General features: G+C 35.4%; 3 protein-coding genes and 1 long non-coding RNA gene across 9 annotated transcripts in view; 3 read left to right on the top strand and 1 right to left on the bottom strand.

The window, feature by feature from the left end:
* LOC128635281 (uncharacterized) overlaps positions 1–10388 on the top strand; it is a 49214-nt gene extending 38826 nt beyond the window's left edge. Inside the window, exons 2-3 of the long non-coding RNA XR_008398225.1 lie at positions 7588–7820; positions 8886–10388. This is a non-coding gene — a long non-coding RNA (uncharacterized LOC128635281). The remainder of the gene's footprint in view (positions 1–7587; positions 7821–8885) is intronic.
* Positions 1–12914, bottom strand: part of enpp1 (ectonucleotide pyrophosphatase/phosphodiesterase 1) — a 78620-nt gene extending 65706 nt beyond the window's left edge. For 2 of the 3 annotated variants that reach the window (XM_053687340.1, XM_053687348.1), the window contains exons 1-3: positions 12567–12914; positions 3400–3472; positions 1783–1908 (exon numbers count right to left, since the gene is read on the bottom strand). In XM_053687340.1, the coding sequence (XP_053543315.1) occupies positions 1783–1908; positions 3400–3472; positions 12567–12707 (340 nt within the window). In that variant the 5' untranslated portion in view covers positions 12708–12914. The remainder of the gene's footprint in view (positions 1–1782; positions 1909–3399; positions 3473–12566) is intronic. The other variant, XM_017453396.3, reaches the window with a different exon arrangement.
* Positions 12915–22187: 9273 nt separating this feature from the next.
* tshr (thyroid stimulating hormone receptor) lies at positions 22188–49775 on the top strand. Of its 2 annotated transcripts, NM_001200192.1 has the most exon segments (10): positions 22188–22587; positions 28021–28092; positions 31852–31926; positions 33678–33752; positions 37841–37915; positions 38040–38117; positions 39894–39962; positions 40777–40854; positions 46707–46895; positions 48087–49775. In NM_001200192.1, coding segments are annotated over 10 exon segments (2337 nt in total). In that variant the 5' UTR covers positions 22188–22420; the 3' UTR covers positions 49546–49775.
* A 5371-nt stretch (positions 49776–55146) lies between these two features.
* On the top strand, positions 55147–59593 carry LOC108275562 (uncharacterized). Of its 3 annotated transcripts, none has more exons than XM_053687332.1 (3): positions 55147–56002; positions 56200–57105; positions 57780–59593. In XM_053687332.1, the coding sequence occupies exons 2-3, from the start codon at positions 56439–56441 to the stop codon at positions 57854–57856; spliced, it is 744 nt and encodes a 247-aa protein (XP_053543307.1). In that variant the 5' UTR covers positions 55147–56002; positions 56200–56438; the 3' UTR covers positions 57857–59593. The 3 variants fall into 3 exon arrangements, with proteins under 3 accessions (XP_053543307.1, XP_047015662.1, XP_053543304.1); XM_047159706.2 differs by having other exon boundaries at positions 55147–56760; positions 56893–57105; XM_053687329.1 differs by having other exon boundaries at positions 55147–57105.
* Positions 59594–142675: the final 83082 nt, after the last annotated feature.

The following is a 142675-nucleotide window of genomic DNA, read 5'->3' as shown; positions in this document are numbered from 1 at the left end:
GTTAATTGAAGCATGAAATTATACTTGCGTGGACTCTGATCTTTCTTTCGTGGGTATTCACAGTAATACAGTGATGAACTTATACTAATTTATTCAACTGAGCATCATCAACATCACTTTGCCTACTTGGAGATACATCTGAGATCAACATTACAAAGGAAAATACAATAGTCATCCTTACAGTGCTAACCATCGCCAAGAAAACCATACTAAAATATTGGAATTCAAAGAACAATATTAATAACACACACTGGAAAAACCTAGTAAAAACAAAACTTTCAAAATTAACATTATTTGGACACCACTGATCACCTACATACATCAGGGAATCACCTTGCAATAGCCAACAATACAGCTTCTACAGACCAACCACATGATCAAAGCCATACCACACATCTCAAACATTATGCTTACAAACACACGTGACAAAACTACACATACATGCATACAACATTTACAGAATCCAAAGTCTATGTTATACATATTAATTACCTCAACTGACGTTTCAAATATTACACACTTCCCCCACCATACCCCCCCCCAAACCCATCACTTTGATAAATACCATATCTCAATCACATCCACTGTCTTTTTGTGTCTACTACTTTTGTCTACTACTTTTATGTCTACAACATAATTACTTATATTTTACTGTCACTATGATTATGTGATGTCATCATCTGATTGGAGTTCAGCTAAAAGAAATAAGGTGGAAAAAGGAACGTTTATTACTTTACCTGGAACATTTACAGACAAAGAAATTACAAAGACAAAGTAAAAATTGATTTTAAAAAGTTTGATCTGCTTCTACAGTCCACATAGGTCTTCTGCCATATAGATTTTTTCCCCTGTGGTTGTGATTTACCATTATAAAATATCACCATAAACGATAGACTAAAAAAGACATGAAAATTAGCATCTCCACCATTTCAGGTTTAAGGAAAGTACAGGAGGGTGTAGTAGTAGTAATAATAATAATAATAATAATAATAATAATAATAATAATAAATCAGGTTCCTGCCAGCATTGTCCATCACAAAAACTAGCTGGATGGTGGAAATTTAGGTGAATTACATTTTCCATGTTTGAACAGGTCTGAGTGCTGACAGGAGAGTCAAAGCAGAGTTTAAGGCATATTCAATCTTTTTTGGTCAAAATAATTGTCCTTTTTTCTCTTTCAGACAAAAAACCCCCCCAAATTGCACTTATTTCACTACATTCTATACTACTGTACTGTTCACTAAGCTGAGCAAACATAGATGTAATGGATGATAGATTTATCTCCAAATTAAGAAAGTCAAAACTTTTTCTCATGACAAAAAGCATGTCGAGAGTATGTAAGATGGGATAAAGGAGGCAGGGATTTCAGGCAGTGTTAGTTAATATCAGGGAGTTCAAAACACTTGCATAAATCATTACAGATTAATGTGTCCTTCAGCTCATCTCCTGGGATAAATACACCACTCTTTTAGTATATTTGTGAGTAATAACTCATCCAAGCATACGCCAATGTTAAACTTCTGCACAAAATGCAAAATCAGAGCAAACGTCACTGGATATTGTTGCAGTATAACATCATTTAGCGATGATTAAATCATTATATCACACAAGTCTAGTCTACATTTTAATCACTTCAAAATGTCGTCCAGAAAGTCAATATAAGCCCCTGCTCACGTCGAGTCTGAATACGAAGAACCTCCCCTGCACAGACATCGATATAACGTAGGAACTTAAATCACTGACTCAAGGTGTCAACTCTGAATGAACAGCTGAGCTACTTACTGGGTTCAATACACACTTCTTCATAGTCCAGACAGCAGTTGCCTTCCTGCACACATGGTGCATCACAGTGACATGATGACTTGCTGTTTCTATTTCCAGAAAGACACCTATTTCTACAGGAATTATCTGTCATAGAGAGAGAGAGAAAAAAGAGAGATCTCTGTAATTTAGTCATTTCTGAAACATGAATCATCCTGCTATCTGCTGCTATAGTTTACAAAAAAAAAGTTATGTATTCCTATGTCTTCAGAAGGTAACAATGAATAAATATTTTCACATCACTACATTAACATATAGAAGGTGTTCACCTACTTTATACACTGCTAATAAATACCCAGTGCAATAGGACTCAGGTGACACATCTCCCTGTTCCATTCTCATTGTTTACATGATTTTTTAAACGACTTTTGCACACCTGACATTAATGGAGCATCTTGCACAATGGGATTTTACACTAAGCCACCATGTACAGTATGTACTCTCTGATATTACAGTTGAGGCCAAAAATACACCTGCATACACATCTCCTAAAGACTTTCAAACTGTAGAGTACTTTATATAATTAACATAAGTGTTAATAACATAACATACTGTATGTCTGCTCTGCAGTCCAGTCCATGACCATATTATATTGCACATAATGGACTGTCTACAATTGCAATGAAAGATATTTACAGCCGACTCATTTGTAGATATTTCTAAATCTGAACAGCAGTACAGTATAAAAAAAAATCCCACTTTTATTATGGACATAAAGGGTAATATCAAACTACTTTCCTGCCCAAATGGATACATAATATATTTTTAAAAAATCATTTATGATATCCCTAACACCAAACCATAGTATTAAAGATTCTACTCTGCACCTGTATTACTGAATGACACTGTCTGTTTTATAAAAACAAACAAACAAAAAAATATCACATTCTATCTTTTTGCACTTCACTTATATATTTTGGAGAGAATGCAGGGTTTTCCTCTCAAATGTGCATCAATCATCAGTATACACAAAGCTCATCAGTTTACATATACTCCAGCAGTTCATAGCCCTGTGCACTGTGGTCAAGTTTGTTAAAGCTGTGTGTGTGTGTGTTTGTGTGTGTGATTATTGACAGCACTCTCCCAGTGCGTACTGATTAAAATAAAATGCAACTCACATTTTACTGGGGTTTTTACTTCACTTTCTTTTCATCTGTGTGACTGTGTGATTACTGAGTGCATGTGAAGCGTGATGAGCTGCGCAAAATACTATATGACACTATGAGTATAGCTTGTACTGACCAATCTGAGTACCTGACAGTTTACCTGTGATATACTGTCTGATTAAGTGGTAAATATACACTTAATGCATATTTATAGTTTTTGCTATTAGCTAGCACTTTTGAGTCTTGTTTTGAAGTATGATCATCCTCCTTCAGGCAGATCTGGAAACCCAGCTGCTGATGACATTCAAAAGTATAGCACAAAGGAGACCCATAGGATAACTAATAGTGACTGACTATCCATCTCTATTTGTGATCAGATCAACCAGCATTATAGTCTAAATCTGTGACTGCAAAATAAATTGAAAGATTAAATTTCCATATTAAAGTGTGAAGCAGTAAATAAAGATCCCACCTTTTAAATCACAGTGTAGCTTCAAGACAAATATAACTGCTAGGATTACAGCCAGTAATGTGGTCAGAATAACCTGTGGAGAAAATATAAAAACAATTAATAAAAACAATTAATAACGATGTTACTACTACTAGTACTAAGTTTTCCAAATATTTTGTCGTCTTTCAAGTTAGTTGTGAGCAAGTGAGTCTAACAAACATACACATTATACAGTTGTATTTAAACTATTGTTTGAGTATTTTTAACAAGGTTAGAGACAGTTAAAGGGATTTTGGTCCACTTGTGCTTTTCTTAGGTTTGTGCATATAGAATTACCTCTTCAATTCAGACCACAGTTTGCTTTACAACTCGTCTGTACTTCAGGCTTCTTCAAAACATTCATCAAAAGTTTAACAATAGAATGAATATAAATGAGTGCAGCTGCAGCAGTAAGTTTAGCCAATCAGGAGATGTCTTTACTTTGGCTCCAGCAGCGAGCTGAGAGATGTTTGAGACAGTATGAGCAAACTGGCTAAATGCGTGTTTGGTTAAACCAAGCAATTATAAAGCAAAGGAGAGTAAATCTGGAGAGATTTTATAGATTGATGACTACTGTCAGGAAATAACTGTAGTAATTTCGACTGTCCAGAGTCAAAAAGTGGATGAAAAAATCATCACAGAGCCCACACACCCGAGCCATTAGCTCTTTCAACTCCTCCCCTGTGGCAGGCACTATAGTGCACTCTGCACCAAAACATCTGGGCCCATGAACAGTTTTTTTCCAACATGACATCTGCCTTATGAACAGTTAGTTAGATTAAAGTTATTTTGCAGTTATATTTTTCTACAATATACAATTGTTAAATATATTACTATATAAATATATACTTGTGTGTATAATATTTTATATATATAAAAATATCTCCCCATTCTCAACCGCTTATCTATTATCGGGTCACGGGGGCAGCAGCTCCAGCAGGGGACCCTAAACTTCCCTTTCCCGAGCCACATTAACCAGTTCTGACTGGGGGATCCCGAGGCGTCCCCAGGTCAGTGTGGCGATATAATCTCTCCACCTGGTCCTGGGTCTTCCCCGAGGTCTCCTCCCAGCCGGACATGCCTGGAACATGGAGGGATCCTTACCAGGTGCCCGAACCACCTCAACTGGCTCCTTTCAACGCAAAGGAGCAGCGGCTCTACTCCGAGTTCCTCTCGGATAACCAAGCTTCTCACCCTATCTCTAAGGGAGAGGCCAGCCACCCTCCTGAGAAAACCCATTTCGGCCGCTTGTACCCGCAATCTAGTTCTTTCGGTCACTACCCAAACTTCATGACCATAGGTGAGGGTAGGAACGAAGATTGCTCAGTAGATCGAGAGCTTTGCCTTCCGTCTCAGCTCTCTTTTCTTCACAACAGTGCGGTAAAGCGATTGCAATACTGCTCCAGCTGCTCCGATTCTCTGGCCAATCTCCCGCTCGTATGTCCCCTCTCTCGTGAACAAGACCCCAAGGTACCTGAACTCCTTCACTTGGGTTAAGTACTCATTCCTCACCCGGAGTAGGCACTCCATCGGTTTCCTACTGAGAACCATGGCCTCAGATTTAGAGGTGCTAATCCTCATCCCAGCCGCTTCACACTCAGCTGCAAACCAATCCAGTGAGTGCTGGAGGTCACGGACCGATGACGCCATTAGTACTACATCATCTGCAAAAAGCAGTGATGAGATCATCAGGTCACCAAACTGCAACCCCTCCCCACCATGACTACGCCTCAATATCCTGTCCATGAATATCACAAACAGGATTGGTGACAAAGCGCAGCCCTGGCGGAGACCAACCCCCACCTGGAACGAGCCCGACTTTTAGCCGAGCATCCAGACACAGCTTTCACTTTGGGAGTACAGCGATTGGATAGCCCTAAGAAGGGAACCCCTCACCCCATACTCCCTCAGCACCTCCCACATTAAACCCCTGGGTACCCAATCATATGCCTTCTCCAAATCCACAAAACACATGTAGACCGGCTGGGCATACTCCCAGGCCCCCTCCAAGATCTTTGCGAGAGTAAAGAGCTGGTCCATTGATCCACAACCAGGACGGAATCCACATTGTTCCTCTTCAATCTGAGATTCGACTATTGGCCGAACCCTCCATTCCAGCACCCTGGAGTAGACTTTACCAGGGAGGCTGAGAAGTGTGATACCCCTATAGTTGGCACACACTCTCTAGTCCCCCTTTCTGAACAGGGGAACCACCACCACGGTCTACCACTCCTTTTGGCACTGTCCCCGACTAAAGAGGTGTGTCATCCAAGACATCCCCTCCACACCCAGAGCTTTCAGCTTTTCTGGACAGATCTCATCAATCCCCGGGGCTTTGCCAATGTGTAGTTGTTTGACTACCTCAGTGACCTCCACCAGGGAAATTGACGATGATCCCCCATCATCCTCCACCTCTGCCTCTACCATAGAGGGTGTGTTAGTCGGATTCAGGAGTTCCTCAAAGTGTTCCTTCCACCGTGCAGTTACTTCCTCAGTTGAGGTCAACAGCGTCCCATCCTTACTGTACACAGCTTGGATGGTTCTCCATTTCCCCCTCCTGAGGTGGTGGATGGTTTTCCAGAAACACTTTAGTGCCGACCGAAAGTCCTTCTCCATGTCCTCTCCGAATTTCTCCCACACCCACTGCTTTTCCTCTTTCACAGCAGAGGCTGCAGCCCTTTGGGCCTGTCGGTACCTTGCAACTGTCTCCGGAGTCCTCCGGGATAACACATCCTGGAAGGCCTCCTTCTTCAGTCGGACGGCTTCCCTGACCACCAGTGTCCACCATGATGTTCGAGGGTTACCGCCCCTTGAGGCACCTAAGACCTTGAGACCACAGATCTCTGCTGCAGCTTCAGCAATGGAGGCTTTGAACATTGCCCACTCAGGTTCAATGCCCCCAACCTCCACAGGGGTGCCAGAAAAACTCAGCCGAAGGTGTGAGTTGAAGATCTTGCAGACAGGGGCCTCCTCCAGACGTTCCCAGTTCACCCGCACTACCCGTTTGGGCTTACCAGGCCTGCCCGGAATATATATATATATATATATATATATATATATATATATATATATATATATATATATTTAATATATATATATATATATATATATTTTATATATATATATATATATATATATATATATATATATATATATAAAATATATATATATATATATATATATTAAATATATATATATATATATATATATATATATATATATATATATATATATTAAATATATATATATATATATATATATATATTTAATATATATATATATATATATATATATATATAAAAATATATATATATATATATATATATATAAAATATATATATATATATATATATATATATTTAATATATATATATATATATATATATATATATATATATAAAATATATATATATATATATTTAATATATATATATATATATATATTTAATATATATATATATATATATATATATATATATATATATATATATATATATATATCCAAAGGCTGTGAATACTTATGTACATGTGCTTTTTTTGTTTTTTATTTTTAATAAATTTGCAAAGATTTCAAACAAACTTCTTTCACGTTGGAATAAGGCTGTAACATAACAAAACGTGGAAAAAGTGAAGCGCTGTGAATACTTTCCGGATGCACTGTGTGTACATATATAGATATATATATAAAGGTCACATACATGTACCTGTTGTACACTATGTGTGTGTGTACGCATTTCGCCAAAAGTTTTTTGTAAACTTAAATATTTCTCACACCATGCATACTACTGAGCTAACTCCTTTTATTCTCTAAAGAGGACATTTAGGACTTTTAAATGATAGCAAATGTCTGGTAGTGGGGTTTTGGGAACTTCCTCTTCAAAGAAAATGGTGTCCATTACCACAAGGACATTTTATGGAAAGAGGAAAAGTAAGTGATTAATTATTTTCATTGAGCAAAATTTGCCTTGAAATGTTATATTTTATGAATCTTTGTTATATTTTATGAATTTTATTTTATGAATCTCCGAAGAACACTATAAGTCATTTTCTAAAGTAATGTAACACTGTTTTACCATGATAGGAGAGTGTTAAAAAAAAAATGTCCTCCACAGTGGACATTTGTAGTTACTAACTCCATTTTGTTCTCCATTTTTCTCCTGATGGAGAAAGGGCTGGAAGGTACTGGAACTCTCATGAAGAACAGAATTCCAAAGGACTGCAACATTATATGAGATCAGGGCTTCAAAAAGAAAGGAAGAGGGGGCATCTTAGATGGTGGTCAGATGAAGTCCTGAACTCGCTGTCATTAAGTGGTTTGACAACAACCCAGTGGTCATGCCATCATCTTCCTATGGCACTGAGCCCCAGGACACATGAAGTAGATGGTCTAAGAAAGAGAAAAGGTATGTCCAGGTACTAAGACCAGTGTCAATTGCTGAGTCCAACAGCACTCATACTCGTAATGGACAAGTGCGTGCAATTTTCCACTTTTTTGATTTGGCAATCAACAATGCATGGCTTCAGTATAAGACTAACTGCCAGCTTTTAGGAAAGAAACCAAATTCAAAGTTCCTTGAATTCAAATTGCACCTTGCTGAGCAGATGATTACTCAGGGCCAAGTACGAATCTTATTTACTTATTGTCATCATGATTCAGTTTCATGTGTACCGAGTTCTTAAGTATATTTTTAAAATAAAAACCCTTTAAAAAAAAAAAAAAAAAAAAGTTTTCAGTATGCTTATTGCCTTCCAAACAATTGGGGTAGTTAAAAAAAGTAATTGGGAGACATTTTTTCCCCCTGGTAGTCAGTAGGATATGGATTCCAACCATCTAAACAGCATGAGTTCGTTACGATAATACAGGGCCTGGAGAATCACCTTGGTGGTACAGAAATCAATGCAGATGCGATACGTGCCCATTCAACCTCAAGCTAAGCTAGTGACCTTTGTCATTCCAACTCTAATATTCATCATCATCTCGCACTGAAAAAAAGCAATTTCAATAAAGTAAAAAGCCGTGTTTCTGGGGAATTTTTTTTTGTGTGTAAAAAGAAAAATCTTGTCAATCATGTTTTGCATTATAAAAGTAATTTCATTTTAAGAAAATATTTAACTTTGTCTTAGTAAGGTCTTCCAGTAAATATTAGGCTATATTTAACCAGTAACAAGCTACAATATGCAATAGTTTGCATAATACACCAGCAGAGGAACAAGATTGCTTTCCTTATATTTCCTTAGACTAAGAGCACTTGCACAACTTAAATTTTTCAATGAAGCAGCTATGCGTCATGGTTTTGCTGAAATCCACACTGAACTACATTACCCATCATGCCCAGCATGTCACATGACCCACTGATCACTCACACCTGTTCTGTGTTACCCCTAATAAGCACCCCTACAGAAGTTCTAGGGTGCTTCTCAATACTCAAACCGATGTTTTATTGTTTCCTCGCTCTTTCATCCCCCAGCCCGTGACCTGGAAAATGATCGATGTGAAACATCTTGAAGGACATATTAATCCTCTAATTGCACCGTGAGGAGGCAAGGAGTGAGGAACCATCCAGAGGAGCTAGGAGCAAGGATACACAGGTGTATGCCTTTGCGGAAATGATTCTTGTCAAAAAACCTGATGCACATACAGTATCTCACAAAAGTGATTACACCCCTCACATTTTTGTAAATATCTCACTTTTGTGAGATACTGTATAAATTCCCCTCTGGCAGATCTTGTGGGATCTGCCATAATCTCAAACAAAAAGTCCTTTGATGTAATAGAATTTTCTGTGAAATATTATTAAATAATATGCTTACATTCAGTATTGTCATTAATTGATCCTTGCATGTTTGGATATGCAAAGCTGCACAAAAGATGTGATACTTTCTATATTGCTTATTAATTCATTGTTGAATAAACCAGACATTTCACATACTATCAGTGCATGTTGCTTTAATAAAAATGTTGTTATTAACCAAGCTCCAACAACATAATGGCAGATCCCTGAAGCACAATGAAGTAATCCAGCTGAACACACTCATCATTAATTGACGTGGCTTTGAAGTGACACTTGAGAGAACGAGGATATTCTATTTGACTTGCTTCGACTCCTCTCTCCTCGCATCTCATTCTTGCATCCTTCCCTTACATCCTAAGGGGGTGGAACTAAGAAGCGAGCAAAGGAAATAAGGATGCACAAATAAGAAATGAGAAGCATCCCTTGTTTTTCAGCACCTAATTGTCAAGCTTTTGATGTTGTCGTGTTCATGTGTTATCGTGTGTGCTACAGCTGCTCTCATAGTCTGCATGTTTTTGCCTTGTGTCAGTTTTACAATTATGGTTCTTGTTTTCACAGTTTTGATTTTGTTTTGCACTTTATTCAATAGAAATCGGTGCTTACATCCGCCGCCTTCAACAATCCGTGACACTATGTTGCAGAGTTTTTCGCTGCTTCAATAAAAATGCTAAAAAATAACAATGCTTCTGGTGCCTTAATTTAAGACAAAGTCACTTATTTTTATTATTCTGTTTGAAGAAATTGTGTTTTATTGTAAGCCCCCCCCCCATTAAGGAATAAGTTCTTAAAGTCAGCTCAATCAAGAGACCAAAATACTCATTAAGTCTATCTTGAATAACTGAGTTTTCATTGCTTGTAATATGCACAACTTGCTTAAAGTTTGGCAGTTTTGTCTAGTTTTAAGATCCAATAGCATTTTTAGTGACTAGATATTTATGCTATTTTGAGAATTATTACCAAGTCAGTTTTGCTTGCTCCATTGGCAGATTTTTTTCTCTCTTGGTTCTAGTACACTTTAACTAGATTTAAGTGTGTCTTGCTTGTTTCAAGAAACCCATTTTTTGCAGTGCAGCTGAAGTGACTTTTGGGTGTTAAATCTCACACTTATACACTTATATACATAAATCACTTACATACTTAAATACACTTATATTTATGTTCCATAGAAATGAAAACATTGCCTGTCACAGTCAGTGATTATTATATTATTATTATTATTATTATTATTATTATTATTATTATTAACACAACTTTAAGGCATCTTTCTAGTTACACTTGAGCTCATGCAACAAATGTGGCAAGTTAGAAATATTATTTGTTAAACTCAAACCCATTCAGCTAATCTTGTTCTATATAGCAAGAAGTGGTGTGTGTTCACAAGCTGAGATTAATCATGTGAAATGAGAAGCAATCAATGCAAGTTTTTTAATGCTGTAATTTAAAAAAAATATATTGTCACTTTTAAATGTATTGGAACAGTATGGCCAGTTCTATTGTTTTCACTGAATGAATTTGGTTTTGAGATCTAAAGATGAATATGAGATGACAGATCAGAATTTTAGCTCTCATATTTATATCTAGATTATATCTGTTAAACAACTTAGAACATGACATCTTTGGTGGCAGTCCACCCTCAAGTCTCCTTTTCATTGTCTCATATTCATGTTTTAATCTCAAACCAAAATCTTCAGTGTACAGCAAAAATAAAAGAATTGACTTTGCCATTCCAATACATACAAAGGGGACTGTACAGAATTTTAAGAGTCATTATTTGAGCAAGGCTTCCTGTCATCTTGAACCAGTCTCCATCTGTTTTCAGCACCTCTGTGTAACATTCAATTTAATATGTCAATTCAATGTTTAATATACTAATATATCCCAATTAGAACTGTATACACATCGTTCTTCAGAGACATTCTGCTGTTTGGACAGTAGTTTTCTTTTCTCTGTGTGTGCGTGTCACAAGCTGGAGGTTTTGTAGCAGACACAAATAAACTATATTACACGACACAGTAAATTGTCTGTTCTGTTATTTTAGGTTACTCAGCTCAGTTACACACTAGGATTTACTCGATAATAACTGCACTTAGAAAAGTGGTTTCCTTGTAGCATGTTGCAGTAGGATTGTGTTTATATCCTACTGTTATAGTACTCGCGTATCTGTTTCACAGCCTCATTCAAACAAGCTTCACCCATACTATATTCTTCAACACTAGACAACAAGCTGTTTTTGAGAACATGTTATCCCTGGTTTTGTCAATTAAAGAACTAAAATAGGTGTGAAATCTGTAGAATAAAAAAGGCCTAATAAAACAAACACATGCATGACATACTGGCACATTTAATTAGTCTGGAATATTCTAAGGGGAAAACGGTTTCTCAGAGGTTCTTATGTTACTGCTCTCATGTTCTCAGTGTAACAGACTATTTTTGTTACATGTAATGATGACACTACATACATCACTGGAGTGCTTTACAATACTCAAACTTTAATATGCATGTGGTTGGAACCATTTTTCTCAGGGCTGGGTGTAAATCTACTCCCCACACTGTGTTCTCAGTGGAAAAACACTGCTTTGTGGGTCCTGCATATTTGAGTTGAAAAACAAACACATTACTGTAGCACTTTAAATATACACCCGTTGGGCCTCACTGAGGAAGCCACTTTCCAGGGATGTGTAAAATGTGTGTTTCTCCATATTCTTTTAATAAAAGCATTAACAATTTGGCATCCCTAATTAACGTGTAAATATAATTAACCCAATGTAAACGGAAAACTCCACCCACAAAATTAAGTGGCAGCAGTTCATGTTTCTTCTTCTTTTTTTTTTGGTGCGGTACTCGGTGGACATAGCAACACGCCATCATCAGATTAATCCGCACTAGGTAGAAAAGACGGATTACAGCCCACAAGACCCCATGTCCTTTCGCTCTCACCTTGCGAAAACATGACTACCAGAGAGGTCTCCAAATCGTTTCGTTTGAAATATGCAGATGTTTTAAATATACTATGAACAGACTATACTATACTATGACACATCGCGCCAGAGATATCCGTTTGCACTAAAAACAAACAAACAAACAAACAAAAAGACATGAATATAATTCTTACGGCTAAGAGCAACATAAGCAAACACCTGGTAATCAGAGTTTTTTTTTAACCAGTTTCTAATTTTGATGATTTGTTTTTCAAACTCATGCATTGTCCAAAAATGTATTTGTAAACTAACATGAGTAGCATAAATATTTTTTATATCTCAAACAAACATGAAATCAAGTTTTCTAACCGTTGAAGATTTAATTTACTAGAGAATGTGTTTGTATTCATTAGTATTTATTTTATGTGAACAAACTTACCAGTGTGATTATTCTCCTTTTAGTGGCTGTACACTTAGTGGAGTTTTGTGGATGCTCCGGTGGACGTGTTGTGACTCTCCCCAGCAGTCTGGCTCCCTGCCTGGCTGTACTCTCTTCTCTCTCCGCTATTTCCATTCTCATTCACCTTCAGACTGAGACTATTCCACTTTCCCCTCTCAAGAACAGAAAAGTTACCAGCTCTGTTAACTTTGTTACTGCTGACTAAAAGCCGTGCTGTTCCTGAGCGAATCGGAGTCCCCCTTCATGTGTAACACTGTCGCGCTGTTTATGTTTGTGAGACGTAATGTCTATCCCCGTTACATGTAGAGACTAGAGACACAATGACGCTTGAGTTCAACTGGTAAATCGGAATTCTCCAGCTCGGAACCTCCCAATTTCCCACATTACAGAGTTCACACCAACTGCTCTGTCTGAAGTCGGAAATAAAATGAATGCTCACTGTAAACTGTCTGTAAAACTGGAATTAGAGTTGTTTGGTTAGTGCTTAATGTATTAATAAATTGGATGTGATAATTCACTGTGAACAACTCATAAATTAACATGAAAGAGCATTTTAATGAAAAACCTTACAGAAAGCGAAGTATCACCCAGTATTCAAATCTAAACAGAAACTCAACAGAAAAAGAAAATGAAAAATTAAATCATGTAGGCTATATATTTCTAGTTCTTACTTTTCCCCTCTACGTCACAGAAGCGCAACTGAGAGAAGTTTCCCAGCAGGAGTTACGAGTTGGGCAGCCTTTAAAACTTCTCTTTCTCCCCAGGAAACTTTCTAGTTCCCACTTGGTCATGATCACAGCACAAGACAAAACGTGCACAGATTTAATGAATGAATTGTCGGTGAAAAAGGCAGAACTTTCAAAATAAAAGTCATACACTCTGATGGTTCAACACCTCAAAGAACTTAACTGTTTTTGATGTTTACACAAGCCGTTAGAGTAAATAAAGCTCATAGTTCTCCACTGCCCTCTGGCACAAATCAAATTCCAAACGCAAGTCTGAGCAGAGCATATGGCGTGCAGACACAAACACTGGCTGTAAGCACTTCACCCTCACTGACCTTCACTCATCCAGGGTGAAATGAGCAGGAGAAAATCATGGCTGAGCCCAAAAATCCCAGCCACTTTCTGTTCAGTGTTTCCCCTTCATGCTGGAAACCCAGAATAAGAACCCTGAAATCGTGCAACAGTCAAAACCTACACCATTTCTTCGTTCAGGCCTGAAAAATGGCAAAACCTTTGTATGGACTTTTAATGAACTGAGGTGTAAGGTATAACATGACTTTTACCATCTTTTATCACTCTCTCTAACGTCTGTATGCAGCTCTCCATTTCTCTCTCTTTGTTTCTTGTCTGTCTTAGGTAGGTCACTTTTTTTAACTAAGGGGGAGCATCTCCATGAAACATATTTTGGGGGGTTGTCCTACATGAGGCTGGCTGTCATGAGCCAGTGGACATCCAGAACCTATGCTGGCTCCAGCTAGATGATTAACTAATGTCTCCTGACTCAACCACACCGCTGTTCCTACAGGTTGGAACTTACATGCACATGCGACTTGAGTGTAATATGTGTGGCTATAGCTGTGGTTCGAAACCACTGAAGCCAACTCAGCTCAGCTTGTGTCCTCAAAAGCAAGAGCCAGATGAAGGACCACGAACCCGTGGTGTGTCAGCTCAAGCTGAATTAAAGCAGCGTTCATGTTGATGATGTGGACTTCTGACTGAAAAAAACACAATGAAAGTCCAGAAAGATGAATCTGACATGCCACACTCAAACTCCAGCCATCCTCCTGCTGTTAGTCTCTTTCTTCCACCCTGAAGCATGCTTGATATCAGCCCTATGATGTAGCTATTGTTTTGTGTATTTTGCTTCTCAATTCTAGTTGTCTGCCCTCACAACTCTGTTTGCTGATCGCCTGACTTTTGCCTGTTTACTGACCACATTTATGTCTGTTGTTTTTGGATTGTTTGCCTGTCCTGTTTGCAATAAAGCACATCATGCAATTGTAGCTGTCTCTGCCGCCTGACAAGGACCTGCAAAGCCAAGGCATCAAAGCTCGTTTCACTGCAGTGAATCCCATTGTTTCCACACAGTGTGTTGCAGCTTGTGTAAGATTTCTATTACCACATGACTGATGATATCCAAAGCTTTGAATATGACTGAAACACTGGAAGTATCCCAAAAACTATAAGTGTGTAAAACCACTGGTATGTTTTTGATACAGAGCATTTGGTAGACTGATTAGATAGAGAATTAATTAGGATATAATAGGGAATATTTGGATTTAAGTCTGGGTTTTGACTCCGCAAAGCTTCTTCTTTTTTTTAAGCCATTCCTTTGAAATTTTTGCCCTGTGCTTTGGCTCATTGTCCTGTTAGACCATATATTTTCACAGAGAAAAAAATATACACAAAATGACTAACTTACAAAATTAATAACTATTAATTACACCTCAAAATTACTTTATATTCAACAAAGAAAACATGAAAGCAACACTTGATTGCAACACTTTTTTAACTACAAAAAAAAACAAACAAGCTAACAAACATTACCACTTCCACAAACATGTGAAGATCAGACTTTGATTTATCACTGTTCTTAAAAAAACAAACAAACAAAAAAAAACAGGGCACTCACTCACACCTTATTGTCATCCCAATGATTGGAAACACCTGACACCTTCAAATTAAACTGCTAATCCTAAAGGTTCACATACTTTTGGCACTTACAGATATGTAATATTGTATAATTTTCCTCAAAAAATAAATGACCAAGTATAATATTTGCCTTATTTGTTTAATTGGGTTTTCATTATATACTTTTAGGACTTGTGAGAAAATCTGATGATGTTTTAGGTTATATTTATGCAGATATATAGAAAATTCTAATTCTAATTCACAAACTTTTGAGCAACACTGTAGATCCCTGTAGATCCCAACACTGTTTATTTCCCTGTCTTCTTCTGTGTATTTCCTCTTGGCTCTGGTGCCTCTTTGGTTGTTTCATCCTCTTCATACAGCTGTAGGATGCAGGAAGTCTTCACCATGTTATGGTCTTGGTACCTCATTTCCACATGGTGTCTTCGCTTCAGTGGATGTCACTGTACTTTTGGATTGTTCTTTATTAGAGGTACACCTTTCATTGTTTGGTCCAAACACTTTCAATGAAATTACTCTTCCTCCACAGCACACAAGTTGTGCTTGGTCATACTACAACAACTGTATTCAATGTCGCATATGGTGCTGCAATAGATCTGTGCTACTGAGCACAAACATGCATCTTGCCTTGTGCAACTGCTGGAATTCTTCACAAAGGCATGACATTCTTTGCACCTGGTCATCAGTTGGATTTACAGTTCCCACCACTGATGTGTGGTGCAAAAGTATACTATATATACTTTTGTGAACTAGTCCTAGGATTTTTGTGTGACCCTCACAAAATAGGTGATACAATACTCAGAAAAGTAACTATCAAAAACATGTTGACATTAGTGAATATTATAGCTGTCACGAGTCAATCAATCATCCCAAAGTGAGCTTTGTTCAGTTTAACAGCCATATAAAAGACATCTTTTTGTGGAGATCTTCTTGACTTTGGGGTTGTTGCCAGTGGTGAGGAAATTTTGATCATCAGTAACAATGTCAAAGTGCCACTGTGTCATAGACAATGCATCAGTCAATAGGGCCTAGCTTATGTGTATCTCTCTAGTCTATTTATAGATCTGTGTATGTGTGAAGTTATGTAACACCTATTTGCAGCCTGTAGTTACCCACAATCAGTACCAACAGTTAATGATTTACTGTTTCATTCTGGGAGAGAATTAAACAAATGGTAGACTACAAATAGTTACTTAGAGCAATAAATATTGATGCACAGAAACAGGCAAATCAACCAGTCTACACAAATAAAACGCATTTATCAAAAATATTGTTAGGGTTGAATTCTTTTCATGACTAAGTAGTCTATATGCAGTTTTAAGCTGTGTAATTTGATTTGTAGTATGTGTGAGTGATGATTTATGCATTGATCTGTAATTCTCTACTTAACCACAGTGTGTCGTGAATTCCCACTGTCTCTAAAACAGGGGATCCTGTCCAGGGTTCTTGAAGTTCATAAGATGCAGTAAGTGTGTGAATAATAATAATAATAATAATAATAATAATAATAATAATAATAATAATAATAATAATAATAATAATATTTTAGTAATATTACCAGGTATATGTGGCACACCACATTTGGTTCCCAGTTCCTGTCGCATCATCTCCTGTTGTCTGAAGCTGCACTCATGCCATCATCACAGCTGTTTATTTGGTAGTGCGTTAGCGTCTCTTTGTATAGTTTGTTGGGAGTTTGTTTAATATTTTGGCCTTTGCCAGCCTGCGAAATACCTGTGACTCTGTACATATCCATTTTTACAGTTCAGTTTTTGCCATTCCACATTTTTCCATCACACCTTCTCTTTCATTTGTCCCCAGCCATGGACTGGAGCATAGTACTATACAGTGTGAATGTTGATGTCATAAGTATGTTTGTAATTTATAAAGAGCATAACTTCTATAATTCAATCAGTCCATGCTAGGTGAAGCTACATGTCCTTTCGTAAAAAAATAAATAAATTGGTTAGTGATAATAGACAATAAAACCATCATGTAGCAATTAATCATATTGATGGGGAGATGTCTGAAATCAGGATTTAACAGACATATGACAAGAGTGAACTTTACTGTAACTTCATTGTTAATGTATGTGTTTTTAAAATGAAAACAAATATGCTTTGAATTGACAGTTTATTGCAAGACAGACATCCAGATAATCCAGATCAACAGCTCTGTGGCTTAGAGGAAGACCCTTAAGGAGTTAAGGTTGTTTTTTCTACAAAAGGCTATAAGGTGCCATGGCCATGAGAGTTAGGCAGGAGAAACAGTGTGTCTTTGTCACTGAAAACACTTAGGTGTTACTACCATGGAAATGTATTTTCCTTAGACTGTTTGAAAACATGGAAACCCCTATAAAATGTAAGTTCTGTCTAAGTCACTGTGATGAAGGTTTAACTGTTTAGACCAAAATATAGAAAGAGACAATAAGAAAACAATTCCCTTTCTTTCAGGATTCTTCCAGTATAGCCTGATGGGCTCTTCATCATCTTGAGGATGGCAGGGATGGATGGATCCTCAAGTAGACTTGAAGTTTCACTGGAATGAAGTCACCAATTCTCAGCTGGAGCAATGGAGCCTTTCCTTCTTTCCTTAAAATTAGATGGGGAAAGATAAAACATGCACTCTGTGCAATCATTTTGTGCATTTCTGCCTTTTCCTAGAACAGTTAGTGTACAAAAATAAACTTAAGAGAGTAAGAAATTCCAGAGGTATTAAAACAATACAAACATGATGAAAATCACAAGTGAACACCGTCATGATGGATGCAACCATCATTAAAAATTAAGGGTTTGTGAAGGGAACCATGACTAAGGCAAGGTGAACGACAAAGAAATGACAGTGGGGAGGCTAATGGACTGTAAGCTTTCATGATAACACAATGGGCGCACTGGATCTCATAACCAGAACTGTAGCCTGTACAGCATGCAGGCATTGATGCTTATTAAGTAATGAACAGGGCAGAGCTGGCCATCATGATCCTGCAATAAACACATGGTCATGAAACCATCATGTCCATACGTACAGTGCTGTGAAAAAGTATTGATTTCTTCTGTTGTTGTTTATATCTCATACTAAATTGTTTCCAAAAATTTAAACTAAATCTAATATAAAACCAAGGCAATCTGAATAAACACAAAATACAGTTTTTAAATTATAATGTTATTTACTGAAGCAAAAAAGTTATCCAATACCAACTGGGCCTATGTGAAAATGTATTTGCCCCCTTAGTTACTAATTCCCCAAATCTATGAAACTGCATTCACAATAGGGTTCAGCTGGACTAGACGCAACCAGGCCTGATTACTGCAAACCCTGTTCAATCAAATCAACACTTAAATAGAACTTTTTCAACAGCATGAATTTGTTTAAAAGGTCACTATGCCAAAGTTGAAAGAAATTCCAGAATTGATGAGGAAGAAGGTGATTGAAATACATCAGTCTGAGAAGGGTTACAAAGCAATTTCAAAGGCTCTGGGACTCCAAAGAACCATGGTGAGAGCCATTGTCTCCAAATGGAAGTGCACTGTAGTGAACCTTCCCAGAAGTGGCTGACCTTCCAAAATTCCTGTGAGAGCACACAACTACTCATCCAGCAAGTCACAAATGAGCCAAGGACAACATCAAAGGACCTACAGGCCTCTCTTGTATCAATAAAGGTCACATTGATGACCATTATCAGAAAGACACTGGGCAAAAATGGCATCCATGGAAGAGTGGTGAGGCAAAAACCACTGCTAACCCAGAAGAACATTAAGTCTCATCTGAATTTTGCCAAATCACACCCTGATGATCCTCAAACCTTTTGGGTCATGTTACACCTGCATAAACCAAACAAAGAATTCCACAAAAAGAACATCATACCTACAGTCAAGCATGGCGGTGGAAGTGTGATGGTGCGGGGACGCTTTGCTGCTTCAGGGCCTGGGCAGCTTGCAATAATTGAGGAAAACAAGAAAATCCTAAAGGAGAATGTCTGGTCTTCTGTTTGTAAGTTGAAACTCAAGCGCAACTGGATTATACAGCAAGACAATGATCCAAAGCATAGGAGTAAGTTCTAGTCCTAGAAGTAAGTGAAAGACTGATCTCCAGTTATCAGAAGCGTTTGGTTGCAGTTATTGCTGTTAAAGGTGGCACAACCAGATTTTAATTTTAAGGGGGCAAGTAGTTTTTTCACATGGGTGATAGGTGTTGGATAACTTTTTTTTGCTTCAATAAAATAAAATAAAAAAAAAAACCTGAAAGTTTGAAGATCTAAAACTGTTTAGTATATTTAGAGATATACACAAAAACAGAAGAAATCATAATGGGGCAAATACTTTTTCACAGCACAACATAAAGAGATAAACTTGTCAGGAGGTACAAAACTCACAGCAAACTCACACTAAATCATTAAACACAACAGCAACTTTAAGTAAATTATACATAAGCTGTGAAATTCAGACAAAATCCTCAGTCAATGTTCTTGCAGTAAATATACAGTACAAGCCCAATAAGCAACACATTTGAAAGGGAGAGAGAATCTAATTGAAACTTTCAGGCAGGTTTAACTCCTTTACAAAGTTTCTCCCTGTTCTTAAATTAGTGAATTTCATGGGTCATAGAACACCGTCTTCAGCAGCAGGGCAACTTCAACAGGCTGCTTAGAAGGAGCCTCACTGAATGGGATGAACCTACAGGACTTGTGATTCAGAAAGGAGTGGTGTTCCTGGGGCCAGGTTTATCGTTAGTCATCACGAAAATTCATACAGTACAAAATTCTAATATTTTCAATGTCATCACACAGGAATACTTTTTCATACCAACATACAACAACAGAAGAAATAAAAAACCTTTAAAAAGGCAATAATGATGACAATAATAATAACTACAGAGGGGAAAAGGATGAGGATAATACGTTATACGCGTATTTTTTACATTTCGGAAGAAAAATTGTGGAAAGAAAGATTAGCTCTCTATATAATTAAATCATTTCTTGTCAGATGATTTGTCTTTATTTTATAATGTTGCTGTGAGTCTTTGCAGGGTTTAGTGCTGTAGAAGTGGGTTAAGATAATGCTTTATAGAAATTCAATTTCTGTCTTTCTAGTTATTTTTAGCAGTGGTGAATGATTTTATCATGAAAGCTTGCTGGATATTGATCATGAAGAAATACTAAATAGTGCTACGGTGGGGCAGAAGGAACTGAGGCCGAGTATCACAGATTGCCTGTCCATGACTTCTGACCAAAAATTACAGATATGGGGAAAAGCTTTATAGTAATGGTCTGTTGAGGCTGGGCAGTGTGAGCATTTATTACTGTCCGATGCAGTTTATGAGTTATAATGTGGGTTCGATGAAGGATTTTATATTGTATTAACATGTTCTGAATTGCTGGTAATAGAGAAAGTGTTACTGCATATATCCTGCCAATTAAGATTTTGTGGTTGTTTTATATCTGCAGATAATTTCTCAACTGGAAGTGATATCTTTAGATGCTTTGAGTTTATATATTTCTGCTAACATTTTCTTGGTTTTAATATAGGCTAGTTAATATGTTTCTGTAAAGCTGCTTTGAGACGATGCCCATTGTAATAAGCGCTATACAAATAAAATTGTATTCAATTGAATTGAATTAATATAGTTTAATATAGTTTTGGTTTTAATTTTGAATCGAGGAAATGAGAGGAATTGTGAAAGTTTTTAACAGGTTATGATCTGAAGCAGAGAAACTATAATCAAGGATTTCAGTTGATTTATACCAGTCAAGGTACACAACACTTATTGTGTTGTACAACTATGCATTTTCTTTCTATGAATGAAATGTTGTAAATATCTAGTCCTTAATTAAACTGTCCTTGATGACTAACCATATTGGCTTTGACTTAGCAATTTGTCATTAGACCAATAATAAGCAGTAATAATATAGGAATTTGGGGCTCCAAGTCCTCCAAGATTTTAGAGCTTATGGGTAGTTAATTTGATTGGAGATTTGTTGTGTTTCCATTAAAAAACGTTGTAACTGTGCAGTCGAGAGGGGAGAAGCAGCCAACGGGTTGTGTGACAGGGATAATAGAATACAGATAAGTGATTTTAGGGAGAATATTAATTTTCAGCCAATTAAAGATAAGGCTAGTTTCTTCCATTTTTCTAGATTATGGTTTATTTCTTGTAGTAGAGGGACATGAGTTTGTATAAACCATTTTGGTTTGGGAGATGCAAATACCACAATATTAAATAGACTATGCTGCACATGTGAGTTCTCTATCTCAGATCTCAACATCCCAGTTAAATTTATTTAGAGGCAGAAGTTCAGTTTTTGAGGGTTCATATAAAATACGCAGCCTCACGATTTCCGATAATGTCACTTTATATGTGCACTGTTGAAAGGGTAAAGGGTAGTGGTGGTGTGGTCAATGAATGGATGAAAATGAATCGATTGTTGAATCGATTGAATGGATGGGATTAATAAAAAATCAATTCATCAAACAGGTAAACCTGGTTAACGCATTTAACTGTATTTATCACAGAGACTCCAACCGGACATTCGATTCAGTTCAAAAGAATCGGCTCAGTAAATTGAATCAAACTTCACTGCATTGTGTATAACTAATTGGAGCTTTCGCATTTTTGTAAACTTATTCATGGTTAAGCTCAGGTAACTATTCCCTTCCGACCTGGTATTCCTACAATATTTCTCCCAACATTTTTATGATAGAAAGTTAGAATTTTAGAAGGATTTTAGAAATGTAGAAGGATATCGACAATTGTCTTCCTATTTTTCCAGTTACAGTGTAATGATTACCCCATGCCTTGGAGTTAAATTACTATCAGCTCTTCATCTGACCTTTCCCTTAATTTCACAGCTCGGTTAATTCCCCTGCTGTCCTCACTATTATTAATTTCTTGTGACATTGTTTTCCTTACCTCATCCTCGGACCTCCAGCCCCCTCTTCACTGCCGAGGGACAGCAAAGTTGGGTGAAGAAGAGAGTGCTGGAGGTGTATCAGAGTTAAACAGCTAATTTTCTTAATTTATCGCAAGATTACACGGTTCCAGCTCGTCGTGTTGCTCGGAGAAAGTTTGCACCGTGATCATATACTTTCTGACTGCCAGGAATAACCACAGAGGATTACATTATCACGTTTTATATTTAAACTGCTCTTATAAACTCCTTTTTAAGGTCAGCAAATTAAAATGCGACTGTTTGCACTTGTGCTAATATTCTTCTTCTCCACTCGAACCTGCACCGAGGACGTTAAAAGCTGCCCTAATGGCTGTGAATGCACGGACTGGAAAGGTTATTATGTTTCGTGTACAGATATAGCCACCTTGCCTATATTTCCTGGAAACACGGAGACACTGTGAGTATGCTGCTTAACCTACCGTTATAAACATTATTTCACGACGTGCTGGATATCACAGAATTGTGAACAATATAGGTTATATATCATAGGCATTAATAATTAATTCCTCACAAAAGTCTGATTTTATTTAGGTTAGATTTGAAAAGTCATATATTTTATGTCTTTTTGATTTGGAACATAATATAAACAGCTGTCTCTGAAATTGAAATCAGTTATATTATGAATATTTATTTTGATAATTTTCCAGATTTTATACAGTATTTTGTACATAATGCTCTTATAAATTCTCATTACCGCATTAAAAAAAATATATTTCTGTCCTCTGTAGTGGACATTTTGTTTTTCTGCTCAGTTGGTTTAACTAATTTGAGTTACAAAATGGCCAAAATGTTTTCTATTAGAACAAGCATATTTTATAGAAACAGGAAAAGTAAATTAAATATTGTTTAGATATTGTAATTTGTGCTATAATATTATTATGTAGTTCTTGTTTATTAGCACATTTGCCTCACACTGGGGGTTTGAATCCCGCCTCTGCCCCGTGTGTGCTGAGCTTGCATGTTCACCCTGTGTTTCAGGGGTTTCCTCTGGGTATTCTGGTTTCCTCCCCATCCAAAGATATGCTCTATTGGCTGATTGGCATTTCCAAATTGTCCGTAGTATGTGTGAGTCTGTGTGATTGTGCCTCGCCCAGTTGTCCACCGCCTAGTTCCCTGAGTTCCCTGGGATAGGCTCCGGGCTTCCCGTGACCCTGTATAGGATAAGCGGTACAGAAAATGGATGGATGGATTTCTTGTTTATTAACATATCATGAGTTATGTAGTGATGTCTTAGACATATGTAATTGTTTGTGAGTTAAAATATTTGTGAGTAGCCCATTAGTGGACACTGAGGTGATGTCCCTGCTGAAAAGCAGCTCAGGAAAATTAGCTGGTCTTAGATGATCACCAGCCTCCCCTGGTCAGGCTGGTCAGGTTTGATCATTGTAAAGTGGTTATGGTCATTTTCAGCTTCGTTCTAGGTGGTCAGACTATTTACACTTAGGCAGAATAAATAATTAGAAAGCCAAATATTTGGCACTGGCCTGAATGATAAACACTGATCAGTCATCAAATTCTTTTCCCGTGTCATGCTTTACAAAACTTTATGAACTTCATATTAATGAAACATGAACAATACTGTACATACACTTAATCAATAGGACCCCCAAATTATTCAACTTAATCTTTCATGCCTCTGTAATTTACATACAGTGTATATAAAAAGACTACACACCCCTGTTAAAGTTGCAAGTTGTTGTGATGTAAAAAAAATTAAACCAAGATAAATCATGTCATTCCAACTAAACCAAAGATGTTTTTCCACTTTTAATGTGACATAGCAAACAACAAAAGTGATAAACAAATAAGAAAATAAAGAAAATGTGTGCATAGCTTTTATAATGGGGAACTTGACTGTGCTTATAATTAACCAGTCACATTCAAACTCATTGCCCCCTATTGATGACCATGCTCCTGAATGGATTTTTCCAGTTTCGTTCGAGTACATGCAAATAATTATGACTTACAGCTGTTTGAGGGAATTAGGCTCTGCTCAGTAGAAGTGATGGGTAGGTGGCGGCCATATTATTAAGAATTCTCAACATCGTTTTGACAAATATTGAGTTTCAAACTCTCCTGAGCCATTTGACACCAATTTTGTGATGATAGAACAAAAATCCTAGGACTAGTCCCCACAAATCCAATAGGATTAGCATATTATGCAATTTAGCTAAAAATCTGAGTTGGCAGAGCTAAATAGTCCAAATTGCAGATTGAGAAGTAGGGCTAAAATGTAAAGTGTTATATGTTGTACTATAACACCACTATTAGGCCAATTAGGCTCATTTCTATTCTCTTAGTAGATGGACTGAGTATTGCATAATTACCAAGTTTGGTGTCTGTATCACCTATGGTGTGGTCTACACAACCTTACAACCACCTTCCAAAATTTTGTTTAATTAATTTCAATGTTTAAAAAAAAATGCATTTTGGAGCATTGCTACACAGCAAACTTTAATTTTAATATCTCTCAAAAGCACAAGCACAGTATTCCCATACTATATCCCATGATTAGATGATTAGATGATTCTTTTTTTCTTATTTGATTGGTTGGTGGTCACTGAAGCAGCTGTAACTTGTGATTTTTTTGCATAGATTCAAACAAATCTGAAAAGGACCCTTCAGGACAAAGTTCTGAGGACGTGGGTCAAGTTGGGGGGTGTGGCATTGTCTTGTGCCATTGACTGGGAAATGGCTTATTCTTCCAGTTAGTAAAAAACACAGCTCGTGTTGCATTTGAGATGATACTACCCTTCTAAAGTTCATACACTAGATGGTACGGTACATAATGCATAGTGTATGTGTATAGTACGTCATTTGGGACACAATTTTGTTCTGTACTCTCCGATGCGTTTTCAGAACAGAAGTAATGCAGTGAGTAAATGGCCGCCTAATCGATAATGATATTCTTTGACAACTGTAACGAAACACAGGGATGGACAGGAAGTAAGCGCAGGAGCGCTGTCTTTATTAATAAACAAGGAAACAAACAAACACAGTCTAGGTTGAACAGGACTATGGTGTAGGCAATACTCGGGAAGGGAACAGGGACATGAGACTGCTAGCATGCTACCCTCATTCACTACTTCACTAACACACGTGCTAAACACTACAAAGGTTACTAACGATGCAACCGTTAATACTGCGCGAAGTGCGCAGCCACACGAGGAGTTTAAATAGCCAACCTAATTACACTAAACATAAACATCTGGCTCTACTTAAGCTACACCCTAGCACATCCAGCCAATGTCCAAGCAGGAAGAGAACGAAAGCAAAACAATAGTGTCACATGTCTTGTTGGAAGCTGTGCCACAGTGTCCTCTGCTGGCCGGGGCATAACAGAACCCCCCCTCCAAAGGCACCTCTTCCGGAGCGCCAAACCCCCCCCTCCAACGGGGGTCCTGGGCCCCTGGGAAAGCTGTCCTTCACTGCCACAGAAAACAAGGTAGCCTCCGCCTGGCAGCAGCCTGCCACCTGGCACTGGAACTCTGGGCGCCGATTCACTACTATCTGATGCAATCTCACTTAAATTGTCTACTGGGGACACTATTCATGTTTTTGGTTGCAGAAACAAGTTTATCTCTTGAAAAAGAAACAGTTACGTTTCATATTTATCCTGATTCTTTTGCAGAAAAAAAGGCCTTTTTGTTCATGTACCATTCCCACTCATATTTATGAAAAAGTTCTTTATAAACATTTTGACCTATTTATTGGTGTGAAACTACACAGCAGAGTATGAACCTCAAAAAAAAAAAAATCAAAAACATGTTAACATTTATAAACAATTTGGCCACCACTAGTCAGGAAGGCAAAGCCTAATTTACTCAAACAGCTAATACTCAGGAACCATAAGTTCAATTGAATAGAAAGTTGGTATACTGCATCTTTGTGACCTGTAAAAGGAATTTTGATGATGACCTGATTATTCATGGCCATCATCGGCCGGTCAGGTTTCAGCAGGTATTTAAAGGTTACCACTGAGCTATCGTCATGAAAGTTGAATAGTGGGTTCCGGTAGGGATCCACTTGAACGAATTTTCTCTTGGAAAATAAGGTGTACAGTGAAATATATTTTTTCCCTCTGATTCTATAGCTGCAAACATAAAAACTACTTTTGGACTGTTTCGGATTGTCCACTCAAATTTATGATAATTAGCATAATATTCAAAACCTATTTTTTTGCAAACTAGTCCTGGGACTTGTTCCTTATCTTTACAAAAGTCTGAAGCTCAGAAAAATATTTTGAGATATGTTTAGGACGGTTCTGAGGAGGTTTGAACAGTTTGGGCTATGATCATCATGGGGTGGGGGGGTACGAAGTTAAATTCAAATAACTATTTTTCAGGAAACAAAAGTCCAATTAAACTGAAATTTGACATCCTGCATCACAATGCTAATTTGCATCTGATTTTTAGTTATCACTGGATTAATTTACTTTTGAAAAAAAACTTTCAAATTTATTTATTGAAATTTATCAACATTTTGAAATTGTAAAATTTTGAAACAAAAAGGCCACCATGTCATTTAATTCTAGTGGGGCAGTTGAGGTAGTCACTTAAAAAACATTTCATAGGTGAAACACTGAACCTAGCTTCACTCAACTTGAGTGGTACCTTCTTCTAGGGAGTCTCTTTGTCATATAGCAAGGAGTTAACTTTGGACTTCAGTTCCCATCAGCCACTGCACTGTACTCCAACATGTCACATGACCACCTGCACCTGAATGGTTCTGTTAACCAGCACACTTATATATAGCCGTTGCTTGCACTGCTTCTCTGTCTTATCTTTGTCTTAGACTACTGTTGTCCATGTTACTGTGTCTTGGTCCTGTTAGTTTTTGTTTAGTCTTTGCCACAGTGTTTTGCATTTGTCGTAGTATCTTTTGTGTTTTGTTGGCTTATTTTAATAGAACTTTTAAACTCTGCGATTGCTTCTGCATATACCTTTGGTACGTGACACTCTAGTATGCACTCAAATTGGCCAAGTTTTTGAAGCATATGTCTTGTAAAATAAGGTATCATATGCAAAACCCTATTAGGTATGTATTCAAGTATGAAAAACAAAGACAAAACATATATTTTTTAAAATAATAATAATAACGAAGTGCTAATTTAAGGAGTCCTTTTACTCAGATTATGATAATTTGCATAATATGATAAATCTACTGTTGCAAATTAGTTCTAGAATTTTTACCTTATCGTCAAAAAATTGGTGTTAATTTCCTCAGCATAGACTGCACTTCAATAATGATCAAAACCAAGCTTTATAGATTTAGAATATTATATAATATGGCCACCACCATGGCTTATGCTACTTAAACTGCTTCTAAAGTTCAGGTGTGGTCATCCATGGAGGGCTGGGTTAATTTCAAATTCCTGTTCTCAGGAACCATAAATCCAACTTTGTTGTGATTACCTGTAAGTGGATTTCTAATGGTGACTGGTTTACCTTTAAAACATTGCCACCATCAGTTGTCAGCATGCACTTCAGTGTTAGCATTGAGGTGCCATCACAAAATTTATCACGAAACTAGAACAATATGTTAATCTCTGGTTGTTTTAGTGTTCTGTGTAACTTGGGAAGAACTAGCCAGTGGGAATGATATTTGGAAATTGTGCCTGTCTCCCACAGATTGGACTATAATTTTAATTGTTATCCTATAATTTTTTACCTATTTTGTCAGCTACCTAGCAATACTACTGCAAAGTGTGGATGAAAAGACAAGACGAAAAATTACCAATATATCTTGACCAAGATTAAATTACACGCAGATTTTCAGATGTTATACACCTCATTTCTTATTCATTATTTCTGATTATTTTTCCTTACAGACGTCTCTATGAAACAAGACTGAGCTCTGTTCCTCAAGATGCATTTGTCAACATGGTGAACATTTCATTAATGTGGGTGAAGTAGTGATATAGTATTGCTTTATGAATGTCAATCTGCCATAAATAATTAAGGCTACATTATATTACATTAGGGTTGTCATCAGATTTGAGTTATCTAAGACAGGGGTGTCAAACTCATTTTAGTTCAGGGGCCACATACAGCCTAATTAGATGTCAAGTGGGCCGGGCCAGAAAAATCATAGCATACTTACCTATAAATAACAATATGTCCATGTTTTCCCATTGTTTTCGTGCAAAGAAATACAATCACATTAGTAAAATCTTAATATTTAATGATATCCTTTTACAAAAAATATCATGAACAACCTCAGATTTCTTAAGACAAACATATGCAATATGCTTCTGATTATCATTTACATGTGTGCATTACAACTGGTCACAGTGTTTGTACAAATGCAAATAAACTTTAAGTCACAGGTATTTGGAACTGAAAAATATGGTATTGCACTTTAAAATTTATGACATTGCATGAACAATAGGATTCCACCAAACTGTTGTATTGAAGCTGTTGACTAGCATTAAATTGCATATTTTTTTTAACTATTACCCATTCGTCTCTGTGAATAAATAGGAAGCGGTCCAGTTTTCTTGGAAAAGACATTTTGGCTAATGAGGCTGTGGGGGCATGTAAAAAATAGGTTAGACCAGTGGTTTTCAAAGTGGGGGCCTCAACAATTTTGTGTGAAAAGTAAATACATGATTTTCTCTTTCTCACTCTCAGACAACCACACACACACACAATCAATTCCTAATGTAAAGATGTAAGATGAAATTATTAATAAAAAAAGGGGGAAATATATTCAGAAGTCTGTATTTTAAATGTGTTTTAAAGACATCTTGCAAAAGGGGGGCCTCGGTCAAATGTTAATGCCATTTGGGAGGTCCTGCCCTGGAAAAGTTTGGGACCCCCTGGGTTAGACTACACTGTAATTACAAACAGCAGAAGGCGCATTGCTGCCATCTGCGGTTCGGTCTGAGTCCCAGTGTTGAGCCGCGTCTTTCTACTCTGACTAAAACAGTGCGACCCTAGCGGATAATTTAGGAATCGCATTTTATTAAACATTTCTATTTCGTGTCTTTTATGCATTTTTTCACTTTCAAAATTCATCCTGCGTGCCGGATTGAATCCCCTAGCGGGCCAGTTTTGGCCCGCGGGCCGTACGTCTGACACCCCTGATCTAAGACATACAGTTAGGTCCGCAAATATTTGGACAGTGACACTGTTTTTATCATTTTGGCTCTGTATGCCACCACAATGGATTTGAAATTAAACAACTGAGATGCAATTGAACTGCAGACTTTCAGCTTTAATAAAATATCATATGAAACATTTAGGAACTGCAACCATATTTTATACACAGTTCCCTTATTTCAGGGGCTCAAGTGTAATTGGACAGATTAACATAATCATAAAATAAATGTTTATTTTTAATACTTTGTCGAGAATCCTTTGCAGGCAATGACTGCTTGAAGTCTGGAACCCATGGGCATCACCAAATGATGGGTTTCCTCCTTTGTGATGCTTTGCCAGGCCTTTACTGCAGCTGTCTTCAGTTGTTGTATGTTCGTGGGTCTTTCTGCCTTAAGTTTTGTGTTCAGCAAGTGAAATGCAAGCTCAATCGGGTTCAGATAAGGTGACTGACTTGGCCATTGCAGAATATTCCACTTCTTTGCTTTAAAAGACTCCTGAGATGCTTTCGCAGTATGTTTTGGGTCATTGTCCATCTGTAAAGTGTGTAACAGATGGCTGCACAGTGACGCAGAAGCGGAGTCTGTTCCATTCCGTGGTGTTGTAATTAACACCAATTATTATATAATTTCTATAAATAAACTACCTAAGAAAACTCAGACTAAGAATTATGCTGAGCTTTCTATCATAACAGAACAGAAGAAGGAGCAAAAAGGTAGGAAGGGTGTGGTCTTCGGAAGCAATAAAAGGAATAGGTGACTAGGAGAAAGGGCAGGAGGCGGAAAGAGCTGAAGGTGGAAATGAGAGGCCGGTGGGAATGGCGGAACTGATGGTGTGCGTTTGCCAAGGACCATTCTAATGCTGTAACTGTGGATTATAACCTTGTGGATATTGATTCAGGAGGCTGGAGAACACTTAAAAAATATTCTGCCAAGGTGAATCAACGAGCGAGCGGATCTTTGAGGGTTTGTAGGCACATCACGGGGTTGAGATCCTTTCTTTTCATACTTTTGTGGAGAACCAGTATGCTTAAATCGTTGGAGTGTTGAGTGGAATCTGACTGCCGGTTTCCCATGCTTTCAAGTTCACGAACTCCCGTATGCCTAAATCACGTCATTAAAGTACTGCTCCTAAAGTGAACAACTTTTTCGTTTTTGTTAAGAATTATTTTTGGGGTTAACTTTTTTGTTGTTGTTGTTTTTTTACTGCCTTTTGTGTGCAATTTTTCTTTTATGAGTAGAGACTTGTTTCCTTATTGTTTCATCTATTAATCGCACGTATGGGAACTTGTTTATTTTTATTATTTCGGTTTCTATGAATGAAACGATCTGTGTTTTCTTAGGTTTGGTGCATGAATTGAAATAATAATCTTATTTTGTGAGAATTTTGATTAGCCTACTGTGTGTTTTTCACTGAGTGATGTCCAAATTATAAATTATACTTGACAGTTATTCAGACTGTCTGGTGCCCAAACCCCATAAGTGAAGCAAGTGTCAATTAACTTCAATGAATTTGGCTGAATCTGAGCAGACAATATATTCCTATAAACTTCAGAATTCATCCGGCTGCTTCTATCTTCTGTCACATAATCAATAAACACTAGTGACCCAGTGCCATTGGAAGCCATGCATGCCCATGTCATCACACTGCCTCCACTGTGTTTTACAGATGATGTGGTATGATTGGATCGTGAGCCATTCCAAGCCTTTCCATACTTTGTTCTTCCCATCATTCTGGTACAGGTTGATCTTAGTTTCATGTGTCCAAAGAATGCTTTTCCAGAACTGTGCTGGCTTTTTTTAGATGTTTAAGGCCAAGTCTAATCTGGCTTTTCTATTCTTGAAGCTTATGAATGGTTTGCACCTTGTGGTGAACCCTCTGTGTTTGCTCCCGTGAAGTCTTCTTTTTATGGTAGACTTGGATAATGATATTCTCCTGGAGAGTGTTCTTCACTTGGTTGGATGTTGTGAAGGGGTTTTTCTTTACCATTGAAAGGATCCTATGATCATCCTCCACTGTTGTCTTCCGTGACGTCTAGAATGTACCAAACTGTTTATTTGGCCACTCCTAATATTCCTGCTATCTCTCTGATGGATTTATTATTTTTTTTTAAAATTGCAGCCTAAGGATGGCCTATTTCACTTGCATTGAGCGATCCTTTAACCGCATGCAGTGGGGTCACAGCAACAGCTTCCATATGCGAATGCCACACCTGGAGTCAACTCCAGACCTTTTACCTGCTTAATTGATAAAGAAATAACGAAGGGATAACCCAAACCTGTCCATGAAACAGCTTTTGAGTCAAATGTCCAATTACTTTTGGTCCCTTGAAAAAGAGGTGTAAAAAGATATATTAAAGAGCTGTAATTCATAAACCCTTCTACCAAGGTGGATGTGTATACATTTAAATTAAAGATGAGTGTGATCGGGCATTAACAGTAGGTCTGTGACCAAGTCTAACCAAACAACATAAACTATTAGAAGTAGAATTAAATAACCTAATACTTCATAAGCATTGTTTGAATTAGTAGTTTGACCTTTCATTCTTTCTCTTGTTTCAGTTATCTCTCAGTTGATGTCACATTAAGAAGTTTAGAGAAGCATTCATTTTTCAACCTGAAGAAGATTACACATGTGTAAGTTTAAAATTACTTTTTTTGAAGAAATTTTGTTGTAATCATGTATGAAAGACAAAATGGAATTTATTTATTGGATACAGTATATTCCACCTTTAATTATTTGGAGGTATATATTACCTGTGTCATAAAATAAAACATTCTTGATGATTATATTAATAGAATGATTATATTATTTAAGTGTACTAATCAAATGTATTACATATTCCATTATATAACCCTTGTCTATTTGACATCACTATCTCCCAACATTTATGTCTTTCCAGCTTTTGATTACATAATAAATATGGTGTATATTAACTCGCCTGGTAAAGTAATGTGATTATGACAGTCATAAATAAATAAATAAATAAAATAAAATAAATAAAGAATAAAAAAATGACAGTTTTTTATTTAGTACTGCCCTGAATAAACTATTTTATATACCAGATGTTTACATATAGTTCACAAGACAAAATAATAACTGAATTTACACAAATGAACCAGTTAAAAGTTTACATACCCTTGTTTCTTAATACTGTGTGTCGTTATCTGGATGATCAATGACTGCTTTTATGTTTTGTGAGAGTTGTTCATGAGTTCCTTGTTTGTCCTGAGCAGTTAAACTACCCAATGTTCTTCAGAAAAATCCTCCATGTCCTGCACATTGTTTGCTTTTCCAGCATTTTCTGCATATTTGGCACCTTTCCAACAGTGGCTATATGATGTTGAGATTCATCTTTTCACACTGAGGACAACTGAGGGACTCGTACACAACTATCACAAAAGGTGCAAACATTCACTGATGCTCATGAAGACAACATGATACATTAAGAGCCAGGGGGTTTAAATTTTCAAACATTTTTCATATTTATTTGGAAAAATATGCACCTACCCTTTAAAAACTAGAAATGATCAAGTGGTGTACACAAGGTGCCACATGGGTCACACCAGACTGACCCATGGGTATTTACTGAAGTGTGAAGAACCACCAATATGCCAATATTGTAACATCCCTTGACCATAAAACATATTTATTTGATCAGCCTTATTTTTAATGTCATGAGACAATGCCTTTTATCAGGTCTATTTTGAAAGACTTGTTTTGTAAGATGGACCCAGGAAAACGTTTACAACTTTTATCACAACCAAATTTTTTTAGATTTTTTCATTTAGTACCAAAATGTCTGACTTTTTAAGCTGCATTTTATTGAATTTCTGCTAAGTACCTGTATGCGCCATAAAATAGCCATTGAAGCTGGTATGGCAATAAACCCAAATACAAACAATTAATTCATATACCCCAGATTACCTTTGTTGGTTAAGTCATCAGCAAAGTAGGGGTGTTTATGGATGAGTCAAGAGTCAGCACTGTTACTGAATGGTCAATTCGTATGACCAAAGAGCTCCAAAATTTCTTGCCATTGCGAACTTGTACCTACAGTTCACTGGAGATTCATATACACACTCATATATAATTAATTGCGTTGCGTGCATTTTGAGTTAAATGCATGTATGCTTTTTTCAGGTCTGCATGCTGCTCTGATGGTTGAGTTTAATGCAAAAACTAGTGTCTAAAATTTTAAGTGGTTGGACTAATGATCCTACTGAAAAAAGATAAATAAGGCAGGGCAACAAATATGAACAAGATTACTTGTAATACATTATGTATATACTTGTAAAATAGTATGGTGTTGTTTCTTGCTTTTGCTTGGGTGAAAATCAGCATGACAGTAAAAATCCTAAGTTGTTCTCTCTTTGTTCCCACACAGAGAAATAAGAAACACCAGAAGTCTGATGTCTATCGATCCTGAAGCTTTCAAGGATCTACCAGAGTTAAAATACTTGTGAGAAATGTTGCCATTTTATAGTTATTACCAAACGTACAATCAACCCATGGGTAGATTGTTCCATTTCAATTCAATTGTATTTGTATAGCACTTTGAACATCAGAGATTGTCACAAAGCATCGTTACAGAAATCTAGATGTAGATTTAGATCCCAACTGAGCAAAAAATTATGCGAATTTTTAAAAAGTGGGGGGAAAAAATGATATCTGCACCCAGCAGGGAAAGGCAAACCAAGACACATCTACCCTCCTAGCACAAATTGAGGCACCTGGTCTCACAGTAAACTGGAAAAAAATCTTCATAGCGTGGTGCTAGATTCCTTAAGAATGCGTGCTACTTTGCGATCTCATGTGTGATATGGAGAAACATGTTTGTGCAGGTGCTTTGTAAGGTACCATCTCCTGCTAAGGATGCTTGGTTGGTTAACTTACTTACAGATGTTAGTAATTCAGTAATCAACTGTTCATGTGTTATGGGGTAGAGACACCGGGTACTTCCCTGTCTAAGCAAAGGCTGGCCCATTGGGTGGTGATCAGCATCACCTCGGTAGGCTGAAAGTCAGGCAGCGCCATGCACCTTTTTAAGTTCTATAAGATCAACCCCTTATGGAGAGGTTATTCAGGTGTTAAAACCCTGTCCCCTGGGTGGGTAAGAGGGGTGTAATAGAACAGTAGCTTACTTGTGTGACTATTGTTGTATGAACACCGAATAACCGCTAGGCTTACCAATCACTGCGAACCAACACCAATCCTAAAGTGGCTCATGAGACGGTTCTTGAGAATGTTCCAGAGAAGGCCAATGGACATGGCATTTTACATGGCAATAGAATTATAAGTTACTTTGCATAAGGGCATCTGCCAAATGTCATAAATGTAAATGTAAGCAGTCACCATGTGATTTCATGGTGAATAATAATAATTATTATTATTTTATAGAGCGCCTTTAAAAGCAGCTTCTCAAAGCGCTGTACACAAAATAATCAGTACACAGAAAAACTACAGAAAAACTACAAAATTATTAAAGTTAATAATAATAACAACAATAATAATAATTAAAGCTGCAAGCAGCGATGAAAGGGCCCTCACACCCGGGTGCACGTTGGGGCTGCTCTGCTAGGGGAATGGCATAAAAATGATTTTTTTTAATCACTTTTTAGCACTTACATGTTAGGAGTGTATCACGATGTAAAATGTATAATTTCCTGTTTCCAGCAGGTGGCGCTATGAATAATACTGAATTTTGGCATGTAGATGGCTTCAGGCCGGTACTTTGATCAAACGTGAAGTTTGGAGCAGATTGGACATTCTATGTTTGAGTTATAACAACTTCCTTTTTCATAGCGAAACGTCGAAATTTGTGAGACCCCCACACCGTGCAGCGAAAACTCAAAAGCTTCGCAATTTAGCATCGTGTGTGCCTTTAGATGAGACTGACCAAATATTATGCCGATCTGATGAAATCTCTAGGAGGAGTTAATTAAAGTACGAGGCCTAGAAATGGCAAAAAATGGAGGAAAAATTTAAGAGAAAAAGCAAAATGGCTGACTTCCTTTTAGGGCATGGATTCAAGAGACGTATTTGTACGTATTGGCATCTCACACATGGTTACCGAATTTTGTACATGTAGGTAAAACATGGCGCGAGGCACACATTGGTGAAATTTTGTAGGTGGTGCTATCGAGCCATTTTACCACACTCAGTTGTAGAACCCCTATCAGATGTAAATTTTCACCGGTTCTGACGCATTTGTAAAGTTTTGTAGAGTTTTCGGGTATGTTTAGGCCATCTAAAATGCGATTCATTTTGATAAATAATAACAATAATAATAATAATAATAATAATAATAATAATAATAATAGTAGTAGTAAACGGAGCAGATCCAATAGGGCTTCGCACCTTCGGTGCTCAGGCCCTAATAATAATAAACATCGGAAAAACAATAGGGCCCTGCACCTCAGAGGCACGCCACCTATTATTATTATTATTATTATTATTATTATTATTATTAATAATAATAATAATAATAATAAACACCAGCAAAACAATAGGGCCCTGCACCTCCGGTGCATGCGCCTTCTGGTGGATATCGGAGGCACTGCACCTTCGGTGCTTGAGCCCTAATAATAATAATAATAATAATAATAATGATAATAATAATAATAATCGGAGCAGATCCAATAGGACTTCGCACCAGTGGTGCTCGGGCCCTTATAATAAATGGAGCAGATCCAATAGGGCTTTGCACCAGCGGTGCTCGGGGCCTAATAATAATAATAAAAATTTAGACATCAGCAGTCAAATGCAAGTTAAAAAAGTAAGTCTTAAGTTGAGCTTTAAAAATGCCAAAGGTCTGAGCTTCCCTAAATTCAAGAGGAAGAGAGTTCCTCAGTGAAGGAGCATAGACAGAAAAAGCCCTGTCACCCATAGATTTTAAGTGTGTTTGTGGAACAGTTAACAGATTACACTGAGAGGAGCACAGTCTGCGATTTGGGGTGTAAGGAAGTAATAACGCATACATGTAATGCTTTGTATGTCAGCATCAAAATTTTTAAATTGACACGGAACCAGACCTGGAGCCAGTGCAAGGACTCCAAAACAGGAGTAATATGATTGTATTTCCTGGTTCCAGTCAGGATCCTGGCAGCAGAGTTTTGTACATATTGGAGTTTATTGATTGTGGATTTAGAAATTCCTGCTAAAAGGGCGTTACAGTAATCTAGAGTGACAACGAATTTAATCAGTTTTTCAGCTACAGAGAAGTTTAGTGAAGGTCTCAACATGTGTACACATGCGCACAAGAAGGTATTCAGATGTGTGATTTATAAATTGTACATTAGTATTTTTTAAGGAACGTTTTTACCATATAGCTTTCTTTATGCAACGGAGTGTGGCCATGCAGAAGCAGAGCAATTTAGAATGTGTGGGATTTTTCAGTGTCTAGAGTGTACAGCTGTACATGCATACATGTAATAAATGCCAGTTATGTATATCGTTATGCATATTGGTGCTTCTTTTGTACATATTTAGAACTAGAGATGTTAAAACCCCACTGACCTGGCAGCTTTGCAGTGTTCATAGTAACACAGTTATATATGTAACATACTGTTAAAATATAGAATTATAATTACAGTTATAATATAGACTTTTAAATGTTTCTGAGAAGGATGAATACCATATTGTAACTTGTGCTGGCCCAAATTTTGCCTATTACCTGAAGACTCTTAACATAGAAACAGATACTCACATATTCAATTGGAGCAAGAAAAATAAGACACCAGCCGTGAGTGAGAAGAAGCAAGGGTCCAGGTTTATTCGTTCCATTCCACCACACGAGATCCCCACAGTTTGAGACGTCCCAAAATGCGATCTAAAAAAACCAGAGCTGAATATATTTATACAGTTGTCTTAGGGTCAGGATGACCCAGACATCAACATGTTTAGAGTTAGCTATCCCGGAACACCATGACGTACATCAATTGGCACTTTTGAGTGACCCTTATCACGCAGGTGCAGTTCCGGCTCCAAAATAAATTTTGTTTTGTTTCACTCTTTAAAATAACTTGACCTTGTCTGTGTCACTTCCTGACTGGATTTTCTTCGAGAATGGACACTTTCAAACACACCACGTCAACATTATGAGTAAATTTTATGTTTGTTCTACATTTCTGTTTTTGTTTATAGTGCTTGCATGTACATTACCCTATAAGAGTTTTTCATGAAACAGAATATGAAACAGATTAATTTCTGTTTTCTGCATACACACCAGGCCTCTGTGTGTGTGTGTGTGTGTGTGTCTCTTAGTTGACCTTCTGCCAGCGTGCAGACGTACTCCACCTACGCTCTGAGACCTCCTGACTCCTGGCTGGCTCGCCACTTAATCAAATACATGTATTGTTATCCCCCTGTGCCTTGCTTATCTGTGTGTTGTGTCTTAGGTGAACATCCGTTCATACAGTCCACCAGCCCAGTGAATTCTCAATAAGATTACATATTACTCATACTAGGTCTCCCTCGTGTTTATTTAATGTATATTTTATATACAATACTTGATCCTAACTTAAGTTATTTGTTTTGATATTATTGCAGAGGTTTGTTCAATACTGGTCTCACCATCTTTCCTGCACTGACGAGGATCCACTCTCATGAATCAAATTTTATGCTGTAAGCTTCCATATATTAAAAAAAGGAATGTTTACAAAGCTTTTTAATATCCTTTGCTAATACCCAGTATCACAATAGACCTTCTGTAGATAATATTTAATTGTCATGTTGGTATTTTTTTAAGAGAAATTACTGACAATCTTTACATCACTGAAATTCCTGCAAATGCATTCCAAGGCATTACCAAAGATGCGCTAACGGTGTAAGTACAAACATTTGCCCTTTCCAACTTTACTAGCTATTCATATATATATATATATATATATATATATATATATATATATATATATATATATATATATATATATATATATATATATATGTATGTATGTATGTATGTATATGTGTGTGTGTGTGTGTGTGTGTGTGTGTGAATATGTTTTCATTAACAACCCTAAAAGAACAACTCTCCACTTATATTGGCATAGGTAAAAATATGAGGTAACACATAGGCCAAATATAGCTGTGATGTGCTCTTGTTGTTGAGCTTGACGTTTCTATAAACATATAGTACAAGCATTGAAAATGCCCATTTCCACCATCAGGGCAATAATTTAGAAGTTCCAGTCAACTGGAAATGTTATGAATCAATCTGGACACGTGTCTATATTGTCTCAACGCACTTTGAAGAGGATGGTTTGAGTAGCCAAAAAATCTCCAAGGATCATAGCTGGAGAATTGCAGAAGTTTGTTGCATTTTGGGGTCAGAAAGTCTCCAAAACAACAATCCGAAGTCACCTACATCACCACAAGTTGTTTGGAAGGGTTTAAAGAAAAAAGCCTCTACTCTTTTCCAAAAACAAACTTGAGAGTCTTCAGTTTGCCAGACACTACTGGAACTTCAAATGGGATCGGGTTCTATGGGCAGATGAAACCAAAATAGAGCTTTTTGGCAATAAATACCAGAGGTGGTTTTGGTGCACACAAAGAGAGGTAGCCATATGGAAAAGTACCTCAGGTCCACAGTTAAATATGGTGGTGGCTCTTTAATGTTTTGGGGCTGTTTTTCTAACAGAAGACCTGCACATTTTGTTAGGATATATGGCATTATAGACTCTATCAAATATCAACAGATATTAAATGAAAACCTGACTGCCTCTGCCTGAAAGCTTAAAATGAGCTGTGGTTGGATCTTCCAGCAGTACAATGATCCAAAACATACATCAAAATCAACACAAAAATGGTTTACTGACGACAAAATCAAGGTCCTGCCATGGCCATCCCAGCCTTCTGACTTGAAACCCATAGAAAACCTGTGGGGTGAACTGAAGAGGAGAGTCCCCCAGCATGGACCTCGAAATTTGAAGGGTCTGGAGAGATTCTGTATAGAGGAATGGTCTCAGATCCTTTGCCATGTATTCTCCAACCTCATTAGGCATTATAGAAGAAGACTCAGAGCTGTTATCTTGGCAAAGGGAGGTAGCACAATTTTTTTTTTCTTTCTTTCTTTTTTTTTTATAAACCTGTATTGTGTTTGTATTTGTTTGATATCCACGAAAGCAGAGTGTCTTTGTGAATTTTTTAAACAAAAGATCAAATGGTTAAACAATTAAGACAATTTTCCACAGCCTTCTTTGCTCATATTTACGAAATGCTAATATTAGTTCCACTGTATGTTCATATATATATATATGAAATATTTTTTGTTCTTTTTTTTAATCTTTTTAAAAATCTATTAAGTATATGAACTATTGAAATACTGAATATATAATGACTTGATTAATTCCTCAGTTCAATATTCTTTTACCTTTGGGCATTAACTTCTGTTTTCTGCATACACAGGATTGCCAATTTATCGCAGCAGAAATATTGTTAGCAGTTATTTCCCTGTAAATTTTAGTGCAATATTTGAACTTTCTCTTTAAGGAGTCATCTATACTATATCTATGTTTATACTGTAATTGAATGAGTGTGTTTTCACATATATTACTTTACAGTCAAGATTTACAAATAATAATGTTTGTTTTTTGTTCAACAGGATGTTATACAGTAATGGCTTTACTAAAATCCAGCACCATGCCTTCAATGGGACAAAGCTAGATGCTATGTAAGGCTTCTTGTTCAAATCGTGAGAGCAAACATATTACTTTACTAAAGGTTACTGAGTATATTACTTTTCTAACAATTTAAGATCCCAAATAACCATATTTATGTGTGTGTGCATGAGGATAAATTACATTGGGCATTGGGAGACTAATTGTGTGAACTACATCATGTAGGAGGGGTACAAAGCAATATGTAAATTAGGTTTTTGCCTGTGATGTTTATTTATTATAGCTGTGGGTTATCAGATATTTGAAAGAGTCTGACTGAAGGGTCTAACTGAAACTAATCCTATATTCATAATTATGTGTGTAATACTGTATATCACCAATTAAAGGCTGGGAGTTCCATAAAAAAAAAGTTTAAAGACTCAAAATATAAAAAATTTATGCAAAATTGGAATGTTCTGTTCATAGGGGTAGGCTTTGTGTGAATGAATAGCACTACTGAAATGCTGTTAGCAGTGGAGACATGAAGATATAGCAAGTGTCTAACATGAAACCAACTTTTCTGTCATAATAAGTCATTTTTAGAAACTTTTTGTGATACTGAGACATTACCTTGATGAATCTTATCATGAACAACACTTAATGAATGATATAATTTTCTCTACATCTAATAAAAACAGATTTCAGCGATGATTTCGGATGTATTAATTCTTACATACCTAGTAATTTCTTATATATTAACTTTAAAATATGATTGCTTTGCAATTTAAGTGATGCTTTTGACTATTTTAAAATTGACTCACATTTCATTATACATAACATTTTTTATGCATATTTACATTTGAAACATTACAATCCCTTTCTCTCTAGATATCTTCACCGAAACAAAGAACTTACAGAACTGAGTGAAGACATGTTCGCAGAAACCATTAGTGGTCCAGTGCTGCTGTGAGTATGTCTTAGTCTTTTCTTGTAATTCAGTGTCTATAAACTCTTTTGAGTACAGATATTTAGAACGTGCACACTTTTCTTATGATTTATGTTTAATGCCAATTTGTATAATTAAAATACCTGTATGTCCATTAAGGACAAAAGAAGTAAGCAAATGATGTAAGGTCAACAGTTAACAATTTTTAAGGATCCCATTTTGTTATTGCCATATTGAGTTTCAATATTTACTGACCGTTCCCAGTTTATTTCTATGTGTGGCTTTAGGTCTGACACTTGCTCGGTGCTCACTGGTGTTCCTCAGGGTTCAGTTCTAGGCCCTCTACTCTTCAATATTTATCTATCTCCACTTGGGCAACTACTGTGATCGCTTGGCCTCCATTATCACTTTTATGCTGATGATACCCAAATCTACATTCACTCTAAATCTGGTGAAAACATTGATGCTTGTTATCTTTTTGACTGTATTTCTGAGATAAGAACATGGATGAACAATAACTTTCTGTGCCTGAACAGCGGGAAAACTGAGGTTATGCTTATAGGTTCCCGTCATATAGGTTCGCAAAGCGGCTCCACTGTCTCTGTTTGTTGATGGCTCTGTTTTAGAGACCCAAAGTAAGATGAGGAACCTTGGTGTAATTTTTGACCCCAGCCTCACTTTTGATTTTTTGTTCAGGGCACTGTGAAGGCATCCTTTTTTCATCTCAGAAATATATATATATTTTTGTTCAGTACTCTGCCGCCCGGATCCTGACGGGAACCAGGAAATGTGGCCATATTACTCCTGTTTTGAAGTCCTTACACTGGCTCCCTGTCAGGTTCCGTGTCGATTTCAAGATCATGATGTTGACATACAAGGCATTACATAGATTGGCTCTGCAATACTTATCTGGTTTATTAATCCCTTACACCCCAAATCGCAGACTGCACTCCTCACAGTGTAATCTGTTAACTGTTCCACAAACACACCTAAAATCTATGGGTGACAGGGCTTTTTATGTCTATGCTCCTTCACTTTGGAACTCTCAGCCTCCTGAACTCAGGGAAGCCCAGACTTTTGGCATTTTAAAAGCTCTCATTTTTTTAAACTTGCATTCGACTGCTGATGTCTTTTTAGATTGTTTTATAATTATTTTTATTATTAATGTTGTTGTTTTTGTTCTTATTAACTTATTAACTTTTATTTGTTTTATTTTTCTGTGGACTGTGATTTTATGTACAGCGCTTTGAGAAGCTGCTTTAAATATATATATATATATATATATATATATATATATATATATATATATATATATATATATATATATATGGGAGAGTGTATCTCACAAAAGTGAGTACACCCCTCACATTTTTGTAAATATTTGATTATATCTTTTAATGTGACAACACTAAAGAAATGACACTTTGCTACAATGTAAAGTAGTGAGTGTGCAGCTTGTGTAACAGTGTAAATTTGCTGTCCCCTCAAAATAAAACAACAAAAGTGAGTACACCTCTAAGTGAAAATGTCGAAATTGGGCCCAAAGTGTCAATATTTTGTGTGGCCACCATTATTTTCCAGCACTGCCTTAACCCTCTTGGGCACGGAGTTCACCAGAGCTTCACAGGTTGCCACTGGAGTCCTCTTCCACTCCTCCATGACAACATCACGGAGCTGGTCGATGTTCGAGACCTTGTGCTCCTCCACCTTCCGTTTGAGGATGCCCCACAGATGCTCAATAGGGTTTAGTTCTGGAGACATGCTTGGCCAGTCCATCACCTTCACCCTCAGCTTCTTTAGCAAGACAGTTGTCGTCTTGGAGGTGTGTTTAGGGTCGTTATCATGCTGGAATACTGCCCTGCGGCCCAGTCTCTGAAGGGTATGTCACAGTACATGTTGGCATTCATGGTTCCCTCAATGAACTGTAGCTCCCTAGTGCCGGCAGCACTCATGCAGCCCCAGACCATGACACTCCCACCACCATGCTTGACTGTAGGCAAGACACACTTGTCTTTGTACTCCTCACCTGGTTGCCGCCACACGCGCTTGACACCAAATAAGTTTATCTTGGTCTCATTAGACCACAGGACATGGTTCCAGTCATCCATGTCCTTGGTCTGCTTGTCTTCAGCAAACTGTTTGTGGGCTTTCCTGTGCATCATTTTTAAAAGAGGCTTCCTTCTGGGATGACAGTCATGCAGACCAATTTGATGCAGTGTGCGGCGTATGGTCTGAGCACTGACAGGCTGACCCTGTCAATGCTGGCAGCACTCATATGTCTATTTCCCAAAGACAACCTTTGCATATGACGCTGAGCACGTGCACTCAACTTTGTTCAACTATGGCGAGGCCTGTTCTGAGTGGAACCTGTCCCGTTAAACCGCTGTATGGTCTTGGCCACAGTGCTGTAGCTTAGTGACAGGGTCTTGGCAATCTTTTTTATAGCCTAGGCCATCTTTATATAGAGCAACAATTCTTTTTTTCAGATCCTCAGAGAGTTCTTTGCCATGAGGTGCCATGTTGAACTTCTAGTGACCAGTATGGGGGAGTATTAGAGCAATGACACCAAATTTAACACACCTGTTCCCCATTCACACATGAGACCTTGTAACACTAATAAGTCGCATGACACCGGGGAGGGAAAATGGCTAATTGGGCCCAGTTTGGACATTTTCACTTAGGGGTGTACTCACTTTTGTTGCAAACGGTTTAGACATTAATGGCTGTTTGTTGAGTTATTTTGAGGGGACAGCAAATTTACACTGTTACACAAGCTGTACACTCACTACTTTACATTCTAGCAAAGAATCAAAAATGTGAGGGGTGTACTCAGTTTTGTGAGATACTGTGTATATATTGGTAACCCGCTCCTACCCATTTTAGCATGTTAGCGGTATCCCTTAACTTTGCAGGCTGAGCAGTGTGAGCGTGATATGGAAGAGTCATTTAACCACATTAGTGGCAGTTATGACAGGCCTATGGTTTACCAGACATTTGACAATGTGGGAAAAACACAGCACACTGAGAAACACCAAAATCAGAGTTAGACTAAGAGGTGAGTGCCTACAAAATATGAGCTAACTGAAAAAAATAAGTTGATACAGGTCTTTTTGCCAGCTTTGGAAGATATGTAGGTTACATGTAGCTTAGGGATGTAACTGACTATGAAAACATTATTCAGCTTGAACTGATATCGAGTCCTGACTGAATATGAATACAAACACAAACAAGAGGTGAAGTATTTTTATTTTTAGACAACTTGCCAGAAAGCTTCAGACTTAAATTTACATTTACATCATTAAGCAGATGCCCCTATCCAGAGCTACTTATGGAAATGTATTCTCTATCAAAAACATGCTAATTCATGAAACTAAAACTCTATATTTCAATTACATGAATAACTGTAATGATTAATGTTAATCATTTCACATTAAGGACATTGATAAAATAAATATTAAATATGGAAAGCATAAATATGGAAAGCCAAGATAAATCCATAAATTAAGGCAAATAAGACCAGTTCTTAAATTAAAACAAAAGAAATACTGCTGTATAAAACGAGGACAGGCTGGACTATGAGTAGTGCTCAAATTTTATTTGTATGCTGCTTTTCTCAATCCGAAGGTCGCTTTACATCTGGATGATGATAAACAATTCTAAAGTAACACGTACAAAAAATATAAAAAATCAGAAAAAAAGACACTAAACAGAACAGGTTGAAGGATGAAGTGGTGGAAAATATAGTGTGAAAGGGGCTGGAGCTACTCATTTACAATCAGGGAGTTATAGCACTGAGTGGAGAGATTGGTTTTGAGTTGTCTTTTGAAGGAGGAAATAGAGGAAATTTCCCAGAGGCTCTGTGGAAGTGGATTCCATAACTTGGACCCAACAAGTAGGTCCTGCCACCCACTGAACACAGTCTGAATCTAGATGACCTTAACACACAGGTAGGGGTATAGGGAAGCAACAATTCAGTCAAATAACCTGAGGAATAGCCATGTAAGGCTCTGTAGGTGAGGAGGAAGGTTTTGTATTGAATACAGAGGAGATGGGTAACCAGTACAGCCTAAAGAGTATGGGCGAAATGTAAGCAGAATGTTAATGTGAGTGAAAACTATAGCCGAATTCTGGATAAACTGTAAGTTGGAGAATGATTTGCCAGTAAAGAGAGCATTGCAGTAGTTGAGATGAGAAGTAATAAAGGTCTGGACTATTGTTTGAGCATCTTTAAAGCTGAGTATGGGTTGAAGTCGAGCAGTGTTCTGAAGGAGCAATTATTCCTAATAGAGTGACCTGTGAGTGCCTGTAATCTAGATGTCCATAGATTCAAGATCAAGATTCAAAGCTTTACTGTCATATGTGCAAGCGTAGTGTACCGAGCACAATTAAATTCTTACTTGGATATTTCTCCCCAAAAACCAGACAGTAAACATATGAAGGAAAGCACCAATGATAAAACGATCAGAGTCACAATGTGCTTGAATTCCAGAATTTGAATTTAAAAGTTCAGAACCTTCTAATGTCATAATACTTGACAACAGAGAAAATCTTGATGATATGTTCACTAGACCCATTCATAATCTTTATGAAGACACCAAAAGTTATCAGCCATTACTGTTTTCATTGTGTTAATTCAAGCATGAAAAAATGCTTGTGTGGACTCTGATCTTTCTTTCGTGGGTATTCACAGTAATACAGTGATGAACTTATACTAATTTATTCAACTGAGTATCATCAACATCACTTAAATACTGAAAACTCACAGAATATACATTATACATCAATTTCAATTTGAATATTATTAATTATTATTATTATATTATATTAATATTCGAGCAATTACTAATGAGATATGTTGAAGAAATTTGACAGTAAGTTAACAGTGAAATTCACTCAGCTGGGCGTCAAAGCCTATTGGCTGATTTCGGTCATGTAATCATTTTTCCATAGCATGGCTTTATTTTAAATGGAAAATTCTGTGACCCTGATCTTTCTATCATCCAAGTACATTTATGAGATCATTTTTCAATGCTCGATCAACAGCCGTGGATGCACAACTCCAAAAAACAGTTTTGTGACTCTGATTGTTGGCTTTGCCAGTGGAGTGTCAGTGGGTCTTATTTGTGTTAAATGGGTAAGAGTTGAAACTGGACAGTTGAAGACTGGAAAAAGACCAGGGGATTTTTTTTCTTCTTCTAATTTTCAACTGTCCAAACTGGGTGATTCTGAGCCTCAGATTCCTGTTTTTGGCTGACAGGAGTGGGACCTGATGTGGTCTACTGCTGTTGCGCATGCTGAGATTCTTTTCTGCTTTCCACAGTTGTACAGAATGATTATATGAGTTACTATATTCTTCCTAGCAGCTTGAATGAGTCTGGTCATTTTCCACTGACCTCTGTCATTAATATGGCATTTCCACCCACAGAACTGTCGCTCACTCAATGTTTTTTGTTTCTAAAATACACAGACCAGCCAATCTGGCACCAACATGAACATTACTTGAAGCTGTATCTGCATGATTTGTACTGCTGCCCATGATTGGACTTTACATTATCTTCTTTTCTCTAGTTCTTGATAAAAAGGGAAGAAAAAAAAAACTTTTTTTGTTCATTATACACAGTCTTGTATACAACAAGGCTAGATTATATAATATCCCGAAGTAGTGTTAGATGAACAACTTTTTATATTTACATTTTATTGCATTATCAAACAAATGTAAACTTGTAAATTCGCCCTAGAGAATCTAAAAATCATATAAATCTCTGTACTGAAAAGGAATCTGAATAAGAAAATCATGAGTGTCACCCTTGTTACATTTTGTTACATTTACATGATTTTTTGTGTGAAATCTTTCATTTAATTTTTTTGGCAGTGATGTTTCAGACTCAGGAGTTACCTCCCTTCCAGCAACAGGACTGGAGTCACTTCGGGAACTCAGCGCTCGGAATGTTTGGGCCCTTAAAAAGCTTCCATCAGTCAAAACCTTCAGACATCTGATTGGTGCTGATATGACTTATCCTAGTCACTGCTGCGCATTCAAGAACCTTAAGAAAAAGAAAGGGTTTGTAGAGAAAAATTCTAAAGCTTGTCTTAATCAGTTCACAATTTTGAATTAAACCTACCACTCCATATAAGTAGTGAAAATATTTTGACCTTTATTACCAGTAAACAGTTGATTACAGTATGCAAATTCCACTATGATGAACGATTTCATCTTCATGATCACAATCTCACACCTGTTCACAGTGTGTGTAAACCTGAAACATGTATGATTTTTTACTTAATCAAAACCAATATTAATATAAAAATTATAATCATAGTGTGTATATATAATAAGTATAGTAGTATAAGTAATAACAATACAAACACAATAAAAATAATTTTTAAAAACAGCAGTAGAGATTCTAATTGTGCATAGTGCTGTTTTAATAGTGTATATACAGTAGTTTCTAAGTGTGAACTTGAATATGCAGACATGGATCTTTATTAGCTTATTAGTCCATTTGAGTACATACAAGAGCCCTGGAGAGTAGATGGCATTGCTTAGGGGCCCCAAGTGGTCCATATTTAAACATCTCTGAGATCTATAAAATCATCTTTGCCTACACGGTGCTCTACAAAAGACGTTTGTGAGATGCTAGGGGACGTGGATGCAAAGCCAAAGGCAAGCTAAGCACAGGCCCAGGCTATTTAAAGATACCTTAATGGCATTGCTTTTTTATTTTTAGGTTAATATCAGCACTAAAATTTACAGCCTTTGGAAAAAAAAAAAAAAAAGATTTTATTCATTTGTATTCATAAGTACAATTTGGACAGGATAAGATTTTCAGACGTGTCTGTTAAGCAATATTGTCAGGGACATCTGTAGTTATTATTATCAGCTGCGTATTCTGTAGATAAGAAATCTCTGTACAAATCACAGAGATGGGTGTGTCTCCATGTTGTTTACATGGTCATCAAACTAAACATTCTATATGAACTACATACACCGCATATATTCAGTGTAAACACACTGATTTGGCAGGTTACATGACTATAACATGTATATATGCTATACCTTTTGTAGGCACTGAATAACCTACCTAAAACCCCCAGAAACTGGCACATGACCTACAGTCGGGTCCAAAAGTCTGAGACCACATTGAAAATCTGGGATTTTTTTTATTTATTTAAAATTGGAAATAAACAGAAGTCATTTCAATTTAATTTTTTCTGCCAATACAAATTTCCTTCCTTCTTCTATCAATAATAGGTACCTGGATTACATCATTTGTAACTTGACTGCAATGCGTGGCCAACACTATGAACGATCAGTAGGCAGAATTACCGTTCCAGCTGTCATGGATGGTACAGACAAAGGCATTGACATAAGTGACCCACTACTTGGTAATACCTATGACCACCATGACTTCCTACGTAGCCTACATTATCATGAATTTCTTGGTGGGCATGCTGACTATGATATGGGATTTGGGGACACACTGAAGAATCCCCAGATAGCCACCAGCCAGGACTTTGATAGTCATTATGACTATGTTGTATGTGAGGATGGAGAGGCTGTGACATGTGCCCCAGCTCCTGATGACTTCAACCCCTGTGAGGACATCATGGGTTTCAGCTTCCTGAGAGTGTCTGTTTGGTTTGTCAGTTTGTTGGCTGTACTTGGAAACATGGTAGTGCTCTTTGTGCTGCTCACCAGTCATTACAAACTATCTGTCTCCCGGTTCCTTATGTGCCATCTGGCCATTGCTGATTTGTGTATGGGTATCTATCTGCTTCTCATTGCCTCAGTTGACCTTTATACGCAGTCAGAATACTACAATCATGCCATAGACTGGCAGACAGGACCATGGTGTACCCTCGCTGGATTTATCTCCATATTTGCAACTGAGTTGTCAGTTTACACATTGACCACTATCACTTTGGAGCGCTGGCATGCCATCAATTTTGCAATGCAATTAGATCGTAAGCTGCGTTTGTCCCATGCCTCTGCTGTCATGCTTGGGGGTTGGCTGTTATGCCTCCTGCTTGCCCTTATGCCTGTGTTGGGAGTGAGCAGTTACCAAAAGGTCAGTATATGCTTGCCCATGAGCACTCAGAACCTGTTGGACCAGGTCTACATTTTATTTATATTAGTCATCAATATTGTGGCCTTTGTGGCCATCTGTGCCTGCTACATTAAAATCTACTGTGCAGTGCACAACCCCAATTATACATCATCCAGAAAAGATAGCAGCATTGCTAAGCGCATGGCTGTGCTAATTTTCACAAACTTTCTCTGCATAGCACCAATCTCCTTCTATGCAATCTCGGCTGCGCTGGATCATCCACTCATAACCATTTCAAACTCCAAGATCCTGCTGGTGCTTTTCTACCCACTGAACTCCTGCGCTAATCCTTTTCTCTATGCCATATTTACAAAGGCCTTTCAGGGCGATGTATTTATCTTGCTCAGCAAGATTGGCCTGTGTGAACAGCAGGCCAAACTGTTCCGAGGCCAAACCATCTCCACAAGAGCAAGTAGTGGAGACACAAACAGGCGTGGAATAAAAACAAAAATCCTAACCCGATGGAATGTTCAAGCCACTGCTACCTGTCACCAATCCAGTGTCAACAAGGACAATAATACATCAAGAGGCAGGAAATGTGAACCTACTGCTAATAAGTCCAAGCACATTCAAGGGATGAACTCAACTATGGTATTTTATTGAACCAATTGTTTACTTATATAAATCTGTTTTTTTGTTTGTTTGTTTTTTTGGAGCAGATAGTGTGATTAAAATTATGTACACACATGTAATTACTGTTGTATGCACTTGCATTGCATTGGGGTGAAAAAAATTAGAAATTAAATGAGTTTCACATAAATGCGCTCATTATTCTATCCTGCTTTATTCTATCCTGTATTAACCATCTTTCTGTAATAAACATTTTTACCTTCAGAGGACGAGTCTGCGAGTGATGTCTAATTTCCATGTCAATTTGAGGTCTCCTGGCTGGGCTGCGCGAGTTTTTTCAGCTTTTCTGGACAACAAGTAAACCGGAGGACACCCGTCGAAAAGTTTTCACCCTGAACCCCATGTTGATATAGGCGGTTTGCCCTTTGTTGTGCAGAGCGAGAGACCGACGCAGCCTTACCACTGACCTGTAGAAATCATCAAGAAACAGCCTAAAGGTAAATTTGAATTTTATAAAGTCATTGTGTATTGCTGTCTGTAAGGAAGGGAGTCAATGATATAAGAAATGCGCATATTACATGGAGGCGATTTCTTATAAAAAGTTTGAGGAACTTTGCCTCTGCGATATTGAGATATTGGTGTTTCACAGATCACAGCTTCAAAACTGATATATATATATAAATATATATATATATATATATATATATATATATATATATATATATATATATATCTTGTTATATGTAATAACGGTAAAAATAAACGGTAAGAGTCAGTTTCGAGGAATAAATAAATAAAGAGAGTACTTAAGAAGCGCAAGAGGGCAGTATTTTTACGCCGGATTATTATCAAGTGGCATGCCCGATTGACTCATTCCATCATATCAGCAGTACATGATATATTTGGCAAATTTAACCCACGAGTAAATTTTACTGAGATAAAAAATAATAATTAAAAAAAAGAAATTATTATTTTAAAAAAAAGGGAAGAATAAACTATAAATCCTACCAAATTGCTGTATGTGGACTCGCCCTCACAGGTAAACTCTTTTACATTCTTAAGGTTTGTTCTACTGAACCTATAGTTTATATGATTAATTAAATGTCTAGAGTTTTGGCACACATTTTGAACCTTTTCTGTCTGTGCACTTAATTTTCATAGCACATTAAATTGATTAAAACTTTGAAAGTTATAGAAGGTAAAAAAGAAAAAAGGAATGTAATATATATATATATATATATATATATATATATATATATATATATATATATATATATATATATATATATATATATGTGTGTGTGTGTGTGTGTGTGTGGGAAAAGCATGTAGCAAAGCACATCCTGATACACATGCTATGGTATGTACAGGGTGCTCATATGTTGATCCTAATATCATGTTTATGCGTGTGAATTATGGGGAAGGATGTTTGAATCAATATGATGTATGGGTTAAAGAATGTGTTTTTCCTGAAAAAGGTAGTTTAAGCCTCAGACAGTTAGAACAACTGAAACTTAATTTAGAGACAAAGGAGAGAGACCCCTAAAACAAAGGGTAAAGTGCAGTTTTTGGCTGATTGGAAAGCATTTGCTGAATGGCAGAGCGAGGCACATGAAAGAGAGAAAAAATGTCAGGCAGGGCCCTCATCTGTTTCTCAGTGTGCTCTATCTGAACATGTCAGAACTGGAGCCACCAAAGCCCACCGAACTATGCTCCAGCTGTTCTAGCCTTACCAGTGGCGTCACATACGAGATCCCAAGTGAAGGGACCAACAACACTGCTACCTGAGGGCTTCAGACCAACAAAATCAGACAGAGAAGGGACAGTGCACACCATGGTAAATGCCCCAATGCAAGAAGTCGCTAGAGAAGGAGGCCCTATGCTAGTTTACAGACTCTGCACATTGGAAGACATCAGGAGCAGCATGACGCATCTGCCGGCGCTCCACGAAGTAGGAGGATGAAAGTTTGGGGATGAACTTCAGATGTTCTGCAGAGAATTCAGACCCACCACTCATGAACTATAACGACTGCTCATGGTGAAACTTGACACGGACTGGGTCAAGGTTTCACCTGAATTCCCAGAGAACAATGTCCGCCTGATCAGCTCACAGTGGGATGATGAAGTCAACGCATGGTACAGAGGACAAATTGCGGCATTCCAGCAAAGGCTGACGAACACCTTTCCTGTGCGAATGGACATGACAAAAAAAAAGCAAAGTGCAAGCAGCAAGATTCAGAGACTGTATCACAGTACCTGTCCAGGCTCACTGAGATCTATGACGCAAACTCAGGCTTGCAGAAACCCGACGCTTGGCAGATGGGCAGGCGGCTGTCACAGCATGGGAGGCATGTCTCAGAAACAGCTTTATGAACGGCATTAAACCAGAAATTGCCGGTATAATCAAACAACAATGTAGCACCTGGGACACCGGAAACCTCATACAAGTGGAGAGGTATGCAATCCAGGCGGAGAAGCTCCTACGAGAGGCAAAGGAAAGAAAGATGGAGAGGAGAGGAATACCAAAAGCACGTGGGCGAGGAAGACCTGGCAATCAGGGCTATGGACCAGGTTACAACTGTTACAACTGCGGAAAAGTTGGACATTTTGCAAGAGACTGTCCAGAGTAGAAGCCAACTGATGTGCGGAGGGAAGGGTGAGGCATCTGGGAACAGAAGAGGTGACATCAGACAAGCAAACTTTCAGTTAGCTCACAAAGAACCGGAATATATGCACACACCAATATCCAACATTAGTCAGACTGACAATTCACAAATGTCTTAACCAGTCATTACCCTGAAGCTTTTAAAGTATAATGCCTCTCCTTTTACACAGTTACCATGTATATCTCTTGTAGTTAATGGGCAAAGTGTCACATTTTTGATTCAAGAGCAACGTATTCAGTAATAAAACACTGCGAATTAAAAGCATCCCCGAAAATGAGTTCACGGTCACTGTGCTCCATGGGTGTAACAGGACATTCAGTATTAGAACGTTTCTCTGAACCGCTAGTTTGTGAATGTGAAAATGGGAAAAGAGTAACCCACCAATTCCTTATTTCATCTTTATGTCCAGTAAATCTACTTTGCAGGGACTTAATGTGTGTTTTACACGTAAATTTGATCTCCTCACCTCAGGGAGTAACAGTGACTGATGACTCATCTTTGGGAATTCCATTTGTTAAAGAAAAAGAGCTCTGTGTTTATCAATGATCCATGCATAACAAGCCTAGAGCCTGTTCTCGTTTGTTGACGTTGGCACATGAAAAGGACAACTATGTTGATTTGATGTTGTCCTCTGCCCTTCATTGCACAGCACAAGTGCATGAAGGAAGAGACTTTAATTTTGAGAAAGAATGGTTTATGGATATCCCAGAAAGTGAAGAGCAGTACCTATATTGGTATGTCAAATTTTGTGCATGTTCAGTCAAATTGAGTGACATGGAGTTGCATGTATTTTTTTGTCCCAGAATCAGTGCCTCACATCTCATTAGCCAAAGAGTATGTGAGAGTGTGAAAATTACAGATTGGGAACAGAAACCCACCTCCAACATGTAGTACAGCCTAACTCTGGGAGTTTATAAAAAAAATTCTTTCTGGAAATGTGCAAGGTTAACCTGGATGTAATATGTCATGGCAAGGGAATGTTTCTGAACCTTGGGACAAGCCCTACACCCCTAGAGACACACCCACAATTGAAGAAGGTGCCTCTCGGGCTGTGGGCCCAAGGTAAACATGATGTTGGCCTGATTAAATGTGCACCACCAGTCGTGATCATGCCGAAATCTGACTTTAGGCCCAGACAATCTCAATACCCACTTAAATCAGAAGCTATTGATTGCATTAGACAAGATTCCAATTCATTATTGAAGGCAAGGGTCATTGTTCCCTGTCCTGATTCGTCAGTGCGCACTCCAATATTTCCAGTGTGAAAAGCTAAAAATAAATAAATAAATAAATAAATAAATAAATAAAGACCTACATCCTGATGAATTGAGATTTGCACAAGATTTACAAGCAGATAATGCAGCAGCCAAACAGAGAGCTCCAGACATGCCAAATTCTTACACTACATTAAACCAGGTTCCAGCAAATAGCGAATGGTGTTCAGTCGAAGATTTATCTAATGCATTTTTTCAGTATATCACTTGATAAAGACAATCAGTTTCGGTTTGCATTCATATTTGACAGACTTCCTTACATTTTCACTCGCTTGTGTTAGGGATATTGTGAGTCACTAACGATATACAACCAAATGCTAAAGTACAGCTTAGCACCTCTACCACTTTCTCCAGGGCACAGTGTGAATCTGACACCATTAATTTTTTTTTCAGCATCTTGCCATCGAGGGACACAAAGCCAGTCTCTCCAAATTGTAGTATATACATCAAGAAGTGAGATTTCTTGGGTCATGACATTTCTGCAAAGGGAAAGAAACTCTCAGCTGACAAAGTAACTACAATCCAGAAGATTCCCAATTCTCTGATGAAGAAACTAGTTTTCTCTTTCCTAGGTATGTGTTCGTATCATTCTAAACTATACCATTCTAGAAGCACCACTCAGAGATGGCATATGCAACAGATTGGACAGCTCATTCTCAGGTAAGTTGAATCCAGTCGCTGCAGAGTTTCCTGTGTGTACGTGTAGTAGCAGCAGCTGAGAAAGCTGTGGTGGCATCCAGAGACCTGGTAGGTTACTCAGAATTGATCCTCTTGGTTCCACAGGAGGTGTTGTTACTCCTACTTGAACAGAAAACCTCACACCTGTCCACCCAATGGTGGCTGCACCATCACACTATACTATTAGACATGCCGAATGTCACTATAAAACGATGTACTGTCCTTAACCCTGCTACTCTTCTTCCAACAGAGGGAGACGGGGAACCACATGATTGTGTTGTACTGACTAATGAACTCTGCTCTCCTAGAGTCGACCTGAAAGATGTTCTATTGGAAAACTCAGATCTGATCCTCTTTGTGGACGGGTCAGCGTCACGTGACCCAGAGACAGGTAAAAATCGAGTGGGCTATGCAGTAGTGACTGCACACGAGACGGTCTCTCGGGTAGTCTCCCGTCAAATGTTTCAGCACAAGCAGCTGACCTGTATGCCTTCATAGAGGCATGAAGACATTCTGAGGGACAGTCAGCATGCTGGACGCAGTCCTACTCCCCAAAACTATTGCAGTATGCAAATGTGATGCACACACTAACAAATTAGACCATGTTTTCCTAGGAAACGCTTAAGCGGACAGTACAGCAAAGTAATCACTCCTTCTTTACAGCTTTCAGACCTCCAAGCACGAGCTACGGACTCGGAATAGTCTGTGTGGCGCGAAGCAGGCTGCACAGTTGTTGACGGAGTTTGGCGATGCCCCCAGGGCTGTCCTTGTCTTCAAAGTTGAAGCATGGCAGGGACCATGCGTCAAAACAGGGACTGATAGTTGTGATAAAGCATTGGTTTCTCTAATTACTCTAATTATATATATATATATATATATATATATATATATATATATATATATATATATATATATATATATATATAATGTGTGTGTGTATATATATATATATATATATATATATATATATATATATATATATATATAATTTGTTTACACTGTTTGCGCAACTCATAATGTGGGTTGAGGTTTGAAGATAGAGAAGGCCATGTCCCTACGTCCAAACAGGACTCAGACATGGTAGTGATTAGTGATAATCCCCAGTGATAATGGGGGACATTTTGTGAGCCATGCCCTTAAGTAGGTGGGTGAATATTTGGGTATTGAATTAAAGCAACACTGTGCATATCATCCAGCTAGTGGTGGGGTGGTATGGAGAGAAAATGGGACATTAAAAAACCGATTGAGCAAATGCTATTCTGAAACAGTCTTAGGATGGGCTTAGCCCCTTTGGGATACTGTTTGGGAGACCTTCACACACAGGAATTGGACCTGTGACAGCTCCTCTTCCTGACACTGCAGCATGTGATGATGCAATGTTAAGTTACTGTGCAACCTTGTCCTCTGCTCTGCACTCTATCCACAAGCAGGTAAAGGCAGCATTTCCAGCTCCAGCCACGGGCCCGCTGCATGGTCTGAAGCCCGGAGAGTGGATTGCGATCAAGGACTTCTGCAGGACCAGATGGAACAATCCATGGTGGTCGGGGCCATTCTAGATCCTTTTCGTCACTCACTCCGTGGTAAAGGCCAACCAGAAAGCCACATGGATGTGTGCAATCCACTGCACGAGGGTGCCAGAGCCAAGCATTGCGCTGGAGAAGACGTGACTTTGAAAGTGATTCAGGAGGACTAGAAAGTGATTCTCTATCAAGAGGCCTCTAGGGGGACCTACACTCACAAGCGACGATCTGCATATACATACCCACACATGACACATCAACACACCAATCCCATGCTACCAATCCCACGACAGATGGTCTTAAGTGATATCTAGTAGCAAAATCGATTATTGACCCAGGCGAACAGTAACTGGTAAGTGTTTGCTTCTGTTTTTTTTTTTAGTTGAAACTAGTTTTAGCACCGATTGTCAGATAGAAGCTGTAACGCTTCCTTGTTGCTACGAGCTGTATACACGTTGCTAGATTAAAGCTAATTCCGGTATTCATATTCGGTTTCGGTCAGGAGTCGCTCGTTCATGCGACTACTCTTTTTTTTTTTGCTAATTAAAGAGGCGTGCTCAGCTGTGAAACACAGCAGTATTTAATAATTAAGAAACGCAGAGGCGGAAGCGTCAGCCCTTGTTGTGTGAAAACCGAGCTCGTGTAAAGACCTGCGAGTCTACCTGTGCGAATCCACCAAGCAAGGACACAGACCACCAAGCAAGGACACCACATGTGCTGCTAAGTATACTTTTTTTTTTTTCTCCCTTTATGCCTCTTGCTGTTTATCTGTTTACACAGGTACTAACATGTGCCATCAGTTTATCCCTATTATTTGCCACAGGCGCAGACCGCAGCATACTCCCAGAAAAGTACGCAACTTGGACAACCTATGCTCTCTGAATGTGGCCTCTGCAGATTCCTTCTCATCCTCTATTGGACTTTGGAACTGCCAATCTGCTGTCAACAAGGCAGATTTCATTCCTGCCTTTGCAACCCACTACAATCTCAGTGTGCTGGCTCTGACTGAGACCTGGATCCATGCTGAGAACACTGCCACACTCGCTGCCCTAGCCTCCAACTTCAACTTCTACCATACCTCACGTCCCAACAGACGAGGGGGTGGTACAGGTTTGCTTCTCTCCAAAACATGGAAATTTACCTGTCTTTCTCCCTCTTGCTCATACACTTCCTTTGAATTTCATTCTGTTACAGTCACTGACCCTGCCAAAATGCACTTTCTTGTTATTTACCGTCCTCCAGGTCAACTGGGGAAGTTCATCGATGAATTTGACATGCTACTGTCCACCATCCCAAATGATGGAACTCCTCTTCTGGTCCTTGGTGATTTCAACATTCATCTAGACAAGCCACATGCAGCTTACTTTCTTGCTCTCCTTCCCACAGTTGACCTAAAGCAGTTCACCACACCAGCAATTCCCAAAGCCGACAAACAGCTCAACCTCACCCTCACACGTAATTGCACCACAAACAATCGTCTCATTACTCCTCTCCACACCTCTGACCATTTCTCTATTTCTCTCCCCTCACCCCCTTCACTGTCTCCACCCTCTATCTCTTTTCATTGCAATCTTCGCTCCCTTACCCACTCACATTTCTCCTCTGTTGTCACAACCTTACTTCCCTCTGATAGCCACCTCTGCTCACTTGACTTAAACACCGCAACTGACATCCTATGTTCCACCCTAACATCTTCTCTTGACAGCATCTGCCCCCTAGCCTCCAGACCTGCTCACACATCACCCTCTAGCCCTTGGCTCTCAGAAGCTCTGCGTAACCGGGCCAAACGAAGAGCATCTGAAAGGAAATGACGTAAATCTAACCCAACTGACCTAACCAATTACCAGACACTTCTCTCCTCTTTTTCCAATAGCATTTCCATTGCTAAAGCCACATACTACCAAGAGAAGATTGGTAGTTCTCCCAACACCCACACTCTCTTCAAAACCTTTTCCTCTCTTCTCTGTCCCCCTCCTCCCTCTTCCCCCACCTTTCTAGGCTGACTTCTTTCTCTTCCCTCTCAGAGACTGATCTCTCTAAACTCCACCTCTCTAGCCATCCCTTTTCTTTTTCTTTCCAAAACTCTTGAAAGAGACGTTTTTAATCAACTCTCCAATTTTCTCACACAGAACAATCTCCTGGACACCAAGCAGTCTGGCTTCAAGAGCAATCACTCCACAGAGACTGCTCTGCTTTCCGTCACTGAAGCCTTATGACTAGCAAGCGCAACCTCTAGGGTGTCCTCATCCTACTTGACCTCTCTGCTGCTTTCGACACTGTGAATCATCAGATCCTCCTTTCCTTTCTTATATGTGACTGACAGAGGGGGCGCTGCTGAGGGGATCCCGGCTCAGGACTATGGGGGTGCTTGCAGGTCTTTAGTTTATTTATCGAAAACATTGGATTTGGTGGCACAAGAATTGCCAGCACGTTTGCGCGCCATGGCTGGAGCTGCTCTCTTAGTGCAGATCACTGGGAAACTGGCTGTCACACACATTGATCTTATATTCATCACACCAGGTCACTTCCATTTTTAATTTTATCTGCATGCATCACATGACAGCTCGACAAAGAACAGGATATGAGGTTATTCTATGTGCTGCCCAAATTGTAACTATTAAACCTATTAGTGTGCCTAATACACCAACTGTAGTGTTGTATTGCCTAAATAATTCTGTGGAGCCAGTCACTGAAAACACTCATGATTGCCTAGCCCAGGCATGTCCAAAGTCCGGCCCGGGGGCCAAATGTGGCCCATGTTCAAATTTCCACCGACCCGCAGCCTCTGTCATAAAATCAATAATTTGCAGCCGCAAGCACTGTTGACCACAGTATAAAATACACAAGCAGAAAAAAGCTATTTTATATTTCACCAGAAGATGGCAGTAGCCCTTTAGATGCACTCACTGCGTGACCCTTGTGTGACCTTGTGCTTTTTTCCTCTCCTTTCTCCGTGGACCCTGATGACGCTCCAGACCACCCGCAGCTGGAGCTTATTGAGCTGTAGTGTGACGCCGAGTGTCACAGTAGGCACCAACAGCTCCCTCTTGTCAACTTTTACCGCCAACTGGATAAAGGCAGGTTCCAAGAGATTCGAACATTTGTTAAGAAAATGCTGAGCTTGTTTAGCTCAACATACTTGTGTGAGAAGACATTCTCGGTTAAGAACATTAACAAGAACTGCGTGAGGACGAGACTAAGTGACTCTGAATTGCGTGACATGTTGCGCATCAAAACCACAGTTTTTGAGCCAGACCTGGCCTATTTACTGCAGTCGAGATCTCAGTATCACCCTTCACATTAGTGCAGGAAAGTTATTTGTTTAGTCTTCTGAGGTGAATAAATTCTAAAATCTCAGTGTGCTGATTTTTTTTGTGATGATCAAAACCACAGTTTTGAATATGTGCTGAGTCTTTTTAATCTGTGTATCTTTTGTTTTTGAATTGACAATTAAACTGGGTCTCGTAAACCCAACAAAATAAATATTAAAATCAAATTCGGTCCCGCAGCCCATTTTTCCATTTTGTATTTTCGATCCGAGTCTAAATGAAAAACACGACCTTTTTCGTTTTTGATGTTTGTGTGTAATACACATGGCCATACCATGTATGGTAACATTTGTGTCTGGAATGTATGGGAATCTGATTTAACATAACTATATATTTTTTATGATCTACCTCAGAGTGTTAGAAAGAACGTGTGCAACGTGTGTCTGTGTTTATCCGTAATGGATGGGAACCTACATGGCCATTCCATGTATAGTAATATTTGTGTCAGGAATGGATGGGAACCCGATTTAACATAACTAGTAACGTTTGTGTCAGGAATAGATGGGAACCCGCTTTAACGTAACTATATATATTTATGACCTACCTCAGAATGTCGTCTCAACTGTGTGGATCTTGTGTGGTGGAACAATAAACTTAGACTCTTGCTTTTCTCACTCACGGACTCTCGGTGTCTTCTTTTTCCTTCAACTGGTTAATATATGTGAGCATCTGTTTTTATGTTAAATATTAATTGTCTTTGTTAATAGGCAAAATAATCTCTCTCAGGGAATGGTGGCATTAGCCATCTCCTTTCTCCACTAGATATTTCCATTTATTTCTTTATTTGTTGGTTGATTTTTTAGTTTTTGCCCATGCAGTATAAAAGACCAAAGTGGCATATTTTAGCCATAAAGTTGTTTTAAAAATATATATATAACTGGGCTCAAGGACAAAACCTTCTACTGAGTCATAAACATGTGAAGCACATCTTAGTTTTATATTACGTTAATAAACGTCATAGAATCATATTGTCATAAACAAGTCATCCATCTCATGTCATAAACATGTGAAACGTCTCATATTAAGTCAACCATCTCTTATTGAGTCATAAACATGTGAAACGTATCATATGTCATAAACAAGTGAAACATATATTGAGTCATAAACATGTGAAACGTATCATGTCATAAACAAGTGAAACATCTCATATTGAGTCATAAGCAGGTGAAACATATCATAGTATCATATTAAATCATAACCATGTCAAAGAATCATTTTAAGTCATAAACACTTTAAACATCACATAGTGAGTCATAAACATGTAGCAGTGAAACACGTATCATATTAAACTTATGTTAAACAATATTAAACATTAAAATGTAAAACTTGATGATAAAGTATGATAAGTTGAAAAAAGTGACATTTGAAGGTCAGAAAGTCACTTTTCATCAAAAATACCATAACAAAACTTGTTCCCATTCATCCTGTGTGTCCATGCACACTTGTGCTCTTTATACGCTTAAAACGCTATACAGCTCTTCAGAAGGTGCTAGGAGCAAAGGAAAGTGGTTTTTCTAACAAACTCATATAATCAATTGCCCGACGTACTCCAATTTGATTTTTTTCACATATTTACACATAATATAGTAGTATGAACTGTTTCTGACCTAAAATATTACGAAATATGATTGTTTACATTAAAATGTAAAAGTTGATGATAAAGTGTGATACGGTGAATAAAGTGACATTTTATGTCTAGAAAGTCACTTTTCATCAAAAGGATAATAACAAAACTAGTTCCCATTCATCCTGTGTCCCCATATACACTTGTACTCTTTATACGCTCAAAACGCTATACAGCGATTGAGAAGGCGCTAGGAGCAAAGGAAAGTGGTTTTTCAAACAAACTCATATAATCAATTGCCCGACCTACTCCAATATGATATTTTTCACATATTTACACATAATATAGTACTACGAAATGTTTCTGACCTAAAATATTACGAAACATGATTGTTTACATTTAAATGTAAAAGTTGATGATAAAGTGTGATAAGGTGAAAAAAGTGACATTTTATGTCTAGAAAGTCACTTTTCATCAAAAGGACAATAACAAAACTAGTTCCCATTCATCCTGTGTCCATGCACACTGGTGCTCTTTATACGCTCAAAACGGTATACAGCGCTTCAGAAGGCGCTAGGAGCAAAGGAAAGTGGTTTTTCTAACAAACTCATATAATTCAATTCAATTCAATTCAATTTTATTTGTATAGCGCTTTTTACAATAGACATTGTCTCAAAGCAGCTTTACAGAAATATCAGCACGGTATACAGATATTAAAGGTGTGAATTTATCCCAACTGAGCAAGCCACTGAGTGGCGACGGTGGCAAGGAGTGGCGACGTAGTCCCAGCAGTCTGGAATTAAAGAAGATTTGAGCTCCATCCAGAGGCAGAAAGGATCTGGATCTCTAGTATCTCCATAAATTCGTGTGGGGCTCGGCGAAAGGAGAGAGGGAGAAAGTAGAACAGAATCTAGTCAGGGTAGGCTTGAGTAAACAAATACGTTTTAAGCTTAGACTTAAACACTGAGACTGTGTCTGAGTCCCGAACACTAATAGGAAGACTGTTCCATAACTGTGGGGCCCTATAAGAGAAAGCTCTTCCCCCTGCTGTAGCCTTCACTATTCGAGGTACCGTCAGATAGCCTGCATCTTTTGATCTAAGTAGGCGTGGCGGATCATATAAAACCAAAAGGTCGCTTAGATATTGTGGCGCGAGACCATTTAGTGCTTTATAGGTTAATAAGAGTATTTTATAATTAATGCGAGATTTTACTGGGAGCCAATGCAGTATTGATAATACCGGTGTGATATGGTCGTATCTTCTAGTTCTAGTTAGGACTCTAGCAGCTGCATTCTGGACTAATTGGAGCTTATTTATATTCCTACTGGAACATCCAGACAGTATGGCATTACAATAATCTAATCTAGAGGTGACGAATGCATGAACTAGTATTTCCGCATCATGTAGTGACAATATGTTTCTTATTTTAGAAATATTTCTGAGATGAAAGAAGGCTATCCTAGTAATATTATCTACATGAGCATCAAATGATAGGCTGGAGTCAATAATCACTCCAAGGTCTTTAACTGCTGCACATGATGAAACAGAAAGACCATCCAGAGTAACCATGTGATCAGAAAGAATACTTCTAGCTACACGTGGGCCTAATAAAAGTATTTCTGTTTTATCAGAATTAAGCAGAAGGAAGTTAATTAACATCCAATGTCTAATGTCCTTTACACAATCCTCAACTTTACTAAGCTTATGTCTGTCCTCTGGCTTCGCTGAAACATACAACTGTGTATCATCAGCATAAGAGTGTAAGCTAATTCCATGTTTACGAATAATTTGACCTAGGGGTAGCATATATAAAGTAAAGAGCAGTGGGCCTAAAACAGAACCCTGTGGAACTCCAAAAGTAACCTCAGTACGCATGGAGAATTCACCATTTACATCTACGAACTGATAACGATCGGTGAGATAAGACCTGAGCCAGGAGAGGACTGTTCCCTTAATACCAACAACATTTTCTAATCTGTCAAGGAGAATAGTGTGATCTATAGTATCAAATGCTGCACTAAGGTCGAGTAACACAAGCAGCGAGACACAACCCTGATCGTAAGTCAGTAGAAGGTCATTTACTACTTTAACTAACGCTGTCTCTGTGCTATGATGAGGTCTAAATCCTGACTGATATATTTCATGAATGTTGTTCCTATCTAAGTACGAGCATAACTGCTTTGCTACAACCTTTTCTAAAATCTTAGAGATGAAGGGGAGATTTGATATTGGTCTATAGTTGGACAATTGAGACGGGTCAAGATCAGGTTTTTTAATCAAGGGTTTAATAACTGCTAATTTAAGTGATTTAGGTACATAGCCACTGCTTAGGGAAGAATTGATTATATTTAGAAGTGGCTCAATTACTACTGGACCAATCTGTTTAAACAAACATGTAGGTACGGGATCTAGTATGCAAGTTGATGAATTGGCTGAAGAGATTAATGTAGCTAGTTCGGTCTCTCTAAGCGGAGCAAAACACTCTAAACATTGATCTGATATTGCTACATTGTCATGTAATGGGTTTATTACAGTACTGTCCAGTTTTAATTTAATGGCCTGTATTTCACGTCTAATATTTTCAACCTTATCATTGAAAAATTTCATGAAATCTTCACTGCTATGTAATGATTGAGTGTTTCTCTCTGTAGTGGTTTTATTCCTAGTTAATTTTGCTACTGTGTTGAAAAGGAATCTAGAATTGTTTTTGTTGTCTCCTATTAAGGTGGAGAAATAAATTTTTCTAGCATCGCCAAGAGATTTCCTATATTTCAGTAGGCTCTCCTTCCATGCTGTTTGAAATATCACCAGTTTGGTTTGACGCCATTTACGTTCTAATTGTCGAGTTGTCTGTTTTAAGGTTCGCGTTTGATCGTTATACCAGGGTGCTAATTTTTTTTCTCTAATTATTTTCCTTTTGAGTGGAGCCACTCTATCTAGCGTGTAGCGGAGTGTTGACTCCAAGCTTTCAGTCGCCTGATCGAGTTCTGTGTGATCTGACGGTGATCCAAATCTAATTGATGTTTCTGCGAGGTTATTTATGAAACTCGGTGCAGTAGCTGATGTGTAGGTACGTTTTACGTGGTAGCGAGACGAGGTGGAAATATTATGATCAATACGTATTATGAACGAGATAAGATAATGGTCTGAGACAACTTCAGACTGCGGAAAAATGATAATATTTTCTATACTTAGTCCGTATGTTAGTATGAGGTCAAGAGTGTGACCACCATTATGAGTAGGCCCGATTACGTTCTGATTAATCCCTACTGAATCTAAGATGGACACAACCGCTATTCTTAGAGGGTCTTCCAGGTTATCAAAATGAATATTAAGGTCTCCGACGATTAATGCTTTGTCTACAGACACAACCAGGTTTGAGACAAAGTCTGCAAATTCACTAAGAAATTCAGTGTATGGCCCTGGGGGTCTGTAAATAATAATTAGAGGAATTGACTTATTTTTTGTGGCTACATAACTTATACTGGTATAAAGAATTTCAAAAGAATTAAATTTATGCTTAGGTTTTTGTGTAACGACTAGATTTTGACTATGGATGAGTCCAAAACCTCCTCCTCTACCAGTTGAACGAGGCTGATGTACATAACTGTATCCAGGAGGACTGGCTTCATTTAATGCTATGTACTCGTTTGGTTTAATCCAAGTTTCCATTAAACACATTAAATTACATTCCTGATCAGTAATGATGTCGTTAACAATAAGAGCCTTAGACGCAAGAGATCTAATGTTTAATAGTCCTAGCCTCAGATCAAAAGTGCTGGCTGTGCATTCAATATGATTTAATTTTATGTTAATTAGGTTACGAAGACAGACTTTCCGAGATTTTCTATATATTTGAATAGCTCGGGGAACAGACACAGTCTCTATAGTATGTATTACCTAGTATGTATAATCAATTGCCCGACCTACTCCAATTTGATTTTTTTCTCATAGTTAGACATAATATAGTACTATGAAATGTTTCTGACCTAAAATATTACGAAATATGATTGTTTACATTAAAATGTAAAAGTTGATGTTACAGTGTGATAAGGTGAAAAAAGTGACATTTTATGTCTAGAAAGTCACTTTTCATCAAAAGTGCAACAACAAAACTAGTTCCCATTAATCCTGTGTCCCCATACACAATTGTGCTCTTTATCCGCTCAAAATGCTATACAGCGAACGAGAAGGCGCTAGGAGCAAAGGAAAGTGGTTTTTCTAACAAACTCATATAATCAATTGCCCGACGTACTCCATATGATATTTTTCACATAGTTACACATAATATAGTACTATGAAATGTTTCTGAACTAAAATATTACGAAATATGATTGTTTACATTAAAATGTAGAAGTTGACGTTTGATAAGGTGAAAAAAGTGACATTTTATGTCTAGTAAGTCACTTTTCATCAAAAGTACAATAACAAAACTTGTTCCCATTCATCCTGTGTCTCTATGCACACTTGTGCTCTTAATACGCTCAAAACGCTATACAGCGATTGAGAAGGCACTAGGAGCAAAGGAAAGTGATTTTTCTAACAAACTCATATAAACAATTGCCCGACCTACTCCTATATGATACTTTTCACAGATTTACACATAATATAGTACTATGAAATGTTTCTGACCTAAAATGTTACGAAATATGATTGTTTACATTAAAATGTAAAAGTTGATGATAAAGTGTGATAAGGTGAAAAAAGTGACATTTTATGTCTAGAAAGTCACTTCTCATCAAAAGTACATTAACAAAACTAGTTCCCATTCATCCTGTGTCTCCATGCACACTTGTGCTCTTTATCCGCTCAAAACGCTATACAGCGATTGAGAAGGCGCTAGGAGCAAAGGAAAGTGGTTTTTCTAACAAACTCATATAATCAATTGCCCGACCTACTCCAATATGATATTTTTCACATAGTTACACATAATATAGTACTATGAAATGTTTCTGACCCAAAATATTACGAAATATGATTGTTTACATTAAAATGCAAAAGTTGATGAAATAGTATGATAAGGTGAAAAAAGTGACATTTCATGTCAAGATAGTCACTTTTCATCAAAAGTACAATAACAAAATTAGTTCCCATTCATCCTGTGTCCCGTAACACACTTGTGCTCTTTATCCGCTCAAAACGCTATACAGCGAACGAGAAAGCGCTAGGAGCAAAGGAAAGTGGTTTTTCTAACAAAGTCATATAATCAGTTGTCCGACCTACTCCAATTTGATTTTTTTCACATAGTTAGACATAATTTAGTACTATGAAATGTTTCTGACCCAAAATATTACGAAATATGATTGTTTACATTAAAATGCAAAAGTTGATGAAATAGTCTGATAAGGTGAAAAAAGTGACATTTTATGTCTAGAAAGTCAGTTTTCACCAAAAGTACAATAACAAAATTAGTTCCCATTCATCCTGTGTCCTCTAACACACTTGTGCTCTTTATCCGCTCAAAACGCTATACAGCGAACGAGAAGGCGCTAGGAGCAAAGGAAAGTGGTTTTTCTAACAAACTCATATAATCAAGTGCACGACCTACTCCAATTTGATTTTTTTCACATAGTTAGACATAATATAGTACTATGAAATGTTTCTGACCCAAAATATTACGAAATATGATTGTTTACATTAAAATGCAAAAGTTGATGAAAAAGTATGATAAGGTGAAAAAAGTGACATTTTATGTCTAGAAAGTCAGTTTTCATCAAAAGTACAATAACAAAATTAGTTCCCATTCATCCTGTGTCCCCTAACACACTTGTGCTCTTTATCCGCTCAAAACGCTATACAGCGAACGAGAAGGCGCTAGGAGCAAAGGAAAGTGGTTTTTCTAACAAATTCATATAATCAAGCGCACGACGTACTCCAATTTGATTTTTTTCACATAGTTAGACATAATTTAGTACTATGAAATGTTTCTGACCCAAAATATTACGAAATATGATTGTTTACATTAAAATGCAAAAGTTGATGAAATAGTCTGATAAGGTGAAAAAAGTGACATTTTATGTCTAGAAAGTCAGTTTTCACCAAAAGTACAATAACAAAATTAGTTCCCATTCATCCTGTGTCCTCTAACACACTTGTGCTCTTTATCCGCTCAAAACGCTATACAGCGAACGAGAAGGCGCTAGGAGCAAAGGAAAGTGGTTTTTCTAACAAACTCATATAATCAGATGTCCGACCTACTCCAATTTGATTTTTTTCACATAGTTAGACATAATTTAGTACTATGACATGTTTCTGACCCAAAATATTACGAAATATGATTGTTTACATTAAAATGCAAAAGTTGATGAAATAGTCTGATAAGGTGAAAAAAGTGACATTTTATGTCTAGAAAGTCAGTTTTCACCAAAAGTACAATAACAAAATTAGTTCCCATTCATCCTGTGTCCTCTAACACACTTGTGCTCTTTATCCGCTCAAAACGCTATACAGCGAACGAGAAGGCGCTAGGAGCAAACTAAAGTGGTTTTTCTAACAAACTCATATAATCAAGTGCACGACGTACTCCAATTAGATTTTTTTCACATAGTTAGACATAATATAGTACTATGAAATGTTTCTGACCCAAAATATTACGAAATATGATTGTTTACATTAAAATGCAAAAGTTGATGAAATAGTATGATAAGGTGAAAAAAGTGACATTTTATGTCTAGAAAGTCAGTTTTCATCAAAAGTACAATAACAAAATTAGTTCCCATTCATCCTGTGTCCCCTAACACACTTGTGCTCTTTATCCGCTCAAAACGCTATACAGCGAACGAGAAGGCGCTAGGAGCAAAGGAAAGTGGTTTTTCTAACAAACTCATATAATCAGTTGTCCGACCTACTCCAATTTGATTTTTTTCACATAGTTAGACATAATTTAGTACTATGAAATGTTTCTGACCCAAAATATTACGAAATATGATTGTTTACATTAAAATGCAACAGTTGATGAAATAGTATGATAAGGTGAAAAAAGTGACATTTCATGTCAAGATAGTCACTTTTCATCAAAAGTACAATAACAAAATTAGTTCCCATTCATCCTGTGTCCCGTAACACACTTGTGCTCTTTATCCGCTCAAAACGCTATACAGCGAACGAGAAGGCGCTAGGAGCAAAGGAAAGTGGTTTTTCTAACAAACTCATATAATCAGTTGTCCGACCTACTCCAATTTGATTTTTTTCACATAGTTAGACATAATTTAGTACTATGAAATGTTTCTGACCCAAAATATTACGAAATATGATTGTTTACATTAAAATGCAAAAGTTGATGAAAAAGTATGATAAGGTGAAAAAAGTGACATTTTATGTCTAGAAAGTCAGTTTTCACCAAAAGTACAATAACAAAATTAGTTCCCATTCATCCTGTGTCCTCTAACACACTTGTGCTCTTTATCCGCTCAAAACGCTATACAGCGAACGAGAAGGCGCTAGGAGCAAACTAAAGTGGTTTTTTCTAACAAACTCATATAATCAAGTGCACGACGTACTCCAATTAGATTTTTTTCACATAGTTAGACATAATATAGTACTATGAAATGTTTCTGACCCAAAATATTACGAAATATGATTGTTTACATTAAAATGCAAAAGTTGATGAAATAGTCTGATAAGGTGAAAAAAGTGACATTTTATGTCTAGAAAGTCAGTTTTCATCAAAAGTACAATAACAAAATTAGTTCCCATTCATCCTGTGTCCCCTAACACACTTGTGCTCTTTATCCGCTCAAAACGCTATACAGCGAACGAGAAGGCGCTAGGAGCAAAGGAAAGTGGTTTTTCTAACAAACTCATATAATCAGTTGTCCGACCTACTCCAATTTGATTTTTTTCACATAGTTAGACATAATTTAGTACTATGAAATGTTTCTGACCCAAAATATTACGAAATATGATTGTTTACATTAAAATGCAAAAGTTGATGAAAAAGTATGATAAGGTGAAAAAAGTGACATTTTATGTCTAGAAAGTCAGTTTTCACCAAAAGTACAATAACAAAATTAGTTCCCATTCATCCTGTGTCCTCTAACACACTTGTGCTCTTTATCCGCTCAAAACGCTATACAGCGAACGAGAAGACGCTAGGAGCAAAGGAAAGTGGTTTTTCTAACAAACTCATATAATCAAGTGCACGACGTACTCCAATTTGATTTTTTTCACATAGTTAGACATAATTTAGTACTATGAAATGTTTCTGACACAAAATATTACGAAATATGATTGTTTACATTAAAATGCAAAAGTTGATGAAAAAGTATGATAAGGTGAAAAAAGTGACATTTTATGTCTAGAAAGTCAGTTTTCACCAAAAGTACAATAACAAAATTAGTTCCCATTCATCCTGTGTCCTCTAACACACTTGTGCTCTTTATCCGCTCAAAACGCTATACAGCGAACGAGAAGGCGCTAGGAGCAAAGGAAAGTGGTTTTTCTAACAAACTCATATAATCAAGTGCACGACGTACTCCAATTAGATTTTTTTCACATAGTTAGACATAATATAGTACTATGAAATGTTTCTGACCCAAAATATTACGAAATATGATTGTTTACATTAAAATGCAACAGTTGATGAAATAGTATGATAAGGTGAAAAAAGTGACATTTCATGTCAAGATAGTCACTTTTCATCAAAAGTACAATAACAAAATTAGTTCCCATTCATCCTGTGTCCCGTAACACACTTGTGCTCTTTATCCGCTCAAAACGCTATACAGCGAACGAGAAGGCGCTAGGAGCAAAGGAAAGTGGTTTTTCTAACAAACTCATATAATCAGTTGTCCGACCTACTCCAATTTGATTTTTTTCACATAGTTAGACATAATTTAGTACTATGAAATGTTTCTGACCCAAAATATTACGAAATATGATTGTTTACATTAAAATGCAAAAGTTGATGAAAAAGTATGATAAGGTGAAAAAAGTGACATTTTATGTCTAGAAAGTCAGTTTTCACCAAAAGTACAATAACAAAATTAGTTCCCATTCATCCTGTGTCCTCTAACACACTTGTGCTCTTTATCCGCTCAAAACGCTATACAGCGAACGAGAAGGCGCTAGGAGCAAAGGAAAGTGGTTTTTCTAACAAACTCATATAATCAAGTGCACGACGTACTCCAATTAGATTTTTTTCACATAGTTAGACATAATATAGTACTATGAAATGTTTCTGACCCAAAATATTACGAAATATGATTGTTTACATTAAAATGCAAAAGTTGATGAAATAGTCTGATAAGGTGAAAAAAGTGACATTTTATGTCTAGAAAGTCAGTTTTCACCAAAAGTACAATAACAAAATTAGTTCCCATTCATCCTGTGTCCTCTAACACACTTGTGCTCTTTATCCGCTCAAAACGCTATACAGCGAACGAGAAGGCGCTAGGAGCAAAGGAAAGTGGTTTTTCTAACAAACTCATATAATCAAGTGCACGACGTACTCCAATTAGATTTTTTTCACATAGTTAGACATAATATAGTACTATGAAATGTTTCTGACCCAAAATATTACGAAATATGATTGTTTACATTAAAATGCAAAAGTTGATGAAATAGTCTGATAAGGTGAAAAAAGTGACATTTTATGTCTAGAAAGTCAGTTTTCACCAAAAGTACAATAACAAAATTAGTTCCCATTCATCCTGTGTCCTCTAACACACTTGTGCTCTTTATCCGCTCAAAACGCTATACAGCGAACGAGAAGGCGCTAGGAGCAAAGGAAAGTGGTTTTTCTAACAAACTCATATAATCAAGTGCACGACCTACTCCAATTTGATTTTTTTCACATAGTTAGACATAATATAGTACTATGAAATGTTTCTGACCCAAAATATTACGAAATATGATTGTTTACATTAAAATGCAAAAGTTGATGAAAAAGTATGATAAGGTGAAAAAAGTGACATTTCATGTCAAGATAGTCACTTTTCATCAAAAGTACAATAACAAAATTAGTTCCCATTCATACTGTGTCCACTAACAGACTTGTGCTCTTTATCCGCTCAAAACGCTATACAGCGAACGAGAAGGCGCTAGGAGCAAGGGAAAGTGGTTTTTCTAACAAAGTCATATAATCAGTTGTCCGACCTACTCCAATTTGATTTTTTTCACATAGTTAGACATAATTTAGCACTATGAAATGTTTCTGACCCAAAATATTACGAAATATGATTGTTTACATTAAAATGCAAAAGTTGATGAAAAAGTATGATAAGGTGAAAAAAGTGACATTTTATGTCTAGAAAGTCAGTTTTCACCAAAAGTACAATAACAAAATTAGTTCCCATTCATCCTGTGTCCTCTAACACACTTGTGCTCTTTATCCGCTCAAAACGCTATACAGCGAACGAGAAGGCGCTAGGAGCAAAGGAAAGTGGTTTTTCTAACAAACTCATATAATCAAGTGCACGACGTACTCCAATTAGATTTTTTTCACATAGTTAGACATAATATAGTACTATGAAATGTTTCTGACCCAAAATATTATGAAATATGATTGTTTACATTAAAATGCAAAAGTTGATGAAATAGTCTGATAAGGTGAAAAAAGTGACATTTTATGTCTAGAAAGTCAGTTTTCACCAAAAGTACAATAACAAAATTAGTTCCCATTCATCCTGTGTCCTCTAACACACTTGTGCTCTTTATCCGCTCAAAACGCTATACAGCGAACGAGAAGGCGCTAGGAGCAAAGGAAAGTGGTTTTTCTAACAAACTCATATAATCAGTTGTCCGACCTACTCCAATTTGATTTTTTTCACATAGTTAGACATAATTTAGTACTATGACATGTTTCTGACCCAAAATATTACGAAATATGATTGTTTACATTAAAATGCAAAAGTTGATGAAATAGTCTGATAAGGTGAAAAAAGTGACATTTTATGTCTAGAAAGTCAGTTTTCACCAAAAGTACAATAACAAAATTAGTTCCCATTCATCCTGTGTCCTCTAACACACTTGTGCTCTTTATCCGCTCAAAACGCTATACAGCGAACGAGAAGGCGCTAGGAGCAAACTAAAGTGGTTTTTCTAACAAACTCATATAATCAAGTGCACGACGTACTCCAATTAGATTTTTTTCACATAGTTAGACATAATATAGTACTATGAAATGTTTCTGACCCAAAATATTACGAAATATGATTGTTTACATTAAAATGCAAAAGTTGATGAAATAGTATGATAAGGTGAAAAAAGTGACATTTTATGTCTAGAAAGTCAGTTTTCATCAAAAGTACAATAACAAAATTAGTTCCCATTCATCCTGTGTCCCCTAACACACTTGTGCTCTTTATCCGCTCAAAACGCTATACAGCGAACGAGAAGGCGCTAGGAGCAAAGGAAAGTGGTTTTTCTAACAAACTCATATAATCAGTTGTCCGACCTACTCCAATTTGATTTTTTTCACATAGTTAGACATAATTTAGTACTATGAAATGTTTCTGACCCAAAATATTACGAAATATGATTGTTTACATTAAAATGCAAAAGTTGATGAAAAAGTATGATAAGGTGAAAAAAGTGACATTTTATGTCTAGAAAGTCAGTTTTCACCAAAAGTACAATAACAAAATTAGTTCCCATTCATCCTGTGTCCTCTAACACACTTGTGCTCTTTATCCGCTCAAAACGCTATACAGCGAACGAGAAGGCGCTAGGAGCAAAGGAAAGTGGTTTTTCTAACAAAGTCATATAATCAGTTGTCCGACCTACTCCAATTTGATTTTTTTCACATAGTTAGACATAATATAGTACTATGAAATGTTTCTGACCCAAAATATTACGAAATATGATTGTTTACATTAAAATGCAAAAGTTGATGAAAAAGTATGATAAGGTGAAAAAAGTGACATTTTATGTCTAGAAAGTCAGTTTTCACCAAAAGTACAATAACAAAATTAGTTCCCATTCATCCTGTGTCCTCTAACACACTTGTGCTCTTTATCCGCTCAAAACGCTATACAGCGAACGAGAAGGCGCTAGGAGCAAAGGAAAGTGGTTTTTCTAACAAACTCATATAATCAAGTGCACGACGTACTCCAATTAGATTTTTTTCACATAGTTAGACATAATATAGTACTATGAAATGTTTCTGACCCAAAATATTACGAAATATGATTGTTTACATTAAAATGCAAAAGTTGATGAAATAGTCTGATAAGGTGAAAAAAGTGACATTTTATGTCTAGAAAGTCAGTTTTCACCAAAAGTACAATAACAAAATTAGTTCCCATTCATCCTGTGTCCTCTAACACACTTGTGCTCTTTATCCGCTCAAAACGCTATACAGCGAACGAGAAGGCGCTAGGAGCAAAGGAAAGTGGTTTTTCTAACAAACTCATATAATCAAGTGCACGACGTACTCCAATTAGATTTTTTTCACATAGTTAGACATAATATAGTACTATGAAATGTTTCTGACCCAAAATATTACGAAATATGATTGTTTACATTAAAATGCAAAAGTTGATGAAATAGTCTGATAAGGTGAAAAAAGTGACATTTTATGTCTAGAAAGTCAGTTTTCACCAAAAGTACAATAACAAAATTAGTTCCCATTCATCCTGTGTCCTCTAACACACTTGTGCTCTTTATCCGCTCAAAACGCTATACAGCGAACGAGAAGGCGCTAGGAGCAAAGGAAAGTGGTTTTTCTAACAAACTCATATAATCAAGTGCACGACCTACTCCAATTTGATTTTTTTCACATAGTTAGACATAATTTAGTACTATGAAATGTTTCTGACCCAAAATATTACGAAATATGATTGTTTACATTAAAATGCAAAAGTTGATGAAAAAGTATGATAAGGTGAAAAAAGTGACATTTCATGTCAAGATAGTCACTTTTCATCAAAAGTACAATAACAAAATTAGTTCCCATTCATACTGTGTCCACTAACAGACTTGTGCTCTTTATCCGCTCAAAACGCTATACAGCGAACGAGAAGGCGCTAGGAGCAAGGGAAAGTGGTTTTTCTAACAAAGTCATATAATCAGTTGTCCGACCTACTCCAATTTGATTTTTTTCACATAGTTAGACATAATTTAGCACTATGAAATGTTTCTGACCCAAAATATTACGAAATATGATTGTTTACATTAAAATGCAAAAGTTGATGAAAAAGTATGATAAGGTGAAAAAAGTCACATTTTATGTCTAGAAAGTCAGTTTTCACCAAAAGTACAATAACAAAATTAGTTCCCATTCATCCTGTGTCCTCTAACACACTTGTGCTCTTTATCCGCTCAAAACGCTATACAGCGAACGAGAAGGCGCTAGGAGCAAACTAAAGTGGTTTTTCTAACAAACTCATATAATCAAGTGCACGACGTACTCCAATTAGATTTTTTTCACATAGTTAGACATAATATAGTACTATGAAATGTTTCTGACCCAAAATATTACGAAATATGATTGTTTACATTAAAATGCAAAAGTTGATGAAATAGTATGATAAGGTGAAAAAAGTGACATTTTATGTCTAGAAAGTCAGTTTTCATCAAAAGTACAATAACAAAATTAGTTCCCATTCATCCTGTGTCCCCTAACACACTTGTGCTCTTTATCCGCTCAAAACGCTATACAGCGAACGAGAAGGCGCTAGGAGCAAAGGAAAGTGGTTTTTCTAACAAACTCATATAATCAGTTGTCCGACCTACTCCAATTTGATTTTTTTCACATAGTTAGACATAATTTAGTACTATGAAATGTTTCTGACCCAAAATATTACGAAATATGATTGTTTACATTAAAATGCAAAAGTTGATGAAAAAGTATGATAAGGTGAAAAAAGTGACATTTTATGTCTAGAAAGTCAGTTTTCACCAAAAGTACAATAACAAAATTAGTTCCCATTCATCCTGTGTCCTCTAACACACTTGTGCTCTTTATCCGCTCAAAACGCTATACAGCGAACGAGAAGGCGCTAGGAGCAAAGGAAAGTGGTTTTTCTAACAAAGTCATATAATCAGTTGTCCGACCTACTCCAATTTGATTTTTTTCACATAGTTAGACATAATATAGTACTATGAAATGTTTCTGACCCAAAATATTACGAAATATGATTGTTTACATTAAAATGCAAAAGTTGATGAAAAAGTATGATAAGGTGAAAAAAGTGACATTTTATGTCTAGAAAGTCAGTTTTCACCAAAAGTACAATAACAAAATTAGTTCCCATTCATCCTGTGTCCTCTAACACACTTGTGCTCTTTATCCGCTCAAAACGCTATACAGCGAACGAGAAGGCGCTAGGAGCAAAGGAAAGTGGTTTTTCTAACAAACTCATATAATCAGTTGTCCGACCTACTCCAATTTGATTTTTTTCACATAGTTAGACATAATTTAGTACTATGACATGTTTCTGACCAAAAATATTACGAAATATGATTGTTTACATTAAAATGCAAAAGTTGATGAAATAGTCTGATAAGGTGAAAAAAGTGACATTTTATGTCTAGAAAGTCAGTTTTCACCAAAAGTACAATAACAAAATTAGTTCCCATTCATCCTGTGTCCTCTAACACACTTGTGCTCTTTATCCGCTCAAAACGCTATACAGCGAACGAGAAGGCGCTAGGAGCAAACTAAAGTGGTTTTTCTAACAAACTCATATAATCAAGTGCACGACGTACTCCAATTAGATTTTTTTCACATAGTTAGACATAATATAGTACTATGAAATGTTTCTGACCCAAAATATTACGAAATATGATTGTTTACATTAAAATGCAAAAGTTGATGAAATAGTATGATAAGGTGAAAAAGTGACATTTTATGTCTAGAAAGTCAGTTTTCATCAAAAGTACAATAACAAAATTAGTTCCCATTCATCCTGTGTCCCCTAACACACTTGTGCTCTTTATCCGCTCAAAATGCTATACAGCGAACGAGAAGGCGCTAGGAGCAAAGGAAAGTGGTTTTTCTAACAAACTCATATAATCAGTTGTCCGACCTACTCCAATTTGATTTTTTTCACATAGTTAGACATAATTTAGTACTATGAAATGTTTCTGACCCAAAATATTACGAAATATGATTGTTTACATTAAAATGCAAAAGTTGATGAAAAAGTATGATAAGGTGAAAAAAGTGACATTTTATGTCTAGAAAGTCAGTTTTCACCAAAAGTACAATAACAAAATTAGTTCCCATTCATCCTGTGTCCTCTAACACACTTGTGCTCTTTATCCGCTCAAAACGCTATACAGCGAACGAGAAGGCGCTAGGAGCAAAGGAAAGTGGTTTTTCTAACAAACTCATATAATCAAGTGCACGACGTACTCCAATTAGATTTTTTTCACATAGTTAGACATAATATAGTACTATGAAATTTTTCTGACCCAAAATATTACGAAATATGATTGTTTACATTAAATGCAAAAGTTGATGAAATAGTATGATAAGGTTAAAAAAGTTACATTTCATGTCAAGATAGTCACTTTTCATCAAAAGTACAATAACAAAATTAGTTCCCATTCATCCTGTGTCCCGTAACACACTTGTGCTCTTTATCCGCTCAAAACGCTATACAGCGAACGAGAAGGCGCTAGGAGCAAAGGAAAGTGGTTTTTCTAACAAAGTCATATAATCAGTTGTCCGACCTACTCCAATTTGATTTTTTTCACATAGTTAGACATAATTTAGTACTATGAAATGTTTCTGACCCAAAATATTACGAAATATGATTGTTTACATTAAAATGCAAAAGTTGATGAAATAGTATGATAAGGTGAAAAAAGTGACATTTCATGTCAAGATAGTCACTTTTCATCAAAAGTACAATAACAAAATTAGTTCCCATTCATCCTGTGTCCCGTAACACACTTGTGCTCTTTATCCCCTCAAAATGCTATACAGCGAACGAGAAATCGCTAGGAGCAAAGGAAAGTGGTTTTTCTAAAAAAGTCATATAATCAGTTGTCCGACCGACTCCAATTTGATTTTTTTCACATAGTTAGACATAATTTAGTACTATGAAATGTTTCTGACCAAAATATTACGAAATATGATTGTTTACATTAAAATGCAAAAGTTGATGAAATAGTCTGATAAGGTGAAAAAAGTGACATTTTATGTCTAGAAAGTCAGTTTTCATCAAAAGTACAATAACAAAATTAGTTCCCATTCATCCTGTGTCCCCTAACACACTTGTGCTCTTTATCCGCTCAAAACGCTATACAGCGAACGAGAAGGCGCTAGGAGCAAAGGAAAGTGGTTTTTCTAACAAATTCATATAATCAAGCGCACGACGTACTCCAATTTGATTTTTTTCACATAGTTAGACATAATTTAGTACTATGAAATGTTTCTGACCCAAAATATTACGAAATATGATTGTTTACATTAAAATGCAAAAGTTGATGAAATAGTCTGATAAGGTGAAAAAAGTGACATTTTATGTCTAGAAAGTCAGTTTTCACCAAAAGTACAATAACAAAATTAGTTCCCATTCATCCTGTGTCCTCTAACACACTTGTGCTCTTTATCCGCTCAAAACGCTATACAGCGAACGAGAAGGCGCTAGGAGCAAAGGAAAGTGGTTTTTCTAACAAACTCATATAATCAGTTGTCCGACCTACTCCAATTTGATTTTTTTCACATAGTTAGACATAATATAGTACTATGAAATGTTTCTGACCCAAAATATTACGAAATATGATTGTTTACATTAAAATGCAAAAGTTGATGAAATAGTCTGATAAGGTGAAAAAAGTGACATTTTATGTCTAGAAAGTCAGTTTTCACCAAAAGTACAATAACAAAATTAGTTCCCATTCATCCTGTGTCCTCTAACACACTTGTGCTCTTTATCCGCTCAAAACGCTATACAGCGAACGAGAAGGCGTTATGAGCAAACTAAAGTGGTTTTTCTAACAAACTCATATAATCAAGTGCACGACCTACTCCAATTAGATTTTTTTCACATAGTTAGACATAATATAGTACTATGAAATGTTTCTGACCCAAAATATTACGAAATATGATTGTTTACATTAAAATGAAACAGTTGATGAAATAGTATGATAAGGTGAAAAAAGTGACATTTCATGTCAAGATAGTCACTTTTCATCAAAAGTACAATAACAAAATTAGTTCCCATTCATCCTGTGTCCCGTAACACACTTGTGCTCTTTATCCGCTCAAAATGCTATACAGCGAACGAGAAATCGCTAGGAGCAAAGGAAAGTGGTTTTTCTAACAAAGTCATATAATCAGTTGTCCGACCTACTCCAATTTGATTTTTTTCACATAGTTAGACATAATTTAGTACTATGAAATGTTTCTGACCAAAATATTACGAAATATGATTGTTTACATTAAAATGCAAAAGTTGATGAAATAGTCTGATAAGGTGAAAAAAGTGACATTTTATGTCTAGAAAGTCAGTTTTCACCAAAAGTACAATAACAAAATTAGTTCCCATTCATCCTGTGTCCTCTAACACACTTGTGCTCTTTATCCGCTCAAAACGCTATACAGCGAACGAGAAGGCGCTAGGAGCAAAGGAAAGTGGTTTTTCTAACAAACTCATATAATCAAGTGCACGACCTACTCCAATTTGATTTTTTTCACATAGTTAGACATAATATAGTACTATGAAATGTTTCTGACCCAAAATATTACGAAATATGATTGTTTACATTAAAATGCAAAAGTTGATGAAAAAGTATGATAATGTGAAAAAAGTGACATTTTATGTCTAGAAAGTCAGTTTTCATCAAAAGTACAATAACAAAATTAGTTCCCATTCATCCTGTGTCCCCTAACACACTTGTGCTCTTTATCCGCTCAAAACGCTATACAGCGAACGAGAAGGCGCTAGGAGCAAAGGAAAGTGGTTTTTCTAGCAAACTCATATAATCAGTTGTCCGACCTACTCCAATTTGATTTTTTTCACATAGTTAGACATAATTTAGTACTATGACATGTTTCTGACCCAAAATATTACGAAATATGATTGTTTACATTAAAATGCAAAAGTTGATGAAATAGTCTGATAAGGTGAAAAAAGTGACATTTTATGTCTAGAAAGTCAGTTTTCACCAAAAGTACAATAACAAAATTAGTTCCCATTCATCCTGTGTCCCGTAACACACTTGTGCTCTTTATCCGCTCAAAATGCTATACAGCGAACGAGAAATCGCTAGGAGCAAAGGAAAGTGGTTTTTCTAAAAAAGTCATATAATCAGTTGTCCGACCGACTCCAATTTGATTTTTTTCACATAGTTAGACATAATTTAGTACTATGAAATGTTTCTGACCAAAATATTACGAAATATGATTGTTTACATTAAAATGCAAAAGTTGATGAAATAGTCTGATAAGGTGAAAAAAGTGACATTTTATGTCTAGAAAGTCAGTTTTCATCAAAAGTACAATAACAAAAAATTAGTTCCCATTCATCCTGTGTCCCCTAACACACTTGTGCTCTTTATCCGCTCAAAACGCTATACAGCGAACGAGAAGGCGCTAGGAGCAAAGGAAAGTGGTTTTTCTAACAAATTCATATAATCAAGCGCACGACGTACTCCAATTTGATTTTTTTCACATAGTTAGACATAATTTAGTACTATGAAATGTTTCTGACCCAAAATATTACGAAATATGATTGTTTACATTAAAATGCAAAAGTTGATGAAATAGTCTGATAAGGTGAAAAAAGTGACATTTTATGTCTAGAAAGTCAGTTTTCACCAAAAGTACAATAACAAAATTAGTTCCCATTCATCCTGTGTCCTCTAACACACTTGTGCTCTTTATCCGCTCAAACGCTATACAGCGAACGAGAAGGCGCTAGGAGCAAAGGAAAGTGGTTTTTCTAACAAACTCATATAATCAGTTGTCCGACCTACTCCAATTTGATTTTTTTCACATAGTTAGACATAATATAGTACTATGAAATGTTTCTGACCCAAATATTACGAAATATGATTGTTTACATTAAAATGCAAAAGTTGATGAAATAGTCTGATAAGGTGAAAAAAGTGACATTTTATGTCTAGAAAGTCAGTTTTCACCAAAAGTACAATAACAAAATTAGTTCCCATTCATCCTGTGTCCTCTAACACACTTGTGCTCTTTATCCGCTCAAAACGCTATACAGCGAACGAGAAGGCGTTATGAGCAAACTAAAGTGGTTTTTCTAACAAACTCATATAATCAAGTGCACGACGTACTCCAATTAGATTTTTTTCACATAGTTAGACATAATATAGTACTATGAAATGTTTCTGACCCAAAATATTACGAAATATGATTGTTTACATTAAAATGCAAAAGTTGATGAAATAGTATGATAAGGTGAAAAAGTGACATTTTATGTCTAGAAAGTCAGTTTTCACCAAAAGTACAATAACAAAATTAGTTCCCATTCATCCTGTGTCCTCTAACACACTTGTGCTCTTTATCCGCTCAAAACGCTATACAGCGAACGAGAAGGCGCTAGGAGCAAAGGAAAGTGGTTTTTCTAACAAACTCATATAATCAAGTGCACGACGTACTCCAATTAGATTTTTTTCACATAGTTAGACATAATATAGTACTATGAAATGTTTCTGACCCAAAATATTACGAAATATGATTGTTTACATTAAAATGCAACAGTTGATGAAATAGTATGATAAGGTGAAAAAAGTGACATTTCATGTCAAGATAGTCACTTTTCATCAAAAGTACAATAACAAAATTAGTTCCCATTCATCCTGTGTCCCGTAACACACTTGTGCTCTTTATCCGCTCAAAATGCTATACAGCGAACGAGAAATCGCTAGGAGCAAAGGAAAGTGGTTTTTCTAACAAAGTCATATAATCAGTTGTCCGACCTACTCCAATTTGATTTTTTTCACATAGTTAGACATAATTTAGTACTATGAAATGTTTCTGACCAAAATATTACGAAATATGATTGTTTACATTAAAATGCAAAAGTTGATGAAATAGTCTGATAAGGTGAAAAAAAGTGACATTTTATGTCTAGAAAGTCAGTTTTCACCAAAAGTACAATAACAAAATTAGTTCCCATTCATCCTGTGTCCTCTAACACACTTGTGCTCTTTATCCGCTCAAAACGCTATACAGCGAACGAGAAGGCGCTAGGAGCAAAGGAAAGTGGTTTTTCTAACAAACTCATATAATCAAGTGCACGACCTACTCCAATTTGATTTTTTTCACATAGTTAGACATAATATAGTACTATGAAATGTTTCTGACCCAAAATATTACGAAATATGATTGTTTACATTAAAATGCAAAAGTTGATGAAAAAGTATGATAATGTGAAAAAAGTGACATTTTATGTCTAGAAAGTCAGTTTTCATCAAAAGTACAATAACAAAATTAGTTCCCATTCATCCTGTGTCCCCTAACACACTTGTGCTCTTTATCCGCTCAAACGCTATACAGCGAACGAGAAGGCGCTAGGAGCAAAGGAAAGTGGTTTTTCTAGCAAACTCATATAATCAGTTGTCCGACCTACTCCAATTTGATTTTTTCACATAGTTAGACATAATTTAGTACTATGACATGTTTCTGACCCAAAATATTACGAAATATGATTGTTTACATTAAAATGCAAAAGTTGATGAAATAGTCTGATAAGGTGAAAAAAGTGACATTTTATGTCTAGAAAGTCAGTTTTCACCAAAAGTACAATAACAAAATTAGTTCCCATTCATCCTGTGTCCTCTAACACACTTGTGCTCTTTATCCGCTCAAAACGCTATACAGCGAACGAGAAGGCGCTAGGAGCAAACTAAAGTGGTTTTTCTAACAAACTCATATAATCAAGTGCACGACGTACTCCAATTAGATTTTTTTTCACATAGTTAGACATAATATAGTACTATGAAATGTTTCTGACCCAAAATATTACGAAATATGATTGTTTACATTAAAATGCAAAAGTTGATGAAATAGTATGATAAGGTGAAAAAAGTGACATTTTATGTCTAGAAAGTCAGTTTTCATCAAAAGTACAATAACAAAATTAGTTCCCATTCATCCTGTGTCCTCTAACACACTTGTGCTCTTTATCCGCTCAAAATGCTATACAGCGAACGAGAAGGCGCTAGGAGCAAAGGAAAGTGGTTTTTCTAACAAACTCATATAATCAGTTGTCCGACCTACTCCAATTTGATTTTTTTCACATAGTTAGACATAATTTAGTACTATGAAATGTTTCTGACCCAAAATATTACGAAATATGATTGTTTACATTAAAATGCAAAAGTTGATGAAAAAGTATGATAAGGTGAAAAAAGTGACATTTTATGTCTAGAAAGTCAGTTTTCACCAAAAGTACAATAACAAAATTAGTTCCCATTCATCCTGTGTCCTCTAACACACTTGTGCTCTTTATCCGCTCAAAACGCTATACAGCGAACGAGAAGGCGCTAGGAGCAAAGGAAAGTGGTTTTTCTAACAAACTCATATAATCAAGTGCACGACGTACTCCAATTAGATTTTTTTCACATAGTTAGACATAATATAGTACTATGAAATGTTTCTGACCCAAAATATTACGAAATATGATTGTTTACATTAAATGCAAAAGTTGATGAAATAGTATGATAAGGTGAAAAAAGTGACATTTCATGTCAAGATAGTCACTTTTCATCAAAAGTACAATAACAAAATTAGTTCCCATTCATCCTGTGTCCTGTAACACACTTGTGCTCTTTATCCGCTCAAAACGCTATACAGCGAACGAGAAGGCGCTAGGAGCAAAGGAAAGTGGTTTTTCTAACAAAGTCATATAATCAGTTGTCCGACCTACTCCAATTTGATTTTTTTTCACATAGTTAGACATAATTTAGTACTATGAAATGTTTCTGACCAAAATATTACGAAATATGATTGTTTACATTAAAATGCAAAAGTTGATGAAATAGTCTGATAATGTGAAAAAAGTGACATTTTATGTCTAGAAAGTCAGTTTTCACCAAAAGTACAATAACAAAATTAGTTCCCATTCATCCTGTGTCCTCTAACACACTTGGGCTCTTTATCCGCTCAAAACGCTATACAGCGAACGAGAAGGCGCTAGGAGCAAAGGAAAGTGGTTTTTCTAACAAACTCATATAATCAAGTGCACGACCTACTCCAATTTGATTTTTTTCACATAGTTAGACATAATATAGTACTATGAAATGTTTCTGACCCAAAATATTACGAAATATGATTGTTTACATTAAAATGCAAAAGTTGATGAAAAAGTATGATAAGGTGAAAAAAGTGACATTTTATGTCTAGAAAGTCAGTTTTCATCAAAAGTACAATAACAAAATTAGTTCCCATTCATCCTGTGTCCCCTAACACACTTGTGCTCTTTATCCGCTCAAAACGCTATACAGCGAACGAGAAGGCGCTAGGAGCAAAGGAAAGTGGTTTTTCTAACAAATTCATATAATCAAGCGCACGACGTACTCCAATTTGATTTTTTTCACACAGTTAGACATAATTTAGTACTATGAAATGTTTCTGACCCAAAATATTACGAAATATGATTGTTTACATTAAAATGCAAAAGTTGATGAAATAGTCTGATAAGGTGAAAAAAGTGACATTTTATGTCTAGAAAGTCAGTTTTCACCAAAAGTACAATAACAAAATTAGTTCCCATTCATCCTGTGTCCTCTAACACACTTGTGCTCTTTATCCGCTCAAAACGCTATACAGCGAACGAGAAGGCGCTAGGAGCAAAGGAAAGTGGTTTTTCTAACAAACTCATATAATCAGTTGTCCGACCTACTCCAATTTGATTTTTTTCACATAGTTAGACATAATTTAGTACTATGACATGTTTCTGACCCAAAATATTACGAAATATGATTGTTTACATTTAAAATGCAAAAGTTGATGAAATAGTCTGATAAGGTGAAAAAGTGACATTTTATGTCTAGAAAGTCAGTTTTCACCAAAAGTACAATAACAAAATTAGTTCCCATTCATCCTGTGTCCTCTAACACACTTGTGCTCTTTATCCGCTCAAAACGCTATACAGCGAACGAGAAGGCGCTATGAGCAAACTAAAGTGGTTTTTCTAACAAACTCATATAATCAAGTGCACGACGTACTCCAATTAGATTTTTTTCACATAGTTAGACATAATATAGTACTATGAAATGTTTCTGACCCAAAATATTACGAAATATGATTGTTTACATTAAAATGCAAAAGTTGATGAAAAAGTATGATAAGGTGAAAAAAGTGACATTTTATGTCTAGAAAGTCAGTTTTCACCAAAAGTACAATAACAAAATTAGTTCCCATTCATCCTGTGTCCTCTAACACACTTGTGCTCTTTATCCGCTCAAAACGCTATACAGCGAACGAGAAGGCGCTAGAGCAAAGGAAAGTGGTTTTTCTAACAAACTCATATAATCAAGTGCACGACCTACTCCAATTTGATTTTTTTCACATAGTTAGACATAATATAGTACTATGAAATGTTTCTGACCCAAAATATTACGAAATATGATTGTTTACATTAAAATGCAAAAGTTGATGAAATAGTCTGATAAGGTGAAAAAAGTGACATTTTATGTCTAGAAAGTCAGTTTTCACCAAAAGTACAATAACAAAATTAGTTCCCATTCATCCTGTGTCCTCTAACACACTTGTGCTCTTTATCCGCTCAAAACGCTATACAGCGAACGAGAAGGCGCTAGGAGCAAAGGAAAGTGGTTTTTCTAACAAACTCATATAATCAAGTGCACGACCTACTCCAATTTGATTTTTTTTCACATAGTTAGACATAATATAGTACTATGAAATGTTTCTGACCCAAAATATTACGAAATATGATTGTTTACATTAAAATGCAAAAGTTGATGAAATAGTATGATAAGGTGAAAAAAGTGACATTTCATGTCAAGATAGTCACTTTTCATCAAAAGTACAATAACAAAATTAGTTCCCATTCATCCTGTGTCCCGTAACACACTTGTGCTCTTTATCCGCTCAAAACGCTGTACAGCGAACGAGAAGGCGCTAGGAGCAAAGGAAAGTGGTTTTTCTAACAAAGTCATATAATCAGTTGTCCGACCTACTCCAATTTGATTTTTTTCACATAGTTAGACATAATATAGTACTATGAAATGTTTCTGACCCAAAATATTACGAAATATGATTGTTTACATTAAAATGCAAAAGTTGATGAAAAAGTATGATAAGGTGAAAAAAGTGACATTTTATGTCTAGAAAGTCAGTTTTCATCAAAAGTACAATAACAAAATTAGTTCCCATTCATCCTGTGTCCCCTAACACACTTGTGCTCTTTATCCGCTCAAAACGCTATACAGCGAACGAGAAGGCGCTAGGAGCAAAGGAAAGTGGTTTTTCTAACAAACTCATATAATCAAGCGCACGACGTACTCCAATTTGATTTTTTTTCACATAGTTTAGACATAATTTAGTACTATGAAATGTTTCTGACCCAAAATATTACGAAATATGATTGTTTACATTAAAATGCAAAAGTTGATGAAAAAGTATGATAAGGTGAAAAAAGTGACATTTCATGTCAAGATAGTCACTTTTCATCAAAAGTACAATAACAAAATTAGTTCCCATTCATCCTGTGTCCCGTAACACACTTGTGCTCTTTATCCGCTCAAAACGCTGTACAGCGAACGAGAAGGCGCTAGGAGCAAGGGAAAGTGGTTTTTCTAACAAAGTCATATAATCAGTTGTCCGACCTACTCCAATTTGATTTTTTTCACATAGTTAGACATAATTTAGCACTATGAAATGTTTCTGACCCAAAATATTACGAAATATGATTGTTTACATTAAAATGCAAAAGTTGATGAAAAAGAATGATAAGGTGTAAAAAGTGACATTTTATGTCTAGAAAGTCAGTTTTCACCAAAAGTACAATAACAAAATTAGTTCCCATTCATCCTGTGTCCTCTAACACACTTGTGCTCTTTATCCGCTCAAAACGCTATACAGCGAACGAGAAGGCGCTAGGAGCAAAGGAAAGTGGTTTTTCTAACAAACTCATATAATCAAGTGCACGACGTACTCCAATTAGATTTTTTTCACATAGTTAGACATAATATAGTACTATGAAATGTTTCTGACCCAAAATATTACGAAATATGATTGTTTACATTAAAATGCAAAAGTTGATGAAATAGTATGATAAGGTGAAAAAAGTGACATTTTATGTCTAGAAAGTCAGTTTTCACCAAAAGTACAATAACAAAATTAGTTCCCATTCATCCTGTGTCCTCTAACACACTTGTGCTCTTTATCCGCTCAAAACGCTATACAGCGAACGAGAAGGCGCTAGGAGCAAGGGAAAGTGGTTTTTCTAACAAAGTCATATAATCAAGTGCACGACCTACTCCAATTTGATTTTTTTCACATAGTTAGACATAGTATAGTACTATGAAATGTTTCTGACCCAAAATATTACGAAATATGATTGTTTACATTAAAATGCAAAAGTTGATGAAATAGTCTGATAAGGTGAAAAAAGTCACATTTTATGTCTAGAAAGTCAGTTTTCACCAAAAGTACAATAACAAAATTAGTTCCCATTCATCTGTGTCCCCTAACACACTTGTGCTCTTTATCCGCTCAAAACGCTATACAGCGAACGAGAAGGCGCTAGGAGCAAACTAAAGTGGTTTTTCTAACAAACTCATATAATCAAGTGCACGACGTACTCCAATTAGATTTTTTTCACATAGTTAGACATAATATAGTACTATGAAATGTTTCTGACCCAAAATATTACGAAATATGATTGTTTACATTAAAATGCAAAAGTTGATGAAAAAGTTTGATAAGGAGAAAAAAGTGACATATCATGTCAAGATAGTCACTTTTCATCAAAAGTACAATAACAAAATTAGTTTCCCATTCATCCTGTGTCCCCTAACACACTTGTGCTCTTTATCCGCTCAAAACGCTATACAGCGAACGAGAAGGCGCTAGGAGCAAAGGAAAGTGGTTTTTCTAACAAACTCATATAATCAGTTGTCCGACCTACTCCAATTTGATTTTTTTCACATAGTTAGACATAATTTAGTACTATGAAATGTTTCTGACCCAAAATATTACGAAATATGATTGTTTACCTTAAAATGCAAAAGTTGATGAAAAAGTATGATAAGGTGAAAAAAGTGACATTTTATGTCTAGAAATTCAGTTTTCATCAAAAGTACAATAACAAAACTAGTTCCCATTCATCCTGTGTCCCCTTACACACTTGTGCTCTTTATCCGCTCAAAACGCTATACAGCGAACGAGAAGGCGCTAGGAGCAAAGGAAAGTGGTTTTTCTAACAAACTCATATAATCAAGCGCACGACGTACTCCAATTGATTTTTTTCACAGTTAGACATAATTTAGTACTATGAAATGTTTCTGACCCAAAATATTACGAAATATGATTGTTTACATTAAAATGCAAAAGTTGATGAAAAAGTATGATAAGGTGAAAAAAGTGACATTTCATGTCAAGATAGTCACTTTTCATCAAAAGTACAATAACAAAATTAGTTCCCATTCATCCTGTGTCCCGTAACACACTTGTGCTCTTTATCCGCTCAAAATGCTATACAGCGAACGAGAAATCGCTAGGAGCAAAGGAAAGTGGTTTTTCTAACAAAGTCATATAATCAGTTGTCCGACCTACTCCAATTTGATTTTTTTCACATAGTTAGACATAATTTAGTACTATGAAATGTTTCTGACCAAAATATTACGAAATATGATTGTTTACATTAAAATGCAAAGTTGATGAAATAGTCTGATAAGGTGAAAAAGTGACATTTTATGTCTAGAAAGTCAGTTTTCACCAAAAGTACAATAACAAAATTAGTTCCCATTCATCCTGTGTCCTCTAACACACTTGTGCTCTTTATCGCTCAAAACGCTATACAGCGAACGAGAAGGCGCTAGGAGCAAAGGAAAGTGGTTTTTCTAACAAACTCATATAATCAAGTGCACGACTACTCCAATTTGATTTTTTTCACATAGTTAGACATAATATAGTACTATGAAATGTTTCTGACCCAAAATATTACGAAATATGATTGTTTACATTAAAATGCAAAAGTTGATGAAATAGTCTGATAAGGTGAAAAAAGTGACATTTTATGTCTAGAAAGTCAGTTTTCACCAAAAGTACAATAACAAAATTAGTTCCCATTCATCCTGTGTCCTCTAACACACTTGTGCTCTTTATCCGCTCAAAACGCTATACAGCGAACGAGAAGGCGCTAGGAGCAAACTAAAGTGGTTTTTCTAACAAACTCATATAATCAAGTGCACGACGTACTCCAATTAGATTTTTTTCACATAGTTAGACATAATATAGTACTATGAAATGTTTCTGACCCAAAATATTACGAAATATGATTGTTTACATTAAAATGCAAAAGTTGATGAAATAGTATGATAAGGTGAAAAAAGTGACATTTTATGTCTAGAAAGTCAGTTTTCATCAAAAGTACAATAACAAAATTAGTTCCCATTCATCCTGTGTCCCCTAACACACTTGTGCTCTTTATCCGCTCAAAATGCTATACAGCGAACGAGAAGGCGCTAGGAGCAAAGGAAAGTGGTTTTTCTAACAAACTCATATAATCAGTTGTCCGACCTACTCCAATTTGATTTTTTTCACATAGTTAGACATAATTTAGTACTATGAAATGTTTCTGACCCAAAATATTACGAAATATGATTGTTTACATTAAAATGCAAAAGTTGATGAAAAAGTATGATAAGGTGAAAAAAGTGACATTTTATGTCTAGAAAGTCAGTTTTCACAAAAGTACAATAACAAAATTAGTTCCCATTCATCCTGTGTCCTCTAACACACTTGTGCTCTTTATCCGCTCAAAACGCTATACAGCGAACGAGAAGGCGCTAGGAGCAAAGGAAAGTGGTTTTTCTAACAAACTCATATAATCAAGTGCACGACCTACTCCAATTTGATTTTTTTCACATAGTTAGACATAATATAGTACTAATGAAATGTTTCTGACCCAAAATATTACGAAATATGATTGTTTACATTAAAATGCAAAAGTTGATGAAATAGTATGATAATGTGAAAAAAGTGACATTTTATGTCTAGAAAGTCAGTTTTCATCAAAAGTACAATAACAAAATTAGTTCCCATTCATCCTGTGTCCCGTAACACACTTGTGCTCTTTATCCGCTCAAAACGCTATACAGCGAACGAGAAGGCGCTAGGAGCAAAGGAAAGTGGTTTTTCTAACAAAGTCATATAATCAGTTGTCCGACCTACTCCAATTTGATTTTTTTCACATAGTTAGACATAATTTAGTACTATGAAATGTTTCTGACCCAAAATATTACGAAATATGATTGTTTACATTAAAATGCAAAAGTTGATGAAATAGTCTGATAAGGTGAAAAAAGTGACATTTTATGTCTAGAAAGTCAGTTTTCACCAAAAGTACAATAACAAAATTAGTTCCCATTCATCCTGTGTCCTCTAACACACTTGTGCTCTTTATCTGCTCAAAACGCTATACAGCGAACGAGAAGGCGCTAGGAGCAAAGGAAAGTGGTTTTTCTAACAAACTCATATAATCAAGTGCACGACGTACTCCAATTAGATTTTTTTCACATAGTTAGACATAATATAGTACTATGAAATGTTTCTGACCCAAATATTACGAAATATGATTGTTTACATTAAAATGCAAAAGTTGATGAAATAGTCTGATAAGGTGAAAAAAGTGACATTTTATGTCTAGAAAGTCAGTTTTCACCAAAAGTACAATAACAAAATTAGTTCCCATTCATCCTGTGTCCTCTAACACACTTGTGCTCTTTATCCGCTCAAAACGCTATACAGCGAACGAGAAGGCGCTAGGAGCAAAGGAAAGTGGTTTTTCTAACAAACTCATATAATCAAGTGCACGACCTACTCCAATTTGATTTTTTTCACATAGTTAGACATAATATAGTACTATGAAATGTTTCTGACCCAAAATATTACGAAATATGATTGTTTACATTAAAATGCAAAAGTTGATGAAATAGTCTGATAAGGTGAAAAAAGTGACATTTTATGTCTAGAAAGTCAGTTTTCACCAAAAGTACAATAACAAAATTAGTTCCCATTCATCCTGTGTCCTCTAACACACTTGTGCTCTTTATCCGCTCAAAACGCTATACAGCGAACGAGAAGGCGCTAGGAGCAAAGGAAAGTGGTTTTTCTAACAAACTCATATAATCAAGTGCACGACCTACTCCAATTTGATTTTTTTTCACATAGTTAGACATAATATAGTACTATGAAATGTTTCTGACCCAAAATATTACGAAATATGATTGTTTACATTAAATGCAAAAGTTGATGAAATAGTATGATAAGGTGAAAAAAGTGACATTTCATGTCAAGATAGTCACTTTTCATCAAAAGTACAATAACAAAATTAGTTCCCATTCATCCTGTGTCCCGTAACACACTTGTGCTCTTTATCCGCTCAAAACGCTGTACAGCGAACGAGAAGGCGCTAGGAGCAAAGGAAAGTGGTTTTTCTAACAAAGTCATATAATCAGTTGTCCGACCTACTCCAATTTGATTTTTTTCACATAGTTAGACATAATTATAGTACTATGAAATGTTTCTGACCCAAAATATTACGAAATATGATTGTTTACATTAAAATGCAAAAGTTGATGAAAAAGTATGATAAGGTGAAAAAAGTGACATTTTATGTCTAGAAAGTCAGTTTTCATCAAAAGTACAATAACAAAATTAGTTCCCATTCATCCTGTGTCCCCTAACACACTTGTGCTCTTTATCCGCTCAAAACGCTATACAGCGAACGAGAAGGCGCTAGGAGCAAAGGAAAGTGGTTTTTCTAACAAACTCATATAATCAAGCGCACGACGTACTCCAATTTGATTTTTTTCACATAGTTAGACATAATTTAGTACTATGAAATGTTTCTGACCCAAAATATTACGAAATATGATTGTTTACATTAAAATGCAAAAGTTGATGAAAAAGAATGATAGGGTGTAAAAAGTGACATTTTATGTCTAGAAAGTCAGTTTTCACCAAAAGTACAATAACAAAATTAGTTCCCATTCATCCTGTGTCCTCTAACACACTTGTGCTCTTTATCCGCTCAAAACGCTATACAGCGAACGAGAAGGCGCTAGGAGCAAAGGAAAGTGGTTTTTCTAACAAACTCATATAATCAAGTGCACGACGTACTCCAATTAGATTTTTTTCACATAGTTAGACATAATATAGTACTATGAAATGTTTCTGACCCAAAATATTACGAAATATGATTGTTTACATTAAAATGCAAAAGTTGATGAAATAGTATGATAAGGTGAAAAAAGTGACATTTTATGTCTAGAAAGTCAGTTTTCACCAAAAGTACAATAACAAAATTAGTTCCCATTCATCCTGTGTCCTCTAACACACTTGTGCTCTTTATCCGCTCAAAACGCTATACAGCGAACGAGAAGGCGCTAGGAGCAAGGGAAAGTGTTTTTCTAACAAAGTCATATAATCAAGTGCACGACCTACTCCAATTTGATTTTTTTCACATAGTTAGACATAGTATAGTACTATGAAATGTTTCTGACCCAAAATATTACGAAATATGATTGTTTACATTAAAATGCAAAAGTTGATGAAATAGTCTGATAAGGTGAAAAAAGTGACATTTTATGTCTAGAAAGTCAGTTTTCACCAAAAGTACAATAACAAAATTAGTTCCCATTCATCCTGTGTCCCCTAACACACTTGTGCTCTTTATCCGCTCAAAACGCTATACAGCGAATGAGAAGGCGCTAGGAGCAAACTAAAGTGGTTTTTCTAACAAACTCATATAATCAAGTGCACGACGTACTCCAATTAGATTTTTTTCACATAGTTAGACATAATATAGTACTATGAAATGTTTCTGACCCAAAATATTACGAAATATGATTGTTTACATTAAAATGCAAAAGTTGATGAAAAAGTATGATAAGGTGAAAAAAGTGACATATCATGTCAAGATAGTCACTTTTCATCAAAAGTACAATAACAAAATTAGTTCCCATTCATCCTGTGTCCCCTAACACACTTGTGCTCTTTATCCGCTCAAAACGCTATACAGCGAACGAGAAGGCGCTAGGAGCAAAGGAAAGTGGTTTTTCTAACAAACTCATATAATCAGTTGTCCGACCTACTCCAATTTGATTTTTTTCACATAGTTAGACATAATTTAGTACTATGAAATGTTTTCTGACCCAAAATATTACGAAATATGATTGTTTACATTAAAATGCAAAAGTTGATGAAAAAGTATGATAAGGTGAAAAAAGTGACATTTTATGTCTAGAAATTCAGTTTTCATCAAAAGTACAATAACAAAACTAGTTCCCATTCATCCTGTGTCCCCTTACACACTTGTGCTCTTTATCCGCTCAAAACGCTATACAGCGAACGAGAAGGCGCTAGGAGCAAAGGAAAGTGGTTTTTCTAACAAACTCATATATCAAGCGCACGACGTACTCCAATTTGATTTTTTTCACAGTTAGACATAATTTAGTACTATGAAATGTTTCTGACCCAAAATATTACGAAATATGATTGTTTACATTAAAATGCAAAAGTTGATGAAAAAGTATGATAAGGTGAAAAAAGTGACATTTCATGTCAAGATAGTCACTTTTCATCAAAAGTACAATAACAAAATTAGTTCCCATTCATCCTGTGTCCCGTAACACACTTGTGCTCTTTATCCGCTCAAAATGCTATACAGCGAACGAGAAATCGCTAGGAGCAAAGGAAAGTGGTTTTTCTAACAAAGTCATATAATCAGTTGTCCGACCTACTCCAATTTGATTTTTTTCACATAGTTAGACATAATTTAGTACTATGACATGTTTCTGACCCAAAATATTACGAAATATGATTGTTTACATTAAAATGCAAAAGTTGATGAAATAGTCTGATAAGGTGAAAAAAGTGACATTTTATGTCTAGAAAGTCAGTTTTCACCAAAAGTACAATAACAAAATTAGTTCCCATTCATCCTGTGTCCTCTAACACACTTGTGCTCTTTATCCGCTCAAAACGCTATACAGCGAACGAGAAGGCGCTAGGAGCAAACTAAAGTGGTTTTTCTAACAAACTCATATAATCAAGTGCACGACGTACTCCAATTAGATTTTTTTCACATAGTTAGACATAATATAGTACTATGAAATGTTTCTGACCCAAAATATTACGAAATATGATTGTTTACATTAAAATGCAAAAGTTGATGAAAAAGTATGATAAGGTGAAAAAAGTGACATTTTATGTCTAGAAATTCAGTTTTCATCAAAAGTACAATAACAAAAACTAGTTCCCATTCATCCTGTGTCCCCTTACACACTTGTGCTCTTTATCCCGCTCAAAAACGCTATACAGCGAACGAGAAGGCGCTAGGAGCAAAGGAAGTGGTTTTTCTAACAAACTCATATAATCAAGCGCACGACGTACTCCAATTTGATTTTTTTCACAGTTAGACATAATTTAGTACTATGAAATGTTTCTGACCCAAAATATTACGAAATATGATTGTTTACATTAAAATGCAAAAGTTGATGAAAAAGTATGATAAGGTGAAAAAAGTGACATTTCATGTCAAGATAGTCACTTTTCATCAAAAGTACAATAACAAAATTAGTTCCCATTCATCCTGTGTCCCGTAACACACTTGTGCTCTTTATCCGCTCAAAATGCTATACAGCGAACGAGAAATCGCTAGGAGCAAAGGAAAGTGGTTTTTCTAACAAAGTCATATAATCAGTTGTCCGACCTACTCCAATTTGATTTTTTTCACATAGTTAGACATAATTTAGTACTATGACATGTTTCTGACCCAAAATATTACGAAATATGATTGTTTACATTAAAATGCAAAAGTTGATGAAATAGTCTGATAAGGTGAAAAAAGTGACATTTTATGTCTAGAAAGTCAGTTTTCACCAAAAGTACAATAACAAAATTAGTTCCCATTCATCCTGTGTCCTCTAACACACTTGTGCTCTTATCCGCTCAAAAACGCTATACAGCGAACGAGAAGGCGCTAGGAGCAAACTAAAGTGGTTTTTCTAACAAACTCATATAATCAAGTGCACGACGTACTCCAATTAGATTTTTTTTCACATAGTTAGACATAATATAGTACTATGAAATGTTTCTGACCCAAAATATTACGAAATATGATTGTTTACATTAAAATGCAAAAGTTGATGAAATAGTATGATAAGGTGAAAAAAGTGACATTTTATGTCTAGAAAGTCAGTTTTCATCAAAAGTACAATAACAAAATTAGTTCCCATTCATCCTGTGTCCTCTAACACACTTGTGCTCTTTATCCGCTCAAAACGCTATACAGCGAACGAGAAGGCGCTAGGAGCAAAGGAAAGTGGTTTTTCTAACAAACTCATATAATCAAGTGCACGACCTACTCCAATTTGATTTTTTTCACATAGTTAGACATAATATAGTACTATGAAATGTTTCTGACCCAAAATATTACGAAATATGATTGTTTACATTAAAATGCAAAAGTTGATGAAATAGTATGATAAGGTGAAAAAAGTGACATTTCATGTCAAGATAGTCACTTTCATCAAAAGTACAATAACAAAATTAGTTCCCATTCATCCTGTGTCCCGTAACACACTTGTGCTCTTTATCCGCTCAAAACGCTATACAGCGAACGAGAAGGCGCTAGGAGCAAAGGAAAGTGGTTTTTCTAACAAAGTCATATAATCAGTTGTCCGACCTACTCCAATTTGATTTTTTTCACATAGTTAGACATAATTTAGTACTATGAAATGTTTCTGACCCAAAATATTACGAAATATGATTGTTTACATTAAAAATGCAAAAGTTGATGAAATAGTCTGATAAGGTGAAAAAAGTGACATTTTATGTCTAGAAAGTCAGTTTTCACCAAAAGTACAATAACAAAATTAGTTTCCCATTCATCCTGTGTCCTCTAACACACTTGTGCTCTTTATCCGCTCAAAACGCTATACAGCGAACGAGAAGGCGCTAGGAGCAAAGGAAAGTGGTTTTTCTAACAAACTCATATAATCAGTTGTCCGACCTACTCCAATTTGATTTTTTTTCACATAGTTAGACATAATTTAGTACTATGACATGTTTCTGACCCAAAATATTACGAAATATGATTGTTTACATTAAAATGCAAAAGTTGATGAAATAGTCTGATAAGGTGAAAAAAGTGACATTTTATGTCTAGAAAGTCAGTTTTCACCAAAAGTACAATAACAAAATTAGTTCCCATTCATCCTGTGTCCTCTAACACACTTGTGCTCTTTATCCGCTCAAAACGCTATACAGCGAACGAGAAGGCGCTAGGAGCAAAGGAAAGTGGTTTTTCTAACAAACTCATATAATCAAGTGCACGACGTACTCCAATTAGATTTTTTTCACATAGTTAGACATAATATAGTACTATGAAATTGTTTCTGACCCAAAATATTACGAAATATGATTGTTTACATTAAAATGCAACAGTTGATGAAATAGTATGATAAGGTGAAAAAAGTGACATTTCATGTCAAGATAGTCACTTTTCATCAAAAGTACAATAACAAAATTAGTTCCCATTCATCCCTGTGTCCCGTAACACACTTGTGCTCTTTATCCGCTCAAACGCTATACAGCGAACGAGAAGGCGCTAGGAGCAAAGGAAAGTGGTTTTTCTAACAAAGTCATATAATCAGTTGTCCGACCTACTCCAATTTGATTTTTTCACATAGTTAGACATAATTTAGTACTATGAAATGTTTCTGACCCAAAAATATTACGAAATATGATTGTTTACATTAAAATGCAAAAGTTGATGAAAAAGTATGATAAGGTGAAAAAAGTGACATTTTATGTCTAGAAAGTCAGTTTCACCAAAAGTACAATAACAAAATTAGTTCCCATTCATCCTGTGTCCTCTAACACACTCTTGTGCTCTTTATCCGCTCAAAACGCTATACAGCGAACGAGAAGGCGCTAGGAGCAAAGGAAAGTGGTTTTTCTAACAAACTCATATAATCAAGTGCACGACGTACTCCAATTTGATTTTTTTCACATAGTTAGACATAATATAGTACTATGAAATGTTTCTGACCCAAAATATTACGAAATATGATTGTTTACATTAAAATGCAAAAGTTGATGAAATAGTCTGATAAGGTGAAAAAAGTGACATTTTATGTCTAGAAAGTCAGTTTCTCCAAAAGTACAATAACAAAATTAGTTCCCATTCATCCTGTGTCCTCTAACACACTTGTGCTCTTTATCCGCTCAAAACGCTATACAGCGAACGAGAAGGCGCTAGGAGCAAAGGAAAGTGGTTTTTCTAACAAACTCATATAATCAAGTGCACGACGTACTCCAATTAGATTTTTTTCACATAGTTAGACATAATATAGTACTATGAAATGTTTCTGACCCAAAATATTACGAAATATGATTGTTTACATTAAAATGCAACAGTTGATGAAATAGTATGATAAGGTGAAAAAAGTGACATTTCATGTCAAGATAGTCACTTTTCATCAAAAGTACAATAACAAAATTAGTTCCCATTCATCCTGTGTCCCGTAACACACTTGTGCTCTTTATCCGCTCAAAACGCTATACAGCGAACGAGAAGGCGCTAGGAGCAAAGGAAAGTGGTTTTTCTAACAAAGTCATATAATCAGTTGTCCGACCTACTCCAATTTGATTTTTTTTCACATAGTTAGACATAATTTAGTACTATGAAATGTTTCTGACCCAAAATATTACGAAATATGATTGTTTACATTAAAATGCAAAAGTTGATGAAAAAGTATGATAAGGTGAAAAAAGTGACATTTTATGTCTAGAAAGTCAGTTTTCACCAAAAGTACAATAACAAAATTAGTTCCCATTCATCCTGTGTCCTCTAACACACTTGTGCTCTTTATCCGCTCAAAACGCTATACAGCGAACGAGAAGGCGCTAGGAGCAAGGAAAGTGGTTTTTCTAACAAACTCATATAATCAAGTGCACGACGTACTCCAATTTGATTTTTTTCACATAGTTAGACATAATATAGTACTATGAAATGTTTCTGACCCAAAATATTACGAAATATGATTGTTTACATTAAAATGCAAAAGTTGATGAAATAGTCTGATAAGGTGAAAAAAGTGACATTTTATGTCTAGAAAGTCAGTTTTCTCCAAAAGTACAATAACAAAATTAGTTCCCATTCATCCTGTGTCCTCTAACACACTTGTGCTCTTTATCCGCTCAAAACGCTATACAGCGAACGAGAAGGCGCTAGGAGCAAACTAAAGTGGTTTTTCTAACAAACTCATATAATCAAGTGCACGACCTACTCCAATTTGATTTTTTTCACATAGTTAGACATAATATAGTACTATGAAATGTTTCTGACCCAAAATATTACGAAATATGATTGTTTACATTAAAATGCAAAAGTTGATGAAATAGTATGATAAGGTGAAAAAAGTGACATTTCATGTCAAGATAGTCACTTTTCATCAAAAGTACAATAACAAAATTAGTTCCCATTCATCCTGTGTCCCGTAACACACTTGTGCTCTTTATCCACTCAAAACGCTGTACAGCGAACGAGAAGGCGCTAGGAGCAAAGGAAAGTGGTTTTTCTAACAAAGTCATATAATCAGTTGTCCGACCTACTCCAATTTGATTTTTTTCACATAGTTAGACATAATATAGTACTATGAAATGTTTCTGACCCAAAATATTACGAAATATGATTGTTTACATTAAAATGCAAAAGTTGATGAAAAAGTATGATAAGGTGAAAAAAGTGACATTTTATGTCTAGAAAGTCAGTTTTCATCAAAAGTACAATAACAAAATTAGTTCCCATTCATCCTGTGTCCCCTAACACACTTGTGCTCTTTATCCGCTCAAAACGCTATACAGCGAACGAGAAGGCGCTAGGAGCAAAGGAAAGTGGTTTTTCTAACAAACTCATATAATCAAGCGCACGACGTACTCCAATTTGATTTTTTTCACATAGTTAGACATAATTTAGTACTATGAAATGTTTCTGACCCAAAATATTACGAAATATGATTGTTTACATTAAAATGCAAAAGTTGATGAAAAAGTATGATAAGGTGAAAAAAGTGACATTTCATGTCAAGATAGTCACTTTTCATCAAAAGTACAATAACAAAATTAGTTCCCATTCATCCTGTGTCCCGTAACACACTTGTGCTCTTTATCCGCTCAAAACGCTGTACAGCGAACGAGAAGGCGCTAGGAGCAAGGGAAAGTGGTTTTTCTAACAAAGTCATATAATCAGTTGTCCGACCTACTCCAATTTGATTTTTTTCACATAGTTAGACATAATTTAGCACTATGAAATGTTTCTGACCCAAAATATTACGAAATATGATTGTTTACATTAAATGCAAAAGTTGATGAAAAAGTATGATAAGGTGTAAAAAGTGACATTTTATGTCTAGAAAGTCAGTTTTCATCAAAAGTACAATAACAAAATTAGTTCCCATTCATCCTGTGTCCCCTAACACACTTGTGCTCTTTATCCGCTCAAAACGCTATACAGCGAACGAGAAGGCGCTAGGAGCAAAGGAAAGTGGTTTTTCTAACAAACTCATATAATCAAGTGCACGACGTACTCCAATTAGATTTTTTTCACATAGTTAGACATAATATAGTACTATGAAATGTTTCTGACCCAAAATATTACGAAATATGATTGTTTACATTAAAATGCAAAAGTTGATGAAATAGTATGATAAGGTGAAAAAAGTGACATTTTATGTCTAGAAAGTCAGTTTTCACCAAAAGTACAATAACAAAATTAGTTCCCATTCATCCTGTGTCCTCTAACACACTTGTGCTCTTTATCCGCTCAAAACGCTATACAGCGAACGAGAAGGCGCTAGGAGCAAGGGAAAGTGGTTTTTCTAACAAAGTCATATAATCAAGTGCACGACCTACTCCAATTTGATTTTTTTCACATAGTTAGACATAGTATAGTACTATGAAATGTTTCTGACCCAAAATATTACGAAATATGATTGTTTACATTAAAATGCAAAAGTTGATGAAATAGTCTGATAAGGTGAAAAAAGTGACATTTTATGTCTAGAAAGTCAGTTTTCACCAAAAGTACAATAACAAAATTAGTTCCCATTCATCCTGTGTCCTCTAACACACTTGTGCTCTTTATCCGCTCAAAACGCTATACAGCGAACGAGAAGGCGCTAGGAGCAAACTAAAGTGGTTTTTCTAACAAACTCATATAATCAAGTGCACGACGTACTCCAATTAGATTTTTTTCACATAGTTAGACATAATATAGTACTATGAAATGTTTCTGACCCAAAATATTACGAAATATGATTGTTTACATTAAAATGCAAAAGTTGATGAAAAAGTATGATAAGGTGAAAAAAGTGACATTTCATGTCAAGATAGTCACTTTTCATCAAAAGTACAATAACAAAATTAGTTCCCATTCATCCTGTGTCCCCTAACACACTTGTGCTCTTTATCCGCTCAAAACGCTATACAGCGAACGAGAAGGCGCTAGGAGCAAAGGAAAGTGGTTTTTCTAACAAACTCATATAATCAGTTGTCCGACCTACTCCAATTTGATTTTTTCACATAGTTAGACATAATTTAGTACTATGAAATGTTTCTGACCCAAAATATTACGAAATATGATTGTTTACATTAAAATGCAAAAGTTGATGAAAAAGTATGATAAGGTGAAAAAAGTGACATTTTATGTCTAGAAATTCAGTTTTCATCAAAAGTACAATAACAAAACTAGTTCCCATTCATCCTGTGTCCCCTTACACACTTGTGCTCTTTATCCGCTCAAAACGCTATACAGCGAACGAGAAGGCGCTAGGAGCAAAGGAAAGTGGTTTTTCTAACAAACTCATATAATCAAGCGCACGACGTACTCCAATTTGATTTTTTTCACAGTTAGACATAATTTAGTACTATGAAATGTTTCTGACCCAAAATATTACGAAATATGATTGTTTACATTAAAATGCAAAAGTTGATGAAAAAGTATGATAAGGTGAAAAAAGTGACATTTCATGTCAAGATAGTCACTTTTCATCAAAAGTACAATAACAAAATTAGTTCCCATTCATACTGTGTCCACTAACAGACTTGTGCTCTTTATCCGCTCAAAACGCTATACAGCGAACGAGAAGGCGCTAGGAGCAAGGGAAAGTGGTTTTTCTAACAAAGTCATATAATCAGTTGTCCGACCTACTCCAATTTGATTTTTTTCACATAGTTAGACATAATTTAGTACTATGAAATGTTTCTGACCCAAAATATTACGAAATATGATTGTTTACATTAAAATGCAAAAGTTGATGAAAAAGTATGATAAGGTGAAAAAAGTGACATTTTATGTCTAGAAAGTCAGTTTTCACCAAAAGTACAATAACAAAATTAGTTCCCATTCATCCTGTGTCCTCTAACACACTTGTGCTCTTTATCCGCTCAAAACGCTATACAGCGAACGAGAAGGCGCTAGGAGCAAAGGAAAGTGGTTTTTCTAACAAACTCATATAATCAAGTGCACGACGTACTCCAATTAGATTTTTTTCACATAGTTAGACATAATATAGTACTATGAAATGTTTCTGACCCAAAATATTACGAAATATGATTGTTTACATTAAAATGCAAAAGTTGATGAAATAGTCTGATAAGGTGAAAAAAGTGACATTTTATGTCTAGAAAGTCAGTTTTCACCAAAAGTACAATAACAAAATTAGTTCCCATTCATCCTGTGTCCTCTAACACACTTGTGCTCTTTATCCGCTCAAAACGCTATACAGCGAACGAGAAGGCGCTAGGAGCAAACTAAAGTGGTTTTTCTAACAAACTCATATAATCAAGTGCACGACGTACTCCAATTAGATTTTTTTCACATAGTTAGACATAATATAGTACTATGAAATGTTTCTGACCCAAAATATTACGAAATATGATTGTTTACATTAAAATGCAAAAGTTGATGAAAAAGTATGATAAGGTGAAAAAAGTGACATTTCATGTCAAGATAGTCACTTTTCATCAAAAGTACAATAACAAAATTAGTTCCCATTCATCCTGTGTCCCCTAACACACTTGTGCTCTTTATCCGCTCAAAACGCTATACAGCGAACGAGAAGGCGCTAGGAGCAAAGGAAAGTGGTTTTTCTAACAAACTCATATAATCAAGCGCACGACGTACTCCAATTTGATTTTTTTCACATAGTTAGACATAATTTAGTACTATGAAATGTTTCTGACCCAAAATATTACGAAATATGATTGTTTACATTAAAATGCAAAAGTTGATTAAATAGTCTGATAAGTTGAAAAAAGTGACATTTTATGTCTAGAAAGTCAGTTTTCACCAAAAGTACAATAACAAAATTAGTTCCCATTCATCCTGTGTCCACTAACACACTTGTGCTCTTTATCCGCTCAAAACGCTATACAGCGAACGAGAAGGCGCTAGGAGCAAACTAAAGTGGTTTTTCTAACAAACTCATATAATCAAGTGCACGACGTACTCCAATTAGATTTTTTTCACATAGTTAGACATAATATAGTACTATGAAATGTTTCTGACCCAAAATATTACGAAATATGATTGTTTACATTAAAATGCAAAAGTTGATGAAATAGTATGATAAGGTGAAAAAAGTGACATTTCATGTCAAGATAGTCACTTTTCATCAAAAGTACAATAACAAGATTAGTTCCCATTCATCCTGTGTCCCGTAACACACTTGTGCTCTTTATCCGCTCAAAACGCTGTACAGCGAACGAGAAGGCGCTAGGAGCAAAGGAAAGTGGTTTTTCTAACAAAGTCATATAATCAGTTGTCCGACCTACTCCAATTTGATTTTTTTCACATAGTTAGACATAATTTAGTACTATGAAATGTTTCTGACCCAAAATATTACGAAATATGATTGTTTACATTAAAATGCAAAAGTTGATGAAATAGTCTGATAAGGTGAAAAAAGTGACATTTTATGTCTAGAAAGTCAGTTTTCACCAAAAGTACAATAACAAAATTAGTTCCCATTCATCCTGTGTCCTCTAACACACTTGTGCTCTTTATCCGCTCAAAACGCTATACAGCGAACGAGAAGGCGCTAGGAGCAAAGGAAAGTGGTTTTTCTAACAAACTCATATAATCAAGTGCACGACCTACTCCAATTTGATTTTTTTCACATAGTTAGACATAATATAGTACTATGAAATGTTTCTGACCCAAAATATTACGAAATATGATTGTTTACATTAAAATGCAAAAGATGAAAAAGTATGATAAGGTGAAAAAAGTGACATTTTATGTCTAGAAAGTCAGTTTTCATCAAAAGTACAATAACAAAATTAGTTCCCATTCATCCTGTGTCCCCTAACACACTTGTGCTCTTTATCCGCTCAAAACGCTATACAGCGAACGAGAAGGCGCTAGGAGCAAAGGAAAGTGGTTTTTCTAACAAACTCATATAATCAAGCGCACGACGTACTCCAATTTGATTTTTTTCACATAGTTAGACATAATTTAGTACTATGAAATGTTTCTGACCCAAAATATTACGAAATATGATTGTTTACATTAAAATGTAAAAGTTGATGAAAAAGTATGATAAGGTGAAAAAAGTGACATTTCATGTCAAGATAGTCACTTTTCATCAAAAGTACAATAACAAAATTAGTTCCCATTCATACTGTGTCCACTAACAGACTTGTGCTCTTTATCCGCTCAAAACGCTATACAGCGAACGAGAAGGCGCTAGGAGCAAGGGAAAGTGGTTTTTCTAACAAAGTCATATAATCAGTTGTCCGACCTACTCCAATTTGATTTTTTTCACATAGTTAGACATAATTTAGCACTATGAAATGTTTCTGACCCAAAATATTACGAAATATGATTGTTTACATTAAAATGCAAAAGTTGATGAAAAAGTATGATAAGGTGTAAAAAGTGACATTTTATGTCTAGAAAGTCAGTTTTCACCAAAAGTACAATAACAAAATTAGTTCCCATTCATCCTGTGTCCTCTAACACACTTGTGCTCTTTATCCGCTCAAAACGCCATACAGCGAACGAGAAGGCGCTAGGAGCAAAGGAAAGTGGTTTTTCTAACAAACTCATATAATCAAGTGCACGACGTACTCCAATTAGATTTTTTTCACATAGTTAGACATAATATAGTACTATGAAATGTTTCTGACCCAAAATATTACGAAATATGATTGTTTACATTAAAATGCAAAAGTTGATGAAATAGTATGATAAGGTGAAAAAAGTGACATTTTATGTCTAGAAAGTCAGTTTTCACCAAAAGTACAATAACAAAATTAGTTCCCATTCATCCGGTGTCCTCTAACACACTTGTGCTCTTTATCCGCTCAAAACGCTATACAGCGAACGAGAAGGCGCTAGGAGCAAGGGAAAGTGGTTTTTCTAACAAAGTCATATAATCAAGTGCACGACGTACTCCAATTTGATTTTTTTCACATAGTTAGACATAGTATAGTACTATGAAATGTTTCTGACCCAAAATATTACGAAATATGATTGTTTACATTAAAATGCAAAAGTTGATGAAATAGTCTGATAAGGTGAAAAAAGTGACATTTTATGTCTAGAAAGTCAGTTTTCACCAAAAGTACAATAACAAAATTAGTTCCCATTCATCCTGTGTCCTCTAACACACTTGTGCTCTTTATCCGCTCAAAACGCTATACAGCGAACGAGAAGGCGCTAGGAGCAAACTAAAGTGGTTTTTCTAACAAACTCATATAATCAAGTGCACGACGTACTCCAATTAGATTTTTTTCACATAGTTAGACATAATATAGTACTATGAAATGTTTCTGACCCAAAATATTACGAAATATGATTGTTTACATTAAAATGCAAAAGTTGATGAAAAAGTATGATAAGGTGAAAAAAGTGACATTTCATGTCAAGATAGTCACTTTTCATCAAAAGTACAATAACAAAATTAGTTCCCATTCATCCTGTGTCCCCTAACACACTTGTGCTCTTTATCCGCTCAAAACGCTATACAGCGAAGGAGAAGGCGCTAGGAGCAAAGGAAAGTGGTTTTTCTAACAAAGTCATATAATCAGTTGTCCGACCTACTCCAATTTGATTTTTTTCACATAGTTAGACATAATTTAGTACTATGACATGTTTCTGACCCAAAATATTACGAAATATGATTGTTTACATTAAAATGCAAAAGTTGATGAAATAGTCTGATAAGGTGAAAAAAGTGACATTTTATGTCTAGAAAGTCAGTTTTCACCAAAAGTACAATAACAAAATTAGTTCCCATTCATCCTGTGTCCTCTAACACACTTGTGCTCTTTATCCGCTCAAAACGCTATACAGCGAACGAGAAGGCGCTAGGAGCAAAGGAAAGTGGTTTTTCTAACAAACTCATATAATCAAGTGCACGACCTACTCCAATTTGATTTTTTTCACATAGTTAGGCATAATATAGTACTATGAAATGTTTCTGACCCAAAATATTACGAAATATGATTGTTTACATTAAAATGCAAAAGTTGATGAAAAAGTATGATAAGGTGAAAAAAGTGACATTTCATGTCAAGATAGTCACTTTTCATCAAAAGTACAATAACAAAATTAGTTCCCATTCATACTGTGTCCACTAACAGACTTGTGCTCTTTATCCGCTCAAAACGCTATACAGCGAACGAGAAGGCGCTAGGAGCAAGGGAAAGTGGTTTTTCTAACAAAGTCATATAATCAGTTGTCCGACCTACTCCAATTTGATTTTTTTCACATAGTTAGACATAATTTAGCACTATGAAATGTTTCTGACCCAAAATATTACGAAATATGATTGTTTACATTAAAATGCAAAAGTTGATGAAAAAGTATGATAAGGTGAAAAAAGTGACATTTTATGTCTAGAAAGTCAGTTTTCACCAAAAGTACAATAACAAAATTAGTTCCCATTCATCCTGTGTCCTCTAACACACTTGTGCTCTTTATCCGCTCAAAACGCTATACAGCGAACGAGAAGGCGCTAGGAGCAAAGGAAAGTGGTTTTTCTAACAAACTCATATAATCAAGTGCACGACGTACTCCAATTTGATTTTTTTCTCATAGTTAGACATAATATAGTACTATGAAATGTTTCTGACCCAAAATATTACGAAATATGATTGTTTACATTAAAATGCAAAAGTTGATGAAATAGTATGATAAGGTGAAAAAAGTGACATTTTATGTCTAGAAAGTCAGTTTTCACCAAAAGTACAATAACAAAATTAGTTCCCATTCATCCTGTGTCCTCTAACACACTTGTGCTCTTTATCCGCTCAAAACGCTATACAGCGAACGAGAAGGCGCTAGGAGCAAGGGAAAGTGGTTTTTCTAACAAAGTCATATAATCAAGTGCACGACCTACTCCAATTTGATTTTTTTCACATAGTTAGACATAGTATAGTACTATGAAATGTTTCTGACCCAAAATATTACGAAATATGATTGTTTACATTAAAATGCAAAAGTTGATGAAATAGTCTGATAAGGTGAAAAAAGTGACATTTTATGTCTAGAAAGTCAGTTTTCACCAAAAGTACAATAACAAAATTAGTTCCCATTCATCCTGTGTCCTCTAACACACTTGTGCTCTTTATCCGCTCAAAACGCTATACAGCGAACGAGAAGGCGCTAGGAGCAAACTAAAGTGGTTTTTCTAACAAACTCATATAATCAAGTGCACGACGTACTCCAATTAGATTTTTTTCACATAGTTAGACATAATATAGTACTATGAAATGTTTCTGACCCAAAATATTACGAAATATGATTGTTTACATTAAAATGCAAAAGTTGATGAAAAAGTATGATAAGGTGAAAAAAGTGACATTTCATGTCAAGATAGTCACTTTTCATCAAAAGTACAATAACAAAATTAGTTCCCATTCATCCTGTGTCCCCTAACACACTTGTGCTCTTTATCCGCTCAAAACGCTATACAGCGAACGAGAAGGCGCTAGGAGCAAAGGAAAGTGGTTTTTCTAACAAACTCATATAATCAGTTGTCCGACCTACTCCAATTTGATTTTTTTCACATAGTTAGACATAATTTAGTACTATGACATGTTTCTGACCCAAAATATTACGAAATATGATTGTTTACATTAAAATGCAAAAGTTGATGAAAAAGTATGATAAGGTGAAAAAAGTGACATTTTATGTCTAGAAAGTCAGTTTTCACCAAAAGTACAATAACAAAATTAGTTCCCATTCATCCTGTGTCCTCTAACACACTTGTGCTCTTTATCCGCTCAAAACGCTATACAGCGAACGAGAAGGCGCTAGGAGCAAAGGAAAGTGGTTTTTCTAACAAACTCATATAATCAAGTGCACGACCTACTCCAATTTGATTTTTTTCACATAGTTAGACATAATATAGTACTATGAAATGTTTCTGACCCAAAATATTACGAAATATGATTGTTTACATTAAAATGCAAAAGTTGATGAAAAAGTATGATAAGGTGAAAAAAGTGACATTTCATGTCAAGATAGTCACTTTTCATCAAAAGTACAATAACAAAATTAGTTCCCATTCATCCTGTGTCCCGTAACACACTTGTGCTCTTTATCCGCTCAAAACGCTATACAGCGAACGAGAAGGCGCTAGGAGCAAAGGAAAGTGGTTTTTCTAACAAAGTCATATAATCAGTTGTCCGACCTACTCCAATTTGATTTTTTTCACATAGTTAGACATAATTTAGTACTATGAAATGTTTCTGACCCAAAATATTACGAAATATGATTGTTTACATTAAAATGCAAAAGTTGATGAAATAGTCTGATAAGATGAAAAAAGTGACATTTTATGTCTAGAAAGTCACTTTACATCAAAAGTACAATAACAAAACTAGTTCCCATTCATCCTGTGTCCCCATACACACTTGTGCTCTTTATCCGCTCAAAACGCTGTACAGCGAACGAGAAGGCGCTAGGAGCAAAGGAAAGTGGTTTTTCTAACAAAGTCATATAATCAGTTGTCCGACCTACTCCAATTTGATTTTTTTCACATAGTTAGACATAATTTAGTACTATGAAATGTTTCTGACCCAAAATATTACGAAATATGATTGTTTACATTAAAATGCAAAAGTTGATGAAATAGTCTGATAAGGTGAAAAAAGTGACATTTTATGTCTAGAAAGTCAGTTTTCACCAAAAGTACAATAACAAAATTAGTTCCCATTCATCCTGTGTCCTCTAACACACTTGTGCTCTTTATCCGCTCAAAACGCTATACAGCGAACGAGAAGGCGCTAGGAGCAAAGGAAAGTGGTTTTTCTAACAAACTCATATAATCAAGTGCACGACCTACTCCAATTTGATTTTTTTCACATAGTTAGACATAATATAGTACTATGAAATGTTTCTGACCCAAAATATTACGAAATATGATTGTTTACATTAAAATGCAAAAGTTGATGAAAAGTATGATAAGGTGAAAAAAGTGACATTTTATGTCTAGAAAGTCAGTTTTCATCAAAAGTACAATAACAAAATTAGTTCCCATTCATCCTGTGTCCCCTAACACACTTGTGCTCTTTATCCGCTCAAAACGCTATACAGCGAACGAGAAGGCGCTAGGAGCAAAGGAAAGTGGTTTTTCTAACAAACTCATATAATCAAGCGCACGACGTACTCCAATTTGATTTTTTTCACATAGTTAGACATAATTTAGTACTATGAAATGTTTCTGACCCAAAATATTACGAAATATGATTGTTTACATTAAAATGCAAAAGTTGATGAAATAGTATGATAAGGTGAAAAAAGTGACATTTCATGTCAAGATAGTCACTTTTCATCAAAAGTACAATAACAAAATTAGTTCCCATTCATCCTGTGTTCCGTAACACACTTGTGCTCTTTATCCGCTCAAAACGCTATACAGCGAAGGAGAAGGCGCTAGGAGCAAAGGAAAGTGGTTTTTCTAACAAACTCATATAATCAAGTGCACGACCTACTCCAATTTGATTTTTTTCACATAGTTAGACATAATATAGTACTATGAAATGTTTCTGACCCAAAATATTACGAAATATGATTGTTTACATTAAAATGCAAAAGTTGATGAAAAAGTATGATAAGGTGAAAAAAGTGACATTTCATGTCAAGATAGTCACTTTTCATCAAAAGTACAATAACAAAATTAGTTCCCATTCATACTGTGTCCACTAACAGACTTGTGCTCTTTATCCGCTCAAAACGCTATACAGCGAACGAGAAGGCGCTAGGAGCAAACTAAAGTGGTTTTTCTAACAAACTCATATAATCAAGTCTACGACGTACTCCAATTAGATTTTTTTCACATAGTTAGACATAATATAGTACTATGAAATGTTTCTGACCCAAAATATTACGAAATATGATTGTTTACATTAAAATGCAAAAGTTGATGAAATAGTATGATAAGGTGAAAAAAGTGACATTTTATGTCTAGAAAGTCAGTTTTCATCAAAAGTACAATAACAAAATTAGTTCCCATTCATCCTGTGTCCCCTAACACACTTGTGCTCTTTATCCGCTCAAAACGCTATACAGCGAACGAGAAGGCGCTAGGAGCAAAGGAAAGTGGTTTTTCTAACAAACTCATATAATCAGTTGTCCGACCTACTCCAATTTGATTTTTTTCACATAGTTAGACATAATTTAGTACTATGAAATGTTTCTGACCCAAAATATTACGAAATATGATTGTTTACATTAAAATGCAAAAGTTGATGAAAAAGTATGATAAGGTGAAAAAAGTGACATTTTATGTCTAGAAAGTCAGTTTTCACCAAAAGTACAATAACAAAATTAGTTCCCATTCATCCTGTGTCCTCTAACACACTTGTGCTCTTTATCCGCTCAAAACGCTATACAGCGAACGAGAAGGCGCTAGGAGCAAAGGAAAGTGGTTTTTCTAACAAACTCATATAATCAAGTGCACGACGTACTCCAATTAGATTTTTTTCACATAGTTAGACATAATATAGTACTATGAAATGTTTCTGACCCAAAATATTACGAAATATGATTGTTTACATTAAAATGCAAAAGTTGATGAAATAGTCTGATAAGGTGAAAAAAGTGACATTTTATGTCTAGAAAGTCAGTTTTCACCAAAAGTACAATAACAAAATTAGTTCCCATTCATCCTGTGTCCTCTAACACACTTGTGCTCTTTATCCGCTCAAAACGCTATACAGCGAACGAGAAGGCGCTAGGAGCAAAGGAAAGTGGTTTTTCTAACAAACTCATATAATCAGTTGTCCGACCTACTCCAATTTGATTTTTTTCACATAGTTAGACATAATTTAGTACTATGACATGTTTCTGACCCAAAATATTACGAAATATGATTGTTTACATTAAAATGCAAAAGTTGATGAAATAGTCTGATAAGGTGAAAAAAGTGACATTTTATGTCTAGAAAGTCAGTTTTCACCAAAAGTACAATAACAAAATTAGTTCCCATTCATCCTGTGTCCTCTAACACACTTGTGCTCTTTATCCGCTCAAAACGCTATACAGCGAACGAGAAGGCGCTAGGAGCAAACTAAAGTGGTTTTTCTAACAAACTCATATAATCAAGTGCACGACGTACTCCAATTAGATTTTTTTCACATAGTTAGACATAATATAGTACTATGAAATGTTTCTGACCCAAAATATTACGAAATATGATTGTTTACATTAAAATGCAAAAGTTGATGAAATAGTATGATAAGGTGAAAAAAGTGACATTTTATGTCTAGAAAGTCAGTTTTCATCAAAAGTACAATAACAAAATTAGTTCCCATTCATCCTGTGTCCCCTAACACACTTGTGCTCTTTATCCGCTCAAAACGCTATACAGCGAACGAGAAGGCGCTAGGAGCAAAGGAAAGTGGTTTTTCTAACAAACTCATATAATCAAGTGCACGACGTACTCCAATTAGATTTTTTTCACATAGTTAGACATAATATAGTACTATGAAATGTTTCTGACCCAAAATATTACGAAATATGATTGTTTACATTAAAATGCAAAAGTTGATGAAATAGTATGATAAGGTGAAAAAAGTGACATTTCATGTCAAGATAGTCACTTTTCATCAAAAGTACAATAACAAAATTAGTTCCCATTCATCCTGTGTTCCGTAACACACTTGTGCTCTTTATCCGCTCAAAACGCTATACAGCGAACGAGAAGGCGCTAGGAGCAAAGGAAAGTGGTTTTTCTAACAAACTCATATAATCAGTTGTCCGACCTACTCCAATTTGATTTTTTTCACATAGTTAGACATAATTTAGTACTATGAAATGTTTCTGACCCAAAATATTACGAAATATGATTGTTTACATTAAAATGCAAAAGTTGATGAAATAGTCTGATAAGGTGAAAAAAGTGACATTTTATGTCTAGAAAGTCAGTTTTCACCAAAAGTACAATAACAAAATTAGTTCCCATTCATCCTGTGTCCTCTAACACACTTGTGCTCTTTATCCGCTCAAAACGCTATACAGCGAACGAGAAGACGCTAGGAGCAAAGGAAAGTGGTTTTTCTAACAAACTCATATAATCAAGTGCACGACGTACTCCAATTTGATTTTTTTCACATAGTTAGACATAATATAGTACTATGAAATGTTTCTGACCCAAAATATTACGAAATATGATTGTTTACATTAAAATGCAAAAGTTGATGAAATAGTATGATAAGGTGAAAAAAGTGACATTTTATGTCTAGAAAGTCAGTTTTCATCAAAAGTACAATAACAAAATTAGTTCCCATTCATCCTGTGTCCTCTAACACACTTGTGCTCTTTATCCGCTCAAAACGCTATACAGCGAACGAGAAGGCGCTAGGAGCAAAGGAAAGTGGTTTTTCTAACAAACTCATATAATCAGTTGTCCGACCTACTCCAATTTGATTTTTTTCACATAGTTAGACATAATTTAGTACTATGACATGTTTCTGACCCAAAATATTACGAAATATGATTGTTTACATTAAATGCAAAAGTTGATGAAATAGTCTGATAAGGTGAAAAAAGTGACATTTTATGTCTAGAAAGTCAGTTTTCACCAAAAGTACAATAACAAAATTAGTTCCCATTCATCCTGTGTCCTCTAACACACTTGTGCTCTTTATCCGCTCAAAACGCTATACAGCGAACGAGAAGGCGCTAGGAGCAAACTAAAGTGGTTTTTCTAACAAACTCATATAATCAAGTGCACGACGTACTCCAATTAGATTTTTTTCACATAGTTAGACATAATATAGTACTATGAAATGTTTCTGACCCAAAATATTACGAAATATGATTGTTTACATTAAAATGCAAAAGTTGATGAAATAGTATGATAAGGTGAAAAAAGTGACATTTTATGTCTAGAAAGTCAGTTTTCATCAAAAGTACAATAACAAAATTAGTTCCCATTCATCCTGTGTCCCCTAACACACTTGTGCTCTTTATCCGCTCAAAACGCTATACAGCGAACGAGAAGGCGCTAGGAGCAAAGGAAAGTGGTTTTTCTAACAAACTCATATAATCAAGTGCACGACGTACTCCAATTAGATTTTTTTCACATAGTTAGACATAATATAGTACTATGAAATGTTTCTGACCCAAAATATTACGAAATATGATTGTTTACATTAAAATGCAAAAGTTGATGAAATAGTATGATAAGGTGAAAAAAGTGACATTTCATGTCAAGATAGTCACTTTTCATCAAAAGTACAATAACAAAATTAGTTCCCATTCATCCTGTGTTCCGTAACACACTTGTGCTCTTTATCCGCTCAAAACGCTATACAGCGAACGAGAAGGCGCTAGGAGCAAAGGAAAGTGGTTTTTCTAAACAAACTCATATAATCAGTTGTCCGACCTACTCCAATTTGATTTTTTTCACATAGTTAGACATAATTTAGTACTATGAAATGTTTCTGACCCAAAATATTACGAAATATGATTGTTTACATTAAAATGCAAAAGTTGATGAAATAGTCTGATAAGGTGAAAAAAGTGACATTTTATGTCTAGAAAGTCAGTTTTCACCAAAAGTACAATAACAAAATTAGTTCCCATTCATCCTGTGTCCTCTAACACACTTGTGCTCTTTATCCGCTCAAAACGCTATACAGCGAACGAGAAGACGCTAGGAGCAAAGGAAAGTGGTTTTTCTAACAAACTCATATAATCAAGTGCACGACGTACTCCAATTTGATTTTTTTCACATAGTTAGACATAATATAGTACTATGAAATGTTTCTGACCCAAAATATTACGAATATGATTGTTTACATTAAAATGCAAAAGTTGATGAAATAGTCTGATAAGGTGAAAAAAGTGACATTTTATGTCTAGAAAGTCAGTTTTCACCAAAAGTACAATAACAAAATTAGTTCCCATTCATCCTGTGTCCTCTAACACACTTGTGCTCTTTATCCGCTCAAAACGCTATACAGCGAACGAGAAGGCGCTAGGAGCAAAGGAAAGTGGTTTTTCTAACAAACTCATATAATCAGTTGTCCGACCTACTCCAATTTGATTTTTTTCACATAGTTAGACATAATTTAGTACTATGACATGTTTCTGACCCAAAATATTACGAAATATGATTGTTTACATTAAAATGCAAAAGTTGATGAAATAGTCTGATAAGGTGAAAAAAGTGACATTTTATGTCTAGAAAGTCAGTTTTCACCAAAAGTACAATAACAAAATTAGTTCCCATTCATCCTGTGTCCTCTAACACACTTGTGCTCTTTATCCGCTCAAAACGCTATACAGCGAACGAGAAGGCGCTAGGAGCAAACTAAAGTGGTTTTTCTAACAAACTCATATAATCAAGTGCACGACGTACTCCAATTAGATTTTTTTCACATAGTTAGACATAATATAGTACTATGAAATGTTTCTGACCCAAAATATTACGAAATATGATTGTTTACATTAAAATGCAAAAGTTGATGAAATAGTATGATAAGGTGAAAAAAGTGACATTTTATGTCTAGAAAGTCAGTTTTCATCAAAAGTACAATAACAAAATTAGTTCCCATTCATCCTGTGTCCCCTAACACACTTGTGCTCTTTATCCGCTCAAAACGCTATACAGCGAACGAGAAGGCGCTAGGAGCAAAGGAAAGTGGTTTTTCTAACAAACTCATATAATCAGTTGTCCGACCTACTCCAATTTGATTTTTTTCACATAGTTAGACATAATTTAGTACTATGAAATGTTTCTGACCCAAAATATTACGAAATATGATTGTTTACATTAAAATGCAAAAGTTGATGAAAAAGTATGATAAGGTGAAAAAAGTGACATTTTATGTCTAGAAAGTCAGTTTTCACCAAAAGTACAATAACAAAATTAGTTCCCATTCATCCTGTGTCCTCTAACACACTTGTGCTCTTTATCCGCTCAAAACGCTATACAGCGAACGAGAAGGCGCTAGGAGCAAAGGAAAGTGGTTTTCTAACAAAGTCATATAATCAGTTGTCCGACCTACTCCAATTTGATTTTTTTCACATAGTTAGACATAATATAGTACTATGAAATGTTTCTGACCCAAAATATTACGAAATATGATTGTTTACATTAAAATGCAAAAGTTGATGAAAAAGTATGATAAGGTGAAAAAAGTGACATTTTATGTCTAGAAAGTCAGTTTTCACCAAAAGTACAATAACAAAATTAGTTCCCATTCATCCTGTGTCCTCTAACACACTTGTGCTCTTTATCCGCTCAAAACGCTATACAGCGAACGAGAAGGCGCTAGGAGCAAAGGAAAGTGGTTTTTCTAACAAACTCATATAATCAAGTGCACGACGTACTCCAATTAGATTTTTTTCACATAGTTAGACATAATATAGTACTATGAAATGTTTCTGACCCAAAATATTACGAAATATGATTGTTTACATTAAAATGCAAAAGTTGATGAAATAGTCTGATAAGGTGAAAAAAGTGACATTTTATGTCTAGAAAGTCAGTTTTCACCAAAAGTACAATAACAAAATTAGTTCCCATTCATCCTGTGTCCTCTAACACACTTGTGCTCTTTATCCGCTCAAAACGCTATACAGCGAACGAGAAGGCGCTAGGAGCAAAGGAAAGTGGTTTTTCTAACAAACTCATATAATCAAGTGCACGACGTACTCCAATTAGATTTTTTTCACATAGTTAGACATAATATAGTACTATGAAATGTTTCTGACCCAAAATATTACGAAATATGATTGTTTACATTAAAATGCAAAAGTTGATGAAATAGTCTGATAAGGTGAAAAAAGTGACATTTTATGTCTAGAAAGTCAGTTTTCACCAAAAGTACAATAACAAAATTAGTTCCCATTCATCCTGTGTCCTCTAACACACTTGTGCTCTTTATCCGCTCAAAACGCTATACAGCGAACGAGAAGGCGCTAGGAGCAAAGGAAAGTGGTTTTTCTAACAAACTCATATAATCAAGTGCACGACCTACTCCAATTTGATTTTTTTCACATAGTTAGACATAATTTAGTACTATGAAATGTTTCTGACCCAAAATATTACGAAATATGATTGTTTACATTAAAATGCAAAAGTTGATGAAAAAGTATGATAAGGTGAAAAAAGTGACATTTCATGTCAAGATAGTCACTTTTCATCAAAAGTACAATAACAAAATTAGTTCCCATTCATACTGTGTCCACTAACAGACTTGTGCTCTTTATCCGCTCAAAACGCTATACAGCGAACGAGAAGGCGCTAGGAGCAAGGGAAAGTGGTTTTTCTAACAAAGTCATATAATCAGTTGTCCGACCTACTCCAATTTGATTTTTTTCACATAGTTAGACATAATTTAGCACTATGAAATGTTTCTGACCCAAAATATTACGAAATATGATTGTTTACATTAAAATGCAAAAGTTGATGAAAAAGTATGATAAGGTGAAAAAAGTCACATTTTATGTCTAGAAAGTCAGTTTTCACCAAAAGTACAATAACAAAATTAGTTCCCATTCATCCTGTGTCCTCTAACACACTTGTGCTCTTTATCCGCTCAAAACGCTATACAGCGAACGAGAAGGCGCTAGGAGCAAACTAAAGTGGTTTTTCTAACAAACTCATATAATCAAGTGCACGACGTACTCCAATTAGATTTTTTTCACATAGTTAGACATAATATAGTACTATGAAATGTTTCTGACCCAAAATATTACGAAATATGATTGTTTACATTAAAATGCAAAAGTTGATGAAATAGTATGATAAGGTGAAAAAAGTGACATTTTATGTCTAGAAAGTCAGTTTTCATCAAAAGTACAATAACAAAATTAGTTCCCATTCATCCTGTGTCCCCTAACACACTTGTGCTCTTTATCCGCTCAAAACGCTATACAGCGAACGAGAAGGCGCTAGGAGCAAAGGAAAGTGGTTTTTCTAACAAACTCATATAATCAGTTGTCCGACCTACTCCAATTTGATTTTTTTCACATAGTTAGACATAATTTAGTACTATGAAATGTTTCTGACCCAAAATATTACGAAATATGATTGTTTACATTAAAATGCAAAAGTTGATGAAAAAGTATGATAAGGTGAAAAAAGTGACATTTTATGTCTAGAAAGTCAGTTTTCACCAAAAGTACAATAACAAAATTAGTTCCCATTCATCCTGTGTCCTCTAACACACTTGTGCTCTTTATCCGCTCAAACGCTATACAGCGAACGAGAAGGCGCTAGGAGCAAAGGAAAGTGGTTTTTCTAACAAAGTCATATAATCAGTTGTCCGACCTACTCCAATTTGATTTTTTTCACATAGTTAGACATAATATAGTACTATGAAATGTTTCTGACCCAAAATATTACGAAATATGATTGTTTACATTAAAATGCAAAAGTTGATGAAAAAGTATGATAAGGTGAAAAAAGTGACATTTTATGTCTAGAAAGTCAGTTTTCACCAAAAGTACAATAACAAAATTAGTTCCCATTCATCCTGTGTCCTCTAACACACTTGTGCTCTTTATCCGCTCAAAACGCTATACAGCGAACGAGAAGGCGCTAGGAGCAAAGGAAAGTGGTTTTTCTAACAAACTCATATAATCAGTTGTCCGACCTACTCCAATTTGATTTTTTTCACATAGTTAGACATAATTTAGTACTATGACATGTTTCTGACCAAAAATATTACGAAATATGATTGTTTACATTAAAATGCAAAAGTTGATGAAATAGTCTGATAAGGTGAAAAAAGTGACATTTTATGTCTAGAAAGTCAGTTTTCACCAAAAGTACAATAACAAAATTAGTTCCCATTCATCCTGTGTCCTCTAACACACTTGTGCTCTTTATCCGCTCAAAACGCTATACAGCGAACGAGAAGGCGCTAGGAGCAAACTAAAGTGGTTTTTCTAACAAACTCATATAATCAAGTGCACGACGTACTCCAATTAGATTTTTTTCACATAGTTAGACATAATATAGTACTATGAAATGTTTCTGACCCAAAATATTACGAAATATGATTGTTTACATTAAAATGCAAAAGTTGATGAAATAGTATGATAAGGTGAAAAAAGTGACATTTTATGTCTAGAAAGTCAGTTTTCATCAAAAGTACAATAACAAAATTAGTTCCCATTCATCCTGTGTCCCCTAACACACTTGTGCTCTTTATCCGCTCAAAATGCTATACAGCGAACGAGAAGGCGCTAGGAGCAAAGGAAAGTGGTTTTTCTAACAAACTCATATAATCAGTTGTCCGACCTACTCCAATTTGATTTTTTTCACATAGTTAGACATAATTTAGTACTATGAAATGTTTCTGACCCAAAATATTACGAAATATGATTGTTTACATTAAAATGCAAAAGTTGATGAAAAAGTATGATAAGGTGAAAAAAGTGACATTTTATGTCTAGAAAGTCAGTTTTCACCAAAAGTACAATAACAAAATTAGTTCCCATTCATCCTGTGTCCTCTAACACACTTGTGCTCTTTATCCGCTCAAAACGCTATACAGCGAACGAGAAGGCGCTAGGAGCAAAGGAAAGTGGTTTTCTAACAAACTCATATAATCAAGTGCACGACGTACTCCAATTAGATTTTTTTCACATAGTTAGACATAATATAGTACTATGAAATTTTTCTGACCCAAAATATTACGAAATATGATTGTTTACATTAAAATGCAAAAGTTGATGAAATAGTATGATAAGGTTAAAAAAGTTACATTTCATGTCAAGATAGTCACTTTTCATCAAAAGTACAATAACAAAATTAGTTCCCATTCATCCTGTGTCCCGTAACACACTTGTGCTCTTTATCCGCTCAAAACGCTATACAGCGAACGAGAAGGCGCTAGGAGCAAAGGAAAGTGGTTTTTCTAACAAAGTCATATAATCAGTTGTCCGACCTACTCCAATTTGATTTTTTTCACATAGTTAGACATAATTTAGTACTATGAAATGTTTCTGACCCAAAATATTACGAAATATGATTGTTTACATTAAAATGCAAAAGTTGATGAAATAGTATGATAAGGTGAAAAAAGTGACATTTCATGTCAAGATAGTCACTTTTCATCAAAAGTACAATAACAAAATTAGTTCCCATTCATCCTGTGTCCCGTAACACACTTGTGCTCTTTATCCCCTCAAAATGCTATACAGCGAACGAGAAATCGCTAGGAGCAAAGGAAAGTGGTTTTTCTAAAAAAGTCATATAATCAGTTGTCCGACCGACTCCAATTTGATTTTTTTCACATAGTTAGACATAATTTAGTACTATGAAATGTTTCTGACCAAAATATTACGAAATATGATTGTTTACATTAAAATGCAAAAGTTGATGAAATAGTCTGATAAGGTGAAAAAAGTGACATTTTATGTCTAGAAAGTCAGTTTTCATCAAAAGTACAATAACAAAATTAGTTCCCATTCATCCTGTGTCCCCTAACACACTTGTGCTCTTTATCCGCTCAAAACGCTATACAGCGAACGAGAAGGCGCTAGGAGCAAAGGAAAGTGGTTTTTCTAACAAATTCATATAATCAAGCGCACGACGTACTCCAATTTGATTTTTTTCACATAGTTAGACATAATTTAGTACTATGAAATGTTTCTGACCCAAAATATTACGAAATATGATTGTTTACATTAAAATGCAAAAGTTGATGAAATAGTCTGATAAGGTGAAAAAAGTGACATTTTATGTCTAGAAAGTCAGTTTTCACCAAAAGTACAATAACAAAATTAGTTCCCATTCATCCTGTGTCCTCTAACACACTTGTGCTCTTTATCCGCTCAAAACGCTATACAGCGAACGAGAAGGCGCTAGGAGCAAAGGAAAGTGGTTTTTCTAACAAACTCATATAATCAGTTGTCCGACCTACTCCAATTTGATTTTTTTCACATAGTTAGACATAATATAGTACTATGAAATGTTTCTGACCCAAAATATTACGAAATATGATTGTTTACATTAAAATGCAAAAGTTGATGAAATAGTCTGATAAGGTGAAAAAAGTGACATTTTATGTCTAGAAAGTCAGTTTTCACCAAAAGTACAATAACAAAATTAGTTCCCATTCATCCTGTGTCCTCTAACACACTTGTGCTCTTTATCCGCTCAAAACGCTATACAGCGAACGAGAAGGCGTTATGAGCAAACTAAAGTGGTTTTTCTAACAAACTCATATAATCAAGTGCACGACCTACTCCAATTAGATTTTTTTCACATAGTTAGACATAATATAGTACTATGAAATGTTTCTGACCCAAAATATTACGAAATATGATTGTTTACATTAAAATGAAACAGTTGATGAAATAGTATGATAAGGTGAAAAAAGTGACATTTCATGTCAAGATAGTCACTTTTCATCAAAAGTACAATAACAAAATTAGTTCCCATTCATCCTGTGTCCCGTAACACACTTGTGCTCTTTATCCGCTCAAAATGCTATACAGCGAACGAGAAATCGCTAGGAGCAAAGGAAAGTGGTTTTTCTAACAAAGTCATATAATCAGTTGTCCGACCTACTCCAATTTGATTTTTTTCACATAGTTAGACATAATTTAGTACTATGAAATGTTTCTGACCAAAATATTACGAAATATGATTGTTTACATTAAAATGCAAAAGTTGATGAAATAGTCTGATAAGGTGAAAAAAGTGACATTTTATGTCTAGAAAGTCAGTTTTCACCAAAAGTACAATAACAAAATTAGTTCCCATTCATCCTGTGTCCTCTAACACACTTGTGCTCTTTATCCGCTCAAAACGCTATACAGCGAACGAGAAGGCGCTAGGAGCAAAGGAAAGTGGTTTTTCTAACAAACTCATATAATCAAGTGCACGACCTACTCCAATTTGATTTTTTTCACATAGTTAGACATAATATAGTACTATGAAATGTTTCTGACCCAAAATATTACGAAATATGATTGTTTACATTAAAATGCAAAAGTTGATGAAAAAGTATGATAATGTGAAAAAAGTGACATTTTATGTCTAGAAAGTCAGTTTTCATCAAAAGTACAATAACAAAATTAGTTCCCATTCATCCTGTGTCCCCTAACACACTTGTGCTCTTTATCCGCTCAAAACGCTATACAGCGAACGAGAAGGCGCTAGGAGCAAAGGAAAGTGGTTTTTCTAGCAAACTCATATAATCAGTTGTCCGACCTACTCCAATTTGATTTTTTTCACATAGTTAGACATAATTTAGTACTATGACATGTTTCTGACCCAAAATATTACGAAATATGATTGTTTACATTAAAATGCAAAAGTTGATGAAATAGTCTGATAAGGTGAAAAAAGTGACATTTTATGTCTAGAAAGTCAGTTTTCACCAAAAGTACAATAACAAAATTAGTTCCCATTCATCCTGTGTCCCGTAACACACTTGTGCTCTTTATCCGCTCAAAATGCTATACAGCGAACGAGAAATCGCTAGGAGCAAAGGAAAGTGGTTTTTCTAAAAAAGTCATATAATCAGTTGTCCGACCGACTCCAATTTGATTTTTTTCACATAGTTAGACATAATTTAGTACTATGAAATGTTTCTGACCAAAATATTACGAAATATGATTGTTTACATTAAAATGCAAAAGTTGATGAAATAGTCTGATAAGGTGAAAAAAGTGACATTTTATGTCTAGAAAGTCAGTTTTCATCAAAAGTACAATAACAAAATTAGTTCCCATTCATCCTGTGTCCCCTAACACACTTGTGCTCTTTATCCGCTCAAAACGCTATACAGCGAACGAGAAGGCGCTAGGAGCAAAGGAAAGTGGTTTTTCTAACAAATTCATATAATCAAGCGCACGACGTACTCCAATTTGATTTTTTTCACATAGTTAGACATAATTTAGTACTATGAAATGTTTCTGACCCAAAATATTACGAAATATGATTGTTTACATTAAAATGCAAAAGTTGATGAAATAGTCTGATAAGGTGAAAAAAGTGACATTTTATGTCTAGAAAGTCAGTTTTCACCAAAAGTACAATAACAAAATTAGTTCCCATTCATCCTGTGTCCTCTAACACACTTGTGCTCTTTATCCGCTCAAAACGCTATACAGCGAACGAGAAGGCGCTAGGAGCAAAGGAAAGTGGTTTTTCTAACAAACTCATATAATCAGTTGTCCGACCTACTCCAATTTGATTTTTTTCACATAGTTAGACATAATATAGTACTATGAAATGTTTCTGACCCAAAATATTACGAAATATGATTGTTTACATTAAAATGCAAAAGTTGATGAAATAGTCTGATAAGGTGAAAAAAGTGACATTTTATGTCTAGAAAGTCAGTTTTCACCAAAAGTACAATAACAAAATTAGTTCCCATTCATCCTGTGTCCTCTAACACACTTGTGCTCTTTATCCGCTCAAAACGCTATACAGCGAACGAGAAGGCGTTATGAGCAAACTAAAGTGGTTTTTCTAACAAACTCATATAATCAAGTGCACGACGTACTCCAATTAGATTTTTTTCACATAGTTAGACATAATATAGTACTATGAAATGTTTCTGACCCAAAATATTACGAAATATGATTGTTTACATTAAAATGCAAAAGTTGATGAAATAGTATGATAAGGTGAAAAAAGTGACATTTTATGTCTAGAAAGTCAGTTTTCACCAAAAGTACAATAACAAAATTAGTTCCCATTCATCCTGTGTCCTCTAACACACTTGTGCTCTTTATCCGCTCAAAACGCTATACAGCGAACGAGAAGGCGCTAGGAGCAAAGGAAAGTGGTTTTTCTAACAAACTCATATAATCAAGTGCACGACGTACTCCAATTAGATTTTTTTCACATAGTTAGACATAATATAGTACTATGAAATGTTTCTGACCCAAAATATTACGAAATATGATTGTTTACATTAAAATGCAACAGTTGATGAAATAGTATGATAAGGTGAAAAAAGTGACATTTCATGTCAAGATAGTCACTTTTCATCAAAAGTACAATAACAAAATTAGTTCCCATTCATCCTGTGTCCCGTAACACACTTGTGCTCTTTATCCGCTCAAAATGCTATACAGCGAACGAGAAATCGCTAGGAGCAAAGGAAAGTGGTTTTTCTAACAAAGTCATATAATCAGTTGTCCGACCTACTCCAATTTGATTTTTTTCACATAGTTAGACATAATTTAGTACTATGAAATGTTTCTGACCAAAATATTACGAAATATGATTGTTTACATTAAAATGCAAAAGTTGATGAAATAGTCTGATAAGGTGAAAAAAGTGACATTTTATGTCTAGAAAGTCAGTTTTCACCAAAAGTACAATAACAAAATTAGTTCCCATTCATCCTGTGTCCTCTAACACACTTGTGCTCTTTATCCGCTCAAAACGCTATACAGCGAACGAGAAGGCGCTAGGAGCAAAGGAAAGTGGTTTTTCTAACAAACTCATATAATCAAGTGCACGACCTACTCCAATTTGATTTTTTTCACATAGTTAGACATAATATAGTACTATGAAATGTTTCTGACCCAAAATATTACGAAATATGATTGTTTACATTAAAATGCAAAAGTTGATGAAAAAGTATGATAATGTGAAAAAAGTGACATTTTATGTCTAGAAAGTCAGTTTTCATCAAAAGTACAATAACAAAATTAGTTCCCATTCATCCTGTGTCCCCTAACACACTTGTGCTCTTTATCCGCTCAAAACGCTATACAGCGAACGAGAAGGCGCTAGGAGCAAAGGAAAGTGGTTTTTCTAGCAAACTCATATAATCAGTTGTCCGACCTACTCCAATTTGATTTTTTTCACATAGTTAGACATAATTTAGTACTATGACATGTTTCTGACCCAAAATATTACGAAATATGATTGTTTACATTAAAATGCAAAAGTTGATGAAATAGTCTGATAAGGTGAAAAAAGTGACATTTTATGTCTAGAAAGTCAGTTTTCACCAAAAGTACAATAACAAAATTAGTTCCCATTCATCCTGTGTCCTCTAACACACTTGTGCTCTTTATCCGCTCAAAACGCTATACAGCGAACGAGAAGGCGCTAGGAGCAAACTAAAGTGGTTTTTCTAACAAACTCATATAATCAAGTGCACGACGTACTCCAATTAGATTTTTTTCACATAGTTAGACATAATATAGTACTATGAAATGTTTCTGACCCAAAATATTACGAAATATGATTGTTTACATTAAAATGCAAAAGTTGATGAAATAGTATGATAAGGTGAAAAAAGTGACATTTTATGTCTAGAAAGTCAGTTTTCATCAAAAGTACAATAACAAAATTAGTTCCCATTCATCCTGTGTCCTCTAACACACTTGTGCTCTTTATCCGCTCAAAATGCTATACAGCGAACGAGAAGGCGCTAGGAGCAAAGGAAAGTGGTTTTTCTAACAAACTCATATAATCAGTTGTCCGACCTACTCCAATTTGATTTTTTTCACATAGTTAGACATAATTTAGTACTATGAAATGTTTCTGACCCAAAATATTACGAAATATGATTGTTTACATTAAAATGCAAAAGTTGATGAAAAAGTATGATAAGGTGAAAAAAGTGACATTTTATGTCTAGAAAGTCAGTTTTCACCAAAAGTACAATAACAAAATTAGTTCCCATTCATCCTGTGTCCTCTAACACACTTGTGCTCTTTATCCGCTCAAAACGCTATACAGCGAACGAGAAGGCGCTAGGAGCAAAGGAAAGTGGTTTTTCTAACAAACTCATATAATCAAGTGCACGACGTACTCCAATTAGATTTTTTTCACATAGTTAGACATAATATAGTACTATGAAATGTTTCTGACCCAAAATATTACGAAATATGATTGTTTACATTAAAATGCAAAAGTTGATGAAATAGTATGATAAGGTGAAAAAAGTGACATTTCATGTCAAGATAGTCACTTTTCATCAAAAGTACAATAACAAAATTAGTTCCCATTCATCCTGTGTCCTGTAACACACTTGTGCTCTTTATCCGCTCAAAACGCTATACAGCGAACGAGAAGGCGCTAGGAGCAAAGGAAAGTGGTTTTTCTAACAAAGTCATATAATCAGTTGTCCGACCTACTCCAATTTGATTTTTTTCACATAGTTAGACATAATTTAGTACTATGAAATGTTTCTGACCAAAATATTACGAAATATGATTGTTTACATTAAAATGCAAAAGTTGATGAAATAGTCTGATAATGTGAAAAAAGTGACATTTTATGTCTAGAAAGTCAGTTTTCACCAAAAGTACAATAACAAAATTAGTTCCCATTCATCCTGTGTCCTCTAACACACTTGGGCTCTTTATCCGCTCAAAACGCTATACAGCGAACGAGAAGGCGCTAGGAGCAAAGGAAAGTGGTTTTTCTAACAAACTCATATAATCAAGTGCACGACCTACTCCAATTTGATTTTTTTCACATAGTTAGACATAATATAGTACTATGAAATGTTTCTGACCCAAAATATTACGAAATATGATTGTTTACATTAAAATGCAAAAGTTGATGAAAAAGTATGATAAGGTGAAAAAAGTGACATTTTATGTCTAGAAAGTCAGTTTTCATCAAAAGTACAATAACAAAATTAGTTCCCATTCATCCTGTGTCCCCTAACACACTTGTGCTCTTTATCCGCTCAAAACGCTATACAGCGAACGAGAAGGCGCTAGGAGCAAAGGAAAGTGGTTTTTCTAACAAATTCATATAATCAAGCGCACGACGTACTCCAATTTGATTTTTTTCACACAGTTAGACATAATTTAGTACTATGAAATGTTTCTGACCCAAAATATTACGAAATATGATTGTTTACATTAAAATGCAAAAGTTGATGAAATAGTCTGATAAGGTGAAAAAAGTGACATTTTATGTCTAGAAAGTCAGTTTTCACCAAAAGTACAATAACAAAATTAGTTCCCATTCATCCTGTGTCCTCTAACACACTTGTGCTCTTTATCCGCTCAAAACGCTATACAGCGAACGAGAAGGCGCTAGGAGCAAAGGAAAGTGGTTTTTCTAACAAACTCATATAATCAGTTGTCCGACCTACTCCAATTTGATTTTTTTCACATAGTTAGACATAATTTAGTACTATGACATGTTTCTGACCCAAAATATTACGAAATATGATTGTTTACATTAAAATGCAAAAGTTGATGAAATAGTCTGATAAGGTGAAAAAAGTGACATTTTATGTCTAGAAAGTCAGTTTTCACCAAAAGTACAATAACAAAATTAGTTCCCATTCATCCTGTGTCCTCTAACACACTTGTGCTCTTTATCCGCTCAAAACGCTATACAGCGAACGAGAAGGCGCTATGAGCAAACTAAAGTGGTTTTTCTAACAAACTCATATAATCAAGTGCACGACGTACTCCAATTAGATTTTTTTCACATAGTTAGACATAATATAGTACTATGAAATGTTTCTGACCCAAAATATTACGAAATATGATTGTTTACATTAAAATGCAAAAGTTGATGAAAAAGTATGATAAGGTGAAAAAAGTGACATTTTATGTCTAGAAAGTCAGTTTTCACCAAAAGTACAATAACAAAATTAGTTCCCATTCATCCTGTGTCCTCTAACACACTTGTGCTCTTTATCCGCTCAAAACGCTATACAGCGAACGAGAAGGCGCTAGGAGCAAAGGAAAGTGGTTTTTCTAACAAACTCATATAATCAAGTGCACGACCTACTCCAATTTGATTTTTTTCACATAGTTAGACATAATATAGTACTATGAAATGTTTCTGACCCAAAATATTACGAAATATGATTGTTTACATTAAAATGCAAAAGTTGATGAAATAGTCTGATAAGGTGAAAAAAGTGACATTTTATGTCTAGAAAGTCAGTTTTCACCAAAAGTACAATAACAAAATTAGTTCCCATTCATCCTGTGTCCTCTAACACACTTGTGCTCTTTATCCGCTCAAAACGCTATACAGCGAACGAGAAGGCGCTAGGAGCAAAGGAAAGTGGTTTTTCTAACAAACTCATATAATCAAGTGCCGACCTACTCCAATTTGATTTTTTTCACATAGTTAGACATAATATAGTACTATGAAATGTTTCTGACCCAAAATATTACGAAATATGATTGTTTACATTAAAATGCAAAAGTTGATGAAATAGTATGATAAGGTGAAAAAAGTGACATTTCATGTCAAGATAGTCACTTTTCATCAAAAGTACAATAACAAAATTAGTTCCCATTCATCCTGTGTCCCGTAACACACTTGTGCTCTTTATCCGCTCAAAACGCTGTACAGCGAACGAGAAGGCGCTAGGAGCAAAGGAAAGTGGTTTTTCTAACAAAGTCATATAATCAGTGTCCGACCTACTCCAATTTGATTTTTTTCACATAGTTAGACATAATATAGTACTATGAAATGTTTCTGACCCAAAATATTACGAAATATGATTGTTTACATTAAAATGCAAAAGTTGATGAAAAAGTATGATAAGGTGAAAAAAGTGACATTTTATGTCTAGAAAGTCAGTTTTCATCAAAAGTACAATAACAAAATTAGTTCCCATTCATCCTGTGTCCCCTAACACACTTGTGCTCTTTATCCGCTCAAAACGCTATACAGCGAACGAGAAGGCGCTAGGAGCAAAGGAAAGTGGTTTTTCTAACAAACTCATATAATCAAGCGCACGACGTACTCCAATTTGATTTTTTTCACATAGTTAGACATAATTTAGTACTATGAAATGTTTCTGACCCAAAATATTACGAAATATGATTGTTTACATTAAAATGCAAAAGTTGATGAAAAAGTATGATAAGGTGAAAAAAGTGACATTTCATGTCAAGATAGTCACTTTTCATCAAAAGTACAATAACAAAATTAGTTCCCATTCATCCTGTGTCCCGTAACACACTTGTGCTCTTTATCCGCTCAAAACGCTGTACAGCGAACGAGAAGGCGCTAGGAGCAAGGGAAAGTGGTTTTTCTAACAAAGTCATATAATCAGTTGTCCGACCTACTCCAATTTGATTTTTTTCACATAGTTAGACATAATTTAGCACTATGAAATGTTTCTGACCCAAAATATTACGAAATATGATTGTTTACATTAAAATGCAAAAGTTGATGAAAAAGAATGATAAGGTGTAAAAAGTGACATTTTATGTCTAGAAAGTCAGTTTTCACCAAAAGTACAATAACAAAATTAGTTCCCATTCATCCTGTGTCCTCTAACACACTTGTGCTCTTTATCCGCTCAAAACGCTATACAGCGAACGAGAAGGCGCTAGGAGCAAAGGAAAGTGGTTTTTCTAACAAACTCATATAATCAAGTGCACGACGTACTCCAATTAGATTTTTTTCACATAGTTAGACATAATATAGTACTATGAAATGTTTCTGACCCAAAATATTACGAAATATGATTGTTTACATTAAAATGCAAAAGTTGATGAAATAGTATGATAAGGTGAAAAAAGTGACATTTTATGTCTAGAAAGTCAGTTTTCACCAAAAGTACAATAACAAAATTAGTTCCCATTCATCCTGTGTCCTCTAACACACTTGTGCTCTTTATCCGCTCAAAACGCTATACAGCGAACGAGAAGGCGCTAGGAGCAAGGGAAAGTGGTTTTTCTAACAAAGTCATATAATCAAGTGCACGACCTACTCCAATTTGATTTTTTTCACATAGTTAGACATAGTATAGTACTATGAAATGTTTCTGACCCAAAATATTACGAAATATGATTGTTTACATTAAAATGCAAAAGTTGATGAAATAGTCTGATAAGGTGAAAAAAGTCACATTTTATGTCTAGAAAGTCAGTTTTCACCAAAAGTACAATAACAAAATTAGTTCCCATTCATCCTGTGTCCCCTAACACACTTGTGCTCTTTATCCGCTCAAAACGCTATACAGCGAACGAGAAGGCGCTAGGAGCAAAGGAAAGTGGTTTTTCTAACAAACTCATATAATCAAGTGCACGACGTACTCCAATTAGATTTTTTTCACATAGTTAGACATAATATAGTACTATGAAATGTTTCTGACCCAAAATATTACGAAATATGATTGTTTACATTAAAATGCAAAAGTTGATGAAAAAGTATGATAAGGTGAAAAAAGTGACATTTCATGTCAAGATAGTCACTTTTCATCAAAAGTACAATAACAAAATTAGTTCCCATTCATCCTGTGTCCCGTAACACACTTGTGCTCTTTATCCGCTCAAAACGCTATACAGCGAACGAGAAGGCGCTAGGAGCAAAGGAAAGTGGTTTTTCTAACAAACTCATATAATCAGTTGTCCGACCTACTCCAATTTGATTTTTTTCACATAGTTAGACATAATTTAGTACTATGAAATGTTTCTGACCCAAAATATTACGAAATATGATTGTTTACATTAAAATGCAAAAGTTGATGAAAAAGTATGATAAGGTGAAAAAAGTGACATTTTATGTCTAGAAAGTCAGTTTTCATCAAAAGTACAATAACAAAATTAGTTCCCATTCATCCTGTGTCCCCTAACACACTTGTGCTCTTTATCCGCTCAAAACGCTATACAGCGAACGAGAAGGCGCTAGGAGCAAAGGAAAGTGGTTTTTCTAACAAACTCATATAATCAAGTGCACGACGTACTCCAATTTGATTTTTTTCACATAGTTAGACATAATATAGTACTATGAAATGTTTCTGACCCAAAATATTACGAAATATGATTGTTTACATTAAAATGCAAAAGTTGATGAAAAAGTATGATAAGGTGAAAAAAGTGACATTTTATGTCTAGAAAGTCAGTTTTCATCAAAAGTACAATAACAAAATTAGTTCCCATTCATCCTGTGTCCCGTAACACACTTGTGCTCTTTATCCGCTCAAAATGCTATACAGCGAACGAGAAGGCGCTAGGAGCAAAGGAAAGTGGTTTTTCTAACAAAGTCATATAATCAAGTTGCACGACCTACTCCAATTTGATTTTTTTCACATAGTTAGACATAATTTAGTACTATGAAATGTTTCTGACCCAAAATATTACGAAATATGATTGTTTACATTAAAATGCAAAAGTTGATGAAATAGTCTGATAAGGTGAAAAAAGTGACATTTTATGTCTAGAAAGTCAGTTTTCACCAAAAGTACAATAACAAAATTAGTTCCCATTCATCCTGTGTCCTCTAACACACTTGTGCTCTTTATCCGCTCAAAACGCTATACAGCGAACGAGAAGGCGCTAGGAGCAAAGGAAAGTGGTTTTTCTAACAAACTCATATAATCAAGTGCACGACCTACTCCAATTTGATTTTTTTCACATAGTTAGACATAATATAGTACTATGAAATGTTTCTGACCCAAAATATTACGAAATATGATTGTTTACATTAAAATGCAAAAGTTGATGAAATAGTATGATAAGGTGAAAAAAGTGACATTTCATGTCAAGATAGTCACTTTTCATCAAAAGTACAATAACAAAATTAGTTCCCATTCATCCTGTGTCCTCTAACACACTTGTGCTCTTTATCCGCTCAAAACGCTATACAGCGAACGAGAAGGCGCTAGGAGCAAAGGAAAGTGGTTTTTCTAACAAACTCATATAATCAGTTGTCCGACCTACTCCAATTTGATTTTTTTCACATAGTTAGACATAATATAGTACTATGAAATGTTTCTGACCCAAAATATTACGAAATATGATTGTTTACATTAAAATGCAAAAGTTGATGAAATAGTATGATAAGGTGAAAAAAGTGACATTTTATGTCTAGAAAGTCAGTTTTCATCAAAAGTACAATAACAAAATTAGTTCCCATTCATCCTGTGTCCCCTAACACACTTGTGCTCTTTATCCGCTCAAAACGCTATACAGCGAACGAGAAGGCGCTAGGAGCAAAGGAAAGTGGTTTTTCTAACAAACTCATATAATCAAGTTGCACGACCTACTCCAATTTGATTTTTTTCACATAGTTAGACATAATTTAGTACTATGAAATGTTTCTGACCCAAAATATTACGAAATATGATTGTTTACATTAAAATGCAAAAGTTGATGAAAAAGTATGATAAGGTGAAAAAAGTGACATTTTATGTCTAGAAAGTCAGTTTTCACCAAAAGTACAATAACAAAATTAGTTCCCATTCATCCTGTGTCCTCTAACACACTTGTGCTCTTTATCCGCTCAAAACGCTATACAGCGAACGAGAAGGCGCTAGGAGCAAAGGAAAGTGGTTTTTCTAACAAACTCATATAATCAAGTGCACGACCTACTCCAATTTGATTTTTTTCACATAGTTAGACATAATATAGTACTATGAAATGTTTCTGACCCAAAATATTACGAAATATGATTGTTTACATTAAAATGCAAAAGTTGATGAAATAGTATGATAAGGTGAAAAAAGTGACATTTTATGTCTAGAAAGTCAGTTTTCACCAAAAGTACAATAACAAAATTAGTTCCCATTCATCCTGTGTCCTCTAACACACTTGTGCTCTTTATCCGCTCAAAACGCTATACAGCGAACGAGAAGGCGCTAGGAGCAAAGGAAAGTGGTTTTTCTAACAAAGTCATATAATCAAGTGCACGACCTACTCCAATTTGATTTTTTTCACATAGTTAGACATAATATAGTACTATGAAATGTTTCTGACCCAAAATATTACGAAATATGATTGTTTACATTAAAATGCAAAAGTTGATGAAATAGTCTGATAAGGTGAAAAAAGTGACATTTTATGTCTAGAAAGTCAGTTTTCACCAAAAGTACAATAACAAAATTAGTTCCCATTCATCCTGTGTCCTCTAACACACTTGTGCTCTTTATCCGCTCAAAACGCTATACAGCGAACGAGAAGGCGCTAGGAGCAAAGGAAAGTGGTTTTTCTAACAAACTCATATAATCAAGTGCACGACGTACTCCAATTAGATTTTTTTCACATAGTTAGACATAATATAGTACTATGAAATGTTTCTGACCCAAAATATTACGAAATATGATTGTTTACATTAAAATGCAAAAGTTGATGAAATAGTCTGATAAGGTGAAAAAAGTGACATTTTATGTCTAGAAAGTCAGTTTTCACCAAAAGTACAATAACAAAATTAGTTCCCATTCATCCTGTGTCCTCTAACACACTTGTGCTCTTTATCCGCTCAAAACGCTATACAGCGAACGAGAAGGCGCTAGGAGCAAAGGAAAGTGGTTTTTCTAACAAACTCATATAATCAAGCGCACGACCTACTCCAATTTGATTTTTTTCACATAGTTAGACATAATTTAGTACTATGAAATGTTTCTGACCCAAAATATTACGAAATATGATTGTTTACATTAAAATGCAAAAGTTGATGAAATAGTCTGATAAGGTGAAAAAAGTGACATTTTATGTCTAGAAAGTCAGTTTTCACCAAAAGTACAATAACAAAATTAGTTCCCATTCATCCTGTGTCCACTAACACACTTGTGCTCTTTATCCGCTCAAAACGCTATACAGCGAACGAGAAGGCGCTAGGAGCAAACTAAAGTGGTTTTTCTAACAAACTCATATAATCAAGTGCACGACGTACTCCAATTAGATTTTTTTCACATAGTTAGACATAATATAGTACTATGAAATGTTTCTGACCCAAAATATTACGAAATATGATTGTTTACATTAAAATGCAAAAGTTGATGAAATAGTATGATAAGGTGAAAAAAGTGACATTTCATGTCAAGATAGTCACTTTTCATCAAAAGTACAATAACAAGATTAGTTCCCATTCATCCTGTGTCCCGTAACACACTTGTGCTCTTTATCCGCTCAAAACGCTGTACAGCGAACGAGAAGGCGCTAGGAGCAAAGGAAAGTGGTTTTTCTAACAAAGTCATATAATCAGTTGTCCGACCTACTCCAATTTGATTTTTTTCACATAGTTAGACATAATTTAGTACTATGAAATGTTTCTGACCCAAAATATTACGAAATATGATTGTTTACATTAAAATGCAAAAGTTGATGAAATAGTCTGATAAGGTGAAAAAAGTGACATTTTATGTCTAGAAAGTCAGTTTTCACCAAAAGTACAATAACAAAATTAGTTCCCATTCATCCTGTGTCCTCTAACACACTTGTGCTCTTTATCCGCTCAAAACGCTATACAGCGAACGAGAAGGCGCTAGGAGCAAAGGAAAGTGGTTTTTCTAACAAACTCATATAATCAAGTGCACGACCTACTCCAATTTGATTTTTTTCACATAGTTAGACATAATATAGTACTATGAAATGTTTCTGACCCAAAATATTACGAAATATGATTGTTTACATTAAAATGCAAAAGTTGATGAAAAAGTATGATAAGGTGAAAAAAGTGACATTTTATGTCTAGAAAGTCAGTTTTCATCAAAAGTACAATAACAAAATTAGTTCCCATTCATCCTGTGTCCCCTAACACACTTGTGCTCTTTATCCGCTCAAAACGCTATACAGCGAACGAGAAGGCGCTAGGAGCAAAGGAAAGTGGTTTTTCTAACAAACTCATATAATCAAGCGCACGACGTACTCCAATTTGATTTTTTTCACATAGTTAGACATAATTTAGTACTATGAAATGTTTCTGACCCAAAATATTACGAAATATGATTGTTTACATTAAAATGTAAAAGTTGATGAAAAAGTATGATAAGGTGAAAAAAGTGACATTTCATGTCAAGATAGTCACTTTTCATCAAAAGTACAATAACAAAATTAGTTCCCATTCATACTGTGTCCACTAACAGACTTGTGCTCTTTATCCGCTCAAAACGCTATACAGCGAACGAGAAGGCGCTAGGAGCAAGGGAAAGTGGTTTTTCTAACAAAGTCATATAATCAGTTGTCCGACCTACTCCAATTTGATTTTTTTCACATAGTTAGACATAATTTAGCACTATGAAATGTTTCTGACCCAAAATATTACGAAATATGATTGTTTACATTAAAATGCAAAAGTTGATGAAAAAGTATGATAAGGTGTAAAAAGTGACATTTTATGTCTAGAAAGTCAGTTTTCACCAAAAGTACAATAACAAAATTAGTTCCCATTCATCCTGTGTCCTCTAACACACTTGTGCTCTTTATCCGCTCAAAACGCCATACAGCGAACGAGAAGGCGCTAGGAGCAAAGGAAAGTGGTTTTTCTAACAAACTCATATAATCAAGTGCACGACGTACTCCAATTAGATTTTTTTCACATAGTTAGACATAATATAGTACTATGAAATGTTTCTGACCCAAAATATTACGAAATATGATTGTTTACATTAAAATGCAAAAGTTGATGAAATAGTATGATAAGGTGAAAAAAGTGACATTTTATGTCTAGAAAGTCAGTTTTCACCAAAAGTACAATAACAAAATTAGTTCCCATTCATCCGGTGTCCTCTAACACACTTGTGCTCTTTATCCGCTCAAAACGCTATACAGCGAACGAGAAGGCGCTAGGAGCAAGGGAAAGTGGTTTTTCTAACAAAGTCATATAATCAAGTGCACGACGTACTCCAATTTGATTTTTTTCACATAGTTAGACATAGTATAGTACTATGAAATGTTTCTGACCCAAAATATTACGAAATATGATTGTTTACATTAAAATGCAAAAGTTGATGAAATAGTCTGATAAGGTGAAAAAAGTGACATTTTATGTCTAGAAAGTCAGTTTTCACCAAAAGTACAATAACAAAATTAGTTCCCATTCATCCTGTGTCCTCTAACACACTTGTGCTCTTTATCCGCTCAAAACGCTATACAGCGAACGAGAAGGCGCTAGGAGCAAACTAAAGTGGTTTTTCTAACAAACTCATATAATCAAGTGCACGACGTACTCCAATTAGATTTTTTTCACATAGTTAGACATAATATAGTACTATGAAATGTTTCTGACCCAAAATATTACGAAATATGATTGTTTACATTAAAATGCAAAAGTTGATGAAAAAGTATGATAAGGTGAAAAAAGTGACATTTCATGTCAAGATAGTCACTTTTCATCAAAAGTACAATAACAAAATTAGTTCCCATTCATCCTGTGTCCCCTAACACACTTGTGCTCTTTATCCGCTCAAAACGCTATACAGCGAAGGAGAAGGCGCTAGGAGCAAAGGAAAGTGGTTTTTCTAACAAAGTCATATAATCAGTTGTCCGACCTACTCCAATTTGATTTTTTTCACATAGTTAGACATAATTTAGTACTATGACATGTTTCTGACCCAAAATATTACGAAATATGATTGTTTACATTAAAATGCAAAAGTTGATGAAATAGTCTGATAAGGTGAAAAAAGTGACATTTTATGTCTAGAAAGTCAGTTTTCACCAAAAGTACAATAACAAAATTAGTTCCCATTCATCCTGTGTCCTCTAACACACTTGTGCTCTTTATCCGCTCAAAACGCTATACAGCGAACGAGAAGGCGCTAGGAGCAAAGGAAAGTGGTTTTTCTAACAAACTCATATAATCAAGTGCACGACCTACTCCAATTTGATTTTTTTCACATAGTTAGGCATAATATAGTACTATGAAATGTTTCTGACCCAAAATATTACGAAATATGATTGTTTACATTAAAATGCAAAAGTTGATGAAAAAGTATGATAAGGTGAAAAAAGTGACATTTCATGTCAAGATAGTCACTTTTCATCAAAAGTACAATAACAAAATTAGTTCCCATTCATACTGTGTCCACTAACAGACTTGTGCTCTTTATCCGCTCAAAACGCTATACAGCGAACGAGAAGGCGCTAGGAGCAAGGGAAAGTGGTTTTTCTAACAAAGTCATATAATCAGTTGTCCGACCTACTCCAATTTGATTTTTTTCACATAGTTAGACATAATTTAGTACTATGAAATGTTTCTGACCCAAAATATTACGAAATATGATTGTTTACATTAAAATGCAAAAGTTGATGAAAAAGTATGATAAGGTGAAAAAAGTGACATTTTATGTCTAGAAAGTCAGTTTTCACCAAAAGTACAATAACAAAATTAGTTCCCATTCATCCTGTGTCCTCTAACACACTTGTGCTCTTTATCCGCTCAAAACGCTATACAGCGAACGAGAAGGCGCTAGGAGCAAAGGAAAGTGGTTTTTCTAACAAACTCATATAATCAAGTGCACGACGTACTCCAATTTGATTTTTTTCACATAGTTAGACATAATATAGTACTATGAAATGTTTCTGACCCAAAATATTACGAAATATGATTGTTTACATTAAAATGCAAAAGTTGATGAAATAGTATGATAAGGTGAAAAAAGTGACATTTTATGTCTAGAAAGTCAGTTTTCACCAAAAGTACAATAACAAAATTAGTTCCCATTCATCCTGTGTCCTCTAACACACTTGTGCTCTTTATCCGCTCAAAACGCTATACAGCGAACGAGAAGGCGCTAGGAGCAAGGGAAAGTGGTTTTTCTAACAAAGTCATATAATCAGTTGTCCGACCTACTCCAATTTGATTTTTTTCACATAGTTAGACATAATTTAGTACTATGAAATGTTTCTGACCCAAAATATTACGAAATATGATTGTTTACATTAAAATGCAAAAGTTGATGAAATAGTCTGATAAGGTGAAAAAAGTGACATTTTATGTCTAGAAAGTCAGTTTTCACCAAAAGTACAATAACAAAATTAGTTCCCATTCATCCTGTGTCCTCTAACACACTTGTGCTCTTTATCCGCTCAAAACGCTATACAGCGAACGAGAAGGCGCTAGGAGCAAAGGAAAGTGGTTTTTCTAACAAACTCATATAATCAAGTGCACGACGTACTCCAATTAGATTTTTTTCACATAGTTAGACATAATATAGTACTATGAAATGTTTCTGACCCAAAATATTACGAAATATGATTGTTTACATTAAAATGCAAAAGTTGATGAAAAAGTATGATAAGGTGAAAAAAGTGACATTTCATGTCAAGATAGTCACTTTTCATCAAAAGTACAATAACAAAATTAGTTCCCATTCATCCTGTGTCCCCTAACACACTTGTGCTCTTTATCCGCTCAAAACGCTATACAGCGAACGAGAAGGCGCTAGGAGCAAAGGAAAGTGGTTTTTCTAACAAACTCATATAATCAGTTGTCCGACCTACTCCAATTTGATTTTTTTCACATAGTTAGACATAATTTAGTACTATGAAATGTTTCTGACCCAAAATATTACGAAATATGATTGTTTACATTAAAATGCAAAAGTTGATGAAAAAGTATGATAAGGTGAAAAAAGTGACATTTTATGTCTAGAAAGTCAGTTTTCACCAAAAGTACAATAACAAAATTAGTTCCCATTCATCCTGTGTCCTCTAACACACTTGTGCTCTTTATCCGCTCAAAACGCTATACAGCGAACGAGAAGGCGCTAGGAGCAAAGGAAAGTGGTTTTTCTAACAAACTCATATAATCAAGTGCACGACCTACTCCAATTTGATTTTTTTCACATAGTTAGACATAATATAGTACTATGAAATGTTTCTGACCCAAAATATTACGAAATATGATTGTTTACATTAAAATGCAAAAGTTGATGAAAAAGTATGATAAGGTGAAAAAAGTGACATTTCATGTCAAGATAGTCACTTTTCATCAAAAGTACAATAACAAAATTAGTTCCCATTCATCCTGTGTCCCTAACACACTTGTGCTCTTTATCCGCTCAAAACGCTATACAGCGAACGAGAAGGCGCTAGGAGCAAAGGAAAGTGGTTTTTCTAACAAAGTCATATAATCAGTTGTCCGACCTACTCCAATTTGATTTTTTTCACATAGTTAGACATAATTTAGTACTATGAAATGTTTCTGACCCAAAATATTACGAAATATGATTGTTTACATTAAAATGCAAAAGTTGATGAAATAGTCTGATAAGGTGAAAAAAGTGACATTTTATGTCTAGAAAGTCACTTTTCATCAAAAGTACAATAACAAAATTAGTTCCCATTCATCCTGTGTCCCCTAACACACTTGTGCTCTTTATCCGCTCAAAACGCTATACAGCGAACGAGAAGGCGCTAGGAGCAAAGGAAAGTGGTTTTTCTAACAAACTCATATAATCAGTTGTCCGACCTACTCCAATTTGATTTTTTTCACATAGTTAGACATAATTTAGTACTATGAAATGTTTCTGACCCAAAATATTACGAAATATGATTGTTTACATTAAAATGCAAAAGTTGATGAAATAGTCTGATAAGGTGAAAAAAGTGACATTTTATGTCTAGAAAGTCAGTTTTCACCAAAAGTACAATAACAAAATTAGTTCCCATTCATCCTGTGTCCTCTAACACACTTGTGCTCTTTATCCGCTCAAAACGCTATACAGCGAACGAGAAGGCGCTAGGAGCAAAGGAAAGTGGTTTTTCTAACAAACTCATATAATCAAGTGCACGACCTACTCCAATTTGATTTTTTTCACATAGTTAGACATAATATAGTACTATGAAATGTTTCTGACCCAAAATATTACGAAATATGATTGTTTACATTAAAATGCAAAAGTTGATGAAAAAGTATGATAAGGTGAAAAAAGTGACATTTTATGTCTAGAAAGTCAGTTTTCATCAAAAGTACAATAACAAAATTAGTTCCCATTCATCCTGTGTCCCCTAACACACTTGTGCTCTTTATCCGCTCAAAACGCTATACAGCGAACGAGAAGGCGCTAGGAGCAAAGGAAAGTGGTTTTTCTAACAAACTCATATAATCAGTTGTCCGACCTACTCCAATTTGATTTTTTTCACATAGTTAGACATAATTTAGTACTATGAAATGTTTCTGACCCAAAATATTACGAAATATGATTGTTTACATTAAAATGCAAAAGTTGATGAAATAGTATGATAAGGTGAAAAAAGTGACATTTTATGTCTAGAAAGTCAGTTTTCACCAAAAGTACAATAACAAAATTAGTTCCCATTCATCCTGTGTCCTCTAACACACTTGTGCTCTTTATCCGCTCAAAACGCTATACAGCGAACGAGAAGGCGCTAGGAGCAAAGGAAAGTGGTTTTTCTAACAAACTCATATAATCAAGTGCACGACCTACTCCAATTTGATTTTTTTCACATAGTTAGACATAATATAGTACTATGAAATGTTTCTGACCCAAAATATTACGAAATATGATTGTTTACATTAAAATGCAAAAGTTGATGAAAAAGTATGATAAGGTGAAAAAAGTGACATTTTATGTCTAGAAAGTCAGTTTTCATCAAAAGTACAATAACAAAATTAGTTCCCATTCATCCTGTGTCCCCTAACACACTTGTGCTCTTTATCCGCTCAAAACGCTATACAGCGAACGAGAAGGCGCTAGGAGCAAAGGAAAGTGGTTTTTCTAACAAACTCATATAATCAAGTCACGACGTACTCCAATTAGATTTTTTTCACATAGTTAGACATAATATAGTACTATGAAATGTTTCTGACCCAAAATATTACGAAATATGATTGTTTACATTAAAATGCAAAAGTTGATGAAATAGTATGATAAGGTGAAAAAAGTGACATTTTATGTCTAGAAAGTCACTTTTCATCAAAAGTACAATAACAAAATTAGTTCCCATTCATCCTGTGTCCCCTAACACACTTGTGCTCTTTATCCGCTCAAAACGCTATACAGCGAACGAGAAGGCGCTAGGAGCAAAGGAAAGTGGTTTTTCTAACAAACTCATATAATCAGTTGTCCGACCTACTCCAATTTGATTTTTTTCACATAGTTAGACATAATTTAGTACTATGAAATGTTTCTGACCCAAAATATTACGAAATATGATTGTTTACATTAAAATGCAAAAGTTGATGAAAAAGTATGATAAGGTGAAAAAAGTGACATTTTATGTCTAGAAAGTCAGTTTTCACCAAAAGTACAATAACAAAATTAGTTCCCATTCATCCTGTGTCCTCTAACACACTTGTGCTCTTTATCCGCTCAAAACGCTATACAGCGAACGAGAAGGCGCTAGGAGCAAAGGAAAGTGGTTTTTCTAACAAACTCATATAATCAAGTGCACGACGTACTCCAATTAGATTTTTTTCACATAGTTAGACATAATATAGTACTATGAAATGTTTCTGACCCAAAATATTACGAAATATGATTGTTTACATTAAAATGCAAAAGTTGATGAAATAGTATGATAAGGTGAAAAAAGTGACATTTTATGTCTAGAAAGTCAGTTTTCACCAAAAGTACAATAACAAAATTAGTTCCCATTCATCCTGTGTCCTCTAACACACTTGTGCTCTTTATCCGCTCAAAACGCTATACAGCGAACGAGAAGGCGCTAGGAGCAAAGGAAAGTGGTTTTTCTAACAAACTCATATAATCAGTTGTCCGACCTACTCCAATTTGATTTTTTTCACATAGTTAGACATAATTTAGTACTATGAAATGTTTCTGACCCAAAATATTACGAAATATGATTGTTTACATTAAAATGCAAAAGTTGATGAAATAGTCTGATAAGGTGAAAAAAGTGACATTTTATGTCTAGAAAGTCAGTTTTCACCAAAAGTACAATAACAAAATTAGTTCCCATTCATCCTGTGTCCTCTAACACACTTGTGCTCTTTATCCGCTCAAAACGCTATACAGCGAACGAGAAGGCGCTAGGAGCAAACTAAAGTGGTTTTTCTAACAAACTCATATAATCAAGTGCACGACGTACTCCAATTAGATTTTTTTCACATAGTTAGACATAATATAGTACTATGAAATGTTTCTGACCCAAAATATTACGAAATATGATTGTTTACATTAAAATGCAAAAGTTGATGAAATAGTATGATAAGGTGAAAAAAGTGACATTTTATGTCTAGAAAGTCAGTTTTCATCAAAAGTACAATAACAAAATTAGTTCCCATTCATCCTGTGTCCCCTAACACACTTGTGCTCTTTATCCGCTCAAAACGCTATACAGCGAACGAGAAGGCGCTAGGAGCAAAGGAAAGTGGTTTTTCTAACAAACTCATATAATCAAGTTGCACGACCTACTCCAATTTGATTTTTTTCACATAGTTAGACATAATTTAGTACTATGAAATGTTTCTGACCCAAAATATTACGAAATATGATTGTTTACATTAAAATGCAAAAGTTGATGAAATAGTCTGATAAGGTGAAAAAAGTGACATTTTATGTCTAGAAAGTCAGTTTTCACCAAAAGTACAATAACAAAATTAGTTCCCATTCATCCTGTGTCCTCTAACACACTTGTGCTCTTTATCCGCTCAAAACGCTATACAGCGAACGAGAAGGCGCTAGGAGCAAAGGAAAGTGGTTTTTCTAACAAACTCATATAATCAAGTGCACGACCTACTCCAATTTGATTTTTTTCACATAGTTAGACATAATATAGTACTATGAAATGTTTCTGACCCAAAATATTACGAAATATGATTGTTTACATTAAAATGCAAAAGTTGATGAAATAGTATGATAAGGTGAAAAAAGTGACATTTTATGTCTAGAAAGTCAGTTTTCACCAAAAGTACAATAACAAAATTAGTTCCCATTCATCCTGTGTCCTCTAACACACTTGTGCTCTTTATCCGCTCAAAACGCTATACAGCGAACGAGAAGGCGCTAGGAGCAAAGGAAAGTGGTTTTTCTAACAAACTCATATAATCAAGTGCACGACGTACTCCAATTTGATTTTTTTCACATAGTTAGACATAATATAGTACTATGAAATGTTTCTGACCCAAAATATTACGAAATATGATTGTTTACATTAAAATGCAAAAGTTGATGAAATAGTATGATAAGGTGAAAAAAGTGACATTTTATGTCTAGAAAGTCAGTTTTCATCAAAAGTACAATAACAAAATTAGTTCCCATTCATCCTGTGTCCTCTAACACACTTGTGCTCTTTATCCGCTCAAAACGCTATACAGCGAACGAGAAGGCGCTAGGAGCAAAGGAAAGTGGTTTTTCTAACAAACTCATATAATCAGTTGTCCGACCTACTCCAATTTGATTTTTTTCACATAGTTAGACATAATTTAGTACTATGAAATGTTTCTGACCCAAAATATTACGAAATATGATTGTTTACATTAAAATGCAAAAGTTGATGAAATAGTATGATAAGGTGAAAAAAGTGACATTTTATGTCTAGAAAGTCAGTTTTCACCAAAAGTACAATAACAAAATTAGTTCCCATTCATCCTGTGTCCTCTAACACACTTGTGCTCTTTATCCGCTCAAAACGCTATACAGCGAACGAGAAGGCGCTAGGAGCAAAGGAAAGTGGTTTTTCTAACAAACTCATATAATCAAGTGCACGACGTACTCCAATTAGATTTTTTTCACATAGTTAGACATAATATAGTACTATGAAATGTTTCTGACCCAAAATATTACGAAATATGATTGTTTACATTAAAATGCAAAAGTTGATGAAATAGTCTGATAAGGTGAAAAAAGTGACATTTTATGTCTAGAAAGTCAGTTTTCACCAAAAGTACAATAACAAAATTAGTTCCCATTCATCCTGTGTCCTCTAACACACTTGTGCTCTTTATCCGCTCAAAACGCTATACAGCGAACGAGAAGGCGCTAGGAGCAAAGGAAAGTGGTTTTTCTAACAAACTCATATAATCAAGTGCACGACCTACTCCAATTTGATTTTTTTCACATAGTTAGACATAATATAGTACTATGAAATGTTTCTGACCCAAAATATTACGAAATATGATTGTTTACATTAAAATGCAAAAGTTGATGAAATAGTATGATAAGGTGAAAAAAGTGACATTTTATGTCTAGAAAGTCAGTTTTCACCAAAAGTACAATAACAAAATTAGTTCCCATTCATCCTGTGTCCTCTAACACACTTGTGCTCTTTATCCGCTCAAAACGCTATACAGCGAACGAGAAGGCGCTAGGAGCAAAGGAAAGTGGTTTTTCTAACAAACTCATATAATCAAGTGCACGACCTACTCCAATTTGATTTTTTTCACATAGTTAGACATAATATAGTACTATGAAATGTTTCTGACCCAAAATATTACGAAATATGATTGTTTACATTAAAATGCAAAAGTTGATGAAATAGTATGATAAGGTGAAAAAAGTGACATTTTATGTCTAGAAAGTCAGTTTTCACCAAAAGTACAATAACAAAATTAGTTCCCATTCATCCTGTGTCCTCTAACACACTTGTGCTCTTTATCCGCTCAAAACGCTATACAGCGAACGAGAAGGCGCTAGGAGCAAAGGAAAGTGGTTTTTCTAACAAACTCATATAATCAAGTGCACGACCTACTCCAATTTGATTTTTTTCACATAGTTAGACATAATATAGTACTATGAAATGTTTCTGACCCAAAATATTACGAAATATGATTGTTTACATTAAAATGCAAAAGTTGATGAAATAGTATGATAAGGTGAAAAAAGTGACATTTTATGTCTAGAAAGTCAGTTTTCATCAAAAGTACAATAACAAAATTAGTTCCCATTCATCCTGTGTCCCCTAACACACTTGTGCTCTTTATCCGCTCAAAACGCTATACAGCGAACGAGAAGGCGCTAGGAGCAAAGGAAAGTGGTTTTTCTAACAAACTCATATAATCAGTTGTCCGACCTACTCCAATTTGATTTTTTTCACATAGTTAGACATAATTTAGTACTATGAAATGTTTCTGACCCAAAATATTACGAAATATGATTGTTTACATTAAAATGCAAAAGTTGATGAAATAGTATGATAAGGTGAAAAAAGTGACATTTTATGTCTAGAAAGTCAGTTTTCACCAAAAGTACAATAACAAAATTAGTTCCCATTCATCCTGTGTCCTCTAACACACTTGTGCTCTTTATCCGCTCAAAACGCTATACAGCGAACGAGAAGGCGCTAGGAGCAAAGGAAAGTGGTTTTTCTAACAAACTCATATAATCAAGTGCACGACCTACTCCAATTTGATTTTTTTCACATAGTTAGACATAATATAGTACTATGAAATGTTTCTGACCCAAAATATTACGAAATATGATTGTTTACATTAAAATGCAAAAGTTGATGAAATAGTATGATAAGGTGAAAAAAGTGACATTTTATGTCTAGAAAGTCAGTTTTCATCAAAAGTACAATAACAAAATTAGTTCCCATTCATCCTGTGTCCCTAACACACTTGTGCTCTTTATCCGCTCAAAACGCTATACAGCGAACGAGAAGGCGCTAGGAGCAAAGGAAAGTGGTTTTTCTAACAAACTCATATAATCAAGTGCACGACCTACTCCAATTTGATTTTTTTCACATAGTTAGACATAATTTAGTACTATGAAATGTTTCTGACCCAAAATATTACGAAATATGATTGTTTACATTAAAATGCAAAAGTTGATGAAATAGTATGATAAGGTGAAAAAAGTGACATTTTATGTCTAGAAAGTCAGTTTTCACCAAAAGTACAATAACAAAATTAGTTCCCATTCATCCTGTGTCCTCTAACACACTTGTGCTCTTTATCCGCTCA

Source organism: Ictalurus punctatus, chromosome 2 (assembly GCF_001660625.3).
Source record: "Ictalurus punctatus breed USDA103 chromosome 2, Coco_2.0, whole genome shotgun sequence".
Classification (NCBI taxonomy): domain Eukaryota; kingdom Metazoa; phylum Chordata; class Actinopteri; order Siluriformes; family Ictaluridae; genus Ictalurus; species Ictalurus punctatus.
The sequence above is the reverse complement of the archived record's forward strand: the minus strand, read 5'-3'. Positions and strand labels throughout refer to the sequence as shown.

What these genes read in the sequence shown, in the direction of transcription:
- tshr (XM_017482592.3), top strand. Translation starts at nt 22,421, where the DNA reads ATGCGACTGTTTGCACTTGTGCTAATATTCTTCTTCTCCACTCGAACC. An exon ending in CCTGGAAACACGGAGACACT is followed by an intron (nt 22,588 to 31,851) that starts GTGAGTATGCTG and finishes CTCTTGTTTCAG; the next exon opens with TTATCTCTCAGTTGATGTCA. An exon ending in ACCAAAGATGCGCTAACGGT is followed by an intron (nt 38,118 to 39,893) that starts GTAAGTACAAAC and finishes TTTGTTCAACAG; the next exon opens with GATGTTATACAGTAATGGCT.
- LOC108275562 (XM_053687332.1), top strand. Translation starts at nt 56,439, where the DNA reads ATGTGCCATCAGTTTATCCCTATTATTTGCCACAGGCGCAGACCGCAG. An exon ending in GCTCAACCTCACCCTCACAC is followed by an intron (nt 57,106 to 57,779) that starts GTAATTGCACCA and finishes TTTCTCACACAG; the next exon opens with AACAATCTCCTGGACACCAA.